Source organism: Phocoena sinus, chromosome 6 (genome assembly GCF_008692025.1).
Source record: "Phocoena sinus isolate mPhoSin1 chromosome 6, mPhoSin1.pri, whole genome shotgun sequence".
Lineage (NCBI taxonomy): Eukaryota > Metazoa > Chordata > Mammalia > Artiodactyla > Phocoenidae > Phocoena > Phocoena sinus.
The window spans coordinates 80,761,276-80,891,230 of NC_045768.1; the positions used below are offsets into that span (position 1 = coordinate 80,761,276).

Genomic DNA, 129,955 nt, shown 5'->3' on the forward strand with positions numbered 1-129,955 from the left:
GTTTGAAAGAGAGGTTGTAACAGCCACTATGGGGCATTCTTCAGGGAAAACAGTGCTTCCGGTATTTATGAGTTATTCATGAGAAAGGCAGCATCTAGCTGGCTTCCACCATGGGTGTTCAGGCAAAACTTTCATCCTGGCTGGAAGGCAAGAGCTATAAAGCCAAGTGAGGGCTGCCATGTGTTTCTAGAGGGCAGTTGTAAATCACAAGAACGTAGAGAAACAGACAGAGGACAGGAGACATCAGAGATAGAGAAGGCTTTGCTGTCTTGTCCACAGAAGAAAATGACATATGTCAGAGGCAGAGCTGCTCAAGGCCTCATTAGTGGAGGTAGGAGGCCAGGGGAGCCCTCATTTTGAGAAGATAATCACAGGAATCGTCTTCTCTACTATAATTTTTAAATCCAAAGGTCAGAATGGTACCACCTCAAGGCTCTGACACAAATAAAACATTCAGAATTAGTTTGAGACCTAAGAGTATTAAGTAGATGAGGTTTAAAGGTAAGTGATGCACTGAAATAGAACACAGGCATCCCCTGCTTTGCACAGTCCCAAGATGTACAAATTTCAGTTACTATGGTTTAGTTAAATAACACCAGTCGTTCAATAAAACAATTCAAATTTCAGTTACCACCATATATTAACCTGAGTAATCACATAAGATAGAAACTTTGCTGCTAACCTTCAGTCCACAAATCATGACATAAGTAACAGATGGGCATCACGATCAGTGACTGCTCACATCACTTCTTTCCAAGGCCGTCAGCAATTGGCGACTGCGCATTTGTTATTTCTTTCACAGAGAATAAAGAGTACAGTTGTGTTAGCTCCTTGTCTCCCAGAGATAAACTCATGAAATATTTTACAAAAAAGATTAAAGTGCAGCAAAGAAACAAAAAGTGGTAATTCTGGAAGTGAAACTGGATGCAACTAGAGGATCTGAAAAATGGCAAAAGAAAAGCAAAGTAGGATGAGATCTAGGCTTTCATGAAACTATGGTCTAAACTGTGTTGACAAAATTCAATGAATATAAAAAACAAGGTAAAGTTGCTTCCAAATATTTTAGTTTAAATTGTAGCAGCAACAGAAAACCAATTATGGCTGAAATGGAGCACTTACTTCCACTATGGATTGAAGGCTGCAATAAAAAATAATCTAAATCAGGTCAGCTAGCATTCAGGCCAAAGTGTTAAAGTTAGCTGCCATATTGAAAGAAAACATTAATTACAGGGAGACCAAAAAAGAACCTTTTACTGCCAGTAAAAGGTTCCATCATTTCAGATGTTGGCATGAATTGATTAATGTTAACCTATCTGATGAAGTGGTTAGCACAAATAAGGATGCTGCTGTGAAATTTGAACCCAGGTTGTAAGGATTAGTTAAAGCAGGTAGTTATGATGTTCTTCAATACGAAAGTGACTGTGACAAAAGCATGAAGATGTCCCAGAGGAAGTGACACTGGCAGAAAAAAACTCAGGTTAAGAGAACTCTCAGATATTTCATGACATTGAAAGTGCAAAGGATAAAGTGTTGAAAGCTGATTCAGGCTTAGAAAGGATTACAACAATTTGCCAAGGCATAAAGAACCGACACATGCTATGGATGAAACTTGAAATAAGTGAAAGAAGCCAGTCACAGAAGACTACTCAATACATCTTATATAATTCCATTAACATGAACTCTCCAGAATAGGTAACTCTATAAGTACACAAAGTAGATTAATGTTTGCTTAGGGATGGGGGGAAGGCAGAATGGGAGGGTGATAGCTACAGGTTATGGGGTTTTAGCCATCTGTTTAAAGATATCAGAGAGCTGTCAAAATAACCAGGATTTGAAGGTCAAGATTCCTAAGAAAAGGGAAGCTCGCTAAAGTGAGTCCAATATTCTGTTTACCTCTTTTTTTCCTCAGGGAAATGATGGTTCTTAGGGTGGTAGAGGCTGTAGGGGGTGAGGGTGGGAGGGCAGGAGGGAGGGTGAGAGTGGTGAGAAGCCAGGCAGAGAATGGATGCTAGAGGCAGAGATGCCAGTAATCTCACGGACTTGGGGAGGGAAAATAAAATCGGGGCCTGCCAACACAGCCAGGACTTAAACTGCCAAGATTCCTGAAGAAGGGAGGCCTAGGGAAGACAGTCTCGCCTTCACTGATTCCCCCTCAAGGCTAATAAAACTGGCCATCCTTTTAAGCAAGACCAAACAAGAAAAAAGAGGAAAGGTACAGCTTACCAATAACAGAAATAAAAATGGAAACCTCATTACAGAGTTTGCAAACATCAGAGATGCCAGTGGAATTATAGAACAACTTTAGGCCAATAAATTTGACAGTTTAGATAAAATGGACAAACTCCTAGAAAAATAAAACTTATCAAAACTGATATAGGAAAAAACATAAAATCTGAATAATGCTTTAACCATTAAAGAAACTGAATCTATCATTTAAAAATCTTTCCACAGAGGGATCTCCATATCTAGTTGGTTTCACTGATGAATTCTTCCATTTAAGGAAGAAGAAACAGCAATACTAAGAACACCTCTCTCAGAGAAGACAATCTATAAATTAATGAATTTATCAAATTTACCAGTAAACAAGGTCAATATATAACAAAAATAAAATACCAAAAATAAACCATAAGAAAATAAGATTTGAAAAATGATACAATAGCAACTCTCATCTCCCCCCTTCCCAATATAGCTCAGATTTAATTTCTTTAAATAATTATCTGATGATAAATTTAACACCTTGGAGGAAGTCATAAAGTCTGTATTTAAATAACTGGACTCCTGTTTATCCAACATACATGAATACATGCATGTCTTCCTTTAAGACAGGCCTTCAAGGAAACCCAACATTCCAGATGCCACAATAGTTCCAGGTATATCTGCCTGAGTTCTGCGAGAGAAGAAAGGAAGGTAAATCATACAGCTGGTACAATCCACAAGCTCACCTTCAGTTTATTTTCAAGGAGAACCCTTGTTTCCAAGGGACACTGATTCTGTAAGGAGACCTTCTTGGGCCTGGTTGGAGAACCTCTAAGAAATGTAGACAAAAGGGTAAGGGCCAGAGGTCAAGAAGCCTGGCCAGTGAGCCTCTGAATTTGATGGAGAGCCTGCTCTCAAGACTGTTAACGGTCCCCTCCCACCACTGCATCAGTGACTGTCTGGAAAAATGATTATAACAAGTATAACAAAGTGTTATTAATGCCCTTAATAGGTAACGAACATACAAATATCAATCCAAAAGACCTCTAAGACCCAAAATACAAGTGGGCAACAATCCTGAACAGAGTTTACAGAAAAAAATATTAATACAAATGTTCAATAACCATCTGAAAAGTGTTTGCCTGGGGTAGAAATAAAAATTAAAATGAGTTATCTGTCTTGCCAAACATATTAGCAGAGATTTTTTTAAATAATAATTTTTACACACAAAAAGAGAGATGGGCACCCTCGTATCTACTGGTTGGTATGTTAATATGTCTTCAAAACTGTAGAAGCCTAACAGTAAAAAAGAAATCGAAACAAAGCTAATTCTATTCTAAATGTTATAAAGAAACAAATGCTGTGGGGAAGGGGGTTGATATGTCCTAGCCCACCTCCTGTCTAAGTAAGTTGAAATAGCTCTTATTTGAAATAAGTACTGTCCTCCAGCTATAGCATACAGGAAGACTACTAACTTCTTTTATGCTGTTGACCTGGCTGTTCAATCATGAATCAAGGAATGACCTTAAAAGAGAGCAAATCTACTGGAAAACTATGTTAGAAAAAAGAGTTTGGTACAACATATTTCAGCATTCAGATTGAGAATGTACTCTCAGTATACCTCTCTACCACACACGCACACATACACACACACACACCCAAATACATACCCACCCACCCCCACACACATATTCACACACACATTCACTCATACTCACATATTACATGCACACATAGTTTCTGAAACTGTTTCTTCCCTTTATTTTCAAAACTTTTCAAAACATACCTCCTCTCAATCCTCTAACTTCTTTTTTTTTTGTGGGATCTTTGTTCCTTGACCAGGGATTAAACCCGGGCCACCGCAGTGAAAGCACCAAGAGTCCTAACCACTGGACCGCTTGGGAATTCCCTCAATCCTCTAACTTCTTTTCAGCCACTTTCCCCTCTCTGCCAGCTAGTTTTCCTCTGTCTGCCCCTTAAATACCCCCAAAGGTTCAGATCCTTGCCTTTCTTCTCTTTAAGGTTTATACCTTCTTGCTGAGTGGTCTCAGATTCTACTATTGCTTCAAGAACTATCTCTATCTCAACAACTTCCAAATCCATATCTCCAAACCTGCATGAACTTTCTTCACAAACTACTAGATCTATATAGTTCTTGTATTGCCTTCAAACGTACACATCTAAAATGGAATTTTCCTTTCTTATTCCACCTCGTCTACTTTTTATCCTATTATTTATTCATTCATTCACTGATCCAACAAATAGTTACCAAGGGTCAGTGATTATTGACCACTCATTTTTCCAAGCTAGACACTTGAGAATCCACCTTCATTATTCTCAGCCCTTCTCCTGCTCAGGTCAACCATGTATTCTAACTCAGATAGGTCTCTTAGATTTAGCCCTTTCCTTCATCTCCACCAACACTTTAGCGCCAGTCCTCCTCATCTCTTACCAGGATGCCTGCAGCAACCTCCTATATGTTTTCCCTGCTGGTGAAGTCGGTCCATTTTCCACACAGTTGGCAGAATTATATTCCTAAAAAAAAAAAAATGAGGTCATGCCACTCCCTGTTCTTAAAAGCCTTCATAGCCCATAGCAATGGAGTCTGTGGACCAGATGCATGAGAATCAGCTGGGGAGCTCATTAAGCTATTGCTTTCTGAGCCCCAGAGTGACTGCATCCATCTCCTTGGAGAGGAGGCCTAAGGATCCCCACTTTTAATGAGCTCCCCAGGTGATTCTTGTGCCCGCAAAAGGTGGAGACAAGTTCCTTAGGCAGCAATGCAAGGTCCTCCACCCTCTGGGCCCGGCTGATATGAGTTCCTTCCTCTCTATACTGTGCACCCTACACGTCAGTCACATGGAACTAGTTGCTCTTGCCTAGACACTTCAGGCTCTCCCAGACGTCCACACCTTTCTCTATATGCCACTCCTCTGCCTCCTTCACCTCCTTTAGCAAAGCCTGGTTTATCTTTCTCTGTGAATCCTTCCCTGGCCACCACTCTCTGTTCCATCAGAATCGTCTCTTCCTCATTTGTTCTTCCCAGCCTTTTCCTCACACCTTCATCATGTCCAGGCACTAGCCCTGCTGAATCATAATTTATCTGTTTATGTGGTGGTCTCCCAAATAGCCTATGACCTAATGGTATTATCTGGCAAATTTAAAAATCTTTATAAATGCCTAATGGACTGATTGATTAATTAGTTAACTTCATGCACTAGGTCCATTAGTTTATTTTGCCTGGTATTCATTATGGCAGGCTCACGGGATTCAGCTCTGTCTACAATCTACAGTACTATTAGAAAAAAACTAAAGTTTTTTCGTGATGGGGAAAAACCACCATTACCATGTAAACCAGGCAAGCCTCTGGAATTTAAAGGTTCTAACCCTATAACAAGTTAGATCACCAGAAAACTCCCTATTTTAGCCACCCACATTCCTCATAGAATTATAATTTGACGTAATGCTCTACTGTCACTGTGATGGTTAATTTTCTGGGTCAACTTGACTGGGCCTTGAGGGTGCCCAGACATTTGGACAAACATTATTCTGGGTGTGTCTGTGAGGGTGTTTCTGGATGAGATTAACATTTGAATTGGAAGACTGAGTAAAGCAGATTGCCCTCCTCAATGTGGGTGGGTCTCATCCAATCAACTGAAGAACTTAGAACAAGAAGGCTGAGTAAGAGGGAATTCCTCCTGCCTGAGTATTTAAGTTGGGACACTTGCCTTTTCCTGCCTCTGGACTCAGACTGAAACATCAGCTCTTCTTGGGTCTAGAGCCTGCCTGCTTTCAGACTGGAATTTACACCATCAGCTTTCTTGATTCTCAGGCCTTTGTACTCAGGCTGAAACTACATGTTGGCTTTCCTGGGTCTCCAGCTTGCCACATGCAGATCTTGAGACCTCTCAGCCTCCATAATCACATGAACAAATTCCTTATCCTAAATGTTTGTTTTATATACACATCCTATTGGTTCTGTTTTTCTGAAGAGCCCTAATACAGTCACCAAGTGGCCATTTTGAAAGATGTTTCTATATTTTCCCCCGTTGAAAACCTTGTCTATTATGTTAAGTGCTCCACTGAAACGGTTAAACACAACGTGAGTGTGCTGCTGATGTCCAAATGTATGGCACTTCCCTGAGCTCCACACTCATGTATCCCACTGTCCACTTCACATCTCAACTGAGTTGTCTCATAAATAACTCAAATTGAACATGTCCAAACAGAACTCGTATTTTTGCTCCCCAAACCAGCTTATGCCCAGTCTTCATTATCTCAAAAGATGGACCCTCATCGATCCATGTGCTCAGGCCAAAAACTTAAAGCAATCTCAACCCACACTTTCTCTCACTTCCTTCATGCAGCTAATCAGCAAGTCTTGTTGATTCTACTTGAATCTGAACACTTAATACCATTTCCACCAGCTTCCTCCTGGACCAGCCACCATCATCTCTCACCCAGACTTTTCCCACAGCCTCCCAATTGCTCTCTGCTTCCACTCTTGCCTCCTGCAATGTTCTATTCTCCATACAGTAGCCAGTGGGAACTAGAATTAGACACTCCCTGCTCAAAACTTCCCAACAGTTCCCCAATCACACTTGAGGAAAAAATCCAAATCTCTACGAAGCCATACATGGCTACTTTCTCTAGCTTCATCTCCTACCAGTCCCCTGCCACTTGCCCCACCACTGCTATTTCCCCCATCCCACTATGTGCAAATCTTCTCCCACTGGTCGTTTCTCAAATATATCAAGTTTTTTCCTACCTATGGGCCTTGGAGCCTGCTGTTCCCTCTCCTGAAATGGTCTTTGCAGAGCTCACCCCCTCTCCTCATTCAGGTATCTGTTCGGATACCACCTTCTCCGACAGACCTTTCTTCTCCTGACTTCCTAGCATGATTTACCACATTAATTCACTTTATTTGCCTTCGGAGCATTCACCTACTACCTGATGGTACTTTATTTACTAACTTGTTTGTTGACTCTCTCTCTTCAATAAACTATAAACCTCATAAGGTCAGAGAATTTGTTTTTCTTGTATATATTCATATCCATGGTGTCTGGAACACATATGTACACAATAAATAAATGGGTGGATTCTTCTTAGTATGTAGTACCAAAAAACATTCAATATTTGCAAACTGATACGTATCCTCTTATGAGATACAGAAATCACATGATTCATCATGTTTCCCTTTTTCTTAACTTCCAAGAAGCCCAATTCTTAATTTTGTACTCAAGCCCAACAACTTACCTTAAATTGGGTTTCCTTTTTAATTATCTCTCCATTACATGAATCTTGATCTTTTATCATTATTGCAACATTTTATAGAGCTATCTTTTATTATAAACCATCTTGATTCCTTTGTGTAGGCAGACTATAAAAATCAATACATACTTGTCCTCTGTTGTTTTTTTGATTCATGTGTGTTAATACTATCTCTCCAACATGACTAAGTTTCTTGAAAGCTGACCTATATATAACTGCCCTTCATATGCCCTCAAGCACATATCAAGGGGTAGAACTTATATTTGCTCAATAACATTCTTTTTTTTTTCCTTTTAGGTCCCAAGACTCTTTTTTTAAATTATTTTTATGGGAGTATAGTTGATTTGTGTACAGCAAAGTGAATCTGTTTCAATAATATTCATAATGTACTGACTTCTTCACTCATTGATCAATAGCACAACCACACTTTGGTTACAAGTGAATAAGCTAGGGTCTAGAGAAAATTGTCATTTCCCTTTCAGAAAGTGGACAAAAATTTGTTAGAAGTGAGAGAGCAGGAGTTACGTTATATAAAAGAGAACTTGACTTGGTAAGCTGGACTGGGAGGACATCACAGGCACAGTTAAGCCTGACACAAAGTTTAGTGGCAGAAAACCTAGAAGAGGTGAAAGGTTCTCCAAGAAAATGCCCTGGTAAACCTGGTGGAGGGGAAGTGAAGTAAGGGAAGGAAAGAAATTTGAGGATGCCTGGAGGTGGGCCTTGAAGAAAGGTGAAGGTATTGATCCAAATCTTGCTAGAGAAATAATGAAGACCCCTTGGCAGAGTGAATGGGGTTGAGGGGAGGCGGGATCAATTTGGGATTAAAGGGATGGAAACAGTGAAGGCTTTGTCATTAGCACTGCTTGAGAACTACCTGGAGGTGGGAACCCTAGAGACAACCCTGTGGGATGTCTGATGTCTAGACTGAGGTTATAGAGACAAGACAGAAAAAAGAGAGAGAGGGAGATGTAAAGTTCTGATAGAAATCTGGCACGACTGCCCCTTCACCATTAATTCTTGACGTTCAGCAAAAAGCCCAGCACTAAACATGAAGGCCAGCGGGCAGGAGTAGATGCTGGCATGGTGGATGCAGCAACTGTCCCCACTGGCATCTTTCCAGCCCCCAGGCACTCCACATCTTCACAAAACTCTTTGGGAGCAGCTGCAGTGCTAGACAAGGTTTTAAGTTTCTAGGTATTTCTGTGTAGGTATTTCCCCACCCCCCCAACATGCCTCCAGAATCTACAACTTGCATTCCTCACAGCAGGAGAGGGCCGAAGACCCTCCCCATTAAATAGGATGGAAAAAACAAAAATGAAAAGCAGACACCCCACATCCACAGCCTCTGTTTCAGCACCCAGAGCCTTCTACTGGATACTCTGCTCAAACTTTAATGTCTACATCGAGGCCCAGAAATAGCAGGGACAAAATGTGAAGTTTCATCTGAAAATTGTGCCAAATAACTGCATGTTAATCAGAGTAACTTATATAATATGCCAGAGTTTTGTGGGGGTTTTAATGCTCTCAAAATACAGTTATCCGATGCTGAGACACTTACCTATTCCAGAGCAGGAAACAGATGGTAGCTAGTTTCAACATGTGAGGGAGAGCACTTTTGCTCAGAGGACTTTTTGCCCTAACATTGGACCAGACCTAGAACCACTTGGCATATTCAAAATCCCCTGTGAACATTCATTAAATGATGCATTATTAACACCACCAAGAAATCAGGCTACCCTGATGCAAAAGCTGAGAGGTCACTCATAAATCTAATTGGTATATACAGGCCAAATGGAATAAATTCACAATAAATCTTAGGAGAAATGGTCCACTAGCAGCTTCCACTCCCCCCATACCTATAGCGGCACAGCCAGACCCATACAAGATCCACTCCATCATCAACGCATGTGTTCGCTGAACACTTACTATCTTCCAAGCACTATGTTTACATCATCATCTCATGTAAGCCTTCCAAGAACCCTGCAAGGTAAGTACCACTATCACCCCATTTCACAGATAAGGAAACTCATCAAGATTAAGCCCTCACCCAGTTGGTGGAGCTGGCATTTGGACCCATGTGTCCTCACTCAAGAGCTCCCATTCTTAGCATTTAAAGCTACACTGTCTCCCAAGTGATGGCACAGGGTCAATAAGGAGAGATGCCAAAATGAGGTACATCGTCCCTCACAACTGCCTCTAAAGAGAAAGAAACGGTTGCAACTGAACAGGGGAAATGGAGTTCACGTCAGACGCAGAGGAGATGGGACCTCTTAAAGCTCTAAGTACAATAACTCTGAATACAAGTGGCTTTGTTTGTTGAATTAAACTACAGTATCAGCTGATAAAGTATTGCATCAATCGTTTTCACTTAAAGCAGTTTATAACATTTGAAGTTTCCTCCTAAAAAACAAATATTTGGGCTTAATAAAACACCTTCCAAATGATTTCTGGGGAGATGAAACATCTGAAAAGACTTTACCAATTGATCTCAATGCAGAGATACTTTTAAAAACAAAAACTCTAAGCCCTGGGTCTCAGCTCCCTGCAGAACACACACACACACACACACACCATATTCATCACACACACCTACTACACAGACAATGCACTTACACCACAAGCAAACATACACACACACGACACACACACTTATCACCAAAAAATACACCATAAATATACACACATACACCACATACATATATATAATACATATATAGCCAACACACATCCACCACATATATGCACATATACTACAAGACACCCATGCCACAGAAATCACACACACACTCCACACACTAGCAGTAAAGTGGCATGTGCTATTTGTATTTGTGATCCCCTTTCTGCATCCCTTTATGGTGTAACTGCACCTTTCATTTTCAATTTGAAGTGTACAGCTCTGTAGGGACAATTGTTTTAAATTTGAGAATGCCTGAATTAAATAACAATTTTAATTAATTTTATAGTCAAAAATGCAGTTCAGGGACTTCCCTGGCAGTCCAGTGGTTAAGACTCCATGCTTCCACTGCAGGGGGTGCGGGTTGGATCCCTGGTCTGGGAACTAAGATCCCGCATGCTGCGCTGTGCAACCGGAAAAAAAAATGCAGTTTACACTAGCAGAAAAAAAAAGTATGGGGCTTCAAAAATTATGCTCTTAAGCCTACTGAGTCACTGTAATTTTAAAATTTTGAATCTGCCATTAGTGGGAGAAAGGAAATCTATTTTGTAATCTGGCACATTCTTATGATGAGTCTCTTACTGTGACTCATGCCATAGGTGCCCTGTGCAAATGTAAAAGAAAATAACCAGATTAATACGTGAGAAGAATTTCAATGATGGGAGAGAGGTTGTTGGGGTGAATCAAGCCTTTCCCACCCTTCACTGACTTGGAGCCCCTCAGAGTGCCCACATCAGGTTAAAACAATCTCACAGAGTTGAGAAGAACTTCATAGCACACCAGCAGAACAAAAGAGAGGATTTTTCAACTTGCCCTGACCTACACTACTCCCTTTGTCCACTGAAGAACACTCTCTTAAACCTAACAGACTATCCTCTATTTCTTTTATTCTCCTAATTAAAAACCTTATGGCTAAACGCAAGTGGCCTCAACTGCCTTCAAGCATAGTATAGCCCTGGGGTGAGGAGCAGGGGTGAGAACGGTGGAGAGAGAAAAGAAGCAAGTCAAGCCATGTACGCACTGTTATATTTAAAGAAGATAACCAACAAGGACCTACTGTACAGCACAGGGAACTCTGCTCAATATTCTGTAATAACTTAAATGGGAAAAGAATTTGAAAAAGAATAGATACCTATACATGTATAACTGAATCACTTTGCCGTACACCTGAAACTAACACACTATTGTTAATCAACTATATTCAAGGTACTTCCCTGGTGGTCCAGTGGTAAAGAATCCGCCTTCCAACGCAGGGGACACGGGTTCAATCCCTGGTCAGGGAACTAAGATCCCACATGTCACAGGGCAACTAAGCCCACAGGCCACAACTACTGAGCTCGCGTGCCTCAACTAGAGAAAGAAAACCCGCACACCACAACTGGAGAGAAGGCCGCGCGCCGCAATGAGAGATCCCACATGCCTCAGTGAAGATCCCACGTGCTGCAACTAACACACACAACACAGCCAAAAAATAAAATAAAATAAATAAAATGTTTTTTTAATTCTTTTTTAAAAAAGCCTTTTAAAAAATCCCTTATACTCCAATATAAAATAAAATTTTTAAAAAAAGAAGAAGAAAGAAGTCAAGGAAGTGAATTAATGGGAGATGAGGCTCAGTGGGTTCCTCTATGAGTGGGTTTCTCAGAGGAGGGGTGGGAATGAAGGAGGTGGGAAGAGCATAGGGCTGAGGAAAGTGGGTGATGCACATAACTCAGAAGTGTGTGCCTAATTCTCAATGTTAACATGTGCCAAATAAGCTTACACTAAATACATTTTATACATTGACTTAATGAGTTTGGTTTACTTTGCAATTTGGGGTTATCTATGATCATGTAATTATCTCACCCTATGCATTGTGTTTAAGTTTCTGGTTTCAGGGGGCAAAACCGTTGAGAACTTTTTTTTTTTTGGCCGCACCGAGCAGCATGTGGAATATTAGTTCCCTACCAGGGATCGAACCATGCCCCTTGCAGTGGAAGCACAGTCTTAAATAACTACTGTATCGCCAGGGAAGTCCCAAAGAACTTTTTCTTTAATTTACTATTGTAGAAGAAATGAGGAATATGTTTTTATATAAATGTTGGTTGCAATTCGCCTTTAAGGAAGGTCTTTGAAGTTTACTGTGAATCATTACGACACTGAACAATTCATTGTTTCTCTTCCTAAAAACCACTTTAAAATAATATAATTTATATAAACAATATAATTTATCTAAATGATAGTTCGTAAGTGCCAGAGACAATAATTAAACAAAGGGTTTATTGTGTGCTACAGGAAAGGAACTAACAGGATTTTTTTAGGACTAAAAAAGTTCTTATCTTCTCCCTCGGTGTCAGGAGCTGGAGGATAGTTCAATCAAGGCAAATGCATCTGTCTTGGAGACTTTTCTTGAACCTTCAAAATCTAGCTAACAAGCCCTTTACTGCTAAGTTGACTTCTATTATTAAGTGGGAAAAATTTATTTGTTATCATAATTTTCTTTCTTTCTAAAGATTTATGTGTTTTTCTAACAACCAAGTTGACATAATTTGAAAATAACACATTTTCAAGGTACAGATAATTTCCATGCTCTGTAATTCATCACAGGGCATTAAACTTAGAGAACAATTTCCTTCATTTAAAAAAATTCACATATCCCTGAATAGAAAAACAGAAAATGAGAAATCAAGCCTCTTACAAATATAGATATGTTTTAGGATGAAGTCAGGGATATCCAATATTACAACTATTATTTAATATTGCCTTGAATATTTTGGCAAATGGGAGTGGGAAGAAGGCAATAAAAAGCAACAAGTATAACTATCAGAAAGAAGAAAGAATTATCACATGATACTCTATCTAGAAACTTTGGGAAATCAATCAGAACTAATTAGAACTAATCAGACTATTCACTAAGGGGCTAGTTATGAAACAAATTACTAACTTTCCTTTATATTAGCAATAGACCGAAAAATATAAATTGCACTCCAAGCGCAACAGGATCTCATTATACATAAAGAATAACCACTAGGAATAAACTTAAGAAGAAATGTGGAGGATATAGATTGAAAGAAAATTACAAAAGTATGCTGTAAGTCATAAAGGAAGATTTGAATCAAATTGTTTCCAGGGAAGTGCAAGAGCCGTAAGACCGAAGTCCACCCAGGCCCACTGAGACCCCATTCAAGACCAAAACCAGTGACTGAGTGACACCCAAACCTAGAAAACTAGGCTTCCTGCAGGATTCTAGTCATCAGTCATTGGACAATGGGGAAGACACTATGTCAAAGGCATCACCAGGTTCATCTGTCACCATGTTTTAGTGGTAATGAGATTTCACACACACAAAAATACACTCAAGTGGAGTTGGACTATCTCCACGGATTGCCAGGTTTCCTGGGGTAGGACTGTGTTACCCTATATTAGCAAAAGTAATGCTTGCCACTGTAAAGAACGATAAGCCCATTTTCTCAATAGCCAAACAAAATGAAAACTACTTTCTTGCTTATTTAGAAGTCCAATCAGCCTGGGATAAGGAAAAAGGAGAGAAGCCAGGTTGATGAAGGCCCTTGCCATCTTCAACACATGAATTTTCGGGTTGCCCTGAACATCAAAGTCCCACCAGCAGATGGGAGAAAATGGAGAAGAATATTGTTTATGAGCCAGCTCTGAATGAGGTGCCCCTCACTTCTGCTCACATTCCGTAGCTACAACTCAGTCTCATGGCCAACCTAACTGCAAGGGAGCCCAGGAAGGGGGCTCGCACTGCTTCCCTACCCCAACTAAAAGAACGGACAATTGGGTTTATTCAACAGGCAAAGAAAGAGCTGCCCAGTTGCTGATATCTTCTTCATATAACTGGAGCTTCCCCTTTAAAGAGTTAATTTTTAAATTTTACACATATTGATGCATAACAATTTTTCTGTTTCAACAGAGGGGGCAATAATGAAACTTTTCCTATGGCTCAGGAGCTTGATGATGTATATCAGCTCTCCTCCTGGGACTGTGGTCAGGAACTCTTGAGGAATTACTGATACTTTCCCTCTATACTAAAATGCTCTAGATCACTATCTTTTTTTTTTAAACCCTTGGGTCATTTGAAATGTCTTTTCTGAATCCTTCCTCCGAACAGAATGGCACCTGTCACTTCTTGCTGCTGTCATCACACAGGTTTCTAGCAGTTCATTTCCCCTCTAATGTCGTACTTCTACTAAGGATTTATAATAAGGTAAAAAAAATTGAGTGTGAAGTAAAAGCAAAAAGTTGGCTCAGACTGAGGCCCACTCCTGAGTAAAGATTGTGAATTTCTATCACACGGACCTGCTAGCCTTGACTTTTGTTATCCAATATCTTTTTGAAATTTTTTCTTCCAAGTTTTTACTGCTTTTAGCAGTTACAAAAAAACAAGTATGTTGGTTTAGGATATGATCCTAGAAAAGAAAACAAAATTATGCCTCAAAGAGAATCACTTTACAAATAGTCCTAACTGTGAAGAAAATTAAATAATAAAAAATAACAAAACTAGAATAGTAACTAACAAGGAGAGAGGTCTGCAATATATTGTTAGGTAGGAAAATAAACAAGCTGCAAAACAGCATTTAGAGTGTAACCCCATTTTTGTAAAAAAAAAAAGGCGTATTTTTGTACATGCATAGAAAAACCTTAAGGAATGTGCAGTCATTTTCTCTAAGGTGTGGGATTGGTGACAAATTTTACTTTCAATGCCATTTATTTATGTGTTTTATATTTTATAAGAAGCAGATTTTTTGTAAGCATAAAAAATAGTAAAGATGTTAAAATTCACACTGTCTTCTCAGAGTATAAGCTCCTGGAAGACATGGATGACAGATGAGCACTCCTCTGTATACTGCCTACTGCCACAAATAAGGGGATTCTTAATAAACACTAATATAAACACTGATCTTTATAGACTAAAAATACAAACAGGAGTCTTGAGCTCAGAGTCGATCTCATAGACCAGGCAGGCTCCAGGAAAGTGCTGATGACTTTCCCCTTGGAACACTTCTGCCTGGAAACCTGCTGGAGACCATATTAAGCAGAGTTTCAAGAGCCCATCAAAGGAGCTTATGCTAACCAGAGCCACACTCTAACCTATACTAGAATCATGATGAAAATGTACTCAGCTGGGGAAAAAACTCTGGATAACTATACTGTGTTATAAAGGTTTTCCAGAATCTACTTCACAAAACATTGATCATTTAGTGTGTGAAACCAACATGCACATAGTAGGCTTTTGCCTCTTGGTGTATACTGAGGGGATCCCACAAGACACCTTCTGCCCAGCACTTTCTCTCTACCCTGCATGAAACTCTATAAGACATTCACAAGAATTAAGGTATGAACTCCAGAATACTCCAGTTTAAATGAAAATACATTTGCTAGGAAAGTAATGTATCAGTAAGCTATTGCCCCCAGAATGCTGCTTAACAGATTGACCCCAAACCAAGGGGCATGCACCAAGAAGCATTTATTCTCGTGTTCATAAATCTTCATGTGTGATGGAACAGCTCAGCCTCATGCCGTGGGTGTGTGTGTTCGTTGAGGGAGCTATGCTCCACATGCCATGATTCTTCTGGGAATAGTTTTCATACTTAGTCAGTCTTAAAAGGAGGACACTAAAGAAATAGGACAGGAGGAAGGGGGGAAATGGGGTCTAAAAATACGTAGCACTCTGGACATTGCCTATGAGGGAGGAAAGGCTGGGGGAGGTGCCACAGGAGAGGTTTCTGGAAGAGAACATAATAAAACAGAACACCCGGGCTTCCCTGGTGGCGCAGTGGTTGAGAGTCTGCCTGCCGATGCAGGGGGCACGGGTTCGTGCCCCAGTCCGGGAAGAGGCACAACAGTGAGAGGCCCGCGTACCACAAAAAAAAAAAAAAAAAAAAAAAAAAAAAAAAAAAACAGAACACCCTCATGAATGAAATTCACTGATGAAAATTCAGAAATGAAGAAAAACAAGATAAGACAGCAGGAAGACATAGATACATGAGTGTAAAAGAAAATGACAGAGAAAGACAAGTTTTAAGAAACCTGTACATAGAAGTAAAACTGTTCAAGCACAATGTGTTTCTCCATTTGAAACTAGCATTTCTTTTTTTTTTTTTTTTTTTTTCCCCGTTACGCAGGCGTCTCACTGCTGTGGCCTCTCCCGTTGCGGGGCACAGGCTCCGGACACACAGGCTCAGCAGCCATGGCTCACGGGCCCCGCCGCTTCGCAGCATGTGGGATCTTCCCGGACCAGGGCACGAACCCGTGTCCCCTGAATCGGCAGGCAGACTCTCAACCACTGCGCCACCAGGGAAGCCCTGAAACTAGCATTTCTTGTATGGCCATCCCTGATTCATAATCTGAAAGAGGTTGCAAACCGCTATGAGAATATCTCTGTAAGAATCATTTCTACAAGAAAAACAAGTGTTCGAGTGTGTGTGTATGTGTATGTGTGTACAGGTTTTTTAAAATATAATTTTATTATTTTTTATACAGCAGGCTCTCATTAGTTATCTATTTTATACATATTAGTGTATACATGTCAATCCCAATCTCCCAATTCATCCCACCAACACCACCACACCCCGGCTTACCACATCAATGTCCATATGTTTGTTCTCTACATCTGTGTCTCTATTTCTGCCTTGCAAGTGGGTTCATCTGTACCATTTTTCTAGATTCCACATACATGCGTTAATATACGATATTTGTTTTTCTCTTTCTGACTTACTTCACTCTGTATGACAGTCTCTAGGTCCATCCACGTCTCTACAAATGACCCAATTTCATTCCTTTGTATGGCTGGGTAATACTCCATTGTATATACATAACACATCTTTATCCATTGGTCTGTTGATGGGCATTTAAGTTGTTTCCATGACCTGGCTATTGTAAATAGTGCTGCAATGAACATTGGAGTGCATGTGTCTTTTTGAATTATGGTTTTCTCTGGGTATATGCCTAGTAGTGGGATTGCTGGGTCATATGGTAATTCTATTTTTAGTTTTTTAAGGAACCTCCATACTGTTCTCCATAGTGGCTGTATCAATTTACATTCCCACAAACTCCATACCCTCTAAAGCATTTGTTGTTTGTAATTTTCTGATGATGCCCATTCTAACTGGTGTGAGTTTTGATGTTTGCATTTCTCTAATAATTAGTGATGTTGAGCAGCTTTTCATGTGCTTCTTGGCCATCTGTATGTCTTCTTTGCAGAAATGTCTATTTAGGTCTTCTGCCCATTTTTTCATTGAGTTGTTTGTTTTTTTGATATTGAGCTGCATGAGCTGTTTGTATATTTTGTAGATTAATCTTTTTTAACATCTTTATTGGAGTATAATTGCTTTACAATGGTGTGTTAGTTTCTGCTTTATAATAAAGTGAATCAGCTATACATATACCTATAACCCCATATCTCCTCCCTCTTGCGTCTCCCTCCCATCCTCCCTATCCCACCCCTCTAGGTGGTCACAAAGCACCGAGCTGATCTCCCTGTGCTATGCGGCTGCTTCCCACTAGCTACCTATTTTACATTTGGTAGTGTATATATGTCCATGCCACTCTCTCACTTCGTCCCAGCTTACCCTTCCCCTCCCCGTGTCCTCAAGTCCATTCTCTATGTCTGTGTCTTTATTCCTGTCCTGCCCCTACGTTCTTCAGAACCAATTTTTTTTTATATACATGTGTTAGCATATGGTGTTTGTTTTTCTCTTTCTAACTTACTTCACTCTGTATGACTGACTCTAGGTCCATCCACCTCACTACAAATAACTCAATTTCGTCTCTTTTTATAGCTGAGAAATGTTCTGCTATATATATGTGCCACAACTTTATTCATTCATCTGTCAATGGACAGTTAGGTTGCTTCCATGCCCTGCCTATAGTAAACAGAGCTGCAATGAACATTTCGGTACATAACTCTTTTTGAATTATGGTTTTCTCAGGGTATATGCCCAGTAGTGGGACTGTTGGGTCATATGGTAGTCCTATTTTTAGTTTTTTAAGGAACTTCCATAATGTTCTCCATAGTGGCTCTATCAGTTTACATTCCCACCAACAGTGCAAGAGGGTTCCCTTTTCTCCACACCCTCTTCAGCATTTATTGTTTGTAGATTTTTTGATGATGGCCATTCTGACTGGTGTGAGGTGATAACTCACTGTAGTTTTGATTTGCATTTCTCTAATGATTAGTGATGTTGAGCATCCTTTCATGTGTTTGCTGGCAATCTGTATATCTTCTTTGGAGAAATGTCTATTTAGGTCTTCTGCCCATTTTTGGATTGGGTTGTTTGTTTTCTTGATATTGAGCTGCTTGTAAAATTTGAAGATTAATCCTTTGTCAGCTGCTTCATTTGCAAATATTTTCTCCCATTCTGAGGGTTGTCTTTTCGTCTTGTTTATGGTTTCTTTTGCTGTGCAAAAGCTTTTAAGTTTCATTAGGTCCCATTTGTTTATTTTTGTTTTTATTTCCATTTCTCTAGGAGGTGGGTCAAAAAGGATCTTGCTGTGATTTATGTCATAGAGTGTTCTGCCTATGTTTTCCTCTAAGAGTTTTATAGTGTCTGGCCATAAATTTAGGTCTTTAATCCATTTTGAGTATATTTTTGTGTATGGTGTTAGGGAGTGTTCTAATCTCATTCTTTTACATGTAGCCGTCCAGTTTTCCCAGCACCACTCATTGAAGAAACTCTCTTTCCTCCATTGTATATTCTTGCCTCCTTTATCAAAAATAAGGTGGCCATAGGTGCGTGGGTTTATCTCTGGGCTTTCTATCCTGTTCCATTGATCTATCTTTCTGTTTTTGTGCCAGTACCATATTGTCTTCATTACTGTAGCTTTGTAGTATAGTCTGAAGTCAGGAAGTCTGATTCCTCCAGCTCGGTTTTTTTCCCTCAAGATTGCTTTGGCTATTTGGGGTCTTTTGTGTCTCCATACAAATTTAAGATTTTTTTCTTCTAGTTCTGTTAAAAATGCCATTGGTAATTTGATAGGGATTGCATTGAACCTGTAGATTGCTTTGTGTAGTATAGTCATTATCACAATATTGATTCTTCCAATCCAAGAACATGGTATATCTCTACATCTGTTTCTGTCATCTTTGATTTCTTTCATCAGTGTCTTACAGTTTTCTAAGTACAGGTCTTTTATCTCCTTAGGTAGGTTTATTCCTAGGTATTTTATTCTTTTTGTTGCAATGGTGAATGGGATTGTTTCCTTAATTTCATTTTCTGATCTTCCGTTGTTAGTGTATAGGAATGCAAGATATTTCTGTGCATTAATTTTGTATCCTGCAACTTTACTAAATACATTGATGAGCTCTGCTAGTTTTCTGGTGGCATCTTTAGGATTATCTATGTATAGAACTACGTCATCTGCAAACAGTGACTGTTTTACTTCTTCTCTTCCAATTTGTATTCCTTTTATTTCTTTTTCTTCTCTGATTGCCATGGCTAGGACTTCCAAAACTATGTTGAATAATAGTGGCAAGGGTGGACATCCTTGTCTTCTTTCCTAGTTTAGAGGAAATGCTTTCAGTTTTTCGCCATTGAGAGTGATGTTTGCTATGGGTTTGTTGAATATGGCCTTTATTATGTTGAGGTAGGTTCCCTCTATGCCCACTTTCTGGAGAGTTTTTATCATAAGTGGGTGTTGAATTTTGTCAAAAGATTTTTCTGCATCTATCGAGATGATCATATGGTTTTTATTCTTCAGTTTGTTAATATGGTGTATCACATTGATTGATTTGCATATACTGAAGAATCCTTGCATCCTTTGGATAAATCCCACTTGATCATGGTGTATGATCCTTTTAATGTGTTGTTGGATTCTGTTTGCTAGTACTTTGTTGAGGATTTTTGCATCTATATTCATCAATGATATTGGTCTGTAATTTTCTTTTTTTGTAGTATGTTTGTCTGGATTTTGTATCAGGGTGATGGTGGCCTCGTAGAATGAGTTTGGGAGTGTTCCTTCCTCTGCAATTTTTTGGAAGAGTTTCAGAAGGATGGCTGTTAGCTCTTCTCTACATGTTTGATAGAATTCACCTGTGAAGCCATCTGGTCCTGGACTTTTGTTTGTTGGAAGATTTTTAATCAGAGTTTCAATTTCATTACTTGTGATTGGTCTGCTCATATTTTCTATTTCTTCCTGCTTCAGTCTTGGAAGGTTATACCATTCTAAGAATTTGTCCATTTCTTCCAGCTTGCCCATTTTATTGGCACAGAGTTGATTGTAGTAGTCTCTTATGATGCTTTGTATTTCTGCGGTGTCCATTGTAACTTCCTTTTCATTTCTAATTTTATTGATTTGAGTCCTCTCCCTCTTTTTCTTGATGAGTCTGGCTAAAGGTTTATCAATTTTGTTTATCTTCTCAAAGAACCAGCTTTTCACTGTATTGATCTTTGCTATTGTTTTCTTTGTTTATATTTCATTTATTTCTGCTCTGATCTTTATGATTTCTTTCCTTCTACTAACTTCGGGTTTTCTTTGTTCTTCTTTCTGTAGTTCCTTTAAATGTAAAGTTAGATTCTTTATTTAAGATTTTTCTTGTTTCTTGAGGTAGGGTTGTATTGCTATAAGTTTCCCCCTTGAACTGCTTTTGCTTATCCCATAGGTTTTGGATCGTTGTGTTTTTGTTGTCATTTGTCTCTAGGTATTTTTTGATTTCCTCTTTGATTTCTTCAGTGATCTCTTAGCTGTTTAGTAATGTACTGTTTAGCCTCCATGTGTTTGTGTTTTTTACATTTTTTCCCTGTAACTGATTTCTAATCCTATAGCATTGTTGTCGGAAAAGATGTTTGATATGATTTCAATTTTCTTAAATTAACGGAGGCTTGATTTGTGACCCAGGATGTGATCTATCCTGAAGAATGTTCCATGTGCACTTGAGAAGAAAGTGTAATCTGCTGTTTTCAGATGAAATGTCCTATAAATATCAATTAAATCTATGTGGTCTATTGTGTCACTTAAAGCTTGTGTTTCCTTATTAAGTTTCTGTCTGGATGATCTGTCCAGTGGTGTAAGGGAGGTGTTAAAGCCCCCCATCATTAGTGTGTTACTGTCAATTTCCTCTTTTATAGCTGTTAGCATTTGCCTTATGTATTGAAGTGCTCCTATGTTGGGTGCATATATATTTACAACTGTTATATCTTCTTCCTGATCATTATGTGGTGTCCTTCCTTGTCTCTTTTAACATTCTTTATTTTAAAGTCTATTTTATCTGATATGAGTATTGCTACTCCAGCTTACTTTTGATTTGCATTTGCATGGAATATCTTTTTCCATCCCCTCACTTTCAGTCTGTATGTGTCCCTAGGTCTGAAGTGGACCTCTGGTAGACAGCATATATATGGGTCTTGTTTTTGTATCCATTCAGTGAGCCTGTGTCTTTTGGTTGGAGCATTTAATCCATTCACATTTAAGGTAATTATCGATATGTATGTTCTTATGACCATTTTCTTAACTGTTTTGGGTTTGTTTTTGTAGGTCCTTTTCTTCTCTTGTGTTTCCCACTTAGAGAAGTTCCTTTAGCATTTGTTGTAGAGCTGGTTTGGCGGTGTTGAATTCTCTTAGCTTTTGCTTGTTTGTAAAGCTTTTGATTTCTCCATCGCATCTGAATGAGATCCTTGCCAGATAGAGTATCTTGGTTGTAGGTTCTTCCCTTTCATCACTTTAAATATATCATGCCACTCATGTCACTCCCTTCTGGCTTATAGAGTTTCTGCTGAGAAATCAGCTGTTAACATTATGGGAGTTCCCTTGTATGTTATTTGTCATTTTTCTCGTGTTGCTCTTAATAATTTTTGCATTTAATTTTTGTTAATTTGATTACTATGTTTCTCGGCATGTTTCTCCTTGGGTTTATCCTGCCTGTGACTCTCTGCGCTTCCTAGACTTGGGTGGCTATTTCCTTTCCCATGTCAGGGAAATTTTCAATTATAATCTCTTCAAATATTTTCTCGGGTCCTTTCTATCTCTCTTCTCCTTCTGGGACCCCTATAATGCGAATGTTGGTGCGTCTAATGTTGTCCCAGAGGTCTCTTAGGCTGTTTTCATTTCTTTTCATTGTTTTCTCTTTATTCTGTTCCGCAGCAGTGAATTCCACCATTCTGTCTTCCAGGTCACTTATCTGTTCTTCTGCCTCAGTTATTCTGCTATTGATTCCTTCTAGTGTATTTTTCATTTCAGTTATTGTATTGTTCAACTCTGTTTGTTCTTTAATTCTTCTAGGTGTTTGTTCTTTAATTCTTCTAGGTCTTTGTTAAACATTTCTTGCATCTTCTTGATCTTTGCCTCCATTCTTTTTCCAAGGTCCTGGGTCATAATCACTATCATTATTCGGAATTCTTTTTCTGGAAGGTTGCCTATCTCCACTTCATTTAATTGTTTCTCTGGGGTTTATCTTGTTCCTTGACCTGGTACATAGTCTTCTGACTTTTCATTTTGTCTATCTTTCTGTGAATGTGATTTTCATTCCACAGGCTGCAGGACTGTAGTTATTCTTGCTTCTGCTTTCTGCCCTCTCATGGATGAGGCTATCTAAGAGGCTTGTGCAAGCTTCCTGATGGGAGGGACTAGTGGTGGGTAGAGCTGGGTGTTGCTCTGTTTGGCAGCGATCAGTAAAACTTTAATCTGCTTGTCTGCTGATGGGTGGGGCTGAGTTTCCTCCCTGTTGGTTGTCTGGCCTGAGGCGACCCAGCACTGGAGGCTACAGGCTCTTTAGTGGGGCTAATGGCGGATTCCAGGAGGGCTCACATCAAGGAGTACTTCCCAGAACTTCTGCTGCCGGTGTCCTTGTCCCCACAGTGAGCCACAGCCATGCCCCACCTCTGCAAGAGACCCTCCAACACTAGCAGGTAGGTCTGGTTCAGTCTCCTATGGGAGACTGAACACACTACTTTGTGTGTGCCCTCCAAGAGTGGAGTCTCTATTTCCCCCAGTCCTGTCGAAGTCCTGCAATCAAATCCTACTAGCCTTCAAAGTCTGATTCTCTGGAAATTCTTCCTCCCGTTGCCAGACCCCCACGTTGGGAAGCCTGATGTGGGGCTCAGAACCTTCACTCCAGAGGGTAGACTTCTGTGGTATAATTGTTCTGCAGTTTGTGAGTCACCCACCCGGTGGTTACGGGATTTGATTTTATTGTGACTGCGCCCTCTTACCATCTCATTGCAGCTTCTCCTTTGTCTTTGGATGTGGGGTATCTTTTTTGGTGAGTTCCAGTGTCTTCCTGCTGATGACTGTTCAGCAGTTAGCTGTGATTCCAGTGCTCTCACAAGGGGGAATGAGTGCATGTCCTTCTACTGTGCCATCTTGAACCAATCTCTAAGTGGCAAGATGTACAGGTTTTTTTAAACAGAGCAGATCAGAAACTTCCTAGAATTTGAGCCTTGTATATAAGGATACAAGACTGAAAACAGTACGAGCTCACTCACCATTCTGGTTGCCCTGAGGAGGCTATGTCATGATTAATGCTTCCCATTCTTAGAGTTGCTCCATATTCCTGACCCCTCTGAAGGACCCCTCTTCCACATTTCCTTCAACTCTGTGAACCATCCTTTAATCCTATCAATAAATATATTTTTTGCTTAGATGAGTTTTTAATTGATTTCAAATTTTAAATCAAATCATTGAAATCAAAGAATTGTACCAGGTACTGGTCCCTTTCCTGTGTTTATCCTCAAAGGAGACAAGAGAGAGAAGGACAGAGAGCTAAAGATGCCTTGAAGCAAATAACAAGGAATGCCATCACTCAAGAATCTAGTATCCAAAATCATTTCATGAAAATCACTATTACTATGGCAACTCTTCAATGTGCATTCAGTGACTTTATAATATATTAGCACTTTGATGTAAATCAAACTGTATTGGCTTATTCGGCCTTGACTCCTTTTTACATATAGATTGTTTTATCTCATAAAATTCATCAGAGCTAACAGAGTAAATTTACTTTTTCCTCTAAAATTCCTATTGAAATCACACTATAAAGGAAAGCCTTCCATGTTTTATCTTCCACCACCACCAGCATTCTATAAACATACACACACACTCATAATATCCACTAGAGCCCCAGCTCCTGTCATCAGAATCTGTTCTGATAATCCAATATGGTTAACATGGTTAATATGCCTCCCATTAAATGATAAATTAAAAACCATCAAAGTCGAAAGCCTAATGAGATTTTTTAATAAAATCTGACTAGTTGGAGAGAAAGTTCATCTGGAAGAGTAACTGTATAAGAGCCAATAAAATGTTGCGTATTTTTGGCTGTGCCACCTGGCATGTGGGATCTTAGATCCCCAACCAGGGATTGAACTTGCGCCCCCTGCATTGGAAGCATGAAGTCTTAACAACTGGACTGCCAGGGGAGTCCCTTTTGTTTTTGGGGTTTGTTTTGTTTTGTTTTGGGGTTTTGGGGTTTTTTTTAAAGAGTCAATAAAATGTTGAAGAAGAACACTGGTCAAACAAGCCCTGACCATACAGAAAGTCAAGGTAGGTGGCAGCAAAGTAGTGCATAGAGCCCCAGGAGGGAGAGCCCTAGGGAGAGGCATGCCTATTTCTCATCACTCTGAGACAAACACCAGCACTTCCATATTATCTGCACCCAGAACAAGTTCAGACAAACTTTGAGTACCAAACTGTTTCCAAGGCCATATGGCCATATGGGACCACTGAGCATCATGTAAAACTCATTCATGTGCTACATGACTCTGAGATTCAACGTCTCACTAATTCAGAGAAGAGCCTCAGTCAAAGAAAATAAATAAAAGAGGAAATAAAGGAAGAGGTGAATCCACATATACTGGGGTCAGTGATGTTTTCACATCTTCAGAGAACTTAGAGAAAGTTTTTAAATCCAGCAGTAAAGAGAAATAGATTCTACACAGACACTGGGTCCAAAGGATCAGAAAGATGAAGTGTAAAGAACAAGCCTTAACCTCAAGCCACAATCCTTCCAACCTCAGCAAGACCTAGGAGGGGTAATGATGGGCAACAAAGAATGGGGGAGTGATGAGTAGGGAAGGGACAAAGATTCCACGGTTAAGGAAATAAAGCTGGATACTGTGTCAGTTTGCCTCAGCTTCACAGAAGCCTCATACAAGCTTGGCTAGATGAAATGGTAGTAGGGAAGAGAACGGAGGAGAAGTGGGGAGGAAAAGGAGAAGAAAAAGAAGGAAGAATAAAGAAATTCTACAAAATAATATTAATGAAAATTGTGGTATGAGTTTAGTAACAAACAGCTCAATAGTAGTGGAATAGGGAGTCCATAATAGACTCACGTATGTATTAAAATTTAGCTCACCATAAATGTGGTATTTCAAGTGAATAAGAAATGAAGCCTTGTTTAATAAATGAGTTGTAGTATTTAGCTAAAAATTGAAAAAATAAACACGGATCCCTACCCACACTATACCACAAAATAAATGCCAATGTAATAAAGACCTAAAGTCAAAAACAAAAGTATAAAAGTACCAGAAGAAAATATGAGAACATATGGATGAGGAAGGCCTACTTAAGCAAAATATAAAATTTAGAAACAATGAAGAAAAAAGAAAGAATGCCTGATTTGGCTACATAATTTTAAACCTCTGTACGATGAGAGACACCATAAACAAAGTTAAAAGGTCTAAATTTGTTAAGTATTTGCAAAATAAGTAACAAATATGTCAAGAACAAAAAGAGAGGTAACCCAATTTTTTTCATGTGCAAAGGAACATTGACAGAGACTGTTCAATATCTCCAATTCTCATTCTGTGCTGCTTCTATAATAATAAAATTTTATTATTTAATTAGGCGTGTAGTTACACAAAATAAAGATTATATTTCACAACCTCCCTAGAGCTTAGTCACCTATGGTATGTGAATGAATGCTGGCCATGGAGTTATAGAGAAGGGTCATGAAGGAGGGTCCAGGAATTTTCTTAAGAAACAGTATGTTTGGGTCCTTGACTCTACATCCTACTGCCCAGAGTGCAGATGCTTCCATCTTAGACCTGAGGTCAAGGTGAGGAGTTGGATTTGAACAGGAAGAGGGATCCCCTTATCCTGTGGAAGGAAGTCAGGAATTGTATGCATGTAGACGAGAGGTAGTGAGGAGGATGGAAAGTGAGCAAGATAATTCTTACTGGCCTCAGTTTTTTGATCAAGTAGGAGAAAACATAGTCAGCTAAGAGTAAGGTAAGTGAGAACTTAAGGACAGTGGTAGTGACATCGAATATTTATTGAAGACAATGAAGGAGGAACCTGACAACAGCCAATCAACAGAATGAAAGGAGAGTGCTGAGAGCCCAACAAGGGTTCAAGGCCATAGATGTGGGGGGGTGCCAATCTGCAAGGTTTATTCCAAGATCTACTGATATTTTTTTCCAACATTGATTAACTAATCTGAAGATAGAAGTAAAGGAAGCAAATTGTGGCACTGATCCAGGGTTGGGATACAGTAGAGTGGGATGAGCAGTAGGATAAAAATAAAAGGGGTATTTGTGGGAGAATATTTTAGGTGATCAAACATGAGGGTTCATGGAGAAGAAACAAAGCCCAAGATAGGACCAATAAACTGGGAGGAAGTGGAAAGAGCAAGGGACTGGAAATCTTGATGCTGAAAAACAGAGATAGTAGAAATGAAACTATGAAGAAACTGAGGGCTGGGATCAGGATACTTGAGTTTTACTTGAGTCTTCTAAAATGGAGGTGTTCTAGAAGAAGGCAAGTTCCACAATATGACCGTGCAATGACAAGAGAAGTACAGCACAGTGGTTAAAAGCATGGGCTTTGAAGCCAGAGAGAATTTCTGTCATTAGTTTTATTATTTATCTTCACTTAGCCTTCGTTTCTTCATCACACCTAATTAATAAGATTGTTGTGAGGATTAAAATAATTTACTTAAAGAGCTTTGTTCAGTGCCCAACACATACCAAGCTCTCAATAACTGATCATTTTTAAAAAGCAAAAAAGAGAAAAAACACACAGACACCCTACTATTCTGCCTACTATTAAAGAAGATGCACAACACATTATTGGGTAGAAAAAGGTACTACCTTTAATACTGATGCTAATTTTGCTTATGGGCAGCAAACATTTCCAAACTGTAAGCAAACGTCTAATAAAAAAACAGTGAATAGCCTAATCCAGTTACGGGCTCTTCCTTTTCCTTGATTGAAAATGTCTTTAAAAATAAGTGCTTGTTGGGGCTTTCCTGGTGGTGCAATGGTTGAGAGTCCGCCTGCTGATGCAGGGGACGCGGGTTCGTGTCCCGGTCCGGGAAGATCCCACATGCCGCAGAGCGGCTGGGCCCGTGAGCCATGGCCGCTGAGCCTGCGCGTCCGGAGCCTGTGCTCCGCAACAGGAGAGGCCACAACAGTGAGAGGCCCGCGTATCGGGGGAAAAAAAAAAAAAAGTGCTTGTTTTGGTGAGCAGTACTTCAGTAGGGTGTGCCTATTACAATTAATTAAGTCAGCAATTACAGCAGAAACTCAGCCCGTTCAACTAAGCCAGTATTTTGAAAAGAAGCATTTTTAAATGAAAGAAAAAAGAACCTATTTCCAGATAACAAGTAAAAAATGATCATAAGTAAACAGATAACATAGCCAGTGTGACTGGAGATGGAAGAATTATTCTTGGTAAAGCTGGAGAGGATGTCAGAGTTACCTAATGCAGTCAGCATCTTCAGTATTAGAGAGCTTTCCCTACTCCATATGCCCTTATCACACCTCCCTCACTCTGTAAATTATTACATGAAGTGTGGGAAACGTATACCTGTATATCAAAGATAGGAAGTAAACCACCTCAGCAGATGCAGTTGGAGAACAGATAGAGCCCCTGGTGTGGGCTAAAGGAATAACTGCAGACTTGTGATCTTTTAGTTATGTTTGAGTGCACATGGTTTGCTCTGTGATATACCCAAATCCTTTTAACTCAAATGGCTTTAGGCCACACAGCCAAAAGGCAATGCCTGATATTTGGTGCCTAGTACATAGTAGGTATTCAACGAATGTTAAAAGCCATTTGCTTATTTATGCAGCCAACATTTATTGAGTACCTAATATGTGCCAAACATTGTTCTAGACATTAGAAATAGAACAAACACATTTTTTAAATTTTGTTTTTATTTTGGTGTTTTTTTTGCATTATAAATGTAATACACGATTGTTGCACAAAATGAAACAACACAAAGGTGTATCAAAATTTTCTTTGTTGTCAAATATGGGATCAATTATTTTAAATGTTCCATGAACATATGGGGGGAGTATATCTTTTCTCTATTCAAAGGATGTGAGTCTTTCTCCTCTATACATGAGTGCACACCTGGGTGCTCACATGTTCACGCACGTGCACACACACACACACGTTTACTTATTGTAGCATTCAATTCCTTTATATCCTTACTTATTCTTTGCCTCCTGGAGATGTCCAATTTTGATATATACATACTAAAATCTCTCACTATCATTATTTTATATATCCCACCAGTCAATAAAAATTAAGATTAAACAACCATACAACAATGAATTGAGAGGCAAGAGCTAAAGTCCTTTGTTAAGCATCAAATGAATCAGAAAAACATTAAACGAATTCTGTCAATAGAACTGTCTATAGCTAAGTACACTGTGAATTAAGTTAGAAGATTTTTTTCTTCAGAAAAATGCTCTTTCTGTTGATGTCGAATTAAATTCCTCAAGCACAAGAACTACGTATCAGATCATCTACCTCTTCCCAGTCTGCGAGTCATAATTATTTCCCTTGGCTTACTGTTAATGTGGGCTTTTGTACAGTTGAAAAGGACTGTACAATTAGGTAATTCTGTTAAAAAGACAAAAATTAGCTTTTTCTCTCAAGAAACAGAAGCCATATGAATACAGTGATGAGAAACTAAAAAGCAATTCAGAAACGATTTTAATTACAGTACAAAGTCCAAAGTATCTGCCTGCATCGTTCATCTTCAAAGGTCTTTTGCTTTTCGCTTTGATAACTCTTCCTCAGATTTTAAAGGAGTAGATAAGGTGAAAAACACAATTATATTATGTGTATAGAGTAGCCCCATCCAGGAAAAAATGAGCCACAGAAGGAGAGAGGATGCCCTGTTGACTGTCCTTGCTATTAGTCACATTGGTTTAAAACCTCACAGGTTTTGTAGGGATAGAATACACAGAAAACAGGAGGAAAGGACCCAGAAGGTGGATACCATGATAATGATAGGTGTTTACAATTATACAAAATGTTTACTTTCCTTAGTCACCACAAATGAGTTGGAGTGTTAATCTGTACCTGGCCAAGTGACTGAAAGTTTAAAGTTGACTGTTGCTCCAAACAATTGTGAAGTGAATTCACCTAAAATTGTCATGTGTCAGATTATTTTTCCACTTTAAAAACATAATAGTTTATTAATTAATATAGAAACTACCCTGCTAGCTCCTATCTTTGGAGGAGGAGCTAAATTATTTCCTTTCTCAAAATTCTTTTGAATTAAAAGTGATTTCTTTTGTCAAGAATGTTTACTTGGTCCTAAGATATATTTGGCATCTACCAAAATGAATCTTTTCTTAACCTGCTCACCTAAGCCGGCTGCCACTGAGCAAGGGAGGTGGAAAGGGCAGGAGAGAAGAGAGAACCTGCATGTTGTACAGTTTCTTACATCAGAAAAGAAACCAAGAATTCCAATGAATAGATTAGACCAAATCTACAAGAAAGTGTCCTTAGAAGACAACTATTTGCCATAATCATCATAGTTATTTAGTAACCATATACCAAGTGTTTAACTGTCATTATTTTACAGCAATCCTACAAGGTAGACCTATTGTGTCTCTATTTTACAGGTGAGAAATCTGAGGATCAGAGAAGTTAAACAACTTGCCAGTGTCACACAGTTGCTAAGTGGTAGATCTGGCATTTGAACCCAGCGACTAGGATGTGGGTTGTTTTCGTTAACACGAGAGACTAAGAAAAATCAGTACTGGTCATTGAGGATAGAAAAGGTACAGGTATTTTGCCAAGAGGTGATGTTAAAATCACTTTTAGACTGGCGGCCCTGGAGCGCCGAGGATATTATGGGGCCCCTTCCTCACTGCCCAGCGTCTGGTCATCCAAGTCCAGTCCTGGTGGGTTTCCCAGCAAGCTGCACTCACCCGCCGCAGTCCAGCATGATGCCCTGGTCCATCCAGGCGGAGCAGTAGCCAGCAGGTGTAGTCTTTGTTGTCCAGATCTTGCAAAGCCCGGGTCCCTGCGATGAGCAAGCAGCCCCTGCTCTCTGAGAAGACCTCTCTGAGCCCTCCATGACTCCAAACCCCAGGGAGGTGCCCACACCACCACCACTACCACCACCCCGGCAACTCCTGCCCTAGGTCGTCTCCAACACCAAACCCTGGCGAGGGGGTGAGGGGACCTCAAAGTCTCCAGCAGGAGCCTGGGGGAGGGCTTGGGGCTTACCCTCCTCTAACCCCAGCCATCTGGGACCCAGGACTCCCTCCTGGTCACGGTCTCCTCCGTTCCCCACCTCCTCTGGCTTGAGCCCCTATGGGCAGCCTCTGGCCTACACCAACAAGCCAAGGATGCCTCAGAGCCCCAGGGGCGTTCTCATGGTGAGGATCCTGGCTCGGCTCCTTCCCCCCACTCAGTGCAAAGACGTGGCTCTGCTATCTCAGCCCATCTCCATGGGAGGAGAGGGGAGGGAGGAAGTGGGCAAGAGCTTCACATGGGCTGAGGCGCAGCCCCGGGCCCCTACCCCACCCACTCTCCTCCGCCCCCTCCTGGGGGACTTGGTCCACACCTGCCTGGTACCTACTTCCAGGCAGGCCCGTCCATTTCACCTCGTCGCTGGGAGGAAGAAAAGGAAATTTAAATCCAGGGGGCCAGGCCCTGTACTGGACACTTTAGATACTTTATTTCACTTACTTCTCACTGTTTTAACACCTGATTTTACCATAAAGGAAACTGAGACTCCGAAAAACCAGCCAGAGCAGGGAGGATCCAAACAGCCAAACATGCTGGGTCTCTCTACTCTGCCCTTTCCACCTCCCCTTGCTCAGTAGCAGCAGAGGTTTTACTGGAGTAAGTCATTTTTCAGCTATACTTTCACCTTTCTCTGTTCACAGGGTTAGAAGGGAAGGATGGAGACGGGAAGCACATGCTTTTATGAAGGGGACTAAGGGAAGAAGTCAGGTTGTTCAAATAAGATGCCCCAGCCTTCACACTCATTGCCTTCAGCTCAGATAGGTTTGGTCATTCTCAACTTGCCTTCTAACATACTTTGACTGAACGTTACGGCTCAGTAACCGGTTTAAGGGAGATGTTCTGTGTGAATACGCGAGGAGGCACCTGGACATAAGGGAAGAGTTCTAGCTTCTAATTCCCTATTCTCCACCCACTACCTTGGTCTGGGACAGAACCATTCTGAGTTTTTTTTTGTTTTGTCTTGTTTTGTTTTTTGGCTGCGCTGCACGGCTTGCGAGATCTTAGTTCCTCCCGACAAGAGATTAAATCCAGGCCACAGTAGTGAAACCACTGGACTGCCAGGGAATTCCCAGAACCACTCAAGCAAATTGAAACTAAATTCCTCAAGCAAAGTGAAACTGAACCCACCTACCTTATGGCATTGCTGCCAAGGTTGGTAACTGTCAAAAAGGGAGCCTCAGTGCTGTTTATTTAGTGCCTCCCTCTATACCCAGCAGACCATATTTCCAGGCCCCAGAGGAGGGGAAAAATCTTATCTTGAAGAGACCAGTTTCTATTTCTCAGGGCAAACCCAGCTTGAGAATTCCTTTTGTCCCCAAAGACATGCCTGTCCTCACTGCTCTCCTACACACCTGGGCAGCCTAACGCTCCCTATGCCCATCTCCCTCTCACAAATGAGTTGTCATCTCTTTCTCAAAAAGTAGACTCCACTCTGGTATTCCTCCCATCACCAGTAACTGGAAAACAAGCTCTGCCTTTACAGAACAGTATGCTCAGCAGGTCAGCCTGGCAAACTGGAGTTTCAAAAAGGATTCCTGGAGGATTTTGCAGTGTTTTGGAGAGTGCCTCTGGGCAGATCACACACTGTGACAAGTTCTTTCCAAATTGTGACAATTCAATCATGCCTTCTACAAAGGACTGACTTTTTACACTTAACATGGGTGGCGGCTGCCCTTGCTCATTTTCCCCAAAATCTTGAAATGAGCTTGGGACAGCGATACGGAGGCAAATGCGTGGTTTTCTGAACACTGCTTCCGTTCTATGGCACCTGTGAACTGGCAGACAGGCACAGGCAAGAGGTGAGGGGCCTCTGCTGAAGGTTATGCTGGAGTTAGAAATGTTTGTGCACACTGAGCCCAGGAAGGCAGCGGCTTCCAAACCCCACCCCCACCAACTGTCAGAGGAAGAAAAACAAACAGCTGGAGGGGGAGTGGAGGTTTCTCACTCTAGTCTCCCTAATTTACATGGCTTGCTGCTAGCAATTGTATTCTTTTCCCTTGAAATTTCTTGTAATTATAGATTCTCATTATCAGAGAAGTGGGACATTGGGAGGGGAGGAAAGAGATGCTTATTTTATATTAAAAAATTTCCCCATCAGATAATGCTTTAAACCTTTTAACAGGGGCTTCCCTGGTGGTGCAGTGGTTAAGAATCCACCTGCCAATGCAGGGGACACGGGTTCGAGCCCTGGTCTGGGAAGATCCCACATGCCGCGGAGCAACTAAACCCGTGTACCACAACTACTGAGCCTGCACTCTAGAGCCTACAAGCCACAACTACTGAGCCCACATGCCACAACTACTGAGCCTGCATGCCACAACCACTGAAGCCCACATGCCTAGAGCCCAAGCTCCACAACAAGAGAAGCCATCACAATGAGAAGCCCACGCACCGCAACGAAGAGTAGCCCCCGCTCATCACAACTAGAGAAAGCCACGCGCAGCAACAGACCCAATGCAGCCAAAAAAAAAAATCTTGTAACAGGACATTCACAAAAAAAAAAAAAAAAAAAAAAAAAGAATCTAGACACAGACCTTACACCTGTCACAAAAATTAAATCAAACTGGATCATAGACCTAAATATAAGATACAAAACTAAAACTCCAGGAAGATAACATGGGAGAAAATCTAGGTGACAATGGGTTTGATGATGACTTTATAACAGGAGTGGGGGCAGGGGGAGTTGGGGGGGGGATGAATAATAAGTTGCACTTCATTAAAATTAAAAATCCTTTAACTGGGGACAAAATTTTTTGTTGTACAAATAGAACTGAAATGCAAATTCCTATCTGAAGGAGAGAATACTGGGGTTTAAAATCACAGTAAAGTATAAAAGACTAATGGCATATCCTTGCCTAGGTCATATTGTTTTGTTGCTGTGATACAGGTAAGGAGAAAGCAGATGAGAGTACCCGAATACAACTACTCATTTATAAGAAAATACTCATAAGAAATGTGACATGTACAAGGAACAAAGTCTTATTCTAGGGATAAACGTACCACTTCCACTTTAGCATCTTGAACATATGGCTTCTCAATGGACACAAGGAAATCTGATGGTTCGGGTCTTAAAATCAGATTAAATATTTCCTTGTTATCAACAGCCAAGGCAGTCTCCATAAGTCTCAGATCCAATCCAGCAATCAATTCATAGCAGTAGATATTTTCATTATTTAAAAAGTTCAATCATGAAAGTAACTAACAAATGCAAGAACTACTTTTCTGAAAAATATCACTTTATAATATAAGCAAACATTCAGCAAATGCGATCAAGAAAAAAGGAAGAAACACAAAATGCAAGATATGAGAAATGGAAAGAAAACAACAGAAATCAAAATTTCCCCCCCAAAACAGATGACGTATATAATCTTTGCTTTCAACTCTCAAAAATTATTAAAGGGGATCCAAGTCACATCAGGGAGAGTAACCCTTCTCCAAAATCTCCTCTTCCCTTCCCTAATTCTCCTGACCACTCAAAAAAGCTCCCACTTCCCAAATGACTCAAGGTCTTCTCCAAATGTTCACCTCCTGTATATTCTTTCTCTTCCTCCCTTTTCACTGTGTAGTTTGGTTTAGCTTCTCTGACTTCTTTTTGTTGCCTCTCCACTTCTCTCATTACTTGAATTCTCTACCACAAAGGATATCTGAAGCCAAAGTCCTGACCATTCTCCTCCTGATTTTCAGGTCCTATTTGCTCCTCCACTTCTCCTGATCTTTATGTCTGAAGTTTGGCTTACAGGCCACAAAGCACTCACACATGAACTAACCTATAAACTTTATCTCCCATTCCCACCTCATCAAAAATGTTTCCTGGAGTCCAAGTGAACACTGAAAAAGTAGCCCTCAGGAACCAAGAGGGTTCATTCCCAGAACTCAAGGATGGTTCAATATTTGGAAACCTAATATAACATGCCACATCAACATAACACAAGGGAAATCATGGGACTTCAATGGCTGCTGAAAGACATTTGTAAATACAAATAGGAAGTTGCTGTGTACAACAATTTTGAACAGAATGTAGTTGATATCTCTGTGAAAGAAACAGAGATTGAGGCTGTGGGCAAACAGAGAAAATCTAGTCTTCTTATCTAGTGATAGGGAAATCATCCAGAACATGAATTACTTTCATCTGTGTCATTCTCAGGCCCAATTGAACCTGCTAAAGGCTTGGAATTTGGACTTGCAGGATGTCTTTCCATCTATAGAGGACTGGAGAAGTGATATGACTTGTTAAAATTATTAGCCATTTTTGGCTTTATCAGTTATTAATATAAATTAACTGAATGTTGATTGCATTCCCTTGTGACCTATTACTTTTTTTAAATAAAACTTGGTTTTTCTCACATTCCCAAAAACATATTCACTGTAGCTAATTAGAAATATTCATAACATAATGAAATTTATGTTACCCACATTCTCAACATCCAGAAAAAAGCACTAATTAACATTTTAGCATATATTCTCCCACCATGAGTTTGGGAATATAAGCGTTCTTGGTGTTTAATAAAGACTTAACTTTGTCACTGGTGTTAAAACAATCACTTCTGTGTCCCAAATGACTCAATGGGATATCAGAGGCTACTAGACTAAAGAATTTTAACAGACTCTTGAGGCAAGAGTTTAAACATTTGTCTGCCTGCAAAACACAGTATTAGATGTTTTCCTATTGATAGCAGAGTTAATTTCTGTATGTGGTTTGGAAAAATGCCCTACCAGATGATTCAAAATAATCAGGGTCAAAGGGATATACATACACACACACACGCACAACAGCTGAGAACCTCTGCCCTAAGAAATCGATAGATAATTGATGTGTATGAAAATGTATGTACGGTGAGAGACTCCATAGTTTTCACCTCTCAGAACCTGTGTGACTCCTTCAAACTGTCAGGAGCCCTGGTTCGTAAAGTTCTTTCCAGCTCTAATATTCTGGTACTATCTGAGGTTGGGGCACTTATTCTGCCTGTTTAGAAGAGAGAAGCATTGAAAGAGCTGGAGGACAGAGGTGAAGCTAGGTTCTTTTATCAGAAAGAGGCTTTGGGGGAAACTGGCCCATGAAAAATGCACACACAGCCCTTTACTTTCTCTGTGGATCACCATCTCACTTTGACAGTACTTCCTCTAATATCGAACCACCAGAGAATTAACAATTAAGTCAATGTAAAAATGATGCCACTTTTCAAAGATATGCCCAGCAGAAATGTCTGTTCCCAGTGCTGCTTCCGGGTATACCTGTGATGGGAACAAGAGTTACTAACCTTGGGGTCGACTTAAGAAATGGGAGGAAACGAGATAGCATATTTTTCAATGCCTACCATGCACTTGACATGTCCAAGACCCTCCACTGTTAAGTGCCAGAATCAGACCTCCACCATGGCTCTAACCAATTTTAGTCTATTTAATCTCCAAGCCAAATGACCTCCTCTATCAATCATGTATGTTTTATATTCTTACCTACACCCTGGTTTTCTGTCAAACTTCTATCTTAATTAGGAGATCAGTTAAACACACATAAACCTTATTTTTAAAACCCCTCTATATTTTATTTTAAAACACTGGTTCTAAAATATAAAAGTTACATAAAACTTCTTCCCCCTCCCCCCCCCCGCCGCAAAAAAAGGACAAATTAAGACTTTATTATTCAAATGCTGCCATCTGGTGGCCAAAGATAATAATACCCCTAAAAATAGATACTTCATAGAAAAGGTATGGAAAACCCCCAATAGCCTTTATCACCTTGTTTGTTAGCAAAGACTGATAATCTGGAATGTTAAGTGGGAAAATATGAACATTTTTAAGTTCGACTAATTCCGATCCATAACAGATACTATGCTCACAGAAATGCAAATCAAAACTACAATGAGGTATCACCTCACACCAGTCAGAATGGCCATCATCAAAAAATCTACAAACAATAAATGCTGGAGAGGGTGTAGAGAAAAGGGAACCCTCTTGCACTGTTGGTGGGAATGTAAATTGATACAGCCACTATGGAGAACAGTATGGAGGTTCCTTAAAAAACTACAAATAGAACTACCATACGACTCAGCAATCCTACTACTGGGCATATACCCTGAGAAAACCATAATTCAAAAAGAGTCATATACCAAAATGTTCACTGCAGCTCTATTTACAATAGCCAGGACATGGAAGCAACCTAAGTGTCCATCAACAGATGAATGGATAAAGAAGATGTGGCACATATATACAATGGAATATTACTCAGCTATAAAAAGAAACAAAATTGAGTTATTTGTAGTGAGGTGAATAGACCTAGAGTGTCATACAGAGTGAAGTAAGTCAGAAAGAGAAAAATACCGTATGCTAACACATATATATGGAATCTAAGAAAAAAAAAAGGTCATGAAGAACCTAGGGGTAAGATGGGAATAAAGACACAGACCTACTAGAGCATGGACTTCAGGATATGGGGAGGGGGAAGGGTAAGCTGTGACAAAGTGAGAGCGTGGCATGGACATATATACACTACCAAACGTAAAATACATAGCTAGTGGGAAGCAGCCGCATAACACAGGGAGATCAGCTAGGTGGTTTGTGACCACCTAGAGGGGTGGGATAGGGAGGGTGGGAGGGAGGGAGACGCAAGAGGGAAGAGATATGGGAACATATGTATATGTATAACTGATTCACTTTGTTATAAAGCAGAAACTAACACACCATTGTAAAGCAATTATACTCCAATACATTAAAAAAAAATTAGAAACTAAAAAGTAAAACTAACAAAAAACATTTGTTATTATAAATAACAATGGAATTTAGTGTGCTATTATACCCTCAGACCTACTGTAGGACATGCTGTTCTTTGCTGTTCCACTTGTGGCAGGATTCATAGTTTTTCTAACAGGTACAGATCCCTATGACTGATACTGTGAGGAAATGTTATACTTGAGCTCCACTCTTATCTCTCTCAGGCATTTTTTGGAATTGTCTAAAATGTAAATACATACCGTCAACCTCCAGCATGATACCAGGCACATAATAGAAACCCAGTAAATGTTTCACTGTGAGTGGAGAAAAAACAAAATTTTATTGGGATCCTATTATGTTCCAGGTACACTGAATTTTATTGGGTACATGTCAGAGAACCCAAGAAAATAGCATCCGTTCTAGAGAACCTCATGGTCTGGTAAGAAACAGGGTCCCCATCCTGTAAGGTTGCACATTTGTGACCTACATGAGCCCCAGACTCAGGGGTGAGTGTGGGCTAAAAGCTTCCACCTGCAGAGGGTGCCTTTTACTCATTCACATGAGACATACACTAACAGCTTCTCAGGTTGGGTATTCAGATAGGGGTGCCTATTGGGGCCTTTCTCCAAAATCTTGGGTCTCTTCCCTAATGCCTGACAAGCTGGAGGGATCACATTTTAGTATTTTACCTATTTCCTCCCCTTGCTCTGTCATGAACATTTTATAGCTGATTCACTGTGTTATACAGCAGAAACTAACACAACATTGTAAAGCAATTATACTCCAATAAAGATGTTTAAAAAAAGGAAGGAAGGGAGGGAGGGAGGGAGGAAGGGAGGAAGGAAGGAAGGAAGGAAGGAAGGAAGGAAGGAAGGAATCAATACACACACACAAAAAAAAGAATCCATCTGCTCAACTGGCTTTTCAGGCAACTCCCAAAGCCCCTTCCTCTGCCCTGGCCCTGGCCTCCTACCCCCGAAAGAGCAGCCAATGAAAGAGCAGCAGAGCTGGTGGTCTACTAGTGAGCCAGGACGTGGAGGTGCGTCAGGACCCTAGCAACTCTAGCCAGTGTTGTAAGAGTGCATCCTACAGCTTCTGGAGAAGTTTCTACAAAAGGTCCTTAGCGAGAAACTATTCAATTTGAATATGACAGTTTTTCCTCCAATCAAGGCAAACAGTACAGGCTAGGGGTCAGGGCAGTGGGTTCTGTCAACTTTCAACCTGTAGCTGCCAGAAGTCCAGGATTGTCTGCCTCCGTTTTAGTCTTAGATCCCATGACAATGGCACAGGGCTAAGGGAGCTACCAGCACTTTGGAATGATTTGTGCAGTCCATGTGAGTGGTAAATATCTGTTGTTTTGCAACTTGCTCTTCCCTGTTCTGTGTAATTCTAGCGGGGCCATCAGTCCTGTGGCCCTCTACCCATCTCGCCTCAAGATGGTCCTATTCCTCAAAATGGCCAGAGTACGTCTCCTCCTAAGAGATACAGTGATTAGTCCAGAGATGAGTATGTGACCTAAGCAGAAGACTCAGGGTCCTTTCTATACTTGGGCAGGAATGTCAAGGAAAAGGACTGTCTTCTCTCTCTTTCTAAGGCCCATGGCTATTTTTGTTGCTCCCTGGAGAGAGTCAACACAGGAAAGCAGAACTAGGAGATGGAAAAGGAAAGTTCTAATGATGCCATTTAAACCCCTAGATTCAGCTATGCCCTTTGCTCCCCACCATGGGTCCAGAATCAGCATAAACTGGGGCAGATGAAGACTTCTTTTAAAACTTACTTAACAGTTAAGGGCAAGGATGTAAAGAATCTCTGTATTTTAGAAAGCTCATCTGCCAATTTTGATCTAGTAAAAAAAAGGAGACCTTAGGGACACAGCAATAGAAGCTAACCAGCTGGAGCCTGAAGCAAGTTATAAGTCCCTCTTACTACTGGGAGGGACTTTAAGTATTATCTAGTCCAAAGCCCTGGTTTTAAATATGAGAAACCAAGACTGGAAGGGAAAAAGAACTTGCTGGAGAGAATACTCACTGAGGCCTCACAGGTCAGATGGGGTTAGTTTAGCAGAGAAGACCAGGATTGATGAGTGCTGTACCTGGGCCTTTCACATTCATACTTGTTTAATCCTCACAGTCAATCGGGGATTACACATTTTAACTCAATTTCACAGATGATAAAATTGAGTCCAGAGAGGTTAAATGACTACTCCAGTGTCACACAGCTAACATGTGACAGAGCTGAGCTTCAAATACAAGCCTAAGCCTTTTTTTTTTTTTTTAATTTATTTATCTATTTTTGGCTGTGTTGGGTCTTCATTGCTGTGCATGGGCTTTCTGTAGTTGCAGCAAGCGGGAGCTTCGCTTCGTTGCAGTGCACGGGCTTCTCATTGTGGTGGCTTCTCTTGTTGCGGAGCACGGGCTCTAGGCCCATGGGCTTCATTAGTTGTGGCTTGCGGGCTCTAGAGCGCAAGGCCTAAGTCCTTTTATTCCTACTCTACCTTTAGATAAAGAAAATATGCAAGAAAAGAAACAAGTGGGATTTTTCACTGACACCATTCCTTATTCTTAAATAAGATGTCAGTACCCTGAACGCATCTGGGAAGAGTCAAGAAGACTTCCAATACAGGCCAAGATCTGGTTTAAATTGCTAAATGAACCCTTTAAACCTCCAAGTCCCAGTTGCCTTCTAAAAAATGACAAAGTTGAAATAGATGGTCTCAAAATAAATTTGCAAAATGGAACAGGCAAAAGGAATTGAGTAGTGAGTGGCCCAGAATCCTAGAACTCCTTTCCCACTGCCCCATGCCCAGCCTGTTTCCTTCCCTGAGGTCTGGGTAGATAGCAACTGCCAAGAGAGGAACTCTCAGGCATTTGAGGATGTCACTGATTTGATGAGTCATTTCACAATTGCTTACGTATTGCTCACCTACCAGCCCCTCCCTGAGTTGGAAGCATCAGAACCCTACTCATTAGGAGACTCTAAGACCCAAAACTCATTCCTTGGTGGTAGCTTGTTTGTTTAAAAAAAAAAAAAAAGTTAACAGATTAAGATATAAATAATAGATTACTCCATTTCAGAGAGGCTAATGGACTTTGAGAGTCCTTTCCTCCAGCTCCAACTTATGATTTGTTCAAAGCCTATTCTTCATGCCACCATTAAAGACATTCATTTGATCAGTTTCAGGTTCCAGTTCAGCTCTGACTGTCACTTCTTATCTAACTTATCTTTCAGCAAGAGAAGAACTCAATTGTAAATGTGCCTTCTTGACTAGAGTTTAAAGTATCCATCCATATTCAACTGCTTTATTTTAATAAAACTGCTGTCTTGCCTGGCTATGATAGGGCCAAGATAGAAGAGGATAGTCCTAATGGAGAAAATACTACGACCTGGCATCACAAATGTGATTTACATGCTTTTGGTCTATTTTTTCATGCCAGTATGCCCTGTACCTTGAGAAGACTCCACCCAATTGCAATGCAATGATAAATCTGGGTTAAACAGGCAAAGAAAGGTAATTTTTTCTAGTGATAATGTCAACAATAGCCCACCTGGAGGAGGGGATGACATGGGGCCTATACACCTCAATATTCTGCATCCTTTTCCTGGCCCCTCCAAGTCATTATTTACGTTTGTTCTTCTAAAAGAGCTATTTTTCAAGCTCACTGAGTAGCCTGGCTGAACAAAGAATTTAGAGGTGGCCACCTCACTTCCAAATTTTCCTTCATTATCTCTCACATATTATACTGTCTGTGATACAGTCTCTCCTTGGTTGCAGTTTATCAAATATTCTCATCTTGATTTTAATACTGATATGCTAAACTATATAACATTATTCATTAGGTGGAAAATTAAATTGAATCCTTCTGCAATATCTATTTCTTAAAGTTCACTGGGCACTTTATCTGAAATTTAGTTAAATGTTCTGTAATTCTCAAGTGCACTGGCTGGGACCTCAGTAAAATCTCTGCCTTAGTTTAACAGTACAAGCTGCTACAAGCTGTACTCGGTCTTCAGTCTTGAGATACAATCATGGTGCAGATAATTGGTACCATTTTCCCCTAGACATTCATTTTGGTAAAGCAGATTCAATGCCATTTATTCATTCATTCATTCATTTATTTAGCCGTGCGGCATGTGGGATCTTAGTTCCCCAACCAGGGATCAAACCCGCACCCCCTGCATTGGAAGTGTGGAGTCTTAACCACTGGACCACCAGGGAAGTCCCAATTCAATGCCTTTTAGATAGCTTATGATGAGTGTCAGCCAAGGTTCCCAAAGCCCTCAGACCCACTGAGGATTTCCCTGTTTCCCGAGACTCCTGCCTGAGTGTGGTGGCTAAATTGCAGCCAGCAGTTCCTGGGTCCGGATTCTAACTCCAGCCAGAGGCCCCCAGGATGTGTATGTACTAAAGGGCTGAGGAAGGAGCACTGAGACCAAAGGAAAGCATCCCAGAAACATCCTGGAGATGGGATCTGGCCCCTTGTCTTCCGCAGTGATCGCAGACACCTCCTGAAATCCCAGACACATGATGAACCTTTTCACCAGAGCAGAGGTTCGTAAGTTGAGGTCCACCGACCACTAGGGAGTCTATGGAAGCACTTCAGGGACTTTATAAACTCCCTATTAATGTATATAAAATGTGTATATATACATTATCTTGGGGAGTAGGCTTGATGGCTTTCATCAATTTTTTTTTTCAGCCGCGCTGCACAGCTTGCAAGATCTTAGTTCCCCGACCAGGGATTGAACCCGGGCCACCACAGTGAAAGCACCAAGTCCTAACCACTGGACCAGCAGGGACTTCCCTATCATATTTTTTTTTAATCTAGTCTATGGAAGAGCTCTGTGGAAGTCTCCAAGTTGGCACTACTGGGACAGAGAGAGGCAGTTAGGCCAATTCTGTCACAGATGAGCCCTGAATCTCTGATATCTAGGCATATCCAATGTATGGGATGAAACTCCAGGAAATGTCACTGAACCTGCAGAGACCCTTAATGACCATCCCAAGTATGGCCTGGTCCCTGAAGGGACTATTCATCCCTGGATATCAAAGAGACAAACCCAGGAGAGGAAAAAACATATATGCTCTGAGTCTATGGCTAGCTACATTCATCAGGGTCCCAAGCCAAGCCTCTGAAACTGACCCCTGGGCAGGAAGAGGGGAATGGGAGCCATTGAAGAGGAGCAGTCATCAGCTCAACTTGGCTCCTAAGAACCTGGGGCCAGAGGGCCTCCCTCCAACCCCTGCAGAAAGGAAGGGCTGGTGGCTACAGCCAGTCACTCTCCCTCATCTAATGCCCAAGGTCTTCCTGGATCCTGAAATAACATTGACCCTGCAAAGGGAAGGAAGACTCATAACTGGCCCAGAAAGCCAACCAGAAAATATAGTATGTGCCCTGGCAAGACACAGCCTAATCTGGAAGCTTCAGAAATGCAAGGTGTTTTGAAGCCAAGGGCTGATTTATACTCTGGTTCTCAAATTTTAGTATGAATAAAGATCATCCTGAATGTTTGTTATATAGTGCTGATTCCTAGATCCAGGGGATTGTGATTCAATAGTTCTGGGGTAGAACCCAGGTATTTATATTTTTTAAAAGGAAACTAGTAATTCTGGTCTCAGGAGTCCATGGAGTATACCTTTAGAAAGAGAGTTTCTCTGGGTTCTAAGGCATCAGATGTGGAGAAGGGGATAGATCAAGTGAACCCTCTTTCCCAATCCCCACCATTCCCCCCACCAAAATAAAAGCAGAGCTTCCAGTTACCATTTATCGAGCCCTTCTCTGTGCCAGACACTATGCTAAATCTTTTACATGGATTACTCTATTTAATGCTTATAACCCTGAAGTTCAGGGAAAATAAGTAACTTGCCTAAGATCCCTCAGCTCTGAGTACCTGAGCCAGGATTGGAACCCATATCTGAATCCAGAGTCTGTTCTTAACCAACAAGCCCATGATTCTAGAAAGAGTCATAGTGATAACACCAAAGGAAAAGCTATGAAGCCACATCCCCTCCACAGGGTCGAGGGAGAAGGCCATGGGCCACAGGGTGAGGAGGCAACCACGGCAGGAGAGGAAGCAGACAATTGGGCAGGCTCAAAGGTCCAGAGTTGAGCCAGACAGAAGGAACTATTATTGGATAAGGAACTATTTATGGATAAGCTGGGCTAGTAAGGACTACATTCCTGGAATGCAGAAGGAACAGAGGACAGAGACGAAAAATGGTGGACAAAGGGGCTTTAAAGGAAATGACCAGTCTCAGAGAAATCAACGAAAGCCATGGACACTTTTGGTCAGCAGAGGCCCAAGGCCCCTGCAGGTCTACGACCTCTGCTGGTTAGTACTGCATTTTACTGTTCAGCTGAGAGGGAAAATATTGAGTTCAATGCACCAGAACCAAGACCAACTTTGGAGCCCAGGATCTTTTACAGATTCTTAGATCTTCATCCTTTAAAGGGGCATAACAATAGTAGCTACCCCAGAGTTACATAGAGTAAGAAGTAAATGAGATCATTTGGATAGAGTACTTAACATAATACCAGAAACGAAGGAGCTGGACAAGCGTTGGCTGCTATAATCACTAATTACTACTAATTATGACTATACCCATGCTCACAAAAAAACCACTGTGGCATCTTGTTTATTTGTGAAAGACACAGGTCAAATGTGGTCTCTGTGGACTGAGGTTTTTCTCTCTTCAGAAAGAAGTTATTGTTAAGATGCTCTTTTCTTTTTTTACAAACAAGAGCAAAAAATGTCACACTGCCAAATAGATCAACAACTGATCAAAAATAATGTTTTAGACCTCCCTTCACCTTTAGTTTTGATGTTATCCAAAAAGTAACTTAATCCAACTGTTCCATCCATATTTGTGCTGAGGGAAAGGTGAAGCAATGGGGCTCTGTGCAACTTTTCATTCAACAACTATCTTTTTGTGCATCAGAGCTGACTTTGTGACTATTAGCTGAACTCCTGATAGTTTTCAATTACCTAAGAGAGACCCCAAACAAATGAACTTTATTTTCAGACAACAGATCTGAGCAAGACACCAAGAAGACTTGACAGTTGAACTGTGATGAACATATGGCTGAGTATTTCCATACCATCCAGGAACTCCTGATATTAGAAGAAAACTCCATCCTTCTACCCCCTCACCTAGCCTGTTTGCTCAGAGTGATGCAGAACTGATGAGACAGACTTCCTGGGAAAAGGAGCATTTGGGTGGTTTGGGATAGAAAGCAATGAAGGGGACAGAAGAAACTAAGTCTCCCTATGAAGGAGGGAAAGACAGAGAATATTACAGACCAGATTAAGATCAGAGAACAAGACCAATCAGTGCCTTCGGGATAAATAAGAGACCATTCTGGCTGCTCTGATGAAAGGGTACCACCTGCCTCTGAGGAGGAAGGATAAATGTAAGAAACAGAAATATATAAGCAGCCCTCTGCCTCTATATCCTGTGTTTGATCAGTTTGAACATGGCTTTGCTCCCATTAGTCAGACCTGATGTGGCTCCTGGAGATGGTGGGCCAGGTCTATCTCAGCCACCCTCACCAGAGAACACATCCATGACAAACCCTAATTCCTAATTCCTGAACTATTCAAGTCACCCCATATTGTGGCCACTCAGGAATAGAACAAGCTTTGAAAAAAAAAATTGCATGTTTTAATTCAAGAAATAAAAGTTCACACACAATCCAAAACAGGTGTCAGGAATTTGGTCTAAACAATCAGCCACACCTGCTGCAGAAGTTCAGGCTCCACAGAATCACTTTGGCCAGTGCTTCCTGAGATGCACTTTCAGCTGAGGAATGGAAGGCAGCAGCTGCTGGCACTCATGACAATGGAGGGGCAGCTTCAAGAGCTCACACATCCCATCTTGGACAGTCACTCTGCCAGCCTCTTGTACCATCTCAATCACAGCTGCAAGCAAGGAAATAGAGTTTAGAGTCCAGATACAAAAAAAAAGAGGAAGGAAGGAAGGGAGGGAGGAAGGGAGGGAGGGAGGGAGGGAAGGAGGGAGGAAGGAAGGAGGGAGGAAGGAAGGAAGGAAAAAAAGAAAGAGGAGGGAGGAGGGGGGAGGGAGGGAGAGAGGAAGGAAAGAAGGAAGGAAGGAAGGAACAAAATCTGACTCCCAAATATGCCAGGTATCCTTAAAGCTAGTAAACTTGAGGTTACATTCACTATTGGGAAAATGGGCTCAGTCAGGTTCTAAATCTGAGCAACTTGTTTCTGAGATGGTTACATTCCTTCATGATACACTCTAAGCAATCCATGTTACTATGTCAAAGGCTAATTATCACAGGGCTTTACCCCTAGTTAGCCCTTGGTCAATGGGAGCTGTCATCATTAACATCCCAGCATGATGAAGTTCCACAGTATACACACTGGGAAATGCTTCCTTCTGTATACACAGCCTTCCCCTGTTAAGAAACCACTCTTGACGGAAGGCAGCCCCCTAGCTGCTGGCAGAAGAAAGAAATAACTGTTTAGAGCTTTCAGATCCACGAACTCCAATAATTCTCAGGACAACTTCTGAAGTCCCCCATTGTTAAAATAAACAATCATTTTTAGACCCTGACATGACAGCATTCTAAGTCCCCCAAGAAGGCTGCTCACAGCAAAGTGGCAATCCTACTACAATCCAAATAACCCAGTTTCTTTTAATGGGGCTCTCTGTACAGGCAACACAAAGTTGTACATGGGTTTTTGAAGCCAGGTTATTTTGGGAAACAAATGAATCAAGTATAAGAACAACTGAGAAGGGCCCTGATGGGGCAGTGGTTAAGAATCCACCTGCCAATGCAGGGGTTCGATCCCTGATCGGGTAAGATCCCACATGCTGCCAAGCAACTAAGCCCGTGCACCACAACTACTGAGCCTGCACTCTAGAGCCTGCAAGCCACAACTACTGAGCCTGCACTCTAGAGCCTGCAAGCCACAACTACTGAGCCCACGTGCCACAACTACTGAAGCCCATGCGCCTAGAGCCCGTGCTCTGCAACAAGAGAAGCCACCGCAATGAGAAGCCTGCACACTGCAACAAATAGTAGTCCCCTCTCACCCCAACTAGAGAAAGCCCGTGCACAGCAACTAAGACCCAACAGAGCCAAAAGTAAATTAAAAAAAAGAACAACTGAGAAAATGAAACAAATGTAAAAACCAAAGAACACTGTTTACCTTGTGATTCGAGGAAGTATTCGGTATTGAAAGAATTCCAGTGTTTTTTGTTTTTAAGGCAAGGAGAATCAAAATCCTGGCTGATCACATGAAGGTGTACATGGCTAGTTGAGAGGAAACAAAGATTGACCATTAAACCTAGCTTAATCAAAATGACAAAAAGTATGGGTATGTAAAATATTGATAGTGTTTCCATTTAACTCCACTCATTCATTCATTCACTTAAGACTTTAAAGCATTGCAGCTCTATTTACAATAGCCCGGAGATGGAAACAACCTAAGTGTCCATCAACGGATGAATGGATAAAGAAGATGTGGCACATATATACAATGGAATATTACTCAGCCTTAAAAAGAAACGAAATTGAGCTATTTGTAATGAGATGGATAGACCTAGAGTCTGTCATACAGAGTGAAGTAAGTCAGAAAGAAAAAGACAAATACCATATGCTAACACATATATATGGAATTTAAGAAAAAAAAATGTCATGAAGAACCTAGGGGTAAGACAGGAATAAAGACGCAGACCTACTGGAGAACGGACTTGAGGATATGGGGAGGGGGAAGGGTGAGCTTTGACAGGGAGAGAGAGTCATGGACATACACACACTAACAAATGTAGTAAGGTAGATAGCTAGTGGGAAGCAGCCACATGGCACAGGGATATTAGCTCGGTGCTTTGTGACAGCCTGGAGGGGTGGGATAGGGAGAGTGGGAGGGAGGGAGATGCAAGAGGGAAGACATATGGGAACATATGTATATGTATAACTGATTCACTTTGTTATAAAGCAGAAACTAACACACCATTGTAAAGCAATTATACCCCAATAAAGATATTAAAAAAAATAAAGCAACCTAAATGTCCATCGACAGATGAATGGATAAAGAAGATGTGGTACATATACACAGTGGAATATTACTCAGCCATTAAAAGGAACGAAATGGGGTCATTTGTAGAGACATGGATGGACCTAGAGACTGTCACACGGAGTGAAGTAAGTCAGAAGGAGAAAACCCAATATATATTAATGCATATATGAGGAATCTAAAAAAATGGTATAGATGATCTTATTTGCAAAGCAGAAACAGAGACACAGACGTAGAGAATAAATGCATGGACACTGAGAGGGCAAAGGGGATGGGATGAATTGGGAGATTGGGATTGACATGTGTACACTGCTATGTATGGAATAGATAACCAATGAGAGCCTGCTGTATAGCGCAGGGAACTCTGCTCGATGCTCTGAGGTAACCTAGAGGGGAGGGAAAACCAGAAGGGAGGGGATATGTGTATACATATGGCTGATTCACTTCACTGTACAGCAGAAACTAGCACAACATTGTGAAGCAACTATATCCTAATTTAAAAAATTTTTTAAAAAGACTATTTACGGCTCATTAAGTACCTACTCAGGCCAAGCACTGTACTAGCACTGGGAATTTAGCAGTGAACAAAATGGGAAAGGCCTATGCCCTTACAGAAATTATATTCTAAAGAGGGGAGAAAAATAATAAATAAGTAAACAGATAAACAAGGAAAATTCAAAATGTTAACATTGCTAAGAAAAAAATAAAACAGGGAAATGGGAGAGAGAGTGCCTGAGGGTAGAGGCTGCCTCTTTAAGTAGCTAGGGTGTACAGGGAAGGCCTCTCCCAGGCAGTGATTTGAGCTGAGAAAGCAGTAATGAAAGCAAAGATCTGAAAGAGTGTTTCAGGGAGTGGGGAGACCAAGTGTGAAGGCCCTGAAAAAGGGCTTGGTGCAACCAAGGAGCAGAAAGGAAATATGGCTGGAATGGCTGGAAACAAGGAGCAGGGACTAGGTAGAAGCCAGATCATAAAGGGTCTTATAGGTTGGCAGAGGGTTTGCATTTTATTCTGATTACACTGGGGAACCACTGAAGGATTTTAAGCAGGGGAGTCCTGTTATCTGATTGACACCTGATAAGATCACTCTGGCTACTGTGTGGAGAAAGGACTGTAGAAAGGGTAAGGATGGATACAGAGAGACCAGTTAGGAGGCTGCTACAGCAGTCCAGGCCAGAAATAATCATGTTTTAGACAGGAGCTATAGCAGTTGAGATGACAAGAAGCAATCCAATTTTGAATATATTCTGGAATAGAACCAACGGGACCAACTAATGGATTGGATGTAGGTTTGGGGAGGTGCCACTTGCTAAGATGAAGAAGCTTCAGGAAAAGCAGGTTTGAGGAAGAAAACAAAGAGTTTGCTTTTGGATTTGTTAAACCAAGTAGGATGACTTTTTGTATAGCTTTGACTCTTAGAATCAGTAATATTTCACATTCTCCCAACAAATCATCAAAACCAACCAGTGCCGTGTGGGAATTTAAAATGGAATATAAGGGCTTCCCTGGTGGCGCAGTGGTTGAGAGTCTGCCTGCTGATGCGGGGGACACGGGTTCGTGTCCCGGTCCGGGAGGATCCCACGTGCCGCGGAGCGGCTGGGCCCGTGAGCCATGGCTGCTGAGCCTGCGTGTCTGCAGCCTGTGCTCCGTAGCAGGAGAGGCCACAGCAGTGAGAGGCCCACATACCGCAAAAAAAAAAAAAAATGGAATATAAGCAGTAACAAATAAACCTAACTGTATTACAAATAAAAAGGGAACCACACTGAAGGGGGTCAGGAAGAAAATAACTACCTAGTTAAGCTTGGAAAGCAGTATTTTGACTGGATTCTGTAAAGATAAAAAGAACGTTATACAAAGCCTGTACTCTAGTGAGTAAAATGTCTTTCTCACCTGTGTGCGGATTAGCAATTCTGCAACTATTTTATGTGTATACTAGGACTGAACAAATAAGTGAACTAATTGCAGCTAAAGAGAGCCAAATTTCTCACTGTTGGAGAAAGAAGTCACAAAAAAGGAAACAGGAAGACAAGGATGAACCTGTGGAGTTGGACTGGAATCAGAAGTATCAGCATGAGCTCATGGCTTTCCATACACATGTACAGGTAGGTAAACAGAGAAATAAACAGAGAGGTGCATGTATCTGTGTGGGTAAGGATTCATGCATGTATTTCCTGGCTTCATCTGCTAAGAGGACCTAGAAGCAAAGACACTCTGGAACCAACCACTTCTCTCTACAGAAACCTTGTGCCCTAGTCTTGGCTTATAAATGTCTTTATCCACTAAAAAGAACTAGGGCTCTTTGGAAAAGTGGTTCATTCCAGGGCTAGAACAGGAAAAATATAAGATAAGCCTGGAACATCTTGTTCCAAAAAATAAGGAGCCAGAAAATAAGGAAGAGCTCAAAAAATGTTTGGGGCATGTCAAAGTGATACAGGAGCCAATCTAAAGGAATTTCCAATGACCAAAGCTGGAACAATTTGAGCAATAAACAGAGATAGATTAAATTAAATCCTATAGACTAAAATAAATATCCATGAGTCCATATGTGTATTGAATAAATACATAATGGGGGAGAAGGGACAGTTCTTCCACACAGAGTAATTCCAATTAACAAATTAGAAGGAATGAGGGAAACATAAAATTACCATTAGGTAAACACCATAATAATAACTGTTGCAGGCAAGATCCACCAATAGATGCTAAAATCACTGGGCAAAAGTTTGAGGAGAAAATATATAGTAGCATAGTCTTAAACATCTCTCCCCAAGATATTCATCAATTACAAGGGAAAAACAGTAACTCTGAGTAAAGAAACCTGGCAGACACCACCTGAACGAAGTGATCAAGGTGAATATCATGAGCAACAAACCATCTCAACATCATGCACTCCTGATATGATGCACTGAGAAGGACACACATCATTTCTGTGGTATATTGATAACCTTAATCTAGTCATGAAAAAACACCAGACAAACTCAAATTGAGAGACATCCCGTAAAACAACTAGCCAGTACTCATCAAAAGTGTCAAGGTCATGAAAACCAGAAAAGGAGGAGGAACTGTCACACATCAGGGAGACTAAGGAGAGACAACAAATAAATGCAATGTGGGATCCTGGAGCAGAAAAAAAATGGAAAGAAAAATGGCTGAAATTCGAATAAGGTCTAGAGTTTAATTAGTGGTGATATTATGGAAGATCTTTGTTCTACTTCATACTTCCAGTTTTATATTTTCTAAATTGAAAATATATTACTTTTACAATAGAAAAAATATTTAATTTATTACCTTTTCCTTCTTATCTTTAATTTATTCAAAATGATATCATAAAGAGTGATCATAGGGCTTCCCTGGTGGTGCAGTGGTTGAGAGTCCACCTGCCGATGCAGGGGACACGGGTTTGTGCCCCAGTCCAGGAGGATCCCACGTGCCGCAGAGCAGCTGGGCCCATGAGCCATGGCCGCTGAGCCTGCGTGTCCGGAGCCTGTGCTCCGCAATGGGAGAGGCCACAGCGGTGAGAGGCCCGCGTACCGCAAAAAAAAGAGTGATCATAAAAGGATATGTAACTGGAAACTTTACTTACTGGTCATTTTGCTTCCCACCCACACCAGTCACAGCTCGTGCCTTTAGCATTCTCCTTAGCACAATAGCAGATGCAGAAAACAGACGTGTGGACACAGGGTGGGAAGCAGGGGGTGGGATGAATTGGGAGATTAGGATTGACATATATACACTACCATGTGTAAAACAGATAACTAGTGGGAACCTGCTGTATAGCACAGCGAGCTTAGCTTGGTGCTCTGTGGTGACCTCAATGGGTGGGATGGGGGCGGGGGAAGGGAGGTCCAAGAGGGAGAGGATATATGTATACATATAATTGATTCACTTCGTTGTACAGCGGAAACTGACACAGCATTGTAAAGCAACTACACCCCAATTAAAATTTTTTTTTCTTTTTTTTTTTTGCGGTACATGGGCCTCTCACTGTTGTGGCCTCTCCCATTGCGGAGCACAGGCCCTGGACGCGCAGGCTCAGCAGCCATGGCTCACGGGCCTAGCCGCTCTGCGGCATGTGGGATCCTCCCGGACCGGGGCACAAACCCGTGTCCCCTGCATCGGCAGACGGACTCTCAACCACTGCACCACCAGGGAAGCACCCCAATTAAAAATTTTTTTAAAAAAAGGGTATGGACACCATGATTACTACGTGAAAAGGGCTTTGTGATCAAGGGCTGTTAGTCATGAGCTCTGCAGTATTAGGGAAATAGGATTATGGGTGACTTTTTGCCCTAAATTTTTGAATAAGGTTTTAACAATTAAAAAATATTTTTTTAATGAGATACAACATAACTTCCACACTGTGACCTAGCAATTCCACTTCTGGGTATTTATACAAGAGCAAAAAGATGAAGTATATCCATGATATACACAACAACATGCATGAATCTCAAAATCCATTATGCTGACCAAAAAAAGACAGAAAAAGAGTATACATTGTATGATTCCACTTATATGAAGTTCTAGAACAGACAAAACTAATCTATGCTGAAAGAAAGGAGAACAACACGTGGGAATTGAGGGGAGGACTGCAAGAAAGGAGCACAAGGGAACTTCCTGGGAGATGATAGAAACGTTCTGTATCTTGATCACAGTGATAAGTTACACGGCATATACATCAAGACTGATCAAACTATAGATCTTATTGTGCATTTTATTATATGTAAGTTATGCCTCAATTTAAAATAAAGAGTATTGATAGGGAAAAAATATGGCACAAAAATTTCACTCGTTAAAGTAACCAGTAATCTAAGTCATAATTACCCACCTAATAAAATGTGAAGACTGTTAGGTGGTTAAATAAAATAACCAAAAGAAATTCTGACACATGCTACAATATGGATGAACCTTGAAGACATTATCCTAAGTGAAATAATCCAGCCACAAAACAACAGATACTGTATAATTCCACTTATATGAGGTACCTAGGGAAGTCAAATTCATAGAAACAGAAAGTAGAATCGTGGTTGCCAAGGGCTAGGGGGAGGAAGGAATGAGAGGTAATTCAGGAAGATGAAAAAAGTTCTAGAAATAGATGGTGGTGATGGTTGCACAACAATGTGAATGTACTTAATGCCATTGAACTGTACACTTAAAAATAGTTAAAATAGTAAATTTTATGTTATGTATATTTTACCACCAAAAAAAAAAAACAGCCTAAGATAAAGACTCAGAAACCCAATCACTCTGCTTATCTTGTTGCTTAGCTCAAAAGAATTGGAGATCTGCCTTGCTTTCACTCCTTGAAAAGAATCAGTCATTAATTTCTGAATCCTTCTGGGTATGAGCCAAAGGAAAACAGGCTCTACACTTTTTTCTCATTTTATTTTAAATCTTAGATCTACTAGGCTGTCATGAAAGAATTCAGTGATGCTTGCCTCCTTCAAAGCAATGGTTCCTAATCATTTAGGGGTTATAGATGCTTCTGAAAAATCTGATAAAAGCCACTGACCACAGTTCTTCACCCGAAGGCAATGAAGCTGCTTCATCTAGTTCATATGTTAGGCTCTCAGAGTTTACACTTTGAGAAGAACAAAGAACTGAAAGTTATCGAATTATAAGCAGAAGTAGGAACTCAAGGCTTACGAGCAAGTCAGGCAGGAGGGTTGAAGTTTCAGCCCACCTGCCTTGGAAACACCCCACCCTACTCCCCTGGACCTCAGGGCTATAAGCACAGTCAGCGGACCCAGGCTGAATCCATCTGTCCACCTACAGGACACACCAGCACTCCCCACAAGGCTTACCTCATGCTGGGAATGGCATGGTAGCCCAATCGGAAGCGGAGTTTGCTAGACCCAGCGAAGTCTGCAATCACTTTTTCCCCCACAGTGTGCATGTGTCTGAGGAGCTCAAGGTGTTCTCCGGTCACAGCCTTCAGACTGGAAATGGAGGCCCATGGTAAGACCAGCCAGTGGTGACGAGCCTTGGGGTATTTATCCTTAATCACCACCACCTGCTCATCTTTGTAAACCTAGCAGAGGGGCACAAGAGAAGGAAACAGACATCTACAGCCCATCTTGTGTGTGCCAGATAGTCACATTCATTAACTCACTTAATTCCCACCACAATCTTGTGCAGAAGGTCTTAGTATCCCAATTTTGACCAATGAAAGCACAGAGACTCAGATAAGTTGAGTGTCTTGCGCCAGGTCACATAGTTATCAGTACTAAGTGGGAAGTCTAGAATTCCAACACAGATCTAGTTGACTCCAGTCTGCGTTTTCAGTCACCACACTACACAGAACACACAGAAGAGGCACATAGTTCCTGAGGATCAGATGTAAAACCCCTGCAGGCATGAACTCAAATGCACTATTCTCACTCTAACACAGCAGACCACATGACACATGCAAGTGTGTTCCAAGAAGCCCTATCAGATTGCCCCTTGTCACCCCAGGATGTAATTTAAGAACTCAGACTCCTCCCAGGATGATGCCTGACTATTAATCCCAGGGCAGCCCAGTAACTACAGTCACTATACATTATCTGACACTCTGTTGAAAGAGACCACACTAAGGTTAACACAACTTCCCTTATAATAATAGTACCCAGAAGTTTAGGAGGAACAAGGCAGAAGGGATATTCATTTGAAAAACTTGGCTTCTCTCCAAAGAACTCCAGTTGCTAACTTACTGACAATGAGAAAAGCCACTTGATCTCACAAAATAGCCCAGTAAAACGAATCTCACTCAGAAGGACTAATCTCCTTTGATTTCATTTGTAGTTATGAACTCTGTGAAGTGATCATTTAAAATGTGAAATGTATTTCAATGCCAAAATTTTATTCTGACCTGCATTTTGGGGTCCTCCATTGAAATCTTCAAGCCTTGACTCCAGTGGCCCAATGATTCCTAGAGCAAAAAGGGGCAATGTAAATCACAAATGCGATAGTTAAATTTGTCAGTAGTTAATACTGGACGTCAGCAGAGTCCAACCAAACTTGGAAATAAGGTCAGTCTTTAAGAATTAAACTATATCTCTTTACCTCAATCTTTTCCTTTATGAACCATAAGCCATCCCCATTTTCTTCCCATATTCAGAGCTGCATGTCTAGACAGAGGCTGGAAACACCAGAGTGTGAAGTGCATCTTCTTTGCCCTCTCCCACTCCATCTACAGCCTAAGTTTCCACTTTGACATCAGGATGTGAATCACATGATCTATGAAGGATGTTCCAATCTTAACCTTCTATAGATATACACTGACCCATTTTAGCAGCTCAGTGTTAAGCACACTGCCATTATCACCCTACCTTCAAGGGGCTTACCTCAGAAATTCAAGAGAAAAGTACATAAAGGGATATTCACCCAAGTGACTGGTGACACAAACAAGTGACTCTTTCATCATGGTTAATAACCCCTTAGGCATGTCTGGGCTTTACTGCGTACAAAACAATTAAGTAGTCATTACACCTCATTTAATCTCCACATCATCTATCAAGCACACTACCCTCACCTTTTTGGTGGATGCATCTTTCTCCTTCTTTGGGGGCACAGAGCACTGGCTAGGGTTGCTTCCAGGTTCTAGTCTTGTACTGGGCTCAGCTTCCTGGGCAGCATCCCTTTCTACAGAATCACTGTTGCCTGACCTCTTTCTCTTCCTGTGTGTTTCCAGGCCAGGGTTCTTTGTCTCTTCCTCAAACTCTATGATATATGGATAAAGTTCATTCACCAGGTGGAGGACCTGGCCAGGCTGCAGCTTCACCTCTTGGTCTTTCCCAATTATGAGTGAGTCGATGCTGGTGGGATTGACCCCTACCTATGGAATAATCAGAAAATAATTATAATAATAGCAATAACACCATTAGCAATATAGCTACTCCTATGTTCACCACTTACTATGTGCCAGGCACTGTGCTTAATATTCACTTCCGTTACTCTGCCACTTCCACACGTGACAGAGAACCCTTTATTGGCTGGCACAGACATTCTAAAGTCAACAGTGTAAGAAAATCATCAAGTATAACATGGAAATCCAAGTTACAAATAGACATACCTGCTTTACCTTGACATATCCTTTGTTACACTCCGCTTTCAACTGTACTGAAAGAGATTGAAAAAAGTTAAACCCAAATGCCATGAAGAACCAGGCACTTGCTCCTGTTCTCCCTACAAGACAATGAAGCCTCACTCCAGGAGGCAATGTGACAAGGGTTTCCTCAAAGGCCTAAGAGCAAAATCATCCATTATTCAGGTGGCTAGGGCTCCAGGTCCTTCCATAAAATGCCCAACAGTGTACATACTCCCTTAGCTACTTCTAATATCTTTATAAGGCAGCTACACTGAATCCCCACAAGTCTCCCTATTCCAGAGCCCTTGGCCCACTCAGGATCACAGACTCTGCAGTCAGGAAAGGGGACCCATTTCTCTCACAAGCTCTTATATCTCAGGATTAAATCAAGACTTCCACTATTGTATGAAACCATCAGATGCCTTCAACAGAGAAAAAGGTAAAAGATACATTCCTGGAAAACTGAAGTTCAGCTGGCCTTGGGTAGGAGGAGTAGAAAGAATATTCTAGAAAAAGGATTGCAGGGACAGAACAGTCTGAGCATGTGTGGGAAGAAGTAACACTAAATACTTGTGTTCAGATACGTGAACAAAAAGCTTCTGGACAGGCTGACATATACATCCCTACAGCTGCTGCTGTGACAAGGCAGACAGAGAGCAAGAAGCAGTGTCTGCTTCTGTATGTTTGGCTTAGCCAGCTCAAGCATGGCATTTTTCTTTCTCCCATTTAGATTAACTCATGTGGAAAAAACCATAATCAGTGCTGCAGACTCCAAGCCTTAGGAACCATGGCAAACACACTGCAGGGGGAGGCCTGGTAGCAGTGAGCATGTCTGGAGTTTACAGGTAAAAAATGAAGTACATGGTAAAGATTTTTCCTAAGGACTTTCATTTCATTAAATCCCACGAAAGACATTTCAAGAGCTAGATGTCATAGTCTTTTAAAGATACCACCCTCTGTGTGTGGCAAAATGTAAAGGACGAAACCATCCCATCACTTCTCAGACATGGTTCCAAACTGGAAATCCCAGAATTCAATTGTCTCACTGCCCAAAGAGGAATCTCCCTGGGCAAAGCAGAGTGCAGAACTCAGTTCCACCAACCCATAGTACAGGATAGAACCTGCCTGCTCCCAACACTGAATATTAACCACTTTCAGAGGGTGGAGTCAGGAGTGCATGGGGCCCTAGCACTGGCTAAAAGAGCTCAGTTCCTGAGTTTTGTTTATGGCACACAAAAGGTTTTCCATCAGTAGCATCCAGGAAATGTACATCTTTGATTACATCACCATCTGAGGGAACCAAACACGGTAATCTCCACAATCCTATGACCAGTTACCTTGCTGTCGAGAACATTTCTTGTCAGTGATCTTGGTCTCGGGGCTGCGCCCAACCATGACTGCTTCCAAATGTGGAAGTTTGATTCGCTGGTGCCGATTGTCCTGTCTCACCAACCAGCACACCCGCATCATTAGTCTGAGAGACAAAACACAAGAGAATCGCTGGAAAAACTAGCACAGGTCCTCCAGGACCACACCCCAGCACCACCACACATGCCATTTACCAGCTGTTCATCTTGAGGCAAGTGACTTCACCTCCCTAGTCTCAATTTCCTCACCTGTAAAATGTGATAATGACAGGACTCATGAAGGTGTTGTGAGGATTAAATAAAACAATATGGGTAAAGTATTTACTTCTGTGCCTCAGTCATGATATGTAATCAAATATTTGTTATGTTTATTGATATACTCTATGTGCTGGACATTAAGCTACCTGCTGAGGATCAAAGAATGATGAAACATTGTCCCTAGCCTTCAGGGGCCTGGAGTACAATGGGGCAGACTCATATATCAATTATTACAACATAATGTAATATCTACTATGAGAAGGGAGTAGCCAAATATGGCCTTAGCCCAGGGAAAGAAAGACTAACTCTTGTAGGGAGCATCAAAAAAGGCTTCACGAGGAAGGGATATTCACACTCAGTTTTAAAGGGTGAGAAGCTTGCCTGGCAGAGAGCTAAGGACATAAGAACAGAGGATGTTCTCCATAGGCATCAAGGTTTCCATTCCTTAACTGTCAAAACATACTGATGTTAGAACAACACATTTTACTGCCATCTGCCAGAAGATAGTCATCATAAATATACAAACCTACAATTTCTAAAGTGTGAATGCAGCACCTTTGTGCAATACACAACCTGCACAACACTACTGGAGGGTCTGATACTCTTTTGTAAAACAACTTTTATGGTCATGTAGGGTATCAGTAGAAGAGAAAGAGAAGAAATTCGGGAGAGGGACGAGGCCTGAAGAAAGAGGATGGAGAGGAAAAAGAGCCAGGAGAAATTGTGAAGGTAGACTTATTGCTGACTGCATCTGGGGAATGACAAGGGAGTGAAGGTTTCTAATTTGGAAATACTCATTACCCAAAATGAGGAATACACTGGAGACATAATTTAGTGATAAATGATAAGTGAAGAAGAGATGATTTCAGATTGAAACGCAATTAGATTAAGTTGCCTGCAGAAGATCCTAGAGTCACACTAGGATATACGGGTATGAAGCTCAAGGAGGGGAAGGGACTGAAGGTATATATATATATATATGTGTGTGTGTGTGTGTGTGTATTTTTTGAGACTATAAAGTGCATTATTTGGAGTCTTGGGAATTGCAATTCAGGAGACACAGTTTCGAGTAAAACTGAAGTGTTTCAGGGGAGAGAAAGAATCAGGGGCTTATAAAGGTAAATGCCACAAGGTTGTTAAAGTTCTAAGAATTATGACCAGTTCTGACACAAAAAGGAAGTATTTGTCCTTAACTGAATGTATATATATGAGAGGCATCAACATGTCACAGAAGTTAGGGTAAAAAGAGAGGATGAGATCACCTAGGGGCAGAACAGGGAACTGTGGGAGGGACAGACTAGATCTTTGGGACACCTCCCTAGACTCCAGAAGCCTACTAATGTTCAAGCCTCTAATACCCTCTCCTTGCGAAACACTCCTTGCAGGCAAGGCAACACTCAATCAGCCTCTCTGCACAAGCTTTGTATCCAAAGGGGAGAGAAAAAAACCAGATTTTTCAAAATCAGAGTTTCACTATCATCTGCAAAGACAGAATAACGCAAAGCAGAGTGAGCAAATGAGTGCTGAAGACGTGCAGTCACAGAAATAGGATCAGTCAGGAAAGGCTTTGGAAACTGCCCAGTAGAAAAAGCCAAGAGCCAAGGGGACTGATAAGAAAGAAAAGGAGTGGGAGTGGACATTCCACTTCAAAAAGCACAAGTGACGGTACAGATTTCAGCAATGACAAGCCATGGGTGAGGGGTGAGAAGCAGACCTTAGTTGGCCAACCCAGAGGAGCTGCCCCAGAGAGTCACCCAAAGAAGGCAAAGGTGTTGAAAGAACACTAGGCCAAAAAGTTGAGATTTAACAATCCATAGGAGACAACTGCCAGGGTCTGAGCTGCAGAGTGAGGTGAAATGATGCTGTGTATAGGCAGGCTGGAGTGGAGAAATCTAGAGTCAGAGATGAGTCATTTAATAAATTAAATGTGGGCCAGAGTTAGGTCTAAAAGGCAACTCCTTCGTGAGGGAGCTGATGCAAGAGCATGAAGAGTCAGCTGTAAATCTAAAATCCTAAACCCAGAGCCTCAAATGATGATGGTGCTACAGGCAAGTCCCACTTCTAAACGCTATGTGTTCAGAGGGGCATGTTTGCTCTTGCTGGAAACTGATGAATGAGCAGGTCATGGACTGAGAAATGAAGTATGTCTTCATTAAGCATTGGGAAATAAGTCAACTGGTGACTGACTACTCACAGTAGTAATAAAGAAGCCTGAAGAGAGAACAGTTGGATAGCAGGGACAGGAGGGAATCCAGAGGACAGCTGAGAGCATGGCTGACTTTTGCAGGATAATAGGACCTACCCCTCCTGCCCCACACAAACATACATTCACATGCTTCATTCCCTCTAAAGTTCTGAAGTTATAATGTTTCTATTTACTACACCTTGAGAAACTGAAGCAGTGACTACAGGATGCTTATGTAACTAACCTTAAGCAATATCTTCGCCCATTTCAGCCTCCAATTCCAACTTCTAGGAATGAAGCATTTTAGAATATGGGGAGCACATAAGGATGGATGTTCCTGAATCTTTAATATAACTCATCCAGTAAAACTCCATAAACTGCAAGCTCTATGACAGCAGAAGTCAAGGCCATTTTTCCTTCCACTATACCCCTAGCACTTAATACCTAGCATACAGCAAGAATATAATAAATATTTGCAAGTGAATGACCAGATAATAATCCTATCCAGGTTCTCCTCCCTTCCTTCTCTCTTCCCTCCTCTAGCTCCTCTTAAGTGGGGTGCTTTGCTACTCTCTCTGAGCAACCCCATCTCCACATTTATGTGGGTAAATCCTAATTCTCTATTTTTCAGCCCCACACTTTTCACTCCAGAGTTGTAGGGACTGGTCAGAAAGAAATTCTGATTATTTCTTAAGGGACCCAAGTGATCTGATGGGCCGCACAAGGCCAGAAATCTGGTAACCTGGAACACGCTGTCCAGAAGAATGTTCTGCAATGATATACGTGTTCTAAACACTAACGCAGCCACCATGTGACAATCAAGCAACTGAAATGTAGCTGGTGCAACAGAGGAACTAAATTTCTTACTTAGCTTTTTTAAAATTTACCTTAAAGTTACGATAGCTACACGTGGCTGAGGGCTACCATAATGTCCAGCACTGCCCTGATCAATCCCAAATCCCTCAGGCTTGAAATTGAGACTCTCATACTTTAACCCCACAGAGGTTACTTATTTCACCTCCCACTTCTTTTCATAAAACTAGTCCCATTTACCCATCCCTCTCTCTCCTTCCTTCCCCTCACATACATCCTTCAGGTATAACGTACTACATCAGGTCTCCCAAGTAAGTCATTATGAATATGCTCTCCTGGTACTGAATTATATTCTTTCCTTCCTCCTAAAAAAACAAAACATTCTTCCCAACCTCCAAGTCCCACCTCCTCCCTGAGGCCTTCACAGAGCCTTCTCTCCTCTACATCTCCTCTTCTCTTCTCTACATCTTGTTATTGCGTGTGGTCGGATTTACCTTCTCTGAAAATGAAATATGGATGTAATCCCACTGGCCAAATGAGATTACAATCTCCTTGTAAACAGACTGCATCCATTCAGGAAACTCGGAGGAAGGATCTCTGGAAGTCACTGGCCTAGGCTAGGTCTGGTCTTGTACTTCTGGATCTGCTGGTCTTCAGCATACTTTTATCAAGTGCATACCATGTGCTAGGCACTTGCTAAATGTCTTACTTACATCATCTCATTTAATCTTCACAACTCTCATTCTAAGGAAAATTTAAGTCTTAGAGAAGAAAAGTAACACGTTCAAGTCACACAGCCAATGTGTGCCAGAGATAGGATTTGAATTATTCCAGGGAACGGGTTATTTTGTTGCTGTTGTTGTCTTGTTTTGGGTTTTTTTGACCACACTGCATGGCTTGCAGGATCTCAGTTCCCCGAACAGGGATTGAACCCGGGACACGGCAGTGAAAGGCCAGAATCCTAGTCGCTAGACCACCAGGGAACTCCTGAGAATGGGTTCGTAATCACTACATCATGTACTTTTTGTCTTCAGTCATTTGATCATTCAATCAAAATTACTGCATGTCTACCATGTACCTTATGCCACCCTGGTGCTGGGAATAAGGAGGTAACACATCTCACTTGTATTGTATGATGCAGGTATTATATATCATATCTGCCTTCAAAAGGCTCAGAGTCTTGTGGAGGAGAGAGACTCAAAAACAACTGTAACAAATGTGGAAAGTATAATGATTGGTCTATGCAAAGGGTGTTGTCGGAGCACAAAGCTGGAGTATCCAACCTAGACTTGGAGAAAGGAGGTGTCAAGGAAGGTTTCCAATAAGAGGTGGGCCTAAAATGAGACCTATACATTAACTGGGTTAATTAGGTGAAAGTGGGCAGCCTAATTAGGTGAGGAGCAGGAAGAAGAGAAAGGAATCAGAGAGAAGATTCCAGTCAAAGGGAACAGCAAGGGCAGTGCACAAAGAAAGCACAGTGCACATGAAGAAGCAGTTCAGGGCTGCTGCAAACTAAGTATGAGGCAAAAAAAGAGGACGGAGATGCAGGCTGGTCCAGATGAAGCAGAGCCCTGGGTGACCAGCTGCAAAGTTCAAACGTTAGAAGCTCTAATGGATTTTGCAATTTAGTAAACAATAAATATTTGCTGAATGAGAGAAAAGATTGTATGAATGGACAGATCCCCTTAAATATTATTAGCAGGACTTTGACTCAGTCAGATGTGTTTTCAAAGATCATTTGGGGGAGGAGGGTAGGTTGTGTGGAGAACTGATAACGTCGGATACAGGCCTAGAGTGGGGGATACCAGTTAGAAGGCCATCATATTTCAGATCAAAGAAGATAAGGTCCAAAGTAAGACAATAATAGAGATGGAAAAAAGAGCACAGATTTGAGAAATATTTAGGGGGCAAAATCAACAAGATCTAGTGATGGATGTGCTAAGAGTAAGTTCAGAGAAGACAGAATTTGAACAGTCTGTGGGACTCGCAGGCAGGGCTGTCCAGGGTAGTCAGAGGTGAGCACGAAACTCAGAGGAGATCTAAGCTGACACTTCGATTTGGGAGCATGCAGGAAGGAGTTAAAACCAAGCTAGTTGATGTACTCACCTAGGCAGTGTGTACAGAATGAAAAGAACAATGGGCCAAAGTCACAAGTCTTGTAAACACCCAACATTTTAGGAGAGGAGGAAGAAGACTATCCACAGGAGAAATGACTGGTGAGAGAGGCACATGGAAAAACAGCTAGAATGTAAGCTCTTTAAAGGAAGGAGGCACTTTGACTTGTTCATCTCTATATCACAGTACATGTTTGTTGAATAAATCAGCTGAGTGTATTGTCCTGAGAAGCAAAGGAGTAGGCAGTGAAAGGTATCATCAAGTTTCAAAAGCAGCAAAGGAATCCAGTAATGACTGAAGAATGTCTATCTGGTTTGATAATCAATCACTAGTGACTACAGGATAAAATTTCAGGGGAATGACAGATCTGAAAACTAGACTGCAGAAAGGAACAGGAGGTGGAGTTGGAGACAGAATTTAGAATACTCTTTTAAAAGTTTGGATGAGAGGGGAAGAGAGTTACTGCATGAGAGCCAAAGGAAGATGGATCACTAGGAACTTTTTCTTTCTTTCTGGCTTGGGAGCGTGGGGTGGGCAGGGCGACGACACACACATGGATATGAGAAACCTGACCTTGTTTATACATAACTGGGACATAAACAAGGGCACAAAAGACAAATGAAAACAAGGTCTCATAGGTGAAAGTATAAAAGAAAGGTCAGAAGCAAAAATAAAGGAAATTGCTTTGATCAGGAGACAGCTCATCCTCTGATACTGAAGGAAAGGTAAAGATAGGGGTAAAGCTAGATGACTGTATGAAGGGAAGGCAGAGGCAGAAATTTGAGGGAAAGCCCACCTGATGACCTCAATTTTCTCCCTAAAATAGTACACAACAGAGTAAGGTGTTTGGGAACTTGATAAACAGCTGAGGAAAATCAATATAAAATAGTGAATAACATCCAAGCCTCTGAAATCCAACTGCTCAAGTTCAAATCTTGCCTCCACCACCTACGGACTGTGCGACTTGTGGCCAGTTATTTAAGCTAAGTCTTTTATTTCTTCAGCTGTAAAACGATATTAATTAGTGCTCTACACCACAGCGTTGTCACAAGGGCTAAATTAAGAAGAAAAAGTTCAGTATCTGGCAAAAAACAAGCATTCAACACTACTATCACTCTTGTTAATAGTGAAGGTAGGATGAAAGCAGGAGCTAAGGAAATGTAAAAAGATCATCCGAGAGCACTGTGCAACTAAGGTGAAAGGGCACAAATCTGTTGTGTCTTCCCATGTGAAGAGTCCTGTCTCAAGTGTTCTAATGACGCCCAATATAAATCAAATTCTCAAAAGGCTCCAAACCTGGACCACATTAATTCCACATAGAAATTATATCCTTGCTTTGTTGAACCGCTATCACCGGTCTGCATGAGAAAAGGCTTGCTTCTTCTGGCCTTCCTGTAAGGCCTGTTGAGGACGCTGTGAAGGGCCCTCAAGTTCCTCTCATGGAGCGTTTGTGGAGAAAACAATGTCCTTCCTGACAGGCTGCGCCGCCTCCTTGGGTTGGACAGTGCCCATTCTCTAATCTTTCCTCTGCTTGTGTTCCAAGCTAGGTACAGGTATCAGGGGCACAGGTGAACGAACGCGAAGTGGGACGGAGGCCAACGTGAGAGCCACCAAAACACGGCAGACGGGAAATGGGCAGCCCAGAGCCCTAGAGCCCTGGAGCCGGAGGATGCTGCAACGCCTGCCGGGAAAGAATCCGTGAGAGCGTTATTCAGGGCACACCACCTAACAGGCGATAGCGGACCCGGCCTGAGGCCCACTCCCACGGCTCTCAACCCGGCAGGCAGAAGAAGTAGGCCGATAACCGCCTTACCTAGAAACGGCGGAGGCTGACAAGCTCACGTTACTCCTCCACTTCCGGCGCTGTGGGATGACGTCACGAGACAGACTCGAGCGCAACCAGTGATTACCTGCTGACAGGATCTCGCCCGATGCCCGGATCCGGAAGTGCCCGCCCCACTTGGACCTGTATTGGGCCACGGTCCAAGTTTGGATCTTGGCAGTTATTGCAAAGAGGACGAGCTTTCTCAGCATCTGTCTATGCGAGAGCTGCTACCCCGTCACCACCTCTTAGTTTCTGAAATGGGAGAGACTTCAGGCTGCTCTCCTCTCGGTGGCCGTTTCTAGGCAGCCGTCCAGCCTCTGACCTTCCTCCGTCCAGCCTTCCTTCATAAGGAAAAGCTCACTACTTTTAAGGCCACCTTTTGCGCTGTAGACAGTAGCTGCTTGTGGCCGCCCCCTTTCAAAGCTACAATCTGCTTTCTCCTATTCTGGGGTAGAAAGGACTGGAGGGGAGAAACCTTAGCGGAGAAACCTGCTAAGATTTTTTAAATGCTGTCTTCACTAAATGAACTGGCTGAGGGGCAGTCAGGGAGGGGAGAAGCAGGATGTTGGAATGAGATGTGTTTACCGATTTTTACTGCAATTCCAAGATGTTCCCTAAGAGTCATATATTGCAATTATTCGAAGGCATTCTGGCAGATGGAAAAACTCCTCTCTCATTTGGAATATTGTTTCCTTCCAAAGAAAATCAGAGACTCAATGGTATGATGGCGATATCAGAGCTATAAAAACAGAGTGGGAGGATCTTCCAGGAAACACGGAAGGGAGACTTGGCAGTTGTTAGCAGAGAAGATGCAGGTTTATATTAGGGTCACACCAGTAAGTGGAGGAGCACAGGAAGCTTCTCAGCAGCCACACAGGCCTCATGGCAGTGGAATGTGGTTCACATTGCTCGAGGTAAATAGAAGTCTACTTTGGTGACCTGACCAGTTATTTCCTCAGAATTAAGCTTCTCTTAGCCTCTACTTCAACCTGACCTGCCTATGTTGTGTCTTGCGTTCAAAACTGGATTGGAGGGCTTCCGTGGTGGCGCAGTGGTTGAGAGTCCGCCTGCCGATGCAGGGGACACGGGTTCGTGCCGCGGTTCGGGAAGATCCCACATGCCGCGGAGCGGCTGGGCCCGTAAGCCATGGCCACTGAGCCTGCGCGTCCGGAGCCTGTGCTCCACAACGGGAGAGGCCCCAGCGGTGAGAGGCCCGCGTACCGCAAAAAAAAAAAAAAAAAAAAAAAAAAAAACTGGATTGGATTATTCTAATTGGATTATTCAACATATATTGTGCAAAAATGTCCAGCCTATTAGGTCTAGCCATTTCTCTATAGCATACTACCAGCCCAAGAAGCAGGATCACATGGCATAATGCACGGCTTCGGGGCATGGCAGGCACAAAATTTTCAAGGACTCCAAAACCAAAGATTTATCACAAACACATATATAGAGATTAATAGAGAATAAGCCTGTGGTATTATCTAATGCAGTAGCCCTCAAAATATAATCCTTAGATCAGTAGGAGTAGCCTCAAAACACTTGGGAACTTGTTAGAAATGCAAATTCTCAGTCCTCACCCCAGGCTTACTGATTCAGAAACTCTGGGGGGCGAGGCCCAGCAATATGTTTAACAAGCCCACCAGGTTATCCTAATATTGTACATGCTTAGATTTGAAATTCACTGATGGAAGACAAAGGCTTCAAACCACACACTGTGATAAATGTGTTTTGTTAGTATACTCAGAGTTTTGGAGTTTTTTTGTTTGGTTTGTTTTTTTCAAATAAAATTTTTTTTTCAATTTTTAATTGTGGCAAAATACAAATAACATAAAACTTACCGTCTTAACTGTTTTTAAGTGTATAGTTCAGTAGTGTTAAGAATATTCACATTGTAGTAAAATCTATCTCCAAAACTTTTTTTTTTTTTTTGGCTGCGTTGGGTCTTCGTTGCAGCGCACGGGCTTTCTCTAGTTGCCGCGAGTGGGGGCTACTCTTCGTTGCAGTGCACGGGCTTCTTATTGCGGTGCCTTCCCTTTTTGCAGAGCACGGGCTCTAGGCACTCGGGCTCAGCAGTTGTGGCGCACGGGCTTAGTTGCTCCGCGGCATGTGGGATCTTCCCGGACCAGGGCTCGAACCCGTGTCCCCTGTACTGGCAGGCGGATTCTTAACCACTGCACCACCAGGGAAGCCTCCCAGAACTTTTTAATCTTGCAAAACCAAAACTCAAACAACTCCCCATTTCCCTGCCCCCAATCCCTGGCAACCACCATTCTACTTTAAGTTACAATGAGTTTGACCACTCCAGATACCTCATGTAAGTGAAATCATACAGTATTTGTCTTTTTGTGACTGGCTTATTTCACTTAGCATAATGTCCTCAAGGTTAATTCACTTGTAAGTGTCAAAACCTCTCTCCTTTTCAAGGCTGAAAAACATTCCATTGCATGTATACACCACACTATTCCTCTGCTTCCACCTTTTGGCTATCATGAATAATGCTGCTGTGAACATCGTTGTACAAGTATCTCTTTGAGATCCTGCCTTCAATTATTTTGTATATATACCCAAACTTGGGATTGCTGATTCATAATTCTGTTTTTAATATTTTAAGGGACCACCTACTGTTTTCCATAGCGGCTGCACCATTTTACATTCCCACCAGCAGTGTACAAGGGTTCCAATTTCTCCACATTCTTGCCAACATTTGTTATTTTCTTATTTGGGTTTTTTTTCTTTTAATAGCAGTCATCCTAATAGGTGTGAGGTAAGGTGATATCTCACTGTGGCTTTGATGTGCATTTCTCTAATGATTAGCGATGTTGAGCATCTTTCCATATGTTTTTTGGCCATTTGTATATCTTCTTCAGAGAAATATCTATTCAAGTCCTTTACCCATTTTTTAATCATGTTATTTTATTGTTGTTGCATTGTAGAAGTTCTTTTAATCTTCTGGATATTAACCCCTTATCAGATATATGACTTGCAAATATTTTTTCCCATTTCATAGGTTGCCTTTTCACTCTGTCAACTGTGCCCTGCACAGAAGTTTTTTATTTTTTATTATTATTTTTTTTGGCTGCATCGGGTCTTCGTTGCAGTGTGCAGGCTTCTCATTGCGGTGGCTTCTCTTGTTGTGCAGCACAGGCTCTAGAAGGCAGTCTCAGTAGTTCTGGTGCACAGGCTTAGTTGCTCCACGGCATGTGGGATCCTCCCAGACCAGGGCTCGAACCCGTGTCCCCTGCATTGGCAGGCAAATTCTTAACCACTGCACCACCAGAGAAGCCCCAGAAGTTTTTAATTTTGATGTAGTCCAATTTATCTATATTTACTCTTGCTGCCTATGCTTTTGGTATCATATCCAAGAAATCATTGGACGCTTTTCCCCTATGTGTTACAGTTTTAGGTCTCACATTTAGGTCTTTGATCCATTTTGAGTTTTTTTTTTATATGGTATAAAGTAAGCATCCAACATCATCCTTTTGCATGTGGATATCCAGTTTTCCCAACACAATTTGTTGAAAACACTGTCTTGCCTCCATTGAATGGTCTTGGAATACTTGTTGAAAATCATTTGACTACATATGCAAGGGTTTACTTCTGGGCTTTCTATTCTATTCCATTGGTCCAGTACCACCCTGTTTTGATTACTGTAGCTTTGTAATAACTTTTTAAATCAGGAGGTGTGAGACCTCCAACTTTGTTGGTTGTTTTTTTTTTTCCTTTTTCTAAGATTGTTTTGGCTATTTTGCTCGGGGGGGTAATTTTTTTTTAATTATAACAGTTAGAAATTAGAAAATCTTGCATGAAAATCAGGATTCTTGTTCTCTTGGGAAAAATATCAAGAAATCCAGCAAATTCTGGCAACAAACAGCTGGAAGTGGAGTGGCTGCCAAGTGCTTTCTAGTTGCCATTGTCTCCACCCACTCATTTACGTAATCTGTCCCGTCCCTTAAAGGCCCTTCTTTCTTTGATACTTTGAGACTCCTGGTCTAAGGGTAAGCCTGTTGGAGCCAGAGGACCAACCTGGGGAGGCTGCAGTGGTCTGGTTCAGAGATTTTCTCAAAAGGAAAAATACAGAGTTCTGAGAGAAAATATAGCTAGGAAATTTTTGTTTGTTTGTTGCAGGAGAGAGGGTAGAGTGGGAAGGGTTGGGGAGGGGTGTCAGGAAAGACCTATCTAAGGAAAGGACAATTAAACTGAGTCCAGAAAGATGAAAATGAAACAGACAAGACTTGGTAGAAGAATATTCTAGGTCTATAATCTAGACTGAGGAAAGGGCATGTACAAAAGCCCTACAGTAGGGCTTTTAGCATATTCTTTCAGGCATGGCAGAAATCCAATGGAGCTCAAGAGTAGTTTGTAAGAGGAAAACGGTGATATATGAGCGAGGGTCAGATAGTAAACCATTCAGGAACTGTATGTAAGCTCATCCTATAGTCAATGAAAAAACCCTAAAGCGTTAGCCAGGGAGTGACATTATTTGATTCTCATTTTATGAAGATCACTGTGGCTGCTGTGAAGAAGAACGGATTGGAAGGGAGGATGAGAACAGAAAGGCTGAGAGCAGTTAGGAGTTTACTGATGTAGCACAAAGGATGTTGGCAGCCTGGACAAGAATACAGAAGTGGACTGATTTAAGAGCTATTTTGGAGGCAGTAGCAACTGGATAAGACAAGACATATTCTTCTCTGTAGGCCAACCTAGGTCAGATGGCAAATAACAAAAGTCACTTAGTGGGGATAGGACCAAAACCTAGTGAGCTATACATGTAGTTGCATCTTTCACATATCCAAAAACTTCTCACTGCAAGTACCTACGACTCTGCCTGAAGGCTTCCTCTGGCCCCAAGAGCCTTCTCTGACTGCATACAGGCCAGAAGGGATGGGATTTACACTCCTGGGAGCAGTAGTGAAAATGATGTAAAGAAGTGAATGGGTAAACTTGTTTCCACACCCCTGGGGCGAAACAACTTTGAAGCATACACTACTCTGTCTCCCAGAGGCTCTCCAGCCCCAGTTGTCTAGAGGGGTAACCTGTGCATTAACCCGCCAGTACTACTTCTCTCCCATCCCTGTCTCACTTCTCCACTCCGCTATTGATGCTTCCTGCTATCATCTCCTAAACAAACTAATTGCACTCAAATCCTTGCCTTGTGTATGCTTCTGGGGGAATACAACCTATACACTCCTGTTGAATATTTTCTTTTTTTTAAATTAATTTGTTTATTTATTTATGGCTGCATTGGGTCTTCATTGCTGCGTGCGGGCTTTTCTCTAGTTGTAGTGAGCAGGGGCTACTCTTTGTTGCGGTGCATGGGCTTCTCATTGCAGTGGCTTCTCTTGTTGCAGAGCACAGGCTCTAGGCGCACAGGCTTCAGTAGTTGTGGCACATGGGCTCAGTAGTTGTGGCTCACAGGCTCTAGAGCGCAGGCTCAGTAGTTGTGGTGCACGGGCTTAGTTGCTCCACGGCATGTGGAATCTTCCCAGACCAGGGCTCGAACCCGTGTCCCCTGCATTGGCAGGTGGATTCTTAACCACTGTGCCACCAGGGAAGTCCCTAGATATTTTCTAATGATATTTTATTTCTCTTTTTTAGGTAAGTTAGTAACTCCTACTGCTTCCCAACTTTTTGATGTCATGGCACAAAGATAAAATTATATATGCAGATCATACTGGGGTCACCTTAAGGTCTATGAGGAACTTGGTTTAAAAAAATCATTATATTTTCTTTATAATTATATGTGATAAAAATTTTAAATAGACCATTTGAGAAAATAACATTGATTCTGGCTAAATATCCAAATAAAATATTTTTAAATTTTTCATGAGAAACTTGACCATGTTTCTGTGAATATTACCTTTTTGACATTAGGTTTCATGGTGAAATAGCTATGTCATTTCTGATTAAGTTTTTAATGATAATCTTTTTAAATTCTTAGAGTCACACCCATAATTGGCGCACCAGTAGAGAAGTTCTGTTCTATACATCACAGAGTAAACATGCTAATGTATCCATAAACTATACCCTGCAATTTACTTTAAAATTTTCCACCTATAATTTACACTTTATTGTTTTCAACTCCTACTTTCAATACTAGTTAACCTCTCCCACTATGTGTTGATTTCATAGCTTAACTCTCTCAAGAATCTAACTTTGCAAGAGTTTAGGGGATCGTCACTGTAATCCCAAGGACTAGCATTCATACCATTGATGGTTCCTGTTAGAACTTTCATTTCAATTAATCAATTCTTATTTGTGTAAATTGCAGATGTTGTGGTGGTCTCTTCTGAAATTTCTTATAAACATACTAATTCTAACTTATCCTGCTTACCTTCTACCATCTCTTCATTGCCAGCCTTGTACGAGCAATGCTGAACTTCTTACCCTTCCATCCCCTCCTCCTCAGTACTCTAGAGAGATAGATGAGCTATCCCTGCTAAGCCCTGGTGCAGCTGTAATACTCTATTGCATTCCTTGATGTTCATGCTATTTCCTCTGGAATGTTCTTCCTTATTTTCTCCCTAATTCACTCCAGCCCCCTCCAATCCATTTACATGCAACTAGAGAAAATATTTCAAAACACAAATCTGACTAAACTCAGTAACTTTTAGTCTTACTTTTGAACGAGATGTTATCTATCCCTCATAATCCTATCTACCACTTTTTCCTTGCCTATCCACATACCCAACACAGGGGGTTTCTTTCAATTTATTGAACCTATTCAGTCAAGGTTTTCTGGTTGGAAGCTGGAAAAGTACTCTACCTAACTTAAAGACTGATGCAGCTGCCCTTGGTACCATTCCCAAACCATATGAATCCTGTACTATCCAGGCCCTCAACCTCACAATTACACAGAGTTAACAGTAACTCCAGAACAGGAGGGCCTGGGCTTCTGGCACTGTCAAGATCAGTTCTTCCCTCTGGTCAAGTAGGAGGGACATGAATTTAGGAGCCCACATGGATACTTGCATCCCACTAGAGGCCAAGATTCTCCAGGGTCTTGGCCTCTAGCCAGATGAAATCAGAGAAGCTCTAGCTTTCCATTGCTTGGTACATTTTTTCATTCATTCAAGTATTTTTGAGCAGCTTCTACATGTCAGGCATTGTTTTAGGTGCCAGGGCCTATACCACAGTGAACAAAACAAAGCTCCTGCTTTCAAGGAGCTTACATTCTAGTGGGGAGAGGCAGACCATAAAAAAGAAATATATGGATAGGGACTTCCCTGGTAGCGTAGTAGTTAAGAATCCGCCTGCCAATGCATGGGACACGGTTCAATCCCTGGTCCAGGAAGATCCCTCAGGTGCAGAGTAACTAAGCCCATGTGACACAACTACTGAGCCTGCCCTCTAGAATCCGTAAGCCACAACTACTGAGCCCACGTGCCACAACTACTGAAGCCCACGCACCTAGAGCCTGTGTTCCGCAACAAGAGAAGCCACTGCAATGAGAAGCCCGCGCACCGCAATGAAGAGTAGCCCCCTCTCGCCGCAACTAGAGAAAGCCCACGTGCAGCAACGAAGACGCAACGCAGTCAAAAATAAATAAATTTTTTAAAAAAAGAAGAAATATACGGGTCATGTGGGGATAAATTAAAAAGCAGGATAGAAAGTGATGAGGATACTTTGTTTATTGTTGAAGGCCTTTTTTTGAGTACAGACCTGAAAGAAGGAAGGAAGCCATGTAGATATCTAGGTGGGAAGGGAAGCCATCAAAGGATTTTAATCAGAGGAGTGACTTTTTGAGCCCTGCCACCTCCAACCACCACAGAGTGACATTTTTTTTTTTTTTAATGCAGTACGCGGGCCTCTCACTGTTGTGGCCTCTCCCGCTGTGGAGCACAGGCTCTGGACACGCAGGCTCAGCAGCCATGGCTCACGGGCCTAGCCGCTCCGCGGCATGTGGGATCTTGCCGGACCAGGACATGAACCCGTGTCCCCTGCATCGGCAGGCAGACTCTCAACCACTGCGCCACCAGGGAAGCCCTGAGTGACATATTTTTTAAAGGGTACATATTTTTTAAAGAGTCATTCTAATTATTTTATGGCACCAGGATCTTAAAGAGAGGGAATGGTTTACAACCTGCAGTTTCTTCAAACCTCAATGTCTATATCCATTCAACAACCGCTTGGAGTGCCTCCTCTGTATTTGGCAGTGAGCTAGGTGTTGAGGACAGAGAAGGCAACAAGCCAGACCCAGCCCCTCCCTTTAAGGAACTTTCAGTGCTGGGAGTTCAGTTCCAGCACACACTCAGCTTTCACAGACTCACTTTTGAGCTCTTCTACTCTCCTGAACTTGTCAGTGCCCTTCAGATACTGACCTACCTGCGATTTCTCCCATTTGTCTTTCTCACTATACTTCAGACTGGATGCCCAGTGGCATTTTCCTGACCGTGGTTTGGCTCCTCTTGACAACCAATTTGTATGTCTATACTTTTACACTATTCAGACAACCCTGGGACCCTCCTACTTTGTCACTCTTTTCACTAGCAAAGATCCAGCTCTGCATATCAAATTAACACAGTTTAATTAAATTTACTTTCTTTCTTCACCATACTTTCAATGAGTAAAACATCTACTTAACACAGAATAATATTGGCCTAAATTATATGGCCTGTAACAGAAGTTTTTAACCACTCTCCAAAGGACTTTCGATACAGAAGAAACCTCACTTCCCACATATGTGACTTCTCCCTGATGTCTCAGAGATAGGGGATATGGCATATGTGATTAAGGAGAAAAAAGGACAAAAAAATTTTTTAGAAAATATAGATTTAATCTTTCTCTCTATGGTAGTCTATTACTTTTCTAGACCCTATTGATTCTCTCCTCTCAGAATTCTTGCCCTTGTATAGTCCCCTCCCACACTGACTCTGGTCTTGGCCAAGGAACTGGCTTTGGCCAAAGGGACATTAAGAAGTAGGATGTGAGCAGAGCCTTGATAAGTGCTTGCACATTGTGGCCTATCTTTTTGGGGTGCTTCTCTTCAGAACCCAGCTGCCAGGCTGTGAGAAGCCCAACTTAGCCACATGAAGAGATCTTATGAAGGAGTACTGGGGTCCTGGTCAACAGCCCCAGATAAGCTCCCAGCCAACAGACAGTATGTGAGTGATCCAGCTTGGATGGACCCTCCAGCCCTAGCTGAGCACTCTCAGTAGTCACCACACAGAACAAACATGAGCTATCTCTGATGAACCTTGCTCTAATTGCAGAATTTTGAGCAAATAAATTATTATTTTAAGCCACCAGTGTGGGGGGCATTTTGTCATACAGCATGAGATAACAAGAACACTCTTTTTTAAAAAAAAAAAAAAGAGGTGCTGTTTCTACTGTATGTTGGAATTCTTAAGACTAAAATGCCTGAACCCTGGGTCAAGGTTCAACTTCCGTAATAAGAGAGATGCCGGTGTACAATTATACTGGTATAATTGTCAGTTTAACGTCTGTGGCCCCATTCATCTGTAATCTCCATGAGGGTTATGTCTATCATGGTCAGCATTGTTTCAATGACCTAGAAAAGACCCTACCACATAGTAGGCACTCAATCAATATTTTAGTAAGTCAATATTATGTTGATTTACTAGCTATATTAGTTCTTTTGTTTGAATAGGACAGTAATACTTGTTATTTTATTATTATTATGAGCAAACATTATTATATAATGTTTACTACATGTAGACACTGTTCTAAGCAATTTACATGTATCATCAAATTTAGTCCTCACAATAACCCTATGAGCTTGGTACCATTATTATCCTTTTTTACAGATGAGGAAACTGAGGCACAGAAAGAATAAGTAACTTGTTTGTCACGAGGCCAGGATTCAAACCCAGGGAGCCAGCTTCCAGAGCCCATATTCTTTGCCACTGCACTGCCCCTCCCAGTTTCCTGTTCTAGGCCTGGCAGTGTCATTGCTGTTGAAGCAAGAACAAGGAAAAGTTTCACACCAGAAGATGAAGAGTTCCCTCATCATGATGAAGACACCCCTGTGATTATGCAGGTGGAAAGCTGCACAGAGGGACTGCGTTCCTGCCCTAAAACACCTTTACAACGTCAATGACAACAAGAAGATGACAGACAGGAATGAGAGATGGTGACACACACCAGGAAGAAAAACCCTTATACCAGGGCCTAACCCAAGCCTCTAACTCTGCCAGCTAAAGTGACTGAACTCCAACCCGTGAGCTCAGCTCGACCCCAGTCACCCTACAGGACTATAAGGAGCCCTAAGTCAGGAGCTGCTAACTCAGCGCTGAGTCTCTTTTAATGCCAGTGCCCCTGTAACTTGTTACTGGGTCTTCCTTATGCTCAGCACACAGACCAATGAGGCCCAATGTGGCACCATCACCAACTCTGCCTCTGCTCTGAAGAACAGCCTGGATGTGGGAGTCTGGATCTAAGCCAGTAGCACTGTGAAGGTCACTAGCAAACTGACCTCCCAGTTTGATGAGTACTTTCTTGACCCAAAACTACCACTACCACCACCAGCAAGGGTGTACACCCACACACAAATGGCCCAGCCTCACTCCCATATTTGGAGAAGACATGATAAGTTTAATATTAAAATTGAAATGGCAATTTACCCCAATAGTAGAAGAAATATTTCATAACTGTATCGCTTGATAGCTAAAAAAGGGTGCAGAGTTGGGGAGCAGGACGTTAGGTCTTGGTAATCAGTGGGGTCTTTTAGAGGGAGCCTTTGAACTATGTCTTCTCCATTTGACATTCACTCAACAAATACTTTTTGACACCTGCTATATGCCAATAACTGTACTAGGTGTGAGAAATAAAATGTTGTGAAGCCATGATCACTGAGAGTGCTCCACCTCAGAAACAGTGCTTTAGCCCATGAATCCCTTTTTGGTGTGCTGCCATCAGGCTGTAAGAGGCATCCTTGTGAACTAGGCACCCTGTCAGGGATGCTGTCAAGGGCACTGCTCCTCATATAACACAATGTTCTCTTCATAAGCATCCCTGGGAGACAGTCCAATCTGATCTCAATTCTGGGAATAGTTTTACTTCTCCAGAGTAACAGGTTTGTTTTTTACCTATGGACACCACGAATTGTAGGACCAATGAGGCTGTCAGCTTAGAGACAAATTCATGGCCCAGCTGTAGCAAAAGTGAAAGTCATTCCTATCTGCATTTTTAGCTTTGTCCCTGGCTCTATTTTGTCTCTAGCCATGTTTTTATTTCTTCATTCTCTGCACTTTTAATTTATGGCAGCGTGTGTGTGTGTGTGTGTGTGTGTGTGTGTGTGTGTGATTTTTTTTGTTTCAGAGATTTTTCTTGTATCCTTGGAAATGTCTATGAACACTTTCTAAAAGAAGACATTGGCATCAATGTTTATAATACATTATATACATTTACATAAATGCTATGATAGAAGTGTATCTACAGGGTGATGTTAGCACACAAGAGGGCTTATAAATCAGTCAAAAGCATTAGAGGAGGGCTTCCCTGGTGGCGCAGTGGTTGAGAATCCGCCTGCCGATGCCGGGGACACGGGTTCGTGCCCCGGACCGGCAAGATCCCACATGCCGTGGAGCGGCTGGGCCCATGAGCCATGGCCGCTGAGCCTGCGCATCCGGAGCCTGTGCTCCGCAATGGAAGAGGCAATTGTTAAACAAAGTTAAGTTGTTATCTAGTGCAAGACAATAATAAAAATCTGGCAGAGTAAATTTTTTACATCATATCATGGGTTCATGGGACACCACAGAAATTTTTTACAATAGATTGAGGCTACTTCCACAAGAGTTTCATTTCATCTATTTTTTTCTGACAAAAAGATCATGGGCAAAAATAATTCATATCTACATCAGAATTTACATGCAGAGAAAGAAATTAAGGTGGAATATCAAACTTAAGTTAGAAGATATTTGATAGCAAAATGAGGTGAAGAATTAAAATAGTTATTTAGAAGACATATATACACAAAATGTTATCGACTGGATTATTCAAATAAATGAGGACAAACAGGATTTGGGAGTTTAAATTATCAAGATCAATAGTCTCCATGTGGAAGGGATATTAAAAATCATTTAGTTCAGTTGCATACCTGTGCAGCAGTATTATTCCTTAATTCTTTATTCCATCTTGCAGGTAGGCCCCCTAGCCTTGGACGGTCCATGGATTGTGCGGTTGCCTGTATGAGAACAGAGTGAGAGAAAGAATAGCTGCTGACACATTGTTTTATGTGTGCTGGGTCAGCAGATTATTTTTAAATACACTCAATTTGAGCTCTTTTTTCCCCTCTTTTCTTAAAAAAGAGTTCTAGCAATATAAAAACTCATATTGACCAACTGCATATAGAGGACCTGAAGAAATAGGTCAAGATCTTATGGATGAAGCATTTCACAATTTATAAAAAGACAGCAATAAACATGTTTACTGCACATCTTTTCATTTTCAATGGCATGAAAAATTACAACCATCTTTCTTCAGGTTAAAAAGAAAGAAAGAACGAAAAAGTAAACTAGCTACACTCCATGACCTCTTTCAACAATCTATAAGGCCCAGCGCTTTAAAGAGGATACTGTTCTGCCTTGCATTGGGGAAAATTGTTGACTTTTAACTTAGAATGACTAAAGAAAATGCATTGCTATTTCCCCCCCCCCCTTCCTTTCTATCAGAATTTTTTTTAAGACTTAAAAGCAAAATTATCTGAAAATTGCTCACTGCTGAGCAGAAAAGCTACTCTGAACTCAGCAATTAGTCACTGACATTTCCTGCAGGAGGGCAGCCCAAGCAGGCAGAAAAACCACTACAGTGCTAGGCTGGATGTTCCATGAGGGCAGGAACCATCTCTGCTTCTTCACAACTATCTACCTGGTGCCTGGCTTAAAGTCTGGCACAATGCATATTCATTCATTCACTCATTCCATAAACTTGTATTGAGTACCTACTCTGTACCAGGCAGTGTTCTATATGCCTGGGATACATCATAAAACAAAACAGACAAAAATCTCTATCTAAATGAAATTTTACTTCTATTGGGAAGAGGGTATAGCGGGAAGAGACAATAGGTAAGTAATTTGTTATGTCGTGAGTGTGAAGTTATATAAAAAAGTTAAGGGGGATTGGGAGTGCTAAAGAGGAAGAGCAGATTGTGATTTTGAATAGGGTAGACATTGTAGGCTTCAGTGAGAAGGTGATATTTAAACAAAGCCTCTAGGCGGGTGAGATGCTCAATACACACTTGTTGATTACACAAATGAATGAGACCAAAGTTAAGGAAGCAGAAAAGTACAAGGGATGTTCAGGAGGTGGTGAGAAAACCAGTTGAGAAGGTAGGTTGTTGGAGATGAAACTGGGAAGGAGATGGGAGGCTCACTAAGAAGGCTGCAGAGCTAAAGGGTATGAATTTACAAAATTTAGAGTTTACAAAGAACTTTCACTTATAATCCTATTTAATTCTCACATTCCCAGTAAAGTTAGTTTCGTCTCTACCAATAAAGAAACTATACTCAGAGTAGCTTGGTAATTTTCCTCAGATCATACAGAGATACAACTTAAGAGTAAAATTTTATGTAAATTTTTTAAATTATACACCCTGTAAAGCAACCAATAGATTGTGAGTGCTCAACAAAAAAATTAAAGAATAGTAAACTAACAGTCTATTTTGAATCATGTGTATGGTATTACTGGCAACAGAAAATATGCAGCTGCAAATCTATTTCTTTCATAAATGCCTCTTTTTTACTAGTATAAACTTTTGCAAACTTTTGCTTTCAGATTCAATCCATTTCTCTTACAAACACAATAATACTTTGTGACTTGATTTTCATGAATAAAAATATTATTTCTCCGTTATACAAGAAATACATGGATACTCTCTTTAAAAGGTTAAAGTTGGGCTTCCCTGGTGGCGCAGTGGTTGAGAGTCCACCTGCCAATGCAGGGGACACGGGTTCGTGTCCCGGTCTGGGAAGATCCCACATGCCACGGAGCGGCTAGGCCCGTGAGCCAAGGCCGCTGAGCCTGCGCGTCGGGAGCCTGTGCTCCGCAACGGGAGAGGCCACAACAGTGAGAAGCCCGCATACCGCAAAAAAAAAAAAAAAAAAAAAAAGGTTAAAGTCCCCACCCAGTGGCCACCCTCCACCCTGGTCCTCAACATCAGAGATAAGTAAGTACTATCAGTTCTGATTGTATCCTCCTGCTCTTTTTCTATGAATACTTGTATATCCAAGTGTTGCCTGAATATCCACACTCGGTTAATATGTTTAAAACTGAACTCATTATTTTCTCCTCAGAGCTAATCTGGTCCTCTGATTTCCTGTATCAGTGAATAGTATTACCCCATCAGAAACTTTACATTCCATATTTTATCCACCCACTCACCTATCACATCTAATCATCAACAATCCCTGTAGGTATACCTCTTTAATATCTTACGTTACTATTCTCCAATCCTACTCCCACAGCTTTAATATTGGCCCTCTTTGCCTACTGCTTCTACGGCAAGGCCAGATTCATGGCTGTGTGATGTGCAGTCACACAGCGTCGCACGCTTAGAAGAGCCCCATGCTAGGTTTAATGCTCTGCTGTCACTGTCTCGAATTCCTCAATAATCTTTTTTTTGGCTGTGCTGCACGGCTTCCGGGATCTTAGTTCCCCAACCAGGGACTGAACCCGGGCCCTGGCAGTGAGAGCACCAAGACCTAATCACTGGACTGCCAGGGAATTCCCATCTCAATAATTTTTGACAAGGGACCCTATGTTTTCATTTTGCACTGAGTCTTACAAATTATATAGCCGGTCCCATACTACTGTAATAGCATCCTAACTGGTATCCATTTTCCCAGTATGGCCCTGCTGCAACCCACCCGCCACAATTCTGTAGGGAATTAAAAAGAAGACATTCCATTGGAATTGGATCAAGCAATACAGGGCACAGACGTCTCCCCTTTTCGAGGCTAAGAAGTCTAAAGTACAACTTTAAATTGAAAAGATGAATTATAGAAGAATGAAAGTTCCATATAACCAAGGATCTAACCACATTATCTATAGACACTTTTGTATTACAAGTACTTAGGGAAGATGGCCAAAGTAAATACAAGACTCTGTGAAGCCAGAATGGTAAAGACCACAGGCTTTGCATTCAGAAAGACTGGGCTCAAATTCCAATTTGACCACTTAATGTGTGACTTTCGGGAAGTTACTCAAATTCACTAATTTTTATTTCATATTGATAAAACAGAAAATTATCTGTCAGGACTTTAGTGAGACTCACAAAATAACAGGGAACCAGTTAAGTTCAACAAACACTACTCTGTGCCAGACCATGCCTTCATGTTGATGATATCAAGATGAATACGACTTCCTTCTGAAGCATACAGGATGGAAAAAGGTGGCGGGGGTGGGGGGAGAGTAACTTCACAATACAGAGAAATCTGGCAAATGCTACCTCAGCCAGGTGATCAAGGTCAACATCAACAGTGATGAGTCATGTTCACAGTATGTACCTTGGATATATGATGAAACTAGCACTTTACCTCTGTGGTCTTTCTCCCCAAAACCCATAAACCGAGCCTATCCATGAAAAAAACATGAGACAAACCCATATTGAAGGACAGTCTACAAAACACCTGGCCAGTACTCCTTAAAACTGTCAAGATTATCCAAAATAAGGAAAATCTGAGACGCTGTCACAGTCAAGAAAAGCCTAAAGAGACATGATGACTAAAAGTAATGTGGTATTCTGGATGGGGTCCTGGAACAGAAAAGGGACATTAAGTAAAAACTAAGGAAATCAGAATAAAGAAAGGACTTTAAAAAGGAAAAAAAATTGTAACTTTGTATGGTGATGAATGGTAACTATACTTACTGTGGTGATCATTTTTCAGTGTATACAAATATCAAATCATTCTGTTGTACACCTGAAACTAATATAATATTATATGTCAACTATACTCAATTTAAAAAAAGAATGGGCTTTTGTTAATAATAATGTAACAATTTTAGTTCATCAGTTGTGACAACTGTACCATTTTTATTAAGAAGCTGACAACAAGGAAAACTGGGTGCCAGGTATACAGGAACTCCCTGTACTATCCTTGCAACATTTCTGTAAATGTAAAACTATTCTAAAATTAAAAGTTTACTTAAAAAATAACAGGGCTTCCCTGGTGGCGCAGTGGTTAAGAATCCACCTGCCAATGCAGGGGACACAGGTTCGAGCCCTGGTCCAGGAAAATCCCACATGCCACGTAGCAACTAAGCCTGTGCACCACAACTACTGACCCTGTGCTCCAGAGCCCACGAGCCATAACTACTGAGCCCACAAGTCACAACTACTGAAGCCCAGGGGCGCCTAGAGCCCATGCTCCGCAAGAAAAGAAGCCACCACAATGGGAAGCCCGCACACCACAACCAAGAGTAGCCCCTGCTCACCGCAACTAGAGAAAGCCCGCACACAGCAACGAAGACCCAACGCAGCCAAAAATAAATAAATAAAATAAATAAATTTTTAAAAATAAAATAAAATTTAAAAATAACAACTGGGGGTTGGGGGTTGAAAGGGAGAACAGTTCATAAAGAAGACTGAGACAATGTGTAGTCACAGAGATAAGAGGAGAACCAAAACAAATTGGTGACACTCAAAAAATATATATATATTCCAGCCCCACTAGGCCCCACAGTCAATTAAAAACTAAATGTTGCAAGAAATTTAAATTAATTCATACAAGCATTTAAACTAGAATTTTAGCTAGAATTTACTTCCCATCTTGTACTTTCTAATAAAATTTTTCTTTCCTTTTTAAAGAAAAAAAGTATAGCAGTAATTCTACACACCCAAAACTCAACTCATCTTTCCTCCCCTCCAACTCTGCCCCCACCACAGCTTCCTCTTCCTCCTCTTTCAGGTCTCCCCATCTCAGGAAGGGCATCTCCAACCTCTTGCTTAGGCCAGAAAGCTGGAAGTCAGCCATGACTCCTTCTCCATCAACTCTGCATACAGTCAATGCAACCTGTAGATTCTATCTCTATACTTATATTTCCCTCCCTCTCCATTTCTACTGTGTAGGCCTTACCAATTCTTTTTTTGTTTTGTTTTGGGGTTTTTTTGTTTCTGTTTTTGTTTTTGTGTTTTTGGCCATGCTGTGCGGCTTGCGGGATCCTAGTTCCCGGACCAGGGATCAAACCTGTGCCCCCTGCAATGGAAGCATGGAGTCCTAACCACTGGACCACCAGGGAAGTCCTGGCCTTACCAATTCTAATCTAATCTCTCATCATAAAAGCTTCCTATGAATCCATCTTCCACAATAGCACCCAAATGGTTGTTCTAAAATGTAAATATGATCAAATCATCTGTAAAACAAGGTTGATATGATTAAAATATGACATTTATAGAGAGTACCTGACAGGCACTCCCCCCAAAAAAGTCAGCTGTTAGATGTTATATCACCCCATCCCTAAAATCTTCCAGGATCTCTCAAGAGCTTTCAAGATAAAATTCAAGCTTCTAGCATAATTCTCAAGCCCTTAAGAAATTGGCTCCTACCATGCCTCCAGTCATCTCCAGCTATCTCCATGGATACTTGTGATCTGGCAAGAGTTATAAAGCACACCACTGAAGTAAAATATAATGGTAAGAAAAGAGACCATTCGTGATAGAAACAAAAAGACAATGTCTAATAACATCTTTAAGAAGAAATGATCAGGACCTGGTTTAAAACAAAAAGCATACAGTAATCAAAACAGTTTGGTATTGGTACAAAAACACAGATATGGATCAATGGAACAGAATAGGGAGCCCAGAAATAAATCCACACACCTACAGTCAACAATTCTTTGTTGAAGAATTAATCTTCAACAAAGGAGGCAAGAATATAAAGTGGGAAAAAGTCCCTTCAGCAAGTGGTGCTGGGAAAGTTGGCCAGCTGCATGCAAACCAATGAAGCTAGAACACACCCTCACACCATGCACAAAAATAAGCTCAAAATGGCTTAAAGACTTAAACATAAGACATGACACCATAAAACTCCTAGAAGAGAGCATAGGTAAAACATCCTCTGACATAAATCTTACAAACGTTTTCTTAGGTCAGTCTCCCAAGGCAATAGAAATAAAAACAAAAATAAACCAATGGGACCTAATCAAACTTACTAGCTTTTGCACAGCAAAGGAAGCCATTAAAAAAAAAAAAAAAGACGACTTACAGAATGGGAGAAACTATTTGTAAATGATGAGACAGACAAGGGCTTAATCTCCAAAATATACAAACAGCTCATACAACTCAACAGCAAAAAAACAACCCAATTGAAAAATGGGCAGAAGACCTTAATAGACATTTCTCCAAAGAAGACATACAGATGGCTCGTAGGCACATGAAAAGATGCTCAACATCAGTCAGAACGGCCATCACTAAAAAATCTACAAATAACAAATGCTGGAGAGGGTGAGGAGAAAAGGGAACACTTTCACACTGTTGGTGGGAATGTAAGTTGGTGCAGCCACTATGGAAAACATTATGGCGGTTCCTTAGAAAACTCAAAATAGAATTACCATATGATCCAGCAATCCCACTCCTGGGCATATACCCAGACAAAATTATAATTTAAAAAGATACATGCACCCCTATGTTCATAGCAGCACTAAAAGAACAAAATTATGCTATTTGCAGCAACATGGACACAACTAGAGATTATCATACCAAATGAAGTAAGTCAGAAAGAGAAAGACAAATAGCATATGATATCACTTATATGTGGAATCTAAAATATGACACAAACTTATCTACAAAACAGAAACAGACTCACAGACATAGAGATCAGACTTGAGGTTGCCAAGAGGAGGGAGGGAGAGTGATGGACGGCGAATTTGGGTTGGTAAATGCAAAATATTACGTGTAGAACAGATAAACAACAAGGTCCTACTGTATAGCACAGGGAACTATATCCAATCTCCTGCAATAAACCGTAATAGAAAAGAAAATTATAAAAAGAATGTCTCTATGTGTATAACTGAGGCACTTTGCTGTACAGCAGCAATTGGCACAGCATTGTAAATCAACTATACTTCAACTTTAAAAAAAGCATAAAATACAATAAAGAAAATGAATATACAGTTATATGTACAATATAACTTGTTTACAGAGAGGAAGATTCAACATTATAAACATGCTAGTTCTTCCCAAACTGACTGATATATAAAAGCACTGTAATGACAATAAAAATCATGTTGGGATTTTGGGTAATCTGCCAGAAACATTCTTAAGCTCATCTGGAAGAAGAAAAATACTAGAAAATGCCAGGGAAATTGTAAAAAGAAGGAGCAATGAGGAGAAAGAGGCCTACCAGACATTAAATTTAATTAAATTTAGTACACAATAAGAGTGGCATCTCACACGAGTTAGGAGTATTAAAATATTTAGACAAACTAGCTCACCATCTGCAGAAAGATAAAGCTCAGTTAATTACAAATAACCCTCAGTCCTTTCACCAAAAGAACTTCTAGGTGGAATAAAGATTTAAATATGAAAAATTAAACGATGAAAGTGCTAGAAGAACACCTGGGAGAATATATTTATAATGTTGGATTGGTGAAGTCTTTTAAACATAGCAAATGAAGGAGAAGTAGGAGGGAAAAAGAAGAGAGGAGAAGAAAAGAAATAAGAAGCCAAAAGAAAAAGTTGAAACTTATCTACATAAAAATTTAAAACTTTATATGGTCCAAATATATACACATATATAGTCAAAAGCTACAAAACACTAGAGAAAATAACTACGACACATTAACACCTACTATCTATCACAGATAAAGGTGCTATTATGTATCATTAAAACAGTGGAGGGACACCACAGAAAAATGGTCAAATGAGAGGGATAGACAGGGTGACAGAAGAAGAGTCAGTAAACATTTAAAAGATGCTAACCACACAATTCAAGAAAGTCAAATTAAAACAATAGATATCACTTTTTAACCTTTAAGGTTAGACAAGACAAAAAAAAAAAAAGACAGAACTCACATTGGCAAGGTCCACTCATACACTGCTGACAGAGGTACAAGCTGATATGGAAAGTTATTTATTCAATTTTAAATTTGCATTCACATTGACACAGCAATTTCAGTTCCAGATGTCTGTCTTACAGAAATACTTTCATGAGTGCCCAAAGCTGTTATTTGAGAATATCTCAGCAACATTGTTCATGAAACAGTGGAAACTACCAAAATGCTCAATAGGGAAATGGTTAAATATAGTGCCTGCATGCTATACACTATAAACTCGTTAAAAATAACAAGCTAGACTATTTATCCTAACATGGTAAGATGACAATAAATTAAGCCAAAAGGGCAAATTGCAAACAGCATGTATAATGTGATCTTATTTCTGCACCAAAAAAGATCACATTCTAAATTACTGCTAATCTTTTCATATTTTACGTAAATAATGCTTCTTAAAAGTGTTAACTTCTATTACTGAAAAACCAGGATATTTAGCAGCACATATTTTCAGCATCACTGACATAAGCTTCTATGAAGGAAAAACCGTCAAACAGAACATACGTAATGATGTTTTGTTTTGTTTTGTTTGCGGTACGCGGGCCTCTCACCGCTGTGGCCTCTCCCATTGTGGAGCACAGGCTCCGGACGCGCAGGCTCAGCGGCCATGGCCCACGGGACCAGCCGCTCCGCGACGTGTGGGATCCTCTCCAACCGGGGCACAAATCCGTGTCCCCTGCATCGGCAGGCGGACTCTCAACCACTGCGCCACCAGGGAAGCCCCGTAATGATGTTTTTTAAGGCAACTAAAAATCACCTAACTTGCTTCGGGAGTGATGAGTTACTAGTTCAAAGCTTGAATTGGGAGGAGGGAATTTTATACATTTTTAAGTTTTTTAAATAAGTACTGCATTCAAATGGATTAAATATTCCAAAATTACAAACGGTATATCGTGAAATTTCTTCCTCCCATCTGCCTCCCCCAAGCAGCTAGCTCTCTCCACGGGCAACCATATTACTAGTTTTGGGGTATCTTTCTGAAATATTCTACACACATACAAGCAAATGAGTACATAGTTTTCTTTTTTAACCAAATTTTATGCCCTTTATTTTATTCTTAATAAAGAATTAACTTGTAATAATCTATACTCGAAAATAATCTGAAATATATATATATATAACTGGAAAAAAGGAATTAAGCTTAAAGAGCTTGCAGATTTTAAAAGTATTTTCAATATATTTCAGTCTTAATGTTTCAGTCTCAAGACGGTATCTTCATGTTTGTATCACACTTTCACCTTTCTAAAACGTGTGGGAATTTCAGTTGGGTTCCTCAGGCAAAAAGAAACACTAAACATGGTAATACTTGAGAAACACTAGCCATGGTAATATTTATTGTGGAAACTCTCCGTTGAAGTGATTTGATATACACCATATTGATGCTTATTTCATATGCTTAACCAATGTTAGACTCACAAACGCACAGTTCACGTTACAATAAAGTAGGGACTTGAGGACTTCAAAGCCTACATAACACATGGACGATATTTATTAGCTGTTTGTTTACTGTTCTCTTTTAATTGTTCATGTTTTCACAACTGTTGGTCTCTCCGCCTGGGATACTCATCTGGATGGTGCAAGGTTCCCCCTACTTGGCACCCCAATACTTTTTTGTCAACATTTATCCTTGACAGCAAGGAAAACGACTTTCGTGATTTTTATATTATCAAGCCCTAGCTCGCTGCCTGGCAGCACTGGAGTTTTAGTGACGGAAGATTAAGAAAACAAAACAAAACCCTTTATACCTGAGGTGATAATTGAGAAGGTAACGTCTAAGATTAGAAACATTAGGTGTGGACTTCCCTAGTGGCACAGTGGTTAAGAATTCACCTGCCAACTCAGGAGACACAGTTTCGAGCCCCGAGTCCAGGAAGACCCCACATGCCACGGATCAACTAAGCCGGTGCACCACAACTACTGAGCCTGCGCTCTAGAGCCCACGAGCCACAACTACTGAAGCCTGCATGCCTAGAGCCCGGGCTCCGCAACAAACCACCGCAGTGAGCAGCCCCTGCTCACCACAAGTAAAGAAAGCCTGCGTGCAGCAATGAAGACCGGACACAGCAAAATTACATAAATAAAATTAAAAAAAAAAAGTTAGGTGTTTCTCAGCCATACCACAAGCACAAACAGGTGAAAAACTGCATTTGGGAAAATGCACAAAGCTACAATTTAAAGAGATAAGGCTGAACTGATAAGTATGGGATGCCTCCAGGGTAAAGTTCAAAATTCTTATTTTAGTAACATACACCAACAGGTGTTTGCCAACTAGCTCTGAAGCCTCACCTTCGGTCACTCCAGCTTTCAGCTCTGGCTATATTCAAGTACCTGCAATTTCCTAAAAACATCATATTCTTTCACACCTTAATCATAGCCTTCCCTTGCACTTTGTCCTTGCTGGGAATACTCTTCTTTCTTCACAACTCAGCTCAACTGCCACTTTCCCAGAGAAGCTTTCCCTGTTTCATCAGATTAACAGGGTTCCCCTACAGTTCTTTGGCTTGCCTGTCTCCCTACTAAAGTCTGAGTGAACCAGGCTTTTTCAGCTTTGCATGTCCATCTTCCTTGGTGCTAGGTCCTCCTGTGTTTGTTTTGTTATTGAATAAGGAAGACAGACCCCATCTTCCATTATGTCCTGAACTCAACATTTGAAAGCCTGAAGGACTCATTCTGCAGACTCTAGATCCAGATTCACAGACTAGTAGGACTTAAACGTTAGGTCAAATAATTAAAACTATTTGCCAGTTAGCCACTCTTGTAACTGTTACTGTGTCCCCCGCTAGCCAAACCCGGTGAACGCCTGGCCAGAGAGACTACTGGCCCACGGTTTGCACCACGGTAATGCAAACGTTTCCCCACTGATCACCGCCTGAGCCCGACGTATGGCAAGGCCCAAAGCAAATAACGTGTGTATACGGGTCTGGACTTGCACTAAGAGCTCTTCTAACTTCGCAGTTTGGCGAACTACGAGGCCTTGGACTGCATGGGTGATTGCTCTGGGGCCCAGGCCCGTCTTGCTCAGCATTTCGCGCTCGGCGGCTTCCCAGAATCTCAAGGCTAAAAAACTAAGCCGGGTAGAGACGCCAAAAGAGGTGAAGGAGGCGCCGACGGGGAAGAGGTGCGGCAAAAGGCTTTGTACTGAGAGGTTCCTCCTGTTCAGCGCACAGGCCCTGCCCGGGCCCAGTTCCCGAGTCTTCCGCGCTCCCGCAAGCGGCGGCGGCCCCACAGATTTGGGAATCCCTTGCCGACCCAAAATCGCAGTGCTCTTAGGTAATCCCAGTTCCCGCTCGAGACTTTTGCACTCTCGCACTCGCTGGGTGGAGGAAAGGGCTCCAGAAAGTTCCACAAACGCCAGACCCAGGATTGCGCACAGCCCCTCCCAGCCCGAGCGCCCCCGCGCCGTTGCCCAGGCAACCGCGGGCGGTGACAGCAGCGGGAAGGGCGGGACTTCCGGCGGGTGACGAGCCTGCGCTCGGCTACAAAAGACAACGGCTGCGGCGCTCCAGGCGGAACTTTCCAGAACGCTCGGTGAAAAGGCGGAGGAGCGGCGGCTGCCCGAGCTGCGCACGGCAACGCGCTCCTTCCCGCTCCCCCACACCGGCATCGGCCCTCTCACCGGTGAGCTTCAACCTTCGGGCTTCACCTCGTCCCAAGGCCGGCATTGTTGGCTGCGCCGGGAAGCCGGATGGAGCCGCGGTCGTGAGGCGGTTGGCTCCGCGTGGGCGGGAGGGTTGTCGATTCCTGTACCCACGATTCTCCTTCTGGAGGGCTGGTGGGGGTACCCCGGCAACCCTCGCCGGCGCGCAGCGAGTGGGCCCGAGACCCTTCCTGGAGCTTTCTCCATGCCCTATCTATCTAGCCAGGGTTCTCCGAGGACCTGCCGCCTCAGTCTTTCCCTCCGCCCGCGCTCGCTGGCGGGCGGGCTGGGGGGGTGGGGGTGGGGGCGACCCTTCGCGCACGCGCAGAAGGAGCTAGGGGGGCGAGGGGCTGCGGCGTTCGCTTCTCGGGCCTCTCCTCCTTCGCTTTGTTGGGTGCTGGGCTTCTCCCACCCCTTTCATCCTGGGTGGGAGGGGAAAGGAAGGAACCCCTAACGGTCGGCATTGAGTGCAGGGCAAAACCTAATAGCGTGTAAACTACGCTGGCTTGTGGGGGCGAAAGAGGTTCGTTTGTCGAAGCAGAGGAGCTGTACGTCCTGTGACTGAGAAACAGCCTCAGGATTGAGGGGGAGGGGAGCTTGCTTTCTGGAGCTGGTGTTCTTAGTTTCTTTCATAAAACACTGCCTCCCCGCTTTGTGCCCAGATGTTTTTTCTAGAAAGTGTATGATTTATCAGATTTACTAAGAATAATGGTAGTGGATTGAACCTCTTAGTGCTCCTCTTTTTTACTGCCCTCTGTCGCTGGTTGGGAAGGGAAACAGGAAAAATCCAGACAATAGTCGCGTTATTATGGGAGTTTTCAGGTGGGAGAGTGGGAACCAGCTGCTATAGGAGGCTTTTGAATTATCCCCTGATAATTATTAACTTATATTTAGTCTTAGAATTGATGGCTAAATTACCAAAGGAATTGTTACCTTCTCTGTGAAATTTAGGGAAGGTGGTGTTCTTACAATCAGGTTTCTCAGAACAGATTCCTATGCCTAAATTTTATTAATTAAAACTACCAGTTGAAAGTCGGCTAAAATTGAACTTTCTTATTTTAGACTGTAGGAAATGGTGAAAGAAACCACTTATTATGATGTTTTGGGGGTCAAACCCAATGCCACCCAAGAAGAATTGAAAAAGGCTTACAGGAAACTGGCCTTGAAGTACCACCCTGATAAGAATCCAAATGAAGGAGAGAAGGCAAGTAGTACACTCATAACATAGCTGAATAGTTCTTGCCCGGTGTACGGTATTTCCATTACAACATGAAATTGAGTATGTCTAATGTAGTGGCTGTGCTTTGTAACAGTTGAGTTTTTTGAGTGAAATTTATCCCCCCTTTTCTGAAACAGTTTAAACAGATTTCTCAAGCTTATGAAGTGCTCTCTGATGCAAAGAAAAGGGAATTATATGACAAAGGAGGAGAGCAGGCAATTAAAGAAGGTGGAGCAGGTGGCGGTTTTGGCTCCCCCATGGACATCTTCGATATGTTTTTTGGAGGAGGAGGCAGGATGCAGAGAGAAAGGAGAGGTAAGAATGACAGTTCACACGTGGCAAATTAAAATAAGCCGTTGGTCAAAGTAAATTCTTGAGAATTCACCTACTAAATGCTTGTTTACTTGTTAGCATAATGTTGTAAACTGATTTATGGTAAGAGTTTAAGAATGAGATTTGATGAGACTAAAAATAGCTAAGCCAATCGAGTGCTAACAAGTGAGTGCTTCTAAAGCTCTTGGGGTACATAGGATTTCTGTGATGTTATCAAGCATTAAAGGAATGAAGTATAGGAGCATAATTTTCAAAACCCTTTTCACAGGTTTTATTTTATTCTCAATCTGCACACCCCCACCCCTCAGCCTCAATGGGAGGTACAGTGGCCTTAAACAGGCAAAAGTGAATTACAGTTCAGAATGGTAAATTTTTGTCAAGGTCATATATTGCTACGCATCAGAGTCTTGATTGGAACACAGGTTCATTGCCTCCAAATAGCATGCTATCTGTTTAATCTTGTTTCAGTTTTATTATATGAAAATATGTGCCCTTAACATTTAATAGAAATATGGTTTTCTGGACTGTGGAAATACTGCTCATAGAAGTACAGTGTTCTGATCAGAGTTTATCTTACTTTGTTCCCAGTATAGTTAATATAAACAAGGACTAATGGGTAGAGCCCATTCTAGAAGGAATGGGCAAACCACTAAATTTTCTCTGAGCTTTTTTGGATTCAGAAGGACTGGAAATTGTTTATTCAGATTTTCTTAAAAGGAGAGGGGGGTGTATTTTATTTATTTTTAAGAAATTTACCTTAAAACAATTTTCAGTCAAGGTCAGTTGATTGGCAAACTCTACTGTGTGGCTTAGATCAATGTAAGGTCATTTTTTTAGTGTGATATTGGAAAATATTTGCTTAAATTTTAGAAGCTTTATTTCTTCCCTATACTGTAAACTCTATAAGGCTAAAGTAAGAAGGGCAGTTTTCAGCGTTCCAGAACCAATTACATGGAACAGTATTAGTGATGCAGAACAGAAAAGTGGATCTAGGAACAGGTTATAGTTGAGGGCACGTCATGCTTGATTGGTAACTAAAAATGTTCATTGGACATGTTCTGCAGATAGGAAGTTCAAGAGCTTCTTTCACTTAAGCGTAAGGCAGTATTTCATGGTAGATAAAGTCCTGGGAGAATCACTAGCTAGGAACTTATTACCTATCGGCAGGTGACTACATTTCTGTAACCTCTGTTCTTAGATGATCTCCACCTTCCACTTCCCATTCCTAGCTAGATGAGATAGGTCACTCTTTTGTAGCCACTGGCCACATCAAATTTAGATTACTGCAAAGAAAAAAAAAATTTAGTTACTTAGTCTGCAGTAGCCATAATTATATGCTCGATAGCCATGTGTGACTGCTGGCTGTTGGGTTGGCTAGCATAAGGTACAAAACATCTCCATCACTGCAGAAAGTTCTGTTGGACAGCACTATGGTAAAGGATGAGAAATCTAGCCTTTTTTGGGGGGGAGGCTGTGTTGGATCTTTGTTGCTGTGCGTGCAGGCTTTCTCTAGTTGCAGTGAGCGAGGGCTACTCATCGTTGTGGTGTGCGGCCTTCTCATTGTGGTGGCTTCTCTTGTTGTGGTGTGCTGGCTCAGTAGTTGTGGCTCACGGGCTCTAGAGCGCAGGCTCAGTAGTTGTGGCCCATGGGCTTAGTCATTCCACGGCACGTGGGATCTTCCTGGACCAGGGCTCGAACCTGTGCCCGCTGCATTGGTGGACGGATTCTTAACCACTGTGTCACCAGGGAAGCCCGAGAAATCTAGCCTTTAAAGAGTTAGTGCTGAATAAATATGTCAGGTTCCCTGGGCAAACTTGATTAGTTTTTGGAATTTAATGTGCTGAAGAATTTTTGGATGATGTAATTGCTCATGTTACTCAATATAATAAGTGAACGATTCAAAGAATATATTAGGACAGAAAAGCAGTTTGGGTTAATTTACTGTGAAATGTGTCTATTTAAATAACATGAGTTTTCTCAAGTGATTTTTGCAGTTAACATTTTTGATTGCCGTAAAATGTAGGATGGCCGTAACTACGTCCTTATACAAATTGCTTAAATCTCACTGGATGTTTCTTATTTGAAATTACACCACAGAGGATTATGTGTGTACCCTTGTAGGGCTCATCTTTCATTATCCTTTACCGTTTTTATAGTGTAGAACACAAGATTCAGCATCTTAGATTTTTAATGTGCAATGTTTTGTTCTAGGTAAAAATGTCGTGCATCAACTCACAGTAACCTTAGAAGATTTATATAATGGTGCAACAAGAAAACTAGCTCTGCAAAAGAACGTGATTTGTGACAAATGTGAAGGTATGTCTTAACATTCATAATATAATTGAAAATGGAACTGAAGCCGTTCTGGATATATAAAACTGACATATTGCACTACCTAATTCTGAAGAGTGCAAGTACGAAAACCACCTGAATCCACCTCCTAGAGAAATATTAGCAAATTATCAGCACTTTTATGTATTTATTTTGAATGCAGGTGGGACTGATCTAATTCGGTGTCTGTTTTTCTCAGTACTGTTCGGAGATGAGTCTTTTCTATCCCCTCTAGAACTTCAGAGGCATTTCAGTGGCTTCATAATCTGTAATATGATTTGACAGTCTCCTCTTTCGGGGTATCAGCAGCTGTCAAATTATTGGTTATGAACCTCTAAGGTGTTTTTCTAATAAATACAAGTTATTTGTTGGAAATATGGTATTTTCTAAAGAGAATAAACTCTAAAATGTTCTCATCTCACAGTTAAAGTAGCCTTTTAAGAATTGTGCTTTGGGGGCTTCCCTGGTGGCTAAGAATCCACCTGCCGATGCAGGGGACACGGGTTTGAGCCCTGGTCCGGGAAGATCCCACATGCCATGGAGCAACTAAGCCCATGCGCCACAACTACTGAGCCCACAAGCCGCAACTACTGAAGCCCGCACGCCTAGAGCCTGTGCTCCGCAACAAGAGAAGCCACTGCAATGAGGAGCCCGCACACCGCAACAAAGACCCAACTCAGCCATGAATGAATGAATGAGTGAATGAATGAATTGTGCTTTGGGAGCACATGTTTAAAATCCAGAATTCTGAAATGACTCCTTGGGAAAATAGCAGTCAATATGTTTATAGATAAGCTGATTGTGGCGATATTTTATCAAATAAAAAGGCTGAATTGTAGTCTTATGCGGCATTCCATCAGACCTTGAAAATATTAATGAAGTGGAGTGTTTAGGAACTGTCTCATTAAAACATTCGTCACCATGTCCAGTACTAAATTCAAACATAGTTTCTTTTTGAACTATTTAGGCCGAGGTGGTAAGAAAGGAGCAGTAGAGTGCTGTCCCAATTGCCGAGGTACTGGAATGCAAATAAGAATTCATCAGATAGGACCTGGAATGGTTCAGCAAATTCAGTCTGTCTGCATGGAGTGCCAGGGCCATGGGGAGCGGATCAGTCCTAAAGATAGATGTAAAAGCTGCAATGGAAGGAAGATAGTTCGAGAGAAGAAAATTCTAGAAGTTCATATTGACAAAGGTGAGTTCTGAGCCACTTTCTATTTTCAGTTCTTGAGTGCTATTGCAAATTATATTAACGTTACATTTTATAGTTGTTTAAAACTACTGTTGGAGTAAGGAATAGGTATATTTTGATTAATTAACTTATTTGTAAGAACTTAGACTATGAATGTTACTTTCTAATAGTTTTTACAGATTATGTAAACATACGTCAGTTTCTGCCTCTTGGGTTATAACTTAAAATTTCCTTTAAATATTATTAGGATTTACTTTATTTTGCCAGTTCCTTAATTTTTTCAGTTTATTTAAAAATGCTTTAAAATGTATTACAGCAGTACAAACTCATTGTAGAAATTTTAGAAATGTGTATAGCCCCAGAATAAATGGTGCTGCTTACTCTGAAATAATCAGCATGGTTGGCTTTTTCAGACTTTGCTATTTTAAAATGAAACTGTAATTAGAAAATATACATCTACATTAACTTAAGCTCCTGAAATAGTATTCACCCATGTGAATCATGGTACCTCCCCTCCCTCCATTTTTTCCCCTTAATTGGTCCCTGTTGAGTAGGGTTTGAATTTCTCTCTGGTAAGATTCCCCCCTTGTTACCAACAGTATGTACTCAGGAGGGCATTAGTAGTAAGTGAAGCCATTTATGAATGCTGTACTTGCCCGTTTTTTTGGCCACACTGCAGCCTATGGGATCTTAGTTCCCCAACCAGGGATTGAACCCCTGCCCCATGCAGTGGAAGCGTGGGGTTTTAACCACTGGACCTCCAGGGAAGTCCCTGCCCATACTCTTAACATTAATGGAACAACCAGCAAAACTTAGCTGAGTTTAATTGCTTCACTAGTGTAGTGAGATAGTTACTTTGCCTTGTGAATGATTAAAGACAGATTGTTGGGCTTCCCTGGTGGCACAGTGATTAAAAATCAGCCTGCCAATGCAGGGGGCACAGGTTTGAGCCCTGGTCCTGGAAGATTCCACATGCCACGGAGCAGCTAAGCTCGTGCGCCACGACTACTGAGACTGTGCTCTACAGCCTTCAAGCCACAACTACTGAAGCCCAATTGCCTTGAACCCGTGCTCCACAACAAGAGAAGCCACGCAATGAGAGGCCCGTGCGCCACAACTAGAGAAAGCCCACGCACAGCAACAAAGACCCAATGCGGCCAAAAATAAATACATTTTTAAAAAATGTTTACTTTTGTCAATGTGTAATACTGATATTTTGGTTTAAGTCCTTCTCTTTTTAGAGGTATATATTGAAGTATTTGGGTTAATTGGTATGTCTGGATTTTAATTGAAATATATGCAGGGAATGTGGGTGGAGGTGTGTAATACATGAAATAGTAGTCATGACCTGGTAATTACTGGATCTATATTGATGGATATATAGGGACTTCTTGTACTGTTGGCTACTTTATGTAAGTTTAATACTTTCCGTAATAGAAAGTGAAACAAAGTTGCTCTTGTTGGGTGACCTCAGTGATCATTGATTCAGGAAATCTGGCACTACTGCTGTAGAGAAATCATCTGCAAACACACGAGTTCTGTTTAAAGAGGTGTTAGTTGGTTTAAGTAAGCCCTTACTGAACTAAGGTGTATGGGCCAGAGGGAAGAAATCTCAGTAAAAGTGTTGGCCTTTAAGAAGCGTTTGCCTGTTGGATGGACTTCCCTGGTGGCGCAGTGGTTAAGAATCCGCCTGCCAATGCAGGGGACACAGGTTTAAGCCCTGGTCCAGGAAGATACCACCTGCTGCGGAGTAACTAGGCCCATACACCACAACTGCTGAGCCTGCACTCTAGAGCCCACGAGCCACAACTACTGAGCCTGCATGCTGCAACTACTGAAGCCTGTGACCCTAGAGCCCGTGCTTCGCAACAAGAGAAGCCTGCGCACCGCAACAAAGAGTGGCCCCTGCTTGCCACAACTAGAGAAAGCCTGCACAGCAACAAAGGCCCAAAGCAGCCAAAAATAATAATTTTTTTTAAAGCATTTGCCTGTTGGAAAAACTTCTTTATTTTTGACACTGATAACCACATGGTCTGAAAGTACTCAACTATAATTATCCTCTTTAAAAAAAAAAAAAGACTAAAATCATTCAATATAAATATTACATATTTTTTAAATTTTTAGATTTTATATTACTGCTAATACAATAGAAGGAAGAAAATCTGACTTAAGCTTCTGTTAGACTTAATAGAAATGATTTGACTTAAGTTTTTTTAAAGTGATGAAATAGTTAAAAACATTTATGGTTATAATGTTTGCCAGTCACTGATTTGGTGCCAGCATAGACCTTTTTCTTTAGTCCCCCACAAGAGCCCTGGTGGAGGACATAGGTCTCTGTGGGAAAGTTGATGCTTAGGAAGGTTATGCAATTTGCTTCCCTAGGGTAATCTGGCCTAGTAGTAAATAGCAGCTCTGAGATTCGAAGCCTGACTTGTTTGCCTCTAGAATCTGTGTTCTCCACTATGATAGCTTTCTTCAGTAAGAAATTGGACTGATCTAATAAGCATGTGGGCGTTTTTGGTAAATTCTGTAAAACTTTAGCATCCGCAAAGACTTGAACATTTTTTTCATGCACAAACATGCATTTGTGTTTCAGTAGAGATTCTGACCTTACTTAGATGTTAAGAGTATAAAATTAGCCTTTTGTTTTTAGGCATGAAAGATGGCCAGAAGATAACATTCCATGGTGAAGGAGACCAAGAACCAGGACTGGAGCCAGGAGATATTATCATCGTTTTAGATCAGAAGGACCATGCTGTTTTTACTCGGTAAAAATTTTTATCAAATACTCAAACCGACATCTTGCATATTTGGGGTTTTTTTTTCCCCTCAAATATAAGTGAGCTTTTTCATTACTTGTAGAATACATTTCCTAGAAATAACCTAGAAAAGTATAGCAGAAAAGTTAGACTATATATGTCTTTTATAAATGATTGTTAATCGTTGTTTCAATCTTAGAAGAAGCTAAAGACAAAAATCATTGGTTTTTTTGGTCTAAATGTAGGTAAATTGTTGCCTAATTTGGATTTTTAAGGATATACTTCAGTTAGGAGATGTGTTGTATAAGTATAAATAGATAGAGTAGGGGAAACATCCCTAGACAAAACTTTGCCCCCAGTTTTTTTTTATAAGCAGTTGGTTTTGAAATAAGTACCCTAAAGCTTTCACCAGTTTCTTCAATCCTGAGTTCATGGTAAGTTGGGTTGCTTTTAATTTTAAATAAAAGTCTAGAATCATCTGTGTAAGAAGCTGTAATATATTAATTCACGTCTATTAGGAAATCTTGTGTTTATGATAAATTTATAGTGACGCACAAGAAAGTTAACAGTGTTAAATAATGTATCAATGGGTAATTTTAAAACATTAGACTGGAGTATGGTTCCAGTAAGTCTGTTGGGAATGACATCTCAAGGAACAGGTTTTAGATTAATAGTGTCTCAAGAATAATGGGAAATGCTATCGAGCTCAGAATTTTGATGCTATCATTTGAGGTGAATCCTCAACAAGAGTATTTCTGGAGAGTATTCTGCCTGATGAAAAGATGTCATTAATATGAATTGGAAAAGAAAGTAAGAATGAGGAGGAAGAAGTGGGTTGTTATTAAACATAAAAATAGTGTTCATACTGTGCCAGGCACTATATTACTTAATTCATGTACATCAATAAATTACTTCCCCTTGAAATTGGCCATATGCCTTTTATTTAATTTCATAGACCCTAACTTATCCAGGACCCAGCCTGAGGTTTGTTCCACTGCCTAGAGTGTGTGGAGGGATTCTGAAGCCTTGTCCAGGAAACTGTGCTGGCAGTTTCCATATGTTTGCTCTACCCAGTTCTCAGCTCTTAAGAATGGGGAAGAGGCCTTCCTCACCTTCTGAGATGGCCCACACTCTGGAGTGTGTTTCTCTAAATAAATCCACTTCGTACCTATCAAAGGAAACAAACAAAAAAGAATGGGGAAGAAAGGGCATCTTTTAAAAGATACCATTTGTTTTTAAGAGAACAGAATTGCCTATTTTGGTAGTTGTAATCATTGCTGGTTTGAAGATCTAAGTATATGCCGTACTTACATTGTACAGACGAGGAGAAGACCTTTTCATGTGTATGGACATACAGCTGGTTGAGGCATTGTGTGGCTTCCAAAAGCCAATATCTACTCTTGACAACCGAACCATAGTCATCACTTCTCATCCAGGTACAGTAACTAGATAAGCGTCTGTTTCTATTCTAGTGTTTTCATTGTCTGCTCGTAGCTAGTATAGCCACGGAGGAAAGTGGCATTTAAGTTGCTCGGTACATGTCTGTCCTTCAGCTGAGCTGAAATCATGCGTTCTTGGCTCTCTTGTAAGCCCCTAGAAAACCTATAAATGAAAGGTATCAGCATCATTTCATATAAATTTACCTCTATCAGTGAGCTAGGACATTGCTCTGTTCTTTATTTTCGCTGCCTCGTAAAAGTGTGACTGTATTTAAGGAATTTGGCTTCAATGTTTTTAGGTCAGATTGTCAAGCATGGAGATATCAAGTGTGTGCTAAATGAAGGCATGCCAATTTATCGTAGACCATATGAAAAGGGTCGCCTAATCATTGAATTTAAGGTAAGCTATACAGTACTGTAGAAATGTTTGAGAATGATTAGTTTATTAAAATCCAGTAGCAGTTAAGTTTCTGAATGGCCAGAAACCAAGTTTATATTCTCCCTTGTCTAGATCTAATGTTACTCTTGTTATGTTGAACATTTTTTGTTAACAAGTTGGTATTGGTTTGTTTGCATCATTATCGGCTATTTAAAGATGGGGGGTGGTGGCAGGTGGGTAATTTACTAATGAAAGGCTATAACTGGAATCTTAAAGTTCAACAGAAGCATGTTAGCTGGTGTGGATTTTTGGCAAAATACTGCAATGCTCTGGTTCTTAAAGTAACCCAACCATTTCCCTCAATCTAAATTTGAGTGGCCTCAGACCCACAAATTTAACATTTATTAAAAACATCTTTGGGTGGGACTGTCTTTGAGTAACAATAGCTTTGTTTAAATTATCCATTAGAAGGAATGAGAATGTGTTTTAGGATGGGTTCTCCTATTAAAATGTATTTGCGGAATAGAAGTGATCATTACAGTGTAGTTTTATTAGGATCTTTTTTTTAAGACCTTACCTTGAACTCTAGTTCAGAATAGTAGATGATATATGCCTTCTTAGAACATGTGTTCTAACCTGGGATTGGCAGATTTACCAAAAGATTGTGTGGTTTCATGTTTTTTTTTTCCTGGGGAAAATGGGTCAGTGGTATTTGTCTAAGGAGCTAAGGATGAAGTGTCATTTAAACTTAAAGTAGAAATTTCTTATTATAGGTAAACTTTCCTGAGAATGGCTTTCTCTCCCCGGATAAACTCTCTTTGCTGGAAAAACTCCTACCTGAGAGGAAGGAAGTAGAAGAGACTGATGAAATGGACCAGGTAGAACTAGTGGACTTTGATCCAAATCAGGAAAGACGGCGCCATTACAATGGAGAAGCATATGAGGATGATGAACATCATCCTCGGGGTGGTGTTCAGTGTCAGACCTCCTAATGAGGCCAGTGAATAACACTCACTGCTGGCATTTTATTTGCAGTAGTGATTGAGTGAAGGACTATAATCATAACATGCTCACTACTTGCTATTGTTTGTTTTAATATTCAATTATAGTAGTGTTTTAAAAGTTAAATGAAGAATAAACTCGAATATAAAAGCTCTGACTTTGCCCTGTATGTATGATGACTTCAGTGTGCAAGATAAGTTTAATACTTGTAAAAACTACTTAAAAAAATTTCCCCTAGCAGTTGTTAGGCCATACTTTGTAATTGATTTCAGCTATGTACATGGATTAGCTTAGACTGAAATGCCAGGTATATGTATTGGCTTCAGTGTATGACCCTTAATTGTTAAGCTATGAAGTTAAAATTGTATTTAACTGGCAGTCAGACGAAGAATTTGTAGAGAAGTGTTGGTCTGTATAGTTGTATTAAGTGGGATTCATTGTGATGCCTCTGCATTTATTCTATTGCCTCAACTGTTACTTGAAGATGGCATGCTATATAATTTAGCCTGTGGTATCAGTGATAGAAATGACACCTTTCTAAAGAAGGGGTTTATCATATAACATGCTGCTTCTTGAGGGCTTGCGCTTGTAGGATTGCATTCCCTTCTGCTGTGCCATCTTTTTTTAATATATCTAGCTATTGGTCCTGGTTACTTTTTTTTTTTTCTTCCTTCTCTTTGGACCACAGTAAGCCATAGTTTAGAGTAGTCACTTCTGGAGCAGGGTAACTTAGAAGTTAGAGTGATGAGAAGTACTTTGCATGTATGAGTTAGGAAGGTGTTTTGCAGGTATGTTACAGGCTTACTTTAAACCATTTAACTTATGCTCCAAAGTAACTGTAATTTAATGTTAGTAGAATAGCAGATTATGAATAGCTTTAATTGTATGTTTAAAGTCATATGTTCACAAGCTTAAATCTGGATATCAGAATTTAAGCAATTATTGAAATGTATGAATGTCTCCTTAATATACTGATTCAAAAGCATGTCCAATGTGTCACCACAGGCTTTTTTTTCCCAGGTTGAAGTATTGGCTTTTCACTAATTAAGATACATAATTTTTCATTTAACTAAAGTGAGTAATACAAAAAATACTATTTAACCATAGTTAAATGTTTAATATTAAACAAGGGGGGGACTGAAAGTTGAGGGGTGAGTAATGAGCAAAAGAAGGGGGCTTTAAAATCTTTGCAAACGCTGAAGTGAGAATGTGAGAGCTTACTGTTTAATTCTGCTCAGATTCTGTATCATTGTAATCAGGAGGCTTAAAACATTTCTAACCTGGAAGTAACCCACAGCTTAAGTTCCCCTCAGAACACTTGAGTTAAAAAGAGACTGAAACTTGGTGTAAAGTGCATCATTTCCCAAACCTTCAGGTTTCTTGTCATAGTGACAGTTTTAATTGATAGCCTCTCCACATCATTCTTGGGTTCTTTTTAAATTTGTGGCCAGACAGCTACCGTCACATTTGGATAGTGAAGCAGGTGTCCAGGAAAGGAAAACAAATCAAAATACTAAACATAATGGTTCAACAAATTTTAGTTTTCACTGGATTTATATTGGGAGTCTAAATTCTACAATAAACTTATATTGTAACACACTTAAGAATACTTTCAGACATTTTAAAAATTACAAAAATCCTTACATGAGGTTTTCAATATTATTAGTCATGAGGAAAATAAAATGAAAATCACAGTGAGATACAAAACTTCACACCTAGTAGTCCAAAATCTAATCCCAAATGGAAATGAGAATATGGAGAAACTAGAACCCTGTACCTTGTTGGTGAAAATGTTAAAACGGTGCAGTTTCTGTAAGAGGCTCCTCAAAAAGCCAAACGTGGAATTCACCATATGACCCAGTAGTTCCATTCCTTGACTCAGGAACATTGTGTGCCAATGTTTATGGTATCATTATTCACAATACCAGAAGAGGAAACAAGCCATGTGTCTTAACAGATGGATAAACAAAATGTGTTATATGTACGTATGACAGAAAAGGACTTCATTTATATGAAATATTTAGGCAAATTCATAGAGGCACAGATTACCGAGGGCTGGGAGGAAGAGGAACGGTAAGTTAGTGCGTGCTTAATTGTTTCTGTTTGGGGTGATGAAAGTTTTGAAAGTGATGGTTGCACAAGAGTTAATATAATTAATGCTACTTACTGAATTGTATACTTAAATGGTTGAGAGTAAGCTTTACTTTTGTTTCACCACAGTAAAAAAAAAAAAAATCCTTAAGATAGAAGATGAAAATAGTTACAACCTGGAGAGGCAGAAACTGACAAGATTGTATTCTGTATTAAAAAAAAAATTCTTGTTAGAACTATGGCCAAGGTCATCACAGAAATACAAGTGCATCCGTGGAAGTGTGTAGTTCCATCGCCCCAGCACTAATGCTTTCTTTGTGATGCCTCCCCTGTCTGTTCATACTTGGAGGGAATAAAAATAGAAGCTGATTATGGCCCCATGAGGGTCCTAGTGGAACATGGTGGCAGACCTTCCCTTGTGAAATTAGCATCACATTTTTTCTCCATATAGTACTGCCTCTCAACCTTGGATACAATTGAAGTTACCTCGGAAGCTTTAAAACATGATTTGAGTCTCACCCTCTGGGTATTTTGGTGTAGTTGAACTGAGTATAGCATAAGCAAAAGGATGGTTACATATAGCCAAGGCTCTACACCAGCACCATGGGGACAGTTATATAAATCACCAGAACAGTAACACCATTGTTAGAATTGGTGTGGAGGGTCAAACAATGGCAGCCCTTAACTATGGCAAGTTTGTTTCAGACCAAGGCTGCTTCCCATCTTAGATAGACACTATGGTAATTTCCTCTCTTGAAATACTATGGGAAAATGAAGCATAGGCTCTAAAAGCACAATGAATGAAAAATGGTAGCAAGTTATAGCAGTAAAGATGCTCTTTCAAGGGTTTCTGAAGTCTTGTGCCTTTATCACTTAATTTGGTTATCGCAGCAACCTTCTGAGACCAACAGAACAAGAATTTGAAACACCTACCTTACAGTTGATGAAAATGACCTCTAGTCTACTTACTGGTTCTCAAATCTGAGCATGCTTGCTGAGCCCCACTGGACTTGGAGTCTGTAGGCCTAGGGTAGGACCTGAGAGATCTGCCATTCAAACAAGTTACCAGGTGACTTGGCCCTCGTAAAAGAAATGACAGCAAAGACTGGAATCCAGATTCTTGTAATTCGGTGCTCTTTCTACTCATGTCTGCCTTTGTGGGGTTTTGGTAAGTCTTAACAGAATGTGGAAAAACTCTTTCAAAGAAAGAGTCAAGAAACTGAGTTTTAGAATCCCACCTCAGTCAGTCGCGCTCCAGGAGCAAGGTATGGAATCTTGAAATCTGTTTCATGGGATAGGATTCAGAATAGGCTAGAGCTCATAAAGCAGTTCTGAGAATTAAATAGCACTGCTTACATAGTAAGGAAGGGCTCAATAAATGTTATTAATGGTAGTAACTATTATTAGTTAATTATTTTAATTAACAGTTATTAATAATTATTATTAGTAACTAGTGGAGAACACACTGAGTTGTACCTGAGACTTGTATTTAAAAGAAAAATTTTTTTTTGGTGTGAAATACCAGGTCATTCAGTGTTTTCCAGAGCCATCCAGCAACTCAGTGGGGGATGGGACAACTCACAGAGTTAACTTTAATGCCATGTATTTTGGGTTTTAAGTGCTAGAGGAGTATCAGTTAAATAGGTGGGCTGCAGCAACAGAGCAGCTGTCTTAAGAACCAAGGGGGGCAAGGGCCCAGGATGCCTGTCGCATTCCCCTGCTGCACAGCCACACCCAACCGGGCACACCCCACCCCAGAGTTTGGGCAGCACACCCTCCACCACCTCTCCTCCTGGAGTGGAAGTGTTGGGCAGTTGCCATGGTGTCCAGGAGCTAGACAGCCCTTCTCCCACCTCTGCCTCTTACCCAGGGGCTCCCCCTGCCTTTTGTACTGGAGATGGCCATGGGGGCTAAAAGAAAAAAAAAACTAGGCGCGGAGTAAGGGAAGCTCATTTCCACTTTTAAACAACACAATTTTTAGGTTTGTGCAATGAAGACCTAATACAGGTCTTCATTGTGCAAAATGAAGTTGTGGACCGATAAACATGGGTGACCTGGGAAAAGCAGAAAATTCATTTTTTCCCCCCATGTTTTGTTTACTTGTTACACCAAGGCACTACTTCATTAAAAAAGAAAATAAACTTCATGGCTCTCAGTCCAGTCCTCTCCTCTTTGCCTGGTCTCCCCAGATCCTACCATATGTCTAGCACATACATGCCTTGCAGCTATGGCACACTGCAGTGCTCCTAGGATCACCAAAGCCCTTTACCTTCTGCTCCTGTTGGTCCTTTTATGGTCAACTCCAGAAAGCCTTTCCTAACCCATTAGGTCTAGATCATCAAAAAAACAACTCCAGATTTTCTGTTATTGCACTATTTTAATTAATCCTGTTAACTTGTTTTTCTCCCCTATCCTGTGACAGAAACTAGTGTTTTTAACCATCCTGAGCACTAGGTGCAGGAGCAGAGGAGTTGTTTGCTAAAAATTCCTAGAATAAGTAAGTGTACATGTGCTGAAAAGATTCTTGCTCTCCATGAGCCTTGGCACAAAGTGTGCATCTCACAACTGCCAGTTCACAAGGTCATGGGCTAAATCAAAACTCCAGTTTCTTGAAGATTTTTCTAAGGAATTTTAGTATAAGCTCTTTGCACCTTAAACTTTTTTTACTTAAGTGAAAGCCTCTTCACTGGGAGGAATGGCAGACTACATTCATATAGACTCACCGCTATTCAACTCTCAAATCGGCAGCAAATGACATTCTGTGAAAAAGCTGCAGGTTTTGTGGCAGCAAGACAGTTGGGAATATGACTGGGAAAGATGGATTTCATAGTGCTGCTAAGAATTATTCACCCAATATTAAGCATTTTTATGTGCTAGGCAACAGCTAGCTGATCCCAAATACAGGATCAGGCTATATTTCAAGGGACGAAGGTTTATAAGACTATACAAAACTTTCCCCACTTGTTTGTACCTACTAATTGGGAAAATTAAAAGGGGGCATAAAAGGCCCACACAAGCAAACAAGCTCACTTTCTTGAAATGGTACCTAGCATAGTACTGTCGCACGTCAACATAGGCATTCCATATACATCTTTGGTTGAAACAGAAAAGAGACACCCACATGCATTTCCAAATATGCCAAAACTGAATTCTCATATAATGTATCCTGCAACTAGTTCTATCCATAAAATGAAGACAATATTCCCTGGAAAAGTCACAGCTAAGAAAAATGAATGCCTGGGGGAGGGCAGTGAAATGAGACGTCCTATGTGACACCTGACTTTACATTCAGTCTGTCCTACCCAGGAATTGACTTCCGGCTGTACTTAAGATTCAGGAATAATAATGTAGTGTCCCACCCTCTTCATCTGATTCTAAGTAGATACGTTAACTAGATGAGCACTTACTTACATTTAAAAACAAAGCCTCCAGAAAGGTGTAAAGTTTATTAACATCTTTTAAAAAAAAGATGGGACAGTAAACAGCTACTGAATTTGGGATAGTTCCTTATTTACAAGCTTTACTGCAGGAGGCCTGTTTTAATCAGCATTTCACATAATCAAAGGAGTACAGTTTTTCCCTAGAAATATCAGTATTTCACTCTCCAGGTAAAAGACTATTGAAAACATTGAGTGACTGCCCCAGTTAGAAACGGATAAGCGAATACCTTGAAAATATATAAAAAAGAGTAACTGCTACTTAAACATGAATTTTCACAAAATTATTCTTGTGCCTAATTCAGACAATTTACTTAGAAAAGCTGGCCTAAAAAAAAAAAAGCAACACATGAATATGTCTTCATTTTAAGTACATGCTCTCAAGCTAGTTTAAAAAGAAAAGTTGAATTAGGGTTTCCAGAGTTTTAGGAGTCCATCTTCACTGTAAGTAGCAATCAGGTTCTGATGAGGGTGATGTGCGATACCAATCACATCCTTCTCATGAACCTGGAATAGGTAAAGCACAGGATTAGGGTATACAGGTCTCTAACAAATCACTCTGAAGAAGCTTCCAGAGCTGAGTGGGAGGGAAGAAGAGTGAAGCTCCTACTTCTCACCAAAGGAATCAAGCCCAAGGCAGCCTCAAAGAGTGCTAACCAAACACACAAACCAAAAACTCAAACGAGGCTATCACATGGCTGATGACATTTTCTGTACTTTTCTTCATAATGTATAAATAACACTTTGAGCCAAACCACTCCTGCACTACAGTGGCTCATCATCACCATTTTATAAATATTAAGCCATTTTATAAATATTAAGCCAAGACAGTGGCTGAGACCAAACAATTCCTTCAACTCAGTGAACTTATTAGTATTTTCCTCAACTAGAGGACACCTTCCACCTCATCTTGTTTTGTTCACATCTTGGATCTATACTGGAGGCTTCACAAGGCAGACGTGCCAACAGTTCACTCAAGAACAGTTTGAGATGAGGTTATTCTCTAACAGAGCTATGTGTATAATTTTTTATACATTCACCGGACCATTTCTTTTTCCTCGACTGCAGACGACTTCATTTTCCCTGCCCAGCCACCCCTCTGCATTTGGGCTGTGGGCGGCATGTGACTAATTCTAATCAAAAAAGAATGACAAAGTAATATAAACAAACCACTTCCAGATGTGGGTCTTTAAAACATCCAGTATACCCCTTCAACTATCTTTTCTCCTTCTAAGATCTCGGGGGCCACATATTCCAAATGGCACAGCTAAAAGAGGAGGACGATGCAATTTATATCACACTGTGACATAGTAAGAAACTTTCACTGTGTTAGACCACTGACATTTAAAGATTGTTTGTTACAGCAGCTAGCATTAATTATTCCTTGTTACTGATTGAGCCCTCTTACAACACAAAGCTGCTTAAAAAACATAATCTGATAGGATAATATATAAGTAATTTGTCTTTGAAAGGACACGGAGAGGACTAGCTATATCTGCCACTCTCCAATCGCCCTGGATAAGGTCTAACCAATCTAGCTGGCTAGACAGGCGTGTTCCCTTCCTTCTTCTCTGCTTTATGTACACCCATCCTATCCACTTGAAGCTGAAGGCTCACTATAAAGGATGACTTTTCCTGATACAGGAGTTAATTCCATACAATTACTTATGGGCCTTTTTTTTATTTAGTGATAACATTTTTACATTTTTTTATACCAAGGTTCACACAGATAGTCTGGAAAAGGTTTACTTCAGAGTTCAGAAAGACATAAGCATTAACAATTTCTGTAGATGGCCGTAAGTCAGTAATACTTACTGTCAAAGTTCTCTCCAGTTTGCCAGTGACTGTGCTGAAACAGTAGAGCACAAAGTCCTCCCCTACACAGTAGATCCATTCACCACGGGGAGAGAGGGCACAGCAAACAAAGTCACCACCTTCTCTCTTACCAGAGCTGAAGCTTCTGACAATCTAGATCATTAACACAGCCCAAGGTAAAAATAAAACACCTGGATTAGCAACAGTTCTACTGCAGCAGTTTAAACTGACATCTTTATGTTACTTTGTACTTTGGTTTACTGTCATTTATAATTAGGTTACCAGTTCCATTCACCATGTCCTGAAATATTCAAAGGATAAGCTATCCTAAGTCAGTGGCAGACAGACATTTACAATTCACTTGTCCCAAGTCACCAATCCTACTCTTTAGTCTACTGAGCCATTTTACCCAGAAGCAAATTCGTTAGCATACACAATTTCCTAAATCAACATACTACTGGTTCTCAATGCTCTGTGGACCCATGCTCCCCAGTTTCCTCTTTCTAACAGAATGAGATGCCCTCTCCATTCATGATGGAACTCTGTCTCCAAGACCTTGCTTGCTCTATTTTACATACCATTAAGATCACCATAAATCAATGGAGAGAAACCAATCTCAAAAGGTTAAAAGGCTACATATTGTATGATTCCATTTAATTACTATTCTCAAAATGAAAAACTGTAATAATGGAAAACAGATTAGTGGCCGCCAGGGGCTAAAGCTGCGGGGGAAGGGTTTAACTATAAAAGTGTAGCACAAGGGAGTTTCTTTGGGAGTGATGAAACAGTTCTGTATCTTAATCGTGGTGGTTACATAAATCAACACGAGATGAAATTTCACAGAACTATTCATGTCCCACCTCAAAATGAATGCATGTAAAGACGTAAAATCTGAATAAGGTTTGTATGTGAGCTAACAGTGTTGTACCGATGTCAATTTCCTGGTTTTGATAACTGTACAATGTTTATGTAAGATGTTATCATTGGGGGATGCAGGTCAAGGGTGTACAAGAACTTTAAGTTTTGGAAAAGCCAAGCAGAAAACTAGGAAGTGGGCAACTATGGCTATTATGCAGTGTCCCAACAGGTACTGCAGACCAGCCATCTCAACCATAGGTTCGTCACTACCAATTTATCATTTACAGGGACTCAAGCAATGGAGAGAGAGTTCCATACACCAGCCCCTGCGTCTTCTCCATGCTCAGCAGGATCCCCAAGTGCCCAGCCCAACATTTCAGTAGGATCACAACACATTCCCAGGGCTTGAGACCTCAACCTTGCTACTCCTAATGTCCCTGGTGCTATAAAAGTGAGGTTCCTTGGGAACCAGCAGGTGTTCTGATTATAAATACACATCATAAAGACACTGTTGCCCTTCTCCTATTCGAGTTCCACCTTAGATCACATAGTAGCTAGCAGATGTCCCAAGCTGGTAATCCATACACTGTATCTCCCTCACTCACACAGGGATTGTTATATCAAAATCTTCAGTGAGGTTCTGCAGGAGGCTTAAAGACAGATCAAGGTCTCATTTATCCAAAGGATGCAAAAGAAAGAGAACAGTATACAAACATCCTGGGGAAAGTAGATTAACTACTGAGATGCCAAAAAGATGTTTTGTAGACATAGAATTTAAAATATTAAATATGTGTCTGAAAAACAAATATAGTGTATATGGTTTTCCAAGTGGTGAACCCATATTTGGTTACTGAAGTGCCAGGACCAAGACACGCTGATTTGGGAACAGCCCACAGGGCTTGAGCAAAGGCACTTTCTGAGCACTCACCTGTCCCTGCATGTTCATGATGACCACTGTGTTTGATCTGTTGCAAACCACAAAGTGCTCTGGGTTTTTAGGAAGCAGTATCACACTGTTGACAGTGATGTCTGTCCCTGCAGTGCTGCCCAAGGATTTAAAGGTATTTGAACATTCTGTGGTCTTCATGTTCCAGATCTACAACACAAAAATATAAGGCATAAACATTTGGGGGGCGGAGGAGGAAGGTTAACAATTTCTAATGTTTTGCAGTTGAAAATTATATTACTAAAAAAGAAAAAAATTGACTCAGAAAAAAAAGCTTCTTACAGTCCAAATACCTAGCATTGCCATATACATAAGAGCTCCCCATTTGCTGATTAACTGGTATAAACAAAATAAAAATCAGAAAGTGAAATAATAAAACCCTTTTAAAACTTATGATCTTTTCCTACAAAATTTTCCTTGGCTGACAAGCTACCTATCTTTAATATCAGCTTTGTGTCAACACTGCTACTGTCATAAACAACCAGAAAGCTACCCTTCTCTGGACACCAAAATGAAATGAGGGTTCTTTAGATTTACATGCTCAGGACCCTGAGATTCAGACTTGGTAGGTCTGGAGTGGGATGTAGGTTTGTGCAATTTTTTTAATCTTTTTTTGTTTTTAATTAATTATGTGGCTGCGTTGGGTCTTTGTTGCTGTGCGCGGGCTTTCTCTAGTTGTGGTGAGCAGGGGCTGCTCTTCATCGCGGTGTGATAGCAGTGGCTTATTGCAGTGGCTTCTCTTGTTGCAGAGCACGGGCTCTAGGCATGCAGGCTTCAGTAGCTGCGGCAGGCGGACCCTAGTGCGCACGGGCTTCAGTAGTTGTGGTGTGAGAGTTCAGTAGTTGTGGCTCGTGGACTCTAGAGCGAGCATGTGGGATCTTCCCGGACCAAGGATCGAACCCATGTCTCCTGCATCGTCAGGCGGATTCTTAACCACTGCACCACCAGGGAAGCCCCTGTGCATTTTTTAAAAGCTCCACAAGTGATTCTCACCTTGTACTGAGAACCACTGCAGAAGTCACAATGTTAACAGACACACGTGAGGATCCATGAAGCGGAAGCTACTCTTGGCCACTTGTGTGACCTCTCCCAGTCCAACGTTTCTTCTGCTAATAGTTCTCCACCCTAATGCTTTTCACCTGGCCCTTCTGAGCTACTATGAACTGAAGTGGTTAAATCAGACATCACAGTTATTAAAATCTGAAATGTGCTTAGAGAAGGGATGGACCAACTATTGCCTGGCATCGTCTGGACAGCACTCACTTCATGAGGTATAAAAACTTCAAAGGCATGGACTATGTTGTGTTTCTTCTGTGCCTTCAAAGGAACCCAGCACAAAACAGATGTTGAATGAATACCTATAGAGAGGAGGAAATATTTGCCCCACTAGTTGTCCCAGTATTTATTTTCTTAATAAATACTGTATCATCTACCCCAATCTCCTCTCCAAAGCCCAGCAGCCTAGAAAAGAAATGAACATTTCAGGGATCAAGAGTTCTAAGACTTCTAGGGTTTTCTGTCCAAAAGGTCAGTGAGATGCTTTACCCCACTTATTGCAGAACTAAACGAAAAGACCACAAAACAAAGAGACCTACACAAGCCACCTCCCAATGGTATTTTTACAAGTTGTGAGGCCCATATATTGATACATAGCACAAAGAAGGCAAACCGCATGACTAAAGCACTAAGAGCTCTGTGTATTTCGCCACCTATCCTGAGGAAGAGTACATCTCCTACCTTCAGGTTTCTGGTTCAATTCCCAAGCCAGAAGAAGCCACTGCAGAAGGTGGTCTGACTGTTAGGGATTTGTGTTAGAATGTTTAGGGTCTTCTGCCACGTAACACTCACTTACATAAGGCAATTTAAAAGCAGATCCAGAATGTAAATGGAGTGTCTCAAAGATCTCTAGCAATTTTCTATTTGGATTTCCCATCTTTTCTAGGAAATGAGGCCCTCTGTTGAAATAACTAAATCTCTTAAGGTACCGAAGAGCCACTACTTTCAGATGAGAGCTGAAGGCAATAAATAAGTATCTGAGAGGACTTGGTTCTACTCTACGCCCCTCCTGCTCCTCTTTAAATGCTATTAGAAAGGCCCCAATGTGGAGGCTCGAGGTGGGATGAGGCTGACCTATTTATTTAGCCACTGAGCTCTTCGTGAACTTGTTGCGGTGGACCGTACCTATGGCAAGATAGAATTTCACCACTGTAAATGGGGGTGGACTTAAGTTTAGAACTCCACACCTTTCCTCTTTTCCTACACATGATAGCATCTGTAAAATGCTTTTGAGATTTGAGGTCCCTAGGCCAATACGAATTACCACAGAATATTACTATTGTCACAGACTCACCTCAATTATGGCTAAAATACTTAGTAAAGAGGTTTAACCACCACAATTCTCACCATTATCACCACTGAAAACTCCTCAAAGGGCAAAAGTGGAACAGACACCCCAAAACAAACCAGTAGCAAATACTTAACCTTCACAGTGCCATCAGAGGATGCACTAATAATATAATGCCCATCCTGTGTAAATGTTGCTTCATTAACGAAGGAGGAATGGCCACGAAATTCCTTCAGGGTTTTTCCAGATTTTAAACCATGAATTCTATCACAAATAAAAGCAAATGAAAAGAACAATTAATATTCTATATATTATGGTTGGGACCAACTGTTGAAAGCATTTTAGATGAATTATAGAAGCTCATGTTAAAATATTAAATGAAGAATGAGGGCTATGCAATTATGTATGCAGTATTATTTTCGTTATGTCAAACAATCAAACAAAACCACAACAAAAGCTTTGCACCGAGACTGGAAGAAAATATGCCAATAATACCACAAGCTTCTGTTCAGCAACAAACTTCGAGGTCTCTGCCGGGTCCCAGGAATCTGTATTTGTCACATGTCCTCTAAGGTGACTCTGAGGCAGGTGGGTCCATAGACCACACTTTGAGAAATATGAAGTACTGCTATAATCCCTTTCTAATCTCTCTTCTAGGTAAAGACCCAAATGGACAACACAATAGCACTGTGTCAGCTGTACTTTGGGGAAATAAGGTCTCACATACCCTCACTCTCCATATAAAAGCATCCTGGTGAAAACATAAGGAATCACTAGTACCTCCCTGTAAGGCTTCACCATATTAAACCCAAGTGAGGGCAGTTTGGGGATTCTTTTTTTTTTTTTTTTTTTTTTTGCAGTACGTGGGCCTCTCGCACAGGCTCCGGACACGCAGGCTCAAAGGCCATGGCTCACGGGCCCAGCCGCTCTGTGGCATATGGGATCTTCCCGGACCAGGGCATGAACCCGTGTCCCCTGCATCGGCAGGTGGACTCTCAACCACTGAGCCACCAGGGAAGCCCCTGGGGATTCTTACTTACCTAATTGTCTGGTCAAATGAGGCACTAAGGATCTGACTGCTATCCTTAGAAAAGCTTAGACAGGTGACACCTTTACTGTGTGCTCTTTCAAATCTCCTTAAACACTGTCCACTCTGAATCTTCCATACCTTTATTAAAAAAAAAAAAGAATAGTGAAAACCTGTAAATACTGTCCCACTCTACTCTGCAGAGCCAAGCAAGACGCAGTGCTCACTAATATGCTAAAAACAGCATTAAAAATGCATGCTAATAGCTGAATATGATATGTCTGGTTCACACAGTACAATGATAACTAGAATCCTTTGAAACTTAAGCCTCTTTCCTTTTAAATTATTAAAACAAAAATTCAGACTCTAAGTTCACTTAGCAGAGACCATTTCTGTATTTTATCTAGCCCAGGGGATTTTAACAGCAATTAAATACAAGCCACAGCTAATCAACTGCTAATCACCTGCAGACCACCCCATCCCCTAAGCACAACACACCATAAGGTGAGCCACAGTGGCACAGCAGAAAGGGCACAAGCAGATCTGGACTGAAGTCCCAGATCTGTCACTTACCAACTGTGTGACCTTAAATTATTGGACCTCCCTAAGCAGAGTTATTATTAGGATTAAACAAGAAAAACTAAAGTCACTGGCATAAAGCTGATGCTCCATAAAGAGCAGCTGTTATTAAGCAAAAAACCTATGTAGGACACTAACTCATTACAGAACTCTCAAAATGTCTACATACAAGAGTTCATGCCACTAACTCATACCTTGATTTTTCCATCTTGGGCACCAGTTGCTAACATTTCTGTATCTCTGCTGAAGCACATGCAGAGGACAGCATCATCCATCATCATAAAGTTATCCTGGGCCTGGTACTTAAGATCCTAAAGGAAACAATGATAAGCAGTTATCAAAATAACACAAAAACACCAGTTACCCCAGGTCTCTGCAAACTCACTAAAAGCAAGATAATTGGACTATGCCAACTCTAAATCTGCAAAGCAAATAGTGTCATGCACACTATTCTGATGAACAACTGATAATACTGGGAATAACGTTTTTACACAATTCAAGTAACTATTATAAAAAATGCAAACATATTAGCCTACATGTTTTGCTTATGATCCTTTCTAAGCAAAATTTCCCTACAGTACATATTGTACATCTTTAATAAATCTGAATTTATTTGTTTTTAGGGTATGACATGAGAAATTAATGTTTTGTCCATACTGTCAGCTACCTTTCCTAAAACCATGTATTGATTAATCTATTTATTTATTTTTCTTTTATCATCCATTACTGTTCATATTGAAATTTGTATATACATTTTTTTTTTACATCTTTATTGGAGTATAATCGCTTTACAATGGTGGGTTAGTTTCTGCTGAAATATATTTTTTCTAAAGTACAGAAAGAGACTGCTTCATGGTTAAAAAAAAAAGGTAAATTATAAAGAAATATACAATGTAGAAAGTGAAAATCACTCATAAATCCACTAAGCATGGAGTGGAATTTAGTACTCTATGATCAAGATTACATTTTAAATCAGGGGTTAGTCAACAAGTAGCTATTTGGGAAAAAGTTAAGTTGGATCTACACCAATTTTAGCACCCTAAACAAATGCCAGATGGATCAAAAATTAAACATAAAAAGAAACATAATGAAGGAAGTCCAAAGGTACAAACTTCCAGTTGTAAAATAAGTGCCATGGGGATGTAATGTACAGCATGGTGACTACAGTTAGTAATACTGTATGTATATTTGAAAGTTGCCAAAAGAGTAGATCTTAAAAGTTCTCATCACAAGAAAAAAAAAAAGCTTCCAACTATGTGTGATGATGGATGTTAATTAGACTTACTGTGGTGATCATTTTGCAATATACACAAATATTGAATCAGAAGCAATCCAAAAGAGAAATGGGCAAAGGATATGAAAAGACTTCACAGAATAGGAAATACTGGTGGCTTTTCACATATAAAAAGATATTCCACTTCATTCAGAATGAAACACAATTAGTCCTACAATAAGGTTAGAGTGGAAACAATAAGCAACTGCTTACATATACACATAGAATATTCCAGAAAAGTTACATAAGAAACTGGTAACCCTGAGTGGACCAAGGAAGGAAGGGAACTGACTGGCTGAGGGACAAGGTGGGGAACAAGACTCTTTACTGAATAACAGTTCTATTTTATAAAATGTTTTATCAGATGTACATATTACCCATTCAAAAAGTAAATTTAAATTGCAAAAATAACAGATAATTTAAAAACAGTAACAGATAATTCTCCCACTAGAAAAATTAATGTATTTAAAATACTTTACCTTCCTGATTTTTCCAGTCGTAAAATTCCATACTTCAATGAATCCATCAACAGACCCAGTAACCAGATACTGACCATCTGGAGAAAATCGAGCACACTCCACATGTGATTTCTGACCAAACTGTTTCAAATGAAACAATGAAACAGATGCACTTTTATGTAGTGGCCTTAAAACAATTCCCATTTTAAACTTTTGAGAGCTCTGTCCTAGCATAAAGCCATAGCTAGCCTGTATCATGGAGTTTGGGAGGGGTGTTTCTGTACCCAGACACCAAGAGATGCTAGATATATTTTCTCCAAACAGTTTAGCGTCTAGGCTCTCCACTGAAACTAGTTTTTGTTCTTGTTTTTGTTGTTTCTTTTTTTTAAATGAAGTTGGTATTTCCAAAGAAAAGCAAAAAAACTATTTTAGCAAGGGACTTAGAACAAATAATCCTGTTAACTCAAGCAATAAAGTTTTACCAGAATCAGCCACTGTTGGCATGACTTTCACACTCAACTAAATATGGCAAATGTTCCTATTTTTTTTTCATCTGGGGGAAAAAATTCTTTTTTCAAAATAAATGGCTATTTTCCTCCACTATTTTTTAAACGAATTCACTGCTTCTTTTCATGACCTTCATTTAATCAAGTGATAATGTGTGGCTGACTAACTCTAGGAGAACTGATTAGAGCTGACAGATTGTTTGCCTGGGAAATGTATCCTGAGCATTTACCAGCAAAGATGCTTCCATTAACAGATAAAAACTACAGAACGTTAGACAGATGGGAACAGAGAAAAGCTCTATTATGAGTTTCATTTTAAATGCCAAAAAAGGAAGTGTTTATAACAAAATCTTAGTCCAGCAGCATAATTATAATGGATTTCTATTTGTCGCAAGGTTTTAACCAGGGTAAATAAAAGTGCTGCCCCAAAATACCTTTACATGCAAAGCAAAACATATAATCCAGAAAAGACAAATTCAAAACACTAAGCCAAAGTCAAAGATTTGAGGAATATGAATTATTTTTAAATCTATAAATTCAATCAGAGCACAAACCCAGAAAGAAACTAATAAAAAGGAGATGCTAGGGCTTCCCTGGTGGCGCAGTGGTTGAGAGTCCGCCTGCCGATGCAGGGGACGCAGGTTCGTGCCCCGGTCCAGGAAGATCTCACATGCCGCGGAGCGGCTGGGCCCGTGAGACATGGCCACTGAGCCTGCGCGTCTGGAGCCTGTGCTCCGCAACGGGAGAGGCCACAACAGTGAGAGGCCTGCATACCGCAAAAAAAAAAAAAAAAAAAGGAGATGCTAAAGTAGCAAATATGGTTGTAATTCTGAGGACTGCAACAATTATTTCATTATGCTTTTTCTTAGAAAAGTCAAAAAACAAAACAAAAAACACCAAGAACCAGCCATCAAGGTGATAAAATTATTTTCCTCAAACACCACTCAAGCCCACTTTACAATCCATGCCTGGTACTTTGCCTAACATGTAGCAAGCAAAAACACAAATGTTGAACAGGACAAATATATAGAAATTTCATGGTTCTTAGTCCCAGGCTTAACCAAAGAGCTAAGCAGTCTTCCAAATGCAGGATTCCTTGGAGGAAGTCCAAGGGCAGATGATGGGCCAGATGTCCAATGTATGTCCACTCGGTAATACAGCTGAGGTGTGCCACTGCCTGGCTGCAGGGAGACCTCAGTGATCACCGGCAGCAACCATGAATGTTGTCAGAGCTGGAGAATGAGTTCTGCTCCCCAACCCAAGCTCCTGGCACAGGGCCTGGCTAAGCAAGCATACAATGAGTCCCCAACAAATGATTACCGACTGGCTGAGTGTCCAAGGATCCTACCTTAATATGCCTGCTCAGCTGTGTAGGAAACTTTTCTTCTTCCACATCTTTGACAGCTGCTTTGCCTCGGAACAAATCTATAGTCATACCAGGAGGAAGCAATCCCTGGTGCTGCTGCCACTTCAGTGCCTATGAGAAAAGAAATCCACTTGGGTGCTTTTAAGATCTGGTCCTGATTGTTCAGACAAAGCCTGAAACTATGAGCCATCCAGACCCAACCATCTTTGGCCATCCAAACACAACATAAGCTCGGCTATTCTGTGTCCTAGGAACACAGGCTGATCTCAGGGTAGAAGAGGACTCTGAGAGACAACAGGGCCATGTTTTTACACCTATTTTCTTATAGGTGTCTCTTATTATAAATAAAATTTGAAAAACAGAAATCTCCCATAGTTCCAACATCCAAACACAGCTACTGTTAGCATTTCATATGTTACCTTGTAGTATTTTTCCCCTGACATATATGTTTAATTTATATAGCTGTAATTATACCATATGTAAAATTTTATATTGTTTTCACCTATCATTAGATCATGCTATGACATGACTAACATTTCAATGGCTGTACAATATATCCTATGTAGTGGATGTTTCACAGTTTATTTAATATATTAATGGACATTTATACTGCTTCTAATTTTTGCACTCATCTAAATAATGCTGCAGTGAACACCTTTGGACATAAGGCTTTTTCTATTATGAGCATATTCCCCATTTGCAATAGGTTCCTAGAAGAGGACTTACTGAATCAAGAAAAGAACACAAATGGTTAAGGCTCTTTATATACACTGCCAAAGTGTTTTCCCCAAAAGACACAACTTCAATAGCATTCACGACTGCATTATGGGGAGTAGAAAAACCATGGACTTTGAAGACAAATGGTCCTAGTTTGTCAACTATGCTATTCTGACTCCCAATTTCACCAACTAAATTCAGGGGAAAAGCCTAATTCCTAGAGCTGATGAAAGGAAAAAATAAAATAATATATGTAAAGTCTATATAACACAGGGACATGATCAATGTTGATTCCTTTTACCCTTTACTATATCAAGAAAACAATAATTTTGGATGTCACTTAAAAACTCTAATGAGTGGAAAGTTACGCCCTACTTTAGTCAATTCTCTGATTAGAGTTTGAGCTTTTCTGCATGTTTATTAACTACATATATTTCTTCTGTTAGCTGTTTATTCATGTTCTTCGCTCACTCATCTATTGTGGTCTTACTATTTTTCTTATCAATTTGTGAGCTTTTAATGTGATCAAGACATTGTATTTGTTGTTTATGTTCACCAAAAAGAATTTTTTTCCCAATCTACCCATTTTTTTTATTATAGCTTTAAAGCTTTCTTTTTATCTTAAGTTAAACTCTCAAGTAATGAAATTTGTTGACCTTTACCTTGGTGTTTACTCCCTACTCACAGGAAATCCTTCTCTATCAAGAGGTTTGATACATTGCATCACTGCCTAAGTTTTTCTATATTCTTAAAATACATAACTTTCACTCTATCTGAAATTATGCTTATAAAATATGAGAGAAGGCTCTAATCTGACATTTCTCCCCCATTCTAAAGTAGGTGCCCCAACACCATATACTTAATAATTCCTCCCTGTTCCTAGGTTCTGTGACATTCCCATTAACATCTATTGAATTCTTATAAATAACAGGATCAATTTCTTGCACTGCTGTTGCACTGGATGCCAAGTACCAAAATGATTCAAACTATAAACCTGTTAAAAGCTTCACTACTTCTAGGGCTAGTATGCTCTCAACATTCTTCCTTTCCAAAATTTCTTTGGTGAATATACTTCCAAGTTTATTTTTTCAAGTGAACACTAGAATTCTTCTGTGAAACAGTTCTAATCCTATTGTGATCTTTATTATAAACTGCCTTAAATCTAAGAAGAACTGGCATCAACATCAGTCTTATCCAGGAAAATCAATGTTTCACCATCTACTCAAATCTTCTTTCATTTCTCTTGAAAGCTCTGAAAGGCTTTTGCTTTTTTAAAAGGTGGAATTAAATCATGTATTACCCACAAAAGTTAATGCTAGAATTCTTATATTGTATGCTTATATTGTATGCTTAAATTGTATACAATATAAGAATTCTATAAACAAAAGCTATAAACAAAAGCTCTTTTTTTCACTCAATATTCGAACTGGCCAGTGCTGATATGTAGAAATGTAATCAACTTTTGTATATTTTATATCTCACAACTTTACCAAACTTTTAAATTAATTCTATGATTATAGTTGAAATATTTAATGTTTATAAATACTATTAATTTTGTTTATTTCTTTCCAAAATTCATATGTTGCTTATTTTTCATATTTTACTTTAATGACTGGAGAACTTGACCTGTCTCCAATCAACAGGTACTCTCTACAGGCTCTTTACCCTTAGTCTACAGCAGCTTCAAATCACTCCCAACTTTAAAAGGAAAAAACAAAAATGAAAACCCCTCTCTACATCACCCCTATCTCCTTCCTTTAACAACCAAGAAAGGAACAACTTGAGAGATGAAAAGGGAAGCCAAGAAGAAAAGGGTTAGAAAAACCAAGAGAGGAGTTTCATGAAGACGAGTGGTTATCATGGTTGAGAGCAACCAAGAGCACAGGGAAGATGAGGTCAGAAAGGAGTCTGTACTCTAGTCACATTAAAATTGTAATGACAATGCTAGTAACACTACTACTAAAAAAAAAGAAAAGAAAAAGAAACACCACCAGCAGCTACCAGTTACTGTGTGTTTACAAGGTGCCAGGCAAAATACAATTGTTTTAAGTACATTTTATCTCATTTAATCCTTACTACAACACCAAGATGAGTACCTGGGATCAAAAAAGTTAGGTAATATGCCCAAGACCACATAGCTGGTAAATGAGAGAGCTCAGATTCTAACTATGGTAAACATTTGTTCCAATTTGTTTTAGACAGTGTTCTGGCACGATGGTCAACAATGCCCTCAAGATTGGATGATAAATTCTATTGTTACCCTAATTCTGTCTCTAGAGTGTATGCCCTTAACCACTAATCTATACTGCCACTCCCAGGAAAGATGAATGTGGCATGGCACAGCTGTTGGTACAAGCAGCTCTACAGGTATTTCCTAGTTCTTAGGATGTCTGATTTCTTTAGCTCATACATAGACTTTATATGGTACAGGAAACACTACCAGGAGTTCAGAGTCATTTCAGTTCCACAGACTGTAATTACCTGACCCAGCAATGCCATGAGACGAGATGGAGGCACCACGCTGACTTCCCCAGCTAAGGCCTGGGCAATCGCTGCTCTTCTCTTCTCTTTGCTACTTCCATCGGGGTATGCCTGAAAAAGGAGCAGCAGTAGCATCATTTCCAAGAAATGGCAAAAGACATAAATGTGCTTATTTTTTAAAAAGTAACAGTAATCAAGCAGAAACAGTCAAAAAGGAAAACATAAAAAGTTAAACAGAAGATTAATCAAACCATTTAGTTTTTAAAAACAACTTCTCAATTCTACCCACTTGCATTTCAAAAGTATGAGCTGAGAGAGAACTGAGGTCAGCCAATCCACACCATTATTTCTGAAAAGAGCCTAAGTAAACTATGTCAAAGCCAGAGTTGTTTTTCCAATTTGTGAAAAATCTGCAGAGCCAAGGATTCTTTTATATTCTTTAATAATTCTGTTCAGTCAAATGACTCCCAGCCCAGAAATTCTTCACCACCTCTAAATTAAATCCTGTCCTGGCAATCCAAACTCCTTCCTTTATCCTCACGGTTTCTGTGAGTTTACTCTAACAACTTCCCATTATCCAGTGCCTATTAAATTCTTCTTCCTCCTATTTAGACAAGCTTCTAGTAAAAGGCTGGGTGAAAAAGAATGAAACTATATATATATGGTTTTGGAAGAATAAAAGAATAACAATCATCATGCTCCAGTAAGCATAATCAGCTGAGAAGCAAAAACACAAGCTTTTAAGAACTAAAAGAACCAGGACTTCCCTGGTGGTCCAGTGGTTAAGACTCTGCACTTCCAAAGGGACACAAATGCACAGTGAACATACCAGCAGTAGAGCAGCACTTCTGGGCCAGTTAAGTACGTGGGCTAATGTGGAAATGATACCAGAATAAACTGTCTACTTTTTTACTAATCAACACACAATCCTATATGATGAGGTGTGTGGTGGAGGGAAGGTCCTCAAATACTAAACAAGATTATTCTCTTTAACATATGCAAATTTCAACCAATGTAAATAAACAAAAAAGTATCATTTTCAAAAACTAAATCAAAAATACGAAAAGTATCCAATAAAATGTTTTAAAAAGATCACATTATTGCTCAAAGTTAACAACAGTTTCTTTTCATTACCACAGTCATACCTCTCGAGGATCGAAATAAGACCTGGCCAAGAGGTTTTCCAGATGAATATATCGTTCTGGCTGTGTTTGTTTTAACATAATCATGGGATCAGTCTGTCTCAGAAGAGATCTGGCAGCACCCAATTCACGGAGCTCTATTAATTCCAAAACAACCTGTATAATTGAAAGAAAATGGCTGTCAATGCATTCGCTCATTAATTTTTCTTTTTCAGTACTATTTCTGACATAGAAATGGCCTATCAAAATGATCTCCAAATCACAAATCAGGAAATGCCCCTTCTCCTTTTCACAAGTAATTTCAGGCAGACAACTACAGTAATTATAAAGTAATAACTTCAGTCCTTCATTTTTATCTACCAATCTCCTCTCCTCTACCAATCTCCTCTCCTCTTAGGTCTCTTACTCAGAATGTAGATGCTAGAGAAAACTAAAGATGGAAATATCTCTATAGGCTCCAGAGAAACCTTTCTCCAATTACCAAAATTTTCTTTAGGGAATTAACTAAACTCACGTGGACTGTTAAGAAACAAACCCATTTCCCTATTTTTACTTCAAACCACACGACATTCTTATTTCCAGAAAATCCACTCTGTTCTGTTATATAATAAGTAATTTTACGATCTATGTCCTGGTTTCCTGGCACACATCTTCTAAAAACCTTGGCATTTCCCCAGTGATAGAAATATCTTTGTTATTCATAAGCCCTCTGCATCACACCTGAGTTAGTGCTAAGGAGATGGCTCAGGACAAGGGCTGGCTATCAAAAGGACCAACCATATGATTAGAGGGTTGATGCTCTGAGCCAGCCCAACCCTGCAGAGGGTCAAGGAACTAGAATTTGAATGAAAAATCTCAATGGAGCTTCCTGGTTGGTGAATACTTTAATGTGCCAGGTAAGAGACAAACCCTAACTCCATGGGGGGAAGGCACTGGAAATTCTGGTTCAGTACCCTCCCAAACTTCACCCTATATGTCTCTTCATTCAGCTGGTACTGATCTTTCCCCTTGATAATAAAACTGCAATCATCAGTATGTCACTTTCCTGAGGTCTGTGTCATTCTAGTTAATTATCAACTCTGAGGGGGTCGTGGGGACCCTCAAATTTGTAGCCAGTTGGTCAGAAGTATAGATGGCCCAAAACCCCAAAGTGTGGCTGGTGTGTGAAGTAAAGACAGTCTTGTAGAGGACCGAGCCCTTAACTAGTGGGGTCTGCACTAACTCTGGGTGGTTAGTGTCAGAACTAAATTGCAGCACACTATTTGGTGTCAGAACAGTTGGTGTTAGAATAGATCATTCAATGGTCACTTAAGAAAGAATTTCAATTTGGGAAAATCTTGGCTTTTCCAAGAAGAGAGATAAAAATACAGAGTAGCTGGGCTTCCCTGGTGGCGCAGTGGTTGAGAGTCCGCCTGCTGATGCAGGGGACACGGGTTTGTGCTCCAGTCCGGGAAGATCCCACATGCCGTGGAGCGGCTGGGCCCATGAGCCATGGCCACTGAGCCTGCGCATCCGGAGCCTGTGCTCCTCAACGGGAGAGGCCACAACAGTGAGAGGCCCGTGTACCGCAAAAAAAAAAAAAACAGAGTAGCACTCAAGCTTTGACAGTGTAAATTTTAGGGCTGTTAAAGCCCCATAATGCTTGAAGAAATGTTCACGGATGCTTTCCAGTCAGGGGGCCCACAATAAACCAACATACAGGGATCAGCATCACCCCCACTCTTACCTGTTCATAGAGGTCAATGAGGGTTTTGTCTGGCAATTTCAGAGATTGTATAGCCTGTAAAACAGTGTCCCAATGGCCGCTATTAATGTCAGCCACAAAACTCTCAATGCTGTCCACAGTATTCAGAGACACAGTAGTCTCTTCCTGCAAGGTGGCTAATGCCCGATGTAAACTGTTCTCCTTTAGGTACTGCATGATAAGACGGATCACACTGAAAGAAGAAAGCAAGTCATTCAGCTCATGGATCCTCACTCACCAAAGAGGTCACAAAATAAATCCCACCCCAGTTTATTTTTCTACACAACCATCCTCCTTTCACTGCCTACTTTCTGTTTCTTTATTGTGTGAGTAAAACTTTCCAAAAAATATCACAGAACCTAAGTTACAAGATATCATCCAGTCCTACTTCCAACTCAGAAATAGGAGAACTGGGGTTCAGTGAAGGGAAATAATTTGCCCAATGTCTCACAGTCAGCTAGAAAGCAAGTTAGTACCAAGAAGACTCTCTTACTTCCATGGTCACAGATCTTTTTATTATGCCAAGTTTCTTATTAATTCGTATGATTACACTGTTGCACACTACAGTAAAATACTTTAAACCAAGTCTAGTCACTGACACAAAATAAGTGATTGGATGATTTGGTCCATTTTTCAAATGACAACAAAAAATATGAATTGAGACCTTCTTAAAAGGGATTTGTTGAACACAAATAAATAGAGCTATACTGTATGTAAAAGCAAAACAAAGCTATGTGTCCTCACTTGCAAAAATAACACCTACCCACCGCCTTTATTACCAAATGTTCAGGACAAGTGAAATAAAAACATGTGGATTCAGTTTCCCAAGGAAAAGAGGACCCAGACAATCTCCAAATACTCAGAGAACAAGCAACGGTTTTCAGCATGTGACACGTCATTTCGAGTTAAATATATATAATTAAAGCTTCTTTTTTTTTTGTTGTTGTTGTTGTTTTGTTTTTTTTGCGGTACGCGGGCCTCTCACTGTTGTGGCCTCTCCCGTTGCGGAGCACAGGCTCCGGATGCGCAGGCTCAGCGGCCATGGCTCAGGGGCCCAGCCGCTCCGCGGCATGTGGGATCCTCCCAGACCGGGGCACGAACCCGTGTCCCCTGCACCGGCAGGCGGACTCTCAACCACTGCGCCACCAGGGAAGCCTGATATAATTAAAGCTTCTTGATCTTCGGCTTAGTGTTAAGGAGTCTAGTGAAGAATGTTGTTCATATAGACAGTAAAAGTTCACTTTACAGGCTATACTACACTGTTCTTCTCTTGCCTTAAAAGTAAATATGCGGCACACAAGATATTTCTACTGGACAGCACTAGTATCAGGGGTCACACTGTCCTGGTTGGAAGGGATTTCAGACTGGAATTTAGTCAATTCTCTTTCCCAGGAGAGAAATAATAATCAAAAAATAATAACCAATGTTTTCTATGTGTTCACTATATATCAGGTACTGTTCTAAGCATTTTGGATTCATTTACTCCTCAAAACAACCCTATGAGGAAGGCATTACTCTTACATCCATTTTACAGATGAGAATTTGACCAGGTAACAGAGATAAGTGGAAAAATGAAGATTCAAACTGGCAGCGTGGCAGGTGAACATACACCCTGGACAGGAAAGCAAACACCCTCTTCTTAAAAAGGGTTCCCTTCCTGCAGAAGGGAACTGATTACTGCTACTTACAGTAGTCTTTTCTCTCATGGCCCCTTTAAGAGATACCTGCTGTTCCAGTATCACACTGTCTTCCATAGCACGCTTCCATTTACACTCCCCAAATGAAACACCACGCTTGAAAAGAACTCATATTTGACACAGCCAAAATCAAATTCACGTCCTTCAAACACAGTGTAATACATAAAGAGCTAAAAGCTTTGGAGATAGGCTGGGATTTGAGTCAGAGTTCTGTCACTTACTGTGACTATGGACAAGTCAGTTAACATCTCTTTGCCTGTTTCCTCATCTGTTAAGAAAAATAACTACTCTGTAGGGGTTGGTCAAGGAGTTGACTACACTGCTTATAGTGTGACTAGCATGGAAAATACTTAGTAAAAAGCAGCAATTATTGATAATGAAAACATGCAGCTGGGAGAATGGTTAGCTCCCACTTTGATTCAGGCTCAAAGCGTGGAATCCTTTCCAACTCCTGCCCTGACTTAGGTGTCTTCATCGCCAGCACTCTCCATCACCCTTCTTTGCTTTACTTTTTCTCCAAAACACTTACCACCATTTGCTAAGCCTATTTTACTTACTGCTTTTGCCTGCTGTTTGCCTTCCTCAATAACAATGCACTTTCTATAAGGGCACGGATTTTTGTTTGCTTCGTTCACTACTATATTCTCAGGGTCTAAAACAAGTACACAGCAGACTTCAATATTTGTTGAATGAATAAACCTCCCTTCTTCCTATGGCAGACCTTGAGGACAAGTCCTCTCTCCCTTACACTCAGGACACAAATGATACGTCTGCTGATTTAATTATTAAGTGTTGGCAAGAGCAAGGTAGAGGATGGAATCCTGGAAAAGTTCACTAAAGACCTTCAGTCACTCATTAGCCCCCCTCTCCCCCAAGTCTATCATTCTCCTGGCCCAATTTCCACATTCTGTCCCTCCTTTGGGCTACACAGAGCTCACAGACTAACCAAAATTCAGCGCCACATGGAACTTCATAAAATAGCTAGTCGCTCATTCATTCCAAAGACAATCACTCATTCCAAAGACAATCATTGAGCCTCGACGATGTGCTAGGAACTGGGACTGTAATGAAAAGGAGCCCCTAGACGCCTACACAGGCTAGTAGGGAGGGCAAACGGTGACAATACTGGAATAAGTGCTGGGCAGAAAAAAGCAGAGGGCCCTGTAAGCACAGGGGAGGAAACAAACAACACTGCTCACTGGGGGCGGGAAGAGAAAGAAGGCCGCGAGTGCGGCCCCCCCTGTGCAGATTAGACCGGAGTCCAGATTGGATGGTTAATTTGCTCAGTCACAGAGACCAGGAGTCGGCGAGGGCTAGAACTCAGGTCTTCCAGGCATGTCTTACCCCCAACCCCGCGCCGCCTCCCACCGGGCTTTGGGCTTCCCGTCCGCTACTTTCTTGTGGGCCCGCCTCCGAGGTAGCCAGATCCAAGAAGCTTCTTTGAGGGAAAGGAAATGCCCCTCCACTCCCCAGCCTCTCGAACGCCTCCCCCGAGCAGCTCCTACGACCCCACCCTTCGCCTCCCGGCCCCCGCAACCTCGCGAACATCCACCACCACGGGACTCACTCGGAGGACTCAATTTCGATCGACATAGCGCTATCTTCCCTGGCGCAGGGGCCACAGCACTCTCAGGCCCAGTGGCGGAACGCACCAGCGACACCTCCGGCGGCCCCCGTACGTCACTTCCGTTCGACGTCCGACGTCCGACGCCCGCTCTGGAGGCGGTCTGTACGGAAGAGGGGCGTGGAGTGCGTGAGGAGCGGGGTTTTGAGAGGCGGAGCTTCGAGGGGCTGTCAAAAGTCGGAACCTGGGCGCCTGCTGCAGACAATTTTGCGTTCTCCTCCCTAGAGGAAGAGTTGCCTTTAAAGGACTAGTTTTTTTGTTTGTTTTTTCTGCGGTGCGCGGGCTTCTCACTGTTGTGGCCTTTCCGTTGCGGAGCACAGGCTCCGGACGCGCAGGCCCAGCGGCCATGGCTCACGGGCCCAGCCGCTCCGCAGCATGTGCGATCTTCCCGGACCGCGGCACGAACCTGTGTCCCCTGCATCGGCAGGCGGACTCTCAACCACTGCGCCACCAGGGAAGCCCTAAATTTTGCTTTTTAAATTTTTAATTAGTTGACTAGATTTAAAGGTAGGGTTGATTAATACATTGGAAACCAGTGGACCACTAGGCAACATTTGCAGGAAAATTCCTTGAGTGTTAAATAAATAAATGAAAGATTTTGAAGCCAAAACACAGTTTAATTATGAAAAGTTGGGGACTCAGGATTTGCATACTCAATTCTTGGAACGAGCTAAATTACTTGTAACGTTTCCAACTAAGTATTTAGTTGAAAATGTTTTCACAGCAGTGGTACAATTACTGGAAAAACAATGAAACCAAATGCAAATGTGTAAAGGGCGATTTGAGACGTCCTTTAATAGACTTTAAACCATACATTATTAAATTAGTAGAGACAAATGTAAAGATATCAATGAATTTCATAAAGATTATTTTTAAAAAATATTTTATTGCCATCCTATATAAATTTTAAAATATATTTGCAGCACAATGATAAGAAATCTCTGCTGTGAAAATTACATATTGAAATGACTTATTTGGAGAGTTCCTATTGGCTGTCAGTCTTATCTGATGCCACCAGAGACCCTGGGGACAAGTTTTGTGTTTCACCTTGTGAGCTGAACTTTGTGTTCTTGCAGCTTCAGTCCAGGTGATAAAGCAGACGGAAGAAGGAAAAGCAAGAGACTGTCATACAGGGTGAAGTAAGTCAGAAAGAGAAAAACGAATACTGTATGCTAACACACATATATGGAATCTAAAAAAAAAAAAAGGTAGGGGCAGGACAGGTATAAAGACGCAGATGTAGAGAATGGACTTGAGGACACGGGGAGGGGGAAGGGTAAGCTGGGACGAAGTGAGAGAGTGGCATTGACATATATATACTACCAAATGTAAAACAGATAGCTAGTGGGAAGAAAAAATAGCTATAAAAAAGAAAAAGCTAGCAAGGGCTACTCTTCGTTGCGGTGGCTTTTCGTTGTGGTGGCTTTTCTTGTTGCGGACCATGGGCTCTAGGCACGCGGGCTCAGTAGTTGTGGCTCATGGGCTTATTTGCTCCGCAGCATGTGGGATCTTCCCAGACCAGGGCTACGAACTCACGTCCCCTGTGTTGGGAGGGGGATTCTTAACCACTGCGCCACCTGGGAAGCATGGAACAGGGAGATCAGCTCGGTGCTTTGCAACCACCTAGAGGGGTGGGATAGGGAGCGTGGGAGGGAGACACAAGAAGGAGGGGATATGGGGATATATGTATATGTATAGCTGATTCACCTTGTTATGAAGCAGAAACTAACACACCATTGTAAAGCAATTATACTCCAATAAATATGTTAAAAAAAGAAGGAAAAGCAATAGAACTCTCCAGGAAGGCTTGCAGCAAAGGCTCATTCCCTTTGGACTCTGGACCATGCCCCTGGGGGTGCCTCGGGACTGCCCAGAGCTTCCCTTCCTTCCACCCTCCCCCTCCCTGGTTTCCAGGATTGACAAAGAGAACTTTTGTTTCTGGCCTTGAGTCCTAGTTTAAGTGCCCCAGCAGCAACCTCAAACAGGCAGAGGGGCCAGGCGGAATAAAGCACCCTAAAGAGTTTTCCTAGAACCACAAGCTGGCAGCCCCAGCAGGCTCTCACAGCCTCCCCACCCAGTTTCTGGATGGGGATCAGAGATAATCTGGTCTTGGTCACCTAGCCAGTCAACACTGGTCTTCCAGTCCAGGGCTTCCTCAGGTTTCTCTCCTGCCTTCATCCTCCCAAAGCCAGGCACCCCCAGCAGTGTGCTAGGATGTGTGCTCACCTCAGGGTTGGTGGAGGACCAGGGAAAGACCTAGCAGGCCTTGTTTCCTATGAAGAAAAGCTCTGGAAAGGTCTTCTGGAGAGTGTGGGCAGTGAACCTGCAAGGCAGGGCAGACCCAAGGTGACGAGAGTACCCACAGGCCCCACGGAGCCAGCAGGGCCAAGGTCATTAGCCAAGCCCACCAGGTACCAAGCCCAGGGCCTGCGAGAGACGAAGTTGAGCCCCAGCACCTGAGTCAGAGACAGAGTGTTCTGAGCTGGCAGGCAGGGCCCAGGCTAGCATCTGAGAGACATTGCCCAACAAATTGGTCACGGTGGAGATTTCTTCCTTCCTCAGCATCAGATGGTCAGTTCTCCTCATTCCATGTCTCATTGTGGCTGGGTCAGCTTCCATCCAGAGCAAACCGCATGAAACATAAATCACTGAGGTCTGGAGTCTGATGAAGTTAAACCCAGCAGAGCTTTTTAGAACTCTTGATTCAGCCTGTCTAAAAACCATGAATCATCAGACACAGCCCCTGGTTTCATTTAGGAAAGCGCCATTGGCTAAGAAGTTTTGGGAGGATTGGGAATGGTGCTGCGCTGCCCTCCTTTGGGGAGAGGGTGCACGGGGAGGGGGGAGAAGAGGTGCCTAGAAGGAAAAGGGAGAGCTGAGCAGGAGTCCAGGCCTCAGCAGAGCTGCCTGTCTCTCTGTCCTCCCCATGTCCCCAGCAGCCTTGGGACAATACTGTGCCAAGCTCCTCTGGACACCAAGTGTCAGCCCAGGGAAGGGACAGGGCTGAGCACTGCGATGAAGGAGCTGTACTGTCTGTGAACCAGGGGCTGCTTCTCGCCTCACAGAGCGACGCTTCCACAGGCAAAAAGGAGCCCAGCTTCTTCTTCAGGTCTACGTGGGTCCTCAGCTCTCAGGGGTCTCCATTCCTCCCTGTACCCATGACCCAGGCCCCCTGCATCCTCGTGGATTATTTCAGTGTTTGCCACTCCCATGTGTCTCCCACATGGAGGCCGCACTAATGTCCCTGGTATAGGGAGCTGCTGCCACTAAGTATGCCAGATTCCCAAGTGCTCTAAAACTGTAAAAGGAAAACCAAACAAAACCCAAACAACACAAAACAGAAACCAGGTCTTGGTTCTAGCCCCCTGTCTACACTGCACTTCTCTTGGCAACGCTGCTGAGGCCAGGCTCAAAGCGAGGGCCGTGTCTTCTGGCTGAGGCTGGGCACCACTCAGCCTCAGGCCTCCAGCTCTCACACTGTTTTGTGGAGGGAGAGCAGCTGAGGCTGGATGAGTGGCTGGATCATGGTTCTGTGGCCAGAACCCCGGGCTGGGACTCCTGGATCAGACACTAACTCTATGTGACCTTGTGCAAGTCACATGACCTCCCTGAACGTATATGATTCTCATGATGGGGATTACTGTAATGAGCAACGCAGTGCAAAAAGGGCCAGGTGTGCTCATAAGGGGAGAAGCCGTGTGAGGGATCACAGTGGTGCAGCAGTTCGCCAAGTCCTCCTGTTCCCTCCCTCATTATAGACGTGCCTTTGGTGAAGTGGGGAACCAGAGAGCTGGGGCCTGGGAACTGGCCTGTCTCCTGCGCTGCTGTCATCAGGGGAAAGCAAAGTCGCCGAACACAAAGCAACAGGACATTTCACAGAAAGGGAATACTGTGAAGGCCCCACCAATGGCCCAAGTCCCCAGCTGGATAACCGCTGGTGGCCCACCCTGACCAAGGCTCTCAGTGCAGGAAGCTCCAGCTGTCTGGGCCCCCGGGGAGCTGAGTGAGGGGGTGGGGTGCAGGGCTCGGCACCCAGCTCTTGGCACCCCACCAGAGACAGCGTCAAAGATAGTGGCATGCACTCTCACTGGTCACAACCTGCTACCCTCCCTCCTGTGGCACATGCCTCCCAGGCAGGGACAAGGGCCAGGAGGACACGCCAATTGTCTGGCACTCACATCTGGCCCGGAAATGAATCTACGATAGCTGCAGGCTTGGGTCTGTGTCAAAATCCAGATGTCAGGGCCTCCCTCAGCAGCAGGACACCTGGATTCCGGGGCCAGAGATCCACAGGCAGTGGGATCGCCTCGGCTTCCTGCTGGGTTCATAGTCCTCCCAGGGCCCTGATCAGGTGCCTCAGGCCAATCTTGCCCCTCCAAAGCCAGGGCACAGTGCCCCCATTCCCCACCATTTTTTCTGTTGGTTAACATTTTTATTACCCAAGTATAACAGGCACGAATATTTAATGGAACTCAGGAAAGAGTGGCAAAACTGTCCTAACTTTATTTTTCTAAATCCGAGAGAATTGCTAGAAGCTCTCCGGCCGGAATTGATCCCGTCCACCCTCCATGAACATCCCCAGAGCATGCCATGTCCCCCCTCAATGTGAATAGGGCACAGACCTCCATCATTCCCCCCATAGGAGGAAGCCCCCGTCTCTCTTCCAAGTCTGGGCACTTTCATGGAATGCAACTCCCCTGGGGAGCAACCCAGCTCATTCTCTCAATGGGGCTAGTACTTGTTAAAGGCCTCGGCCCTCAGGCAGCCCCCAAAACACTAAAGGTTGTTACCCCAGAATGGGAGCCTGGCCACACTGTCTGTGCAGAGAAGGGAGATCGTCTCTTCATTTTATCGCTTGTGCATCTGCTCCCACAAACAACTGCAGAATAATCTCTGCACTAAATTATTCAGACATTTTCCTGCCATATGTGCAAATACCATTCTGTAGTTTGCTTTTTTCCCTCAGACCTCTTTCTAATCAGTAAGTATAGATCCACTTCATCATTCTCAGTGGTCGCCTAGTACTTCATTGTTTGGATGATCCTCATTTTACTTAGCACAGTCCCCCACTGATGGTGGCTTCTAGGTTTTCAGTGTTACGAGGAATGGCAGGGTGAACACTGCTGCACGCAACAAACACTCCCTCCCACGCTTCTCCCTCAGGGCCGATGGGATAATCAGGAAGCCTGAGTTTGGAAAACCTAAGGGGGAGCAGGTGAAAGGAGTCTGCCAGAGCTTGGAGGGGACTGACAGAAGAGGGAGATGGCAAAGCCACAGCATCTCAGCCTGCCCCACCAGGTAGAGCTTTAGCAGATTATCCTGTGATGCTCAAGGCCTTCCTGGGAAAGGAGGGGGGAAGGCAGGGGTGATCCTGCTATTTTTACAAATGAAGACTCAGATAAAATGACTTTCTTCAAGGCAGTATGAAGGGTGAGCCTCAGGGACAAGGGGAAACCCAAGACCACGGCACTTCCTTCTGGCGGGAGAGACCAGAGGTGGATTCATAAAACAGAAGAGCAAACTGAGGCTCAGAGAGGGGAGTGGACTTGCCCAGAGTGACACAGCAAATGGGAAAGCGGAGGGCCAGACATAATGACCATTGTTTGTATGGCT

The 129,955-nt window shown here is 41.3% G+C and overlaps 3 protein-coding genes across 11 annotated transcripts; 1 reads left to right on the forward strand and 2 right to left on the reverse strand.

Annotated features, from left to right (window-relative positions):
* Positions 1–4,682: 4,682 nt before the first annotated feature.
* On the reverse strand, positions 4,683–87,615 carry APTX (aprataxin). Of its 8 annotated transcripts, none has more exons than XM_032634439.1 (9): positions 63,414–63,908; positions 56,717–56,853; positions 55,365–55,411; positions 54,825–55,127; positions 54,162–54,221; positions 53,116–53,342; positions 46,454–46,557; positions 45,014–45,196; positions 4,683–4,731 (listed from the first exon to the last, which is right to left on the reverse strand). In XM_032634439.1, the coding sequence occupies exons 1-8, from the start codon at positions 63,479–63,481 to the stop codon at positions 45,042–45,044; spliced, it is 1,101 nt and encodes a 366-aa protein (XP_032490330.1). In that variant the 5' UTR covers positions 63,482–63,908; the 3' UTR covers positions 4,683–4,731; positions 45,014–45,041. The 8 variants fall into 8 exon arrangements, with proteins under 8 accessions (XP_032490330.1, XP_032490329.1, XP_032490332.1 ...); XM_032634438.1 differs by lacking the exon at positions 4,683–4,731 and adding an exon at positions 29,999–30,341; XM_032634443.1 differs by lacking the exons at positions 4,683–4,731; positions 63,414–63,908 and adding exons at positions 76,001–76,087; positions 87,563–87,615 and having other exon boundaries at positions 44,944–45,196.
* Positions 87,422–99,224, forward strand: DNAJA1 (DnaJ heat shock protein family (Hsp40) member A1). The gene is made up of 9 exons (XM_032634434.1): positions 87,422–87,564; positions 88,646–88,787; positions 88,940–89,117; positions 91,347–91,451; positions 92,434–92,661; positions 95,312–95,426; positions 96,738–96,853; positions 97,156–97,256; positions 98,009–99,224. Exons 2-9 carry the CDS (start codon positions 88,656–88,658, stop codon positions 98,225–98,227), a joined length of 1,194 nt encoding a protein of 397 aa, XP_032490325.1. The 5' UTR covers positions 87,422–87,564; positions 88,646–88,655; the 3' UTR covers positions 98,228–99,224.
* A 4,531-nt stretch (positions 99,225–103,755) lies between these two features.
* On the reverse strand, positions 103,756–124,416 carry SMU1 (SMU1 DNA replication regulator and spliceosomal factor). 2 transcript variants are annotated; one of them, XM_032634432.1, is made up of 12 exons: positions 124,286–124,402; positions 121,004–121,214; positions 119,281–119,433; positions 118,136–118,246; positions 114,920–115,048; positions 113,087–113,206; positions 111,529–111,645; positions 110,769–110,896; positions 109,866–109,992; positions 107,367–107,534; positions 105,581–105,733; positions 103,756–104,272 (listed from the first exon to the last, which is right to left on the reverse strand). In XM_032634432.1, exons 1-12 carry the CDS (start codon positions 124,309–124,311, stop codon positions 104,174–104,176), a joined length of 1,542 nt encoding a protein of 513 aa, XP_032490323.1. In that variant the 5' UTR covers positions 124,312–124,402; the 3' UTR covers positions 103,756–104,173. The 2 variants fall into 2 exon arrangements, with proteins under 2 accessions (XP_032490323.1, XP_032490324.1); XM_032634433.1 differs by lacking the exon at positions 121,004–121,214 and having other exon boundaries at positions 124,286–124,416.
* Positions 124,417–129,955: the final 5,539 nt, after the last annotated feature.

Bases quoted from the DNA above. Each gene is read 5' to 3' on its own strand.
- APTX (XM_032634439.1), bottom strand. From the start codon at position 63,481: ATGCAGACCGGTGATAGCGGTTCAACAAAGCAAGGATATAATTTCTAT. The intron at 55,412-56,716 runs GTAACTGGTCAT...AATCTCTTTCAG, and splicing joins GAAATGTTCTCGACAGCAAG to TACAGTTGAAAGCGGAGTGT. The intron at 53,343-54,161 runs GTCAGAATAAAA...CCCCTCTGCTAG, and splicing joins TGGAGGACCCCAAAATGCAG to GTTTACAAAGATGAGCAGGT.
- SMU1 (XM_032634432.1), bottom strand. From the start codon at position 124,311: ATGTCGATCGAAATTGAGTCCTCCGA. The intron at 113,207-114,919 runs GTAGGATCCTTG...CATTTGAAACAG, and splicing joins AGCTGAGCAGGCATATTAAG to TTTGGTCAGAAATCACATGT. The intron at 111,646-113,086 runs GTAAAGTATTTT...TGTTTCCTTTAG, and splicing joins CGACTGGAAAAATCAGGAAG to GATCTTAAGTACCAGGCCCA.
- DNAJA1 (XM_032634434.1), top strand. From the start codon at position 88,656: ATGGTGAAAGAAACCACTTATTATGATGTTTTGGGGGTCAAACCCAAT. The intron at 91,452-92,433 runs GTATGTCTTAAC...TGAACTATTTAG, and splicing joins GATTTGTGACAAATGTGAAG to GCCGAGGTGGTAAGAAAGGA. The intron at 92,662-95,311 runs GTGAGTTCTGAG...TTTTGTTTTTAG, and splicing joins AGAAGTTCATATTGACAAAG to GCATGAAAGATGGCCAGAAG.